Source organism: Sinohyriopsis cumingii, chromosome 11 (assembly GCF_028554795.1).
Source record: "Sinohyriopsis cumingii isolate HCF-2022 chromosome 11, ASM2855479v2, whole genome shotgun sequence".
NCBI lineage: Eukaryota > Metazoa > Mollusca > Bivalvia > Unionida > Unionidae > Sinohyriopsis > Sinohyriopsis cumingii.
The window spans coordinates 22,889,397-23,011,292 of NC_142971.1; the positions used below are offsets into that span (position 1 = coordinate 22,889,397).

Consider the following 121,896-nt stretch of genomic DNA (forward strand, 5'->3'; position numbering starts at 1 on the left):
AAACCTAATAAACTACAGACAAATCTCCCAACATTGCATAGAAGACAACTTCGTCATCGGGAGACTTTAATGCACACAACGAGCGGAAGTGGGGAGTAGGTAGATAAATCAGCCCTTCATCCATGACGATATTGTTTTTCGGGTGAGGGGCTGATATCACATATTCATTAAAAGCTGCAATTATCTGCATCCAAATTTTTCTGCAAACATCGATGTATATTTTATACACTTACCGATGCTTCTTGTAGCTGTGCAGCTACCGTCGGCTAAAGCGTTCTTTTGGTGACATGTAGATTATATTTCCTGAGCAAATCATGTTTGGTGACTTGTAAATCCACATGCAATAACACAACCATCTGTCCTGTGGCCATTTTGAATTTCGCGCTCGATATGGCTGTTACCAATTACCGGTATGTGCTTAAAGTGTACGCGGGTTTGTTCCGGAATGATTTGCATGCAGCAAAATTGAATATTTTAATGAACAGGTGACATCATACCCACAACGTCGTCCATCAGAATCAACATAGATTTGTGGGGTCGATTTATCGGACTGTGGGTGGGTAGTAAACAGAGACAAAAGAGGCAGGTTGATTGAGGCATGGACTGCTGAATCCAACCTGGCCATCCTTAATGATGTGTATAAAACAAGACTCAACCCAGAGAATGGTTCACTCTCTGCCATCGACCTCACCATACGCTCGCTTAAATTAGCACAGATTATTGACTGTAGGGTGGATAAAGCAATACACTAGGCAGCGACCACTTCCCTATCATCATCACTCTGCAGATGGCGGTGCAGTTTAACCCTATTAAAAACATCCTAGATGGAAATACGATAGTGCCGATTGCGAAACATTCCGAGAAATACTATCAGAAATAAATACCGTTAATTTAGAAAGTTGTGATATAAATAAATACTATGGAAACATTGTTAACACAATTCAGGAACAGCAGAAACCAGTATACCAAAGACCAGTGGGACACAAACAAAACAAACAGTTCTCTGGTGGAACAATCAATGTAAAACAGCTCATAAGGAAAAACGAAATGCACTAATTAAATTGAAACACACATGAAAATATGTAGTCGTCACATACTATAAAGAAACGGAAAAATCTAAAGCAAATAATAAAACAGGTAAAGGAAAAATCTTGGCAAAACGTCTGCTCCAAACTCAATATTACATCAAGCTCAAAACAGGTATGGGACAAAATCACATCATTTAGGGGAAAAACAGTAAACACCACCCCCAAAATAGAGAAAAAGCCAAAAAAAGCAAACTAGCCAATCACTTCACTAACAAGAGTAATCATCAAAACCACATCTCAATTACACCTAAAAAGTTGGCATCCGTCCGTCTACGGGAGACGATGGCGTAGCTCCAAAGTACGCTTTTGCTTATCCTTCTTTTTAGCTCTCTTTTCAGCTTGTTTTATTCTTCTCTTTTCCTCTGCGTTTTGAACTCCCTGCCTGACAGCTAGACGCCAGCTGGAACGGTTGTTTGCACAGCTCTCCCAGTTGTTGACATCGATGTTTGCTGTCTTCATATCCTTCTTGCAAACATCTTTGTAGCGCAGATGTGGTCGTCCAGTTGGTCGTGCACCTTCTGCCAACTCCCCATACAACAGGTCCTTGGGAATGCGACCTGGGTCAATTCTCTTGACATGGCCAAGCCAGCGAAGGCGCCTCTCGCTGAGTATGGAGAACATGCTGTTCATGTTGGCGCGTTCTAGAACCTCTGTGTTGGGTACTTTGTCCTGCCACTGGATGTGCAGAATGCGCCGCAGACACCTCAGGTGGAAGCTGTTGTAATAACTTAATAACAGAAAATCAATGTGGGTTTAGGAACAAATGTTTTAATAATCTTCTTCTCTATTCCGCTGCTTTATCTAACCAATTACCCACTGTATATGCTAATATATTAACATCTCCATCATAATACTATGCTAGAGTACGAGGTGATAGATACAATTCAGGCAAGGGTTAAAACATCAACATAAGAATGACCCAAAACAAGAACTTATATGGTTGTCAAAACACCCAGGACCACCAGGCCCCGCCGCACACGGTGGCAATACATAATTAACATTATTAGAAAAATAAGATCCAAAGTGAAATCCTATAAGGTGGTCTTAAACACCAGAACACAAAGCGGCAATCAAAAATCTAGTACTAGTGCACATGAACGACCCAAAATGTTACAACGTATAAAGTGGTCTAACGTCAAGGACAATCAGGGCCGGCCACATAAATGTGTCGTACGATGATTCAATGATGAAAATGTCCAGTATATTATTACGCACATATCTGCTTATAAAAACGTTTTTTCGAGCGGCATGTTCGAGTTTGAAATTTTCATTATTATTGACAAACAGACAAAAGTATCGAGACTTCTTTACCAAATAATTTTGCACAAGATTAATGCTGATTTAACACTTGCAAATTGATGAAATGTATATAATTACTTTGAACTCTAGTCTGATTATTTAAAATTAGGTATTTTTAAGCAGCCGTCAAAATATAAAACAAATATTCCAGAAGCTATGTTAGATTTTTTTTAGTCATGATTATCACGTTTCTGTAATCTTATTTTCTAAAGGGAAATTGTTATTATATTATTAAACAGGGCATACATGTTGAAGACTACCCGCTATGTTTACATAGAATTCCATATCTACTACTGATAAAGTTTAGGACTTCCACTAACAGGCTTCAGATTAAAACTGGTCGTTGGAAAAATATACCACTGGAGGAAGAAAAGAAAATGTAATTACTGTGATTAAAAATGTAATTACTGTAATGAAATTGTAATTACTGTGAGGGAAAAAGATTTCGGCAAGAAGTATCATTAGTCATTAACAATCTCTCTCTCTCTCTCTCTCTCTCTCTCTGTCTCTCTGTCTCTCTCTCTCTCTCTCTCTCTCTCTCGATGAAGAAGTCAGATTCATGAAGCTATTTTTCAACTGAAAACCTTATATTGAAACATATCACAAGATATTTTCTATAAATAACTGCACAGCACTTTATTATCTGTCAAAATCAATAGCTTTTACATGAAAACGATATTCTAAATTATACATCATCGAATTGTAGGTGTATCTTTACATTGTACATTATCAATGTGCTTTTAAGCTCCTTTAGTACACTCTACATCTGTTATTCTTATCTGCTATTAAAATCTATCATAAACCTGATTACGTATGGAGTGTTGTTCATTTTTTTCTTTCTTGATATTGTATCATAGCCAAATATTATCTTTCTTTTTTCCATTTATGATATCTTCAATATTACCTTTTCTGCTTTTATTCGGATCAAAACTGATATTTTAACTTTAACTTTTACGTGCTTGGTAATGTTACATTTAAATGAAATAAGCAAATGTGGTGTTTCCGTCAGGCCTGAGACATTTATGATAAATATAAGTATGTTCTGTTCGTTTTGAATTTTGTTACAAGAAGAAATTTTTATATTAAAAGAATGCTCTGCTAAGATAATTTATTGTGTAAATATAGTAGAAAAGAGCGTTCAACAGCTGTCAAAGGATTCACCATTGAACATTAACTAATGCCAGCTGCCCATCTTGGCTGGACAATCGATTGTACTAATCCTATTACACAATTCCATCGTCGGCACACACTAGTTTACTGTTCATGTTTCATTCAGAGAGTCTCAACGGAAGCTTAAGTCCATATTTGTAGACACAGGTACATTATGAATATGAAATCGTCATTTGCCCTTCCATAGTCGTATGGCTTGAGTTAGCACCGACCTAATACCGTTGTACTATGAAATAGGAGAAAGAACATGTTTGATTGATGAAACGTGTTAGTTGCTTGGGGGTCGAATGGGAATGGAATTTCGAAACCGACAGCATATTATTTTGGAGTGGACCTTTTGAAACTATATCAGAAAATAAAACATTGGTCTATGAGGAATGGATAACTTCTTTTTTAAGGTAATTATAATTATAAACCTCAGTAAAATTTGCATCTTTAAAGTAAGTAATATTTTGCTGAGGAGTAAATCATACATTTGGAAATTGAAACGGGTTCTTTATCCCGTGTACAGTATGCACCATCATTGCGTATGTATGTATGTATGTATGTATGTATCAATGTATGTATGCGTGTATATATATATATATATATATATATATATATATATATATATATATATATATATATATATATATATATATATATATATATATATATATATATATATATATATATATATATATATATATATATATATCATCATCATCATCATCATCATCATCATCATCATTTAAATTATGGACGTTTTCGCCCATACGGGCATGTACGTCTGGTTAATGTCCATTTGCGGACTATTTAATTGATCCGGGGGGAAGGAATCAGAGCCTCATCCCCCAGGCATTAATGTGCATAAAAGGCACTATTTAACTGAGCCATCAGGTCTTGGGTCAGTATGAATGGCTTCATAGACCCTAGCGACATGAATGTAAGGCTATACTCGAATGGGGATAGACCCAGTACACAGTCGAGTTAAAAGTAGCAACTCAGTCAGCATTAGCTGCCCTAGGTGTCAACCAAGCAGTTATATGACACCAGTATAAATTGGTCGCCACTATGACGTAACATCGGGACATCTAGGTTTTATTCCCATGTGGAGGGTTAATTAACTGTTCATGAAGAGAGGAAGAAGTGCCTCTCCCTTGATGTATTTAATATATACTATGCACGTTTAATGGCGAGGAGGAAAGTTCGGTCAGGGGGGAGCCTGCTCACTAGGAAGGCACCTTGATTTATCCAGGGTATACATTTTTTTACTCCCTTGTCAAAAGGTTAATGAATTTTCGTCTTGACGGATTTCTGGAGATATATTCTGTGCCGTTTTGTTTTAAAGATAGTACCGCACCAGTGACCGCTTAGTGATAATCTGTAGGGTTATTTAAACTTTATCTATTGAGTCTGATTTGGGCAGGGTGGTTCTTGGTTTGGGTTCACCCTTTTGTGTATGGTTATTTAAACTTTCCGAGGCTTAATGGTGCGCTGCTTTGTGCAGCTGGGCCTGATGGTCCTTGGGGTTTGGATCACCTCATATATTCTTAAGTTTAAGGTCCCAACTAGTTTATCTAGGTATTTGGTTGCCGCATTGTGCAGACGGGACTGATGGTCCTTGGCGTTTGGATCACTTTATAAGTATTAATTTTGGAGTTATAGTAAGTTTTCCTATCTTGATAGACTTTGCCGCCTTGTGCAGCGGGGCCTGATGGTCTTGGGCTTTTTAGACCACCTTATATATTCTAGTTTTTAGGTGTTCTAATTGTTTTTAGTGCCTCGAGGAGAGGCTGTGCCTTATTGCAGTTGCGTTTGTTGTACTACATATAATCTGAGGTCACCTTGCGGTTGGAAACGATGTTAGTGTCCTTAAGGTCATGTTGTAGGATTGTGATGCCCTAGAAAAATAGTTAATTAAATTTTTTTAAAGAAAGAAAAAAAAAAGAAAAGATAGTATTCATTTTTAAAATTTCGATTAAGGGTTATTGCAGTTTATTTGTTTCTATATGTGTGGGTTTAGGGTTGGGCTAAGTACTTGCTAACCTATCTTTATGTTTGATTTATTTTCAAAGTGTTTGAATGAAGCTATTAGTATGTTGTTATTTTATTTTCAGGCTACGTCTATCTGATTGAGACAGATATCTTTGCCGAATACTAGGGTCACTAAGACATCTGATCTTATTTATTCCCTAATTTTAAGTTTATTAGCCTGTCTACTAGTTATGATAATTGTTCCTATTTCTTTTTATTTATGTGATGCTATTTTATTTTCAGGCTAAATCTATTTTGATAAGACAAATATAATACTCGGGTCGCTAAGACTTGTCAAAGACATCTGGGTTTTTTTAATTCTCTAGTTTTAAGTTTGTTAGCCTGTCTGCTAGTTTTGGTAGATTTTGACTTATTTTGTTTTGATTATTATCCTAGCTTGTGGATAGAGTTATTTATGTGATGTTATTTTCAGGCTAAATGTATTTTGATAAGACAAATATCTTTGCCGAATACAAATGGTCTTATTGTTCCTTACATTTAGCTTGTTAGCCTGTCCCCTAGTTGTGATTGATTGAATGGTATTTATTTATTGTTTAGAGGGTCATACACTTTTGTTTAAATCCCCTCTTTTTCCCAATTCGGTGAGGAAATTTATAATATTTTTGTAAGCAATGTCCTTATTTAAGTATTGTTCTTTGAGGAAATCTAGATAAGTCGGTGGGGTTCCCTATTTTATGTTGTTTAGTCCTAAACCTAGTTCTTTGGGTTCCATACTTATGGCAGGTTTTAAAAACATGTTCTAAATCTTCTTGGAGTGGACAGTGTGGGAATTTGCCGTTTGAGTTTATGTTGATTGTTAAATATTTCCCAAAGCTACTGGCTAATTTAGTTTTGCCTATTAGCATCATATTGATAAGTTTTTGATCCTGACGTCTAACGAGCTGTGGTGGGTTGATCTGTCTTGCGACCTTATTTAGTATGGAGTATAGTTTGCCTCCCTTTTTACTGCTATCCCATTGTTGTTGCCACTTATTGTCGATTTTTATTCTGATGATGCTATGCAATTCTTGCACGCTGTAGCATAATGCTATGGAGTCACGTTCATGGAGATATTGTTTAACTACTTGGTCTGCTTTATCGTTCCCTGCTAGTCCGATATGGGAGGGCACCCACATGAACTCTATGTTATATTGTTATTTAGCAGTTGTCTAATTAAGTGGTTGGTTTCCTTCAGGAAGTTACTTCTTGTGATACAGTGGTTTGATTTAATCGAGTTGATGACGCGAAGGGAGTCGCTAATGATAACTGCTTGTCTAGTGTTTGTTAGTTGGATTCATTTCAGAGCTTCAATAATGGCCCAGAATTTGGCTGTGTAAATGGAGGAGGTGTCGGGTAATCTAGCTCCGAATTCTGTGTTGGTTTCAGGGATTACTATTGCCGCAGCAGTTTTGCAATGTTTGAGCCATCGGTGTATATCTTGGTGTACTCTATGTATTTTTCTTCTAGCTCGGCTAATATTTTTGTCCTAATATCATGTACCTGATCTTGTTTGTCACCATAAGTAATAGCTATTGTGTTACAATTAGGGTTACCTACCGTACATGGTGTTAGGTCGGGGTAACTGCATTGTTCAGCTTGTAGAGTGCGTTGGATAAGATCTTTAGTTAGTTAATGAATTTTTGGGGCACTGGTTGGTTGTGGTTTCAGTTTTTTAATGAAAGGGATATTACTTTGTTGGATCATTTTCCTGGTGAGGTGGCTTGTTTTGTGGATCTAAACTCGTGCGGCATATCTTAATATGCTTTCGTTTCGTCTTAGTTGCAGTGGTAGTTCTCCTGTCAGTATTTGGAGCTCCTCTATGGAGGTTGAGTTTAGTGTTCCATTGCAAATGATTAGTGCCTTATGTTGCATGGAATCTAGTTTACTAAGTGGTGTTTGGTTAGCTGATGCATAGACTTAGGATCCGTAATCTATTTTTGCTCTTATAAATGCCTTATATATTGTTAAAAGTGTTTCTTGGTTGGCCCCCATGTAGTTCCCTTGGGGTTTCTTAATAGACTTAGATCAGCTTTACATTTTTGGATGAGTTCTTTAATGTGGTGTTCCCATGTTAGGTTTTCGTCAAGGAACATTCCTAGGAATTTGGCTATTTTGACAAATTTTATTATTTTCCCTTGTATGTGCAGTTTAGGGTATTCTATGGTATTTCTATTGTGTGGCGAGAACATAATGGCTTCTGTTTTAGTGTTGGATATTTTAAAACCCCATTTATCTGCCCACCGACCTATTTGGTAATGAATATCTTGCATTTGCCCTATGACTGTTTTGGTGTTTGGATTGCCTGCTTTCCAAATCCCACTTTCGTCAGCAAATTGGGAGAGATCTACCTTTTGGTTTTTGTTAATTCCTGTGTCAAGGTCGTTTACCATGATGTTGAATAAAATGGGGTTAAGCACGCTACCTTGTGGCGTATCGTTTGCTATCTTATATATATCTAAACAGTGATCCCCTACTTTTGTCAGTATCTTCCTGTCTGTTAGGAAGTCTGATATCCAATTATGTATGCGGCCAGTTATTACGTATAGATTAAGTTTGCAATAAGACCTTTTGTCCAGACCAAATCGAATGCTTTTTAAAGATCGAGAAATACTGCGATTAGATGTGTTTTGCATTTGCGTTTTGCATTAAATGCTAGCTTGATGCTGGCTTCGAGTCTGAACAATTGGTCCAGGGTGGATCTTTTGTTGTGAAAGCCGCTTTGTGTTTCTGCAATGTAGTTGTTGCTTTCTAGATGGTATTTTAGTCATTAGTCATTAATCATTGCATTTGGGTTTTTGCTAAGTTTGGGTATTAGAATGACGATAGCTTTTTTCCGACTTTTGGGTAGTTGACCCTTCTGCCAGCTATTATTAAGTAGATCTAGTATGATTCGGTTATGTTTTCCGGGATGTGTTTGTATATTTCATAGCCAAGTTGGTTTTCTCAGGGTGAGGTTGTCCTCTTCTTAGCAAGTGCAGCTATCCATTCTGCTATTGTGAAGTCCACATTTAATTTAGATTGTTTGGATCCTAGGTCGGAGAAGAGGTTTAGATACTTTTGTTCTACAATATTTTGGTGGTGTTTTGGGAATTTTTGGATATGGTTGGAGTTGCTGATCGTGCTTGCAAAGTGTGATGCCAAGCAGTTTGCCTTTTCTTTGTTGGTTAGATTTCCGGTCAATTTGGGAGTTGGTTGCTTGCTTTTCCCCTTTATTGGTTTTATCTTGTCCCATACATGTTTTGCGTTGGTTTTGAAGTTTGTTAGAGCAGAAGGCATGCAGGATTTTTATTTTGCATTTTGGATTAATGTTTTCATTTCTTTTTCCCTATTTTTGTAAAGTATAAAGTCAGTGGAGTTCCATGTGTGTTTAAGTCGATTAAGGGCCTTTTTGTTAGTTTTTATAAAAGCTACTTTACATTCTTCGTTCCAACATGGGACAGTGGGTTTTAGTTGTTGTCCTCCTGTTCTGGGTACACTTATTTAACTGCCTCAGTTATGGCGTTCATTACATTTAGATTGTATTGATCGATGTTATCATTATAAAGATCTGCTAGAGTTATTGTGGAGATGGCGATTTTAAATTTATCCCAATCGGCTTTGTCACACTTCCACCTTGGTATGTTGTTAGTTGGGTATGTTTGTGTTATTATATTGAGGTGGAGTAGGATAGGGAAGTGATCGCTTCCAAGCGTGCTGCTTTGATCCACTTCCCAATCTGAGATTTGGGCCAATTTAGGAGTGACGATGGTGAGGTCGATTGCTGATAGTGCACCTTTGTCTAATCTTGTTCCTGCTCCATTGTTAAGGATAGCTAGATTGGATTCGGTTGTCCATTTCTCAAGTACTTTCCCCCTTAGGTTTTGCGTTATTCCTCTCCATCTTACGTTATGGGCGTTAAAATCGCCGCATATGATAAGATTTTCTTCTTTGTCAGTGGTCATTTTCGTATACTGATTGATTGCTGTTGGATTATCTCCCCTGAGACATATACGTTTGGCAGGATTGGTCTCACTAGAGCGCATCCTATTTGAGCGCCGCTCAGTGAGGCGCTGAAGAAAAAAATTCTCATTAGGGCTAATCCCATTAGGGCGCGAAAAAATCTCACTAGAGCGCATTCCCAATATGGCAAGGAGAAAATTATTATAATATGTACAAAAACGGCGGTCTCGTCACTATTAGAAAATAATTACTAGACAGAAACCAGAGAACCATCAATACACATAATTTTATACAACTATTATACCTTACACCGGTTTATTCTTTTTTGTACGCAAAAAAAAACAAGTAGATAAAAAATGTAATGCAAATTAAAATATATAAAGTGGTCATTCCTAGCACAAACACGATATTACATGAATAAAACAATATAGATACATATATAACACAAACACAATACTGTAATAGATTGATCCTTGGTCAAGATCCCTATAATTTAGAGACCATGTAATAGAAACCAGTCGCAAGACCTAGTGTCTGAAGAAGGAAGTATATGTCATAAAGAAATATACCGGGAAGGAAAACAAAGAAACCAGCTCTTGGGACAGTATGAGTACGACACATCGTAAAATAATAAACTGCAAAGATCGATGATCAACCCCCCCGAACGAGAATAATAAATACTTTGTTTCTTCAAAATTCTTTTGATTAGTTCGCGCTTTAGTGATACTAGTTCTTCCGCTCTAAGTGGATGCGCCCTAATAAGATTAGCTCCAGTAGGACAAAAATATTTTCGCGCTCTAGTGGGATAAGCTCTAATGGTTTGCGCTCTAATGAGACGTTACCGTTTAGAAGTTGTATAGTATGCCAGCCAGTGTTAATCATGATGGTTTGAATTTCTATTTGTTCAGGTGCGTCTTGGTTTTGATCTGGGATAACTTCTGAGGTGTTTGGAAGTAAGTCAGTAATATGAGTTTCTAGCCCAGCCGCCCCTTTCAATGTACCGTTTGTTCTATTTTTAGTATATACAGTTGAGTATCATGGAATTTTCGGGGTGGTCTTAGAGGCCTGAGTTATATGGGTTTCTTGTAAGCAGATAATGTCAGGTTTAGGTTTGTCGGAGTTTATTTTTTGGATTAGCTCGGGGATATTCCTAATGATCCCGCGGCAGTTCCACTGCCACAGTATCAAGCATTTACGTTGAGTGGGATACATATTGATTATTGATATTTACTATTATTATGATTTGGGTATGGTTTACTACGATCTCGAGTTTTGATTGGGAAAGAATTTGTTTATTAATTTGGTTACCACTTGATGAGTCATGTCGACTGGGACATGATCATTCTTTGTATTTTGTACAATGCTATTAGCAAATTCACTAATGAACAGGAGGACGACATTTGTAGAGTACCTATTTGATTTGGTGGCTTGATTATTCATTTACTCTGGTGTGCTAGTGGATTTGAGTAATTGGTTTGTTTGATATCTGGGTGCCTGGTTATTATTATAATGCCTACTAGAAGTTATTGTAGGGGTGTCTGTTTGAATTTGGGTAGTGTTGTTTTGTTTATGTTAGTTTTCCTGGTTTCTTTATCCTCATTTTGGCTAGTGGGTTTTATTTTGGGGTGGGGTGGGGGCCTGTTTTGTTTGATTGGTGGTAATGTTTAGTTCTGAATGGGGGGGGGGGGGTTTGGGGGGGGTCGGATTTTGAATATTTAGTCTTGCTTCTTTATATAATGTGTGGTTCGAATCCATATGTTGTACTATAGCAAATTCACGAGCAGTAGGGGGCATTCATATGATTTAGGATGGCGAGGTCCTGTACAGTTAGCGCATTTAATTTCTTTCCTCCTGCACCACCCCATATGTGTGCCCCCCTTCAGTGATCGCATTTTGAATGGTTGTGCAAGAGCTAGTGAAGTGGCCCCACCCATTGCAGTTTCCGCAAAAGCGTGGTTTGTTTTTGTAGTTTTCTAGTTTGTATAGCTTTCCATAGGGATCTAATCTTACCATTGGTTGGGGGGGGGGGGGGGTAATGCATTCGATTATAGCAAATGGTGTTTCTTGTTTTAGGGAATTCTTGAGCTTGTATACCCTGTTTATATTAAACCCGTAAAATATATAGAGAGTGGTCAATAATATTTTGTACGCAATGTATGGTCCCAAAACGGTATCTTATTTAAATTCACATACATAATTTATATATCACTGATAGTAGTGCATGTGGACGATATACGAACAATAGGAATTAACATCAGAAGACCCCCTGGGACGATATATGGACAATGTTTTTCAGACACACATACCCCACCGAGACGGTATGCGGACAATGTGAATTTAACATGGGGAGTATTGGGACTGTAAACGGACAAAGGAATGGGGACAATTTATATAGGACCAATAGGCGGGGTGGGTAAACAATGACACCTGAAACATAGACATATATAACACATACATAGATAACAAATACATGAACATCAATCTATCACACCTAAACTACAAAATCGACTTTAAAAAAATTTTAGGCAAGAGATTCAATATCTTTGGAGGCAAATCTAAAATACAAAATCGACTAAAAAAATGTAGGCAAAGAGAATAAATATCTTTTCGAGGAATATGAGTGGCCCTGAAAAAGGCTTTTGTTTTTTGGGAGGTTCTTTTTTGTCGTGTTCTTCTAGTTTCTTCTGTTCTTCCACCATCTTCTTAGTTTTGTTATCGCTGTTGTCTTCTTTTTTCCTCCTCCTCTTTTACTTCTCCTCTTCCTCTTTCTTCCTTTCATTTTCTTCTTTATTTTCTATTTTGTTATTCCACTCTCTCATCCTTTATATGTCCTCTTCATCCTCCCTCTCCTACTTTTCTTCTTTAATCATTTGTCTCAGTTGTTCCTAAGCCTTTTTTTTAAATTGTTCATTTCCATTTTTAAAATGTGTGGACTATAGGTACCATTCTCGATTCTCACCTATAACACTGCCTATCGTTTCCACCACTTCCTGTAATTTCAACATCTTCTCCATATGGTTGCTTGCCATCTTCTTCTTTGGTTATTCCGTGTAGAATGGCGCGAATTGATTGATTGATTGAATTATAGACGTATTCGCCCATCAGGGCATGTACGTCTGGTTTATGTCCGCACAGCGGACTAATTAATTAAACGTGGGGGAAGGAATTCGAGCCACCTCCCCCACGCGTTTAATATGCCCATACGACCTTAAGTTGGCTATCATGAGTGGGAATTTACCCAACACACACTCATGTTTCAATTCCATATCTACTGAACAATGTATATGAGTGGGAATAGACCCAACACACAGTCATGAATAAGTTGGAATTTACTGAATTTACAGTAGTGATGTGATTTGTGCGTGCATAGCGCGCCAATAGGTTTTGATGTCCGTCAGAGGCAAGGGAGGTGAGGGTGGGTAGGTTGCAGAGGCGTAGCTGGGGCGGGGGGGGGGGGGGGGCAGGGGGGTACATATGTCCCCGGGCGCCAAGGTACAGGGGCGCCAAAATGAGGCTTACAACGTTACATTATAATAAGTAAACAAGGGTAATATTCAAAAATGTGATTAAACGGGGAGGGGGCTGGGGCGCCAATTTTATAGTTCGTCCCCGGGCGCAAAATATCATAGCTACGCCTCTGGTAGGTTGGCTCCGGTTCACAGGTAGGTGCACAACCGAGGAAATTGCAATCTTCCTATAAATACAGTCGATTTAAAGTTCGTGACTGAGAATTAATAGTCTCAACCAATAAAACTTGAGCATTGATTTGGTTATAATTCGAATAATATTTTATACAGACATTAATATCATACCTTTAAATTTCTTGAAAACACCGGGCAAATACAGATATCAGACGATTATCGTCACGTATTGCAATCAGCTTTTAATGAATTGAAGGTATCGGTGATATAATAATGTTGGTATTTTAAATACGTCTTTGTTAAAATGATTAAATGGCATAGCAATAGTTAATTATTATAAGGTAAAATGATTCCAATATTTATGGATTGGTTGCGATTTTTACAATTTGATTGGATATAAACGGTCACGTGATACTGATATAGAATATGATGTTGATAAATCTATTTAAGGCCAGCATGCAGGACGAAATAAGTGGACGTACTAGAACTTTGATAACTCCTTATTAAGAGTCCAGGATTATATTATTTCGTCAAGAAAAACGCGTAAATTAAAACAATTTATTTTGCCCGTATAGTCTCTTAACATTTTTTGCAACGTCCCTAAATAAGAAATGCTGTATAATATTGATGATCAATTATTGATTTAAAATAGAGGATTAAACTATTCAGACATCCCTAATAGAGGATTAAACTATTGCAGACATCCCTAATAGAGGATTAAACTATTGCAGACATCCCTAATAGAGGATTAAACTATTGCAGACATCCCTAATAGAGGATTAATCTATTGCGGACATCCCTAATAGAGGACTAAACTATTGCAGGCATCCCTAATAGAGGATTAAACTACTGCAGACATCCCTAATGGAGGACTAAACTATTGCGGACATCCCTAATAGAGGATTAAACTATTGCAGACATCCCTAATAGAGGATTACAGACATCCCTAATAGAGGATTAAACTATTGCAGACATCCCTAATGGAGGATTAAACTATTGCAGACATCCCTAATAGAGGATTAAACTATTGCAGGCATCCCTAATAGAGAATTAAACTATTGCAGACATCCCTAATGGAGGATTAAACTATTGCGGACATCCCTAATAGAGGATTAAACTATTGCAGACATCCCTAATAGAGGATTACAGACATCCCTAATAGAGGATTAAACTATTGCAGACATCCCTAATAGAGAATTAAACTATTGCAGACATCCCTAATGGAGGATCAAACTATTGCGGACATCCCTAATAGAGGATTAAACTATTGCAGACATCCCTAATAGAGGATTACAGACATCCCTAATGGAGGATTAAACTATTGCAGACATCCCTAATAGAGGATTAAACTATTGCAGACATCCCTAATAGAGGATTAAACTATTGCGGACATCCCTAATAGAGGATTAAACTATTGCAGACATCCCAAATGGAGGATTAAACTATTGCAGACATCCCTAATAGAGGATTAAACTATTGCAGGCATCCCTAATAGAGAATTAAACTATTGCAGACATCCCTAATGGAGGATTAAACTATTGCGGACATCCCTAATAGAGGATTAAACTATTGCAGACATCCCTAATAGAGGATTACAGACATCCCTAATAGAGGATTAAACTATTGCAGACATCCCTAATGGAGGATTAAACTATTGCAGACATCCCTAATAGAGGATTAAACTATTGCAGACATCCCTAATAGAGGATTAAACTTTTGCAGACATCCCTAATAGAGGATTAAACTATTGCAGACATCCCTAATAGATGATTACAGACATCCTTAATAGAGGATTAAACTATTGCAGACATCCGTAATGGAGGATTAAACTATTGCAGACATCCGTAATGGAGGACTAAACTATTGCAGACATCCCTAATAGAGGATTAAACTATTGCAGACATCCCTAATAGAGGATAGAGGGTTAAACTATTGCAGACATCCCTAATAGAGGATTAAACTATTGCAGACATCCCTAACAGAGGATTACAGACATCCCTAATAGAGGACTAAACTATTGCAGACATCCGTAATGGAGGATTAAACTATTGCAGACATCCTTAATGGAGGATTAATCTATTGCAGACATCCCTAATAGAAGATTAAACTATTGCAGACATCCCTAATGGAGGATTAAACTATTGCAGACATCCCTAACAGAGGATTAAACTATTGCAGACATCCTTAATAGAGGATTAATCTATTGCAGGCATCCCTAATAGAGGATTAATCTATTGCAGACATCCCTAATAGAGGATTAAACTATTGCAGACATCCGTAATGGAGGATTAAACTATTGCAGACATCCTTAATAGAGGATTAATCTATTGCAGACATCCCTAATGGAGGATTAAACTATTGCGGAAATCCCTAATAGAGGATTAAACTATTGCAGACATCCCTAATAGAGGATTAAACTATTGCAGACATCCCTAATGGAGGATTAAACTATTGCAGACATCCCTAATAGAGGATTACAGACATCCCTAAATGAGGATTAAATTATTGCAGACATCCCTAATGGAGGATTAAACTATTGCAGACATCCCTAATAGAGGATTAAACTATTGCAGACATCCCTAATAGAGGATTAAATTATTGCAGACATCGCTAATGGAGGATTAAACTATTGCAGACATCCTTAATAGAGGATTAAACTATTGCAGACATCCCTAATAGAGGATTAAACTATTGCAGTCATCCCTAATAGAGGACTAAACTATTGCAGACATCCCTAATAGAGGATTAAACTATTGCAGACATCCCTAATAGAGGATTAAACTATTGCAGACATCCCTAATAGAGGACTAATCTATTGCAGACATCCCTAATAGAGGACTAAACTATTGCAGACATCCCTAATAGAGGATTAAACTATTGCAGGCATCCCTAATAGAGGATTACAGGCATCCCTAATAGAGGATTAAACTATTGCAGACATCCCTAATAGAGGATTAAACTATTGCAAACATCCCTAATAGAGGACTAAACTATTGCAGACATCCCTAATAGAGGACTAAACTATTGCAGACATCCCTAATAGAGGACTAATCTATTGCAGACATCCCTAATAGAGGATTAAACTATTGCAGACATCCCTAATAGAGGACTAATCTATTGCAGACATCCCTAATGGAGGATTAAACTATTGCAGACATCCCTAATAGAGGATTAATCTATTGCAGACATCCCTAATAGAGGATTAAATTATTGCAGACATCCGTAATAGAGGATTAAACTATTGCAGGTATCCCTAATAGAGGACTAATCTATTGCAGACATCCCTAATAGAGGACTAAACTATTGCAGACATCCCTAATAGAGGATTAAACTATTGCAGACATCCCTAATAGAGGACTAAACTATTGCAGACATCCCTAATAGAGGACTAATCTATTGCAGACATCCCTAATAGAGGACTAAACTATTGCAGACATCCCTAATAGAGGATTAAACTATTGCAGACATCCCTAATAGAGGACTAAACTATTGCAGACATCCCTAATAGAGGACTAAACTATTGCAGACATCCCTAATAGAGGACTAAACTATTGCAGACATCCCTAATAGAGGACTAAACTATTGCAGACATCCCTAATAGAGGACTAATCTATTGCAGACATCCCTAATGGAGGATTAAACTATTGCAGACATCCCTAATAGAGGATTAATCTATTGCAGACATCCCTAATAGAGGATTAAATTATTGCAGACATCCGTAATAGAGGATTAAACTATTGCAGGCATCCCTAATAGAGGATTAAACTATTGCAGACGTCCCTAATAGAGGATTAAACTATTGCAGACATCCCTAATAGAGGACTAAACTGTTGCAGACATCCCTAATAGAGGATTAAACTATTGCAGACATCCCTAATAGAGGATTAAACTATTGCAGACATCCGTAATGGAGGATTAAACTATTGCAGACATCCGTAATGGAGGATTAAACTATTGCAGACATCCTTAATAGAGGATTAATCTATTGCAGACATCCCTAATAGAGGATTAAACTATTGCAGACATCCCTAATAGAGGATAGAGGGTTAAACTATTGCAGACATCCCTAATAGAGGATTAAACTATTGCAGACATCCCTAATAGAGGATTACAGACATCCCTAATAGAGGATTAAACTATTGCGGACATCCGTAATGGAGGATTAAACTATTGCAGACATCCTTAATGGAGGATTAATCTATTGCAGACATCCCTAATAGATGATTAAACTATTGCAGACATCCCTAATGGAGGATTAAACTATTGCAGACATCCCTAACAGAGGATTAAACTATTGCAGACATCCCTAATAGAGGATTAATCTATTGCAGACATCCCTAATAGAGGATTAAACTATTGCAGACATCCCTAATAGAGGATTACAGACATCCCTAATAGAGGATTAAACTATTGCAGACATCCGTAATGGAGGATTAAACTATTGCAGACATCCTTAATAGAGGATTAATCTATTGCAGACATCCCTAATGGAGGATTAAACTATTGCGGAAATCCCTAATAGAGGATTAAACTATTGCAGACATCCCTAATAGAGGATTAAACTATTGCAGACATCCCTAATAGAGGATTACAGACATCCCTAAATGAGGATTAAATTACTGCAGACATCCCTAATGGAGGATTAAACTATTGCAGACATCCCTAATAGAGGATTAAACTATTGCAGACATCCCTAATAGAGGATTAAACTATTGCAGACATCCCTAATAGAGGATTAAGCTATTGCAGACATCCCTAATAGAGGATTAAACTATTGCAGACATCCCTAATAGAGGATTACAGACATCCCTAATAGAGGATTAAATTATTGCAGACATCCCTAATGGAGGATTAAACTATTGCAGACATCCTTAATAGAGGATTAAACTATTGCAGACATCCCTAATAGAGGATTAAACTATTGCAGTCATCCCTAATAGAGGACTAAACTATTGCAGACATCCCTAATAGAGGATTAAACTATTGCAGACATCCCTAATAGAGGACTAATCTATTGCAGACATCCCTAATAGAGGACTAAACTATTGCAGACATTCCTAATAGAGGATTAAACTATTGCAGGCATCCCTAATAGAGGATTACAGGCATCCCTAATAGAGGATTAAACTATTGCAGACATCCCTAATAGAGGATTAAACTATTGCAGACATCCCTAATAGAGGACTAAACTATTGCAGACATCCCTAATAGAGGACTAATCTATTGCAGACATTCCTAATAGAGGATTAAACTATTGCAGACATCCCTAATAGAGGACTAATCTATTGCAGACATCCCTAATGGAGGATTAAACTATTGCAGACATCCCTAATAGAGGATTAATCTATTGCAGACATCCCTAATAGAGGATTAAATTATTGCAGACATCCGTAATAGAGGATTAAACTATTGCAGGCATCCCTAATAGAGGATTAAACTATTGCAGACATCCCTAATAGAGGATTAAACTATTGCAGACATCCCTAATAGAGGACTAGACTATTGCAGACATCCCTAATAGAGGACTAATCTATTGCAGACATCCCTAATAGAGGACTAAACTATTGCAGACATCCCTAATAGAGGATTAAACTATTGCAGACATCCCTAATAGAGGACTAAACTATTGCAGACATCCCTAATAGAGGACTAATCTATTGCAGACATCCCTAATAGAGGACTAAACTATTGCAGACATCCCTAATAGAGGACTAAACTATTGCAGACATCCCTAATAGAGGACTAAACTATTGCAGACATCCCTAATAGAGGATTAATCTATTGCAGACATCCCTAATAGAGGATTAAATTATTGCAGACATCCGTAATAGAGGATTAAACTATTGCAGGCATCCCTAATAGAGGATTAAACTATTGCAGACGTCCCTAATAGAGGATTAAACTATTGCAGACATCCCTAATAGAGGACTAAACTATTGCAGACATCCCTAATAGAGGACTAAACTATTGCAGACATCCCTAATAGAGGATTAATCTATTGCAGACATCCCTAATAGAGGACTAAACTAATGCAGACATCCCTAACAGGGGACTAAACTATTGCAGACATCCCTAATAGAGGACTAAACTATTGCAGACATCCCTAATAGAGGATTAATCTATTGCAGACATCCCTAACAGGGGACTAAACTATTGCAGACATCCCTAATAGAGGACTAATGTATTGCAGACATCCCTAATAGAGGACTAAACTATTGCAGACATCCCTAATAGAGGACTAAACTATTGCAGACATCCCTAATAGAGGATTAATCTATTGCAGACATCCCTAACAGGGGACTAAATTATTGCAGACATCCCTGATAGAGGACTAATCTATTGCAGACATCCCTAATAGAGGACTAAACTAATGCAGACATCCCTAACAGGGGACTAAACTATTGCAGACATCCCTAATAGAGGACTAATCTATTGCAGACATCCGTAATGGAGGATTAAACTATTGCAGACATCCCTAATAGAGGACTAAACTATTGCAGACATCCCGAATAGAGGACTAAACTATTGCAGACATCCCTAATAGAGGACTAAACTATTGCAGACATCCCTAATAGAGGACTAAACTATTGCAGACATCCCTAATAGAGGACTAAACTATTGCAGACATCCCTAATAGAGGACTAATCTATTGCAGACATCCCTAATAGAGGACTAAACTATTGCAGACATCCCTAATAGAGGACTAAACTATTGCAGACATCCCTAATAGAGGACTAAACTATTGCAGACATCTCTAATAGAGGATTAATCTATTGCAGACATCCCTAACAGGGGACTAAACTATTGCAGACATCCCTAATAGAGGACTAATCTATTGCAGACATCCCTAATAGAGGATTAAATTATTGCAGACATCCGTAATCGAGGATTAAACTATTGCAGACATCCTTAATAGAGGATTAAACTATTGCAGACATCCCTAATAGAGGACTAAACTATTGCAGACATCCCTAATAGAGGACTAATCTATTGCAGACATCTCTAATAGAGTACTAATCTATTGCAGACATCCCTAATAGAAGAGGCGAATAAATAGAATACGAAAATATATATCTGCTGATATTAATAAATTGGAGGAAGACAATGGATTTTCTAGGCATAAATTAGATAATTATAAAGATCAACGTAAAGTAATAATAGATAAATGAATAGAGGTGGTGAGTTAGATCTAAAGTAATTTGGGTGGGAGGGATAATACAATACTTATTTTATTTGGAAATTAAGCAATATATTTTAAAATTCCTTCCTGCATCCGTTGTGGAAAAATAATGGTTCATTAAAAAAAAAATGATTATCATGAAATATTAGGTGGCTGTTGGTCTTGCTTTCCGAATCTTTATTAATCGCGAGAAGTAGACGATGCAATTGAAATATTTTAACCCGCAGTTCGAATTTCCTAAGCTTAATTGAAATGAACGATTTTTATTTAAGCAACGCCTTTGAAGGGTTAACAACATATGAAAAATTGCTGTCTAGTCCTTCAAAATCTGAGCAACAAACTATTTTTAAGTGCATGCTTTGATGACTTTGCCGCAGAATTTTAAATTTTTGGGAAGGATTAAAGCTTATTTCATCTTAGATCCATACTTTCTAGAAAGACGGAGTTATGTGTATTTCGAAAGAGAACAAAGATAAATTGCTGCAAACATCGGAGATCTATATTTTCGAAATAATATCTATAAACTTGCCTCCACAACCATTTTGAAATGAAACAAGAAATTTTATCAAGACTAATACACCCAGATTAAATGGGTTTCATTTCTGATCGAAATAAAATTGGGAACATAAGTGGCATTTATCATATTTAAACAAAAGTTCTGAATAGTTTGTGATAACATTTTTGTTTCTATGAACTTGTCAATAAATTTAATACCAATCGATAGACATAGCATCGCTCTATACAGTGATCTGCAACTGAACGCACTGAACGCCAGACACATGCAGAGTTATGTGCCTGACATAATATGTCAAACACAGTGACCTAAAATGTCGGAGAAGGAGAAACAATTCTGCCACTCAGCAAGGAACATGTTGTAAAATCAGGGCGCTTTTACGGTATTCTAATATCAACACCGACTTGGATAAAGTTTACACATGTAACTCTCTCATGCCCTACATTTGAGGTGGTTTTGTCGCTTCAAAGATGGTCATGGATTCATGGAAGATGACCTGCGTTCCGGAATACCGTTGTCTACAATTTTTGAGGTGGGGGATGAAGGGGGCAGTTGATGAGGATATTCTATATACAATCAGCTATGTTTTAATATAATCATTTGAAGCTCAGAAAGGTTTGTGTATGATGGGTCCCGCCGAATTTTGTTGACGGCTGATATAAAACAGATGAAATTACCAAATCTGAAAAAGTTACCGGAGACGTTGGAATGTGATTAACACTGGTGATGAAACATGGAGTTACAATTTGTAACAAGACTCAAGAGAAAATAATACAGTTTGGATCAAAAAGAACCCACAAAAACTAGCATAGATCATAAATCGCTCATCAAGAATGTTGTATGTGCATTTATGTTTAGATGCAAAAGGTCCGGTCATCCAGGTACCTATGCCGAAAATTGTGGAACACTACCAACCATCCGTCCATGTACCGACACATGACGTATCGATCTACCCCATGACAATATACCAGCGTATATATCTACTGTCGTGGCAGATAGGCTCCCTGAAAAAGTGCAGCATTCACACTTCGCCACATTCTCTATACAGCCCAGTGTAAACTCCGAGTGATACTGGGCTGAATCGTGTTATCAAATATTTGTAAAGAGGCAGACGATTTGAAAGCCGCCATGTGGTTAGTAGTGCAAGATACCAAAAGGTGATCTCAAAATGTCATTTAATAATGTAATGACGTACAGCTGACTAATAAAGAATTTTATTGTATAGCACAACAATATTCAGAATTTGTTTAATACTCCTCGTATTATGCAATATGTATAAGATAAAGATAGTCAGTCTTTTCTTCTTGTCAACGTTTAAAAACATTAAATTGGTTTCATAGCAATTTGGAAATAAAATTGTTTCATTTTTAAAACTCATTCCACAAAGGTAAACAATTGTATTGAACTATTTTATAAAGATATTAAATCACATAAGTCAAGCACACAATATAAATTAAATATAGAACAGACCACTTAAGTCTACATGTAAGTCAATTCTTTTACGTGATAAACTGTCTCCAAATATCGAAAAAATTTGGATCATGTGTCGTACCCATAACTACAAATCTAACTTATGGAATATTATATGAACATAATTTTACTTCTTTTTATTAGGACTCATAACTATGTCAAAATCTCTAACCTAACTTACATAAGTACCTTGATATAAGTTATGAGATAAACTTATCTCTAAACCTCCCACCCCAGTCAGAGTTTGGACCAAGTCTGTTAACCGGTAGAAAGTATTTTCCTTCAATTATTTCATTTAACATTAATCTATTTCCATTTGCATAACTTTTTTAATTGTTACATTCATTCAAAATTTATTGTTGTATGCAAATACAATACCCCTAGACAAGCCGGACAACGGGCTTAAGAATCATTCATGTCCCCATGAACACCAATAATTCTCTTCTTTTGAAAATGTGTATCCTGTGAAACAAATGCTAAACGATTTATTTTTGCCTTAGAAAAATTCATGTCATCATATCTTTGAAAATGATCCTCATCCGAACGAGTTTTGATAATAATATTGCTGAGACCAAGAGGTAAAATACAATTCATTTTTTTAAAAAAAGAAATGTTTGGGAAATGATTATTTACGGGCAGATATTTTAAAATTGCGTACGATACCATTCATAGACAAAGAAAGGGAAATTCGTGTAAGAAAGAACGAGAATAGCGAAAGAAAAAAGAAAATAAGAAATAACATGCAAAGAAGAAAATAAATGCTGAAATAATAATATTCATTTTTAAGGAAAGCAGAAAAGGAAACAATGAGTATTACACCGCCCATAAATACTGCAATATTGATAAACCGTTAGTATAGACAAAGGGAGGTAATCCAAATATTTACTATATTTAAGACTCTCACATGACATTAATCCGTTCTATCTATCGTCATAATGTAAATAATCATAAATGCATGAACTATATATAATCTATCTGCTGCTGCCAACATTAAAACTACTTCAATAAAATAGCTGAAAATAAATTAATTACTATAAACTGCATGCAATATATCGGTTAAAAGTAATGCATTATGGATTAAAGGTAATGTAGTGTTCAAGATTTTTGTAAAAATAAGACTTTAGAAACTAATCGAAAGAAAGCTTAAGAGAAGGGCTAAACTAAGAAAGACAGAAACGATGTGCGGAACATAAATTTGTTTTATATTTCCCATCAATCGCTTGGGCAACTGACTTGTTTCGTAGATAGAATAAATCATTATTAAATTAGATATATGATCATTTTGTTGTTTACTGTTTGTTTTTTGCTTGTTGCTGTTGTTGTTTTAGATGGGTTTGATTATGTTGTTGTTTATATTTTTTGGTATTTATTATCCTAAAGCACCCCACACCATAAGTAATGTTTGTGTGTAAGGAAAACGAATTCATATAAAAACATATATTGCTCTAAACGATTTTTTAAAACTAAAGCATTACTAATATGTATAACCCATGGGGCTCTACGAGTTTAACATTACGTTAGTGTGGGGGGTTCTGGAATTTAAGATTACGTTTGGAAATCTACACGTAATAACTGGCAAACAATTTTTAGAAATGTGAAAAAGTGCAAATGTTGAGGTAAAAATCTATGACTAGAGTGTATTTTCAGAACGTGGAAAATATTGTGGCAATGTATCAACTTTGTGACAAAAAAGATTGCATTGGGCCTGAATTCGCTATATTGGTTGTAGTACAGAGAGAGAGAGAGAGAGAGAGAGAGAGAGAGAGAGAGAGAGAGAGAGAGAGAGAGAGAGAGTTTGTTAAAACAAGGTCACAATTTATATATTCGGTGTAATGTACGTTTTTGTCTTCTAAATACAAGAAGCAAACGTTCATTGTTCTTTTTTCCAGACCATTAAATTAATCAAAGAGAAAGAAGGAGTATGATATGATTATTGATATGTATGCTTACAAACCAACACTCGTTCTTACAAACCAACACTCGTTCTTACAAACTAATGTCTAGGGATGTGATGTGTTATGATAGAATGACAAACACGCGTTCCTACAAAAGCAAAACCAACAATTACATTTCAAAACTCACTTTTATCAATCAATTTCTACGAGCATGATATGATATAATACAATGACAACACATATTTGTATATTTTAAACACATAAATAAGCATAACATATAGGATGTCCATAAACGATGAGTAAGCAGTTATCTGGAGAACGTGGGTGGGCCTCGACTTTCCGATGGGTTAGTGGCTTGTGTTATCAAAACTGTTTGATAAATTTGACATATCTGTACTCTGCCCCGACCTAAACGTATGTTAACCAGTTGCCAATACTCCATTACTCTATTTTATCACCATTGTCTCTCGCGATAAATGCATTTATCAAATACGTCTGTCTGACTCTAAATGTTTACTAGATAGACACCGTAGTGTAGACATAAGAACATTACGAAGATGGTAGCAGAGAACTTAGCAATAAGTCACATTTTGCTTTTAAAGCGATTCCAATCATCAATTGCCTAAAAACTCAAAAAGAAACAAAAGTTGTATGCAGGAAACGTGATGTCTCATTATGTTAATAAAACAATCAAAATCGGTTGATCGTCACTTACTTTTGGAATACGAATAAGACTGAATTCCACGAACGCCATTTTGGGCAGTTCATTTTCTTTATTTCCTTTTTTCCCCAAAATCTGATAGTGTAGTGCGAGCGTCTTTGTTTGAATTTATTTGGGTTAGTGGATTATTCTTTCCTAACTTAACCTTTATTCTTTTCTCGAAATAGGTTTCACGGTTAATGGCGTCAGTGGTTACATTTTGTGATGCTGTCGTCATTCTAATACCAAATGCCCTTTTCTGTGACAAAGCCGACTACCATATGCACTCATCTTTTTACAAAACATTTTTCAGTATAGTTCGGTGTAGCGGGTCGTTAGTCAGGGACGTTTTTTTTTGGGGGGGGGCATGTGAGGGGCATTTGCCCCCCCCCCTCCGAATTTGGATGTGCTGTAAAATTAATGTAGCCTATATACGACAAGTCCCGTCAAGTCCCAACCCCACCCCACCCCCACGAAAAAAGTTGAAATGACGTCCCTGTCCTTACTAGTATATAAAAATAAACGGGTATGTTTCCACCTGGTCTCGCCTTGCTTTTCTGTATAATCCAAGTGGCACAGACGAACGTCACCTTCCTCCAAGGAGCCAAGGAGGATAACGCGAAATCAGCTCACATTATAGGAAATGATTCTGTCTGCAAATTGTTTTAGTGGAAAAAGCTTATCGAACACATGTCGAAACATAACCGGCGCTTTTAGTATCTGCCTTTTAGAATAATATTAATTAGAGTCTTCTGCTGTTTATTTACACAAGAATAATATCTGCTTGGTGTGTGTGTGTGTATATATATATATATATATATATATATATATATATATATATATATATATATATATATATATATAACACCGCTTACGTTTTCCACTTGCTTGCCAAGCGTTTTCAACAATATTGACAACAACAAAATCAAATCTATCTAAAACAACAATATCAACAAATAACAAACAAACAATAAACAGCAAGCTAATCATATACCTAATTTAATAATGGTTTCTTATATCTACGAAACAAGTTAATTGTCTAAGCTATTGTTGGAAAATATAAAATAAATTTATGTTCCACATATCGTTTCAGTCGTTTTAGTTTAGCCCTTCTCTTAAGCTTTCTTTCCAATCGGTTCCAAAGCCTTCTTAAAAAAAATCTTGAACACTGCATTACCTTAAATCTATAAATCATTACCTTTAACCGATAGTGCATTACCTTTAACCGATATTGAATTACCTTTAACCGATAGTGCGTTACCTTTAACCGATATTGCATTACCTTTAACCGATATTGCATGCATTTTACAGTAATTCATTTATTTTCAGCTATTTTATTGAAGTAGTTTTAATGTTGGCAGCAGCAGATAGATTAAATGTAGTTCATGCATTTATACTTATTTATATTCTGACGATGGATAGAACGGATTAATGTGTCAATTGAGAGTCTCAACTATAGTAAGTATTTGGATTAGCTCCCTTTGTCTATGCTTACGGTTTATCAACATTGCAGTAATCATGGGCGGTGTAATAATCATTTTATCCTTTTCTACTTTCCTTAAGTATGAATACTTATTACTTAAGCAGTTATTTACTTCTTTGCATGTTATTTCGTATTTTTTTTCTTTCCCATACACTTCGCTGTCTCTTCTTTCGCTATTCTTCCTTACACGAATTTTCTTTGCTTTGTCTATGAATGATCTGGTACGAATAGAGCTATCATGCAAATAATTTTTAAATATCTGCCCATAAGCAGTCATTTACCAAAAATTTATTTTTAAAAAGCGAATTGTGTTTTGCCTTTAAATACCTCCTGATATCAGCAATATTATTATCAACAATTATTCAGATGAGGGTCATTACTATAGATCTGATGTCACGAATTTTCCCAAGGCTTCGAATCATGTCTGCGGCACGATACCCCAATGCTAAACATCACTATAAACTGTCACAATGCAGACATCGTAGCGATATGACTGATTTTTTTTTTAAAGCTGCGTTAAAAAAATCTAGTGGCCTAGTTGTAGAGCGTCCGCCTCAGATGTGGGAGGTCGCGAGTTCGAACCCCGGCCGAGTCATACCAAAGACATAAAAATGGTACTAACAGCTGCCTTGCTAGGCGTTCAGCATTAAGAAGTTAGTGTTAGGACTGATCGGCCTGGTGTCAGGATAATGTGATTAGGTGGGACATCATGTTACATGTCTACGGCATGATGCCCCATTGCTAAACATCACTATAAATTGTCACTCTGCAGACATCGTAGTGATATGACTGAAAAACTGTTAAAGCTATGTTAAAAATCTAAATCACACGCACACACACACACACAACATACTCACACACACACACACACACACACACACACACACACACTCACACACACACTCACGCACACACACACGCGTCTTCGAATAGTCTACAGATCTACCATTACTGGTATTAGTGTACTAAACATTCCCAAGAAACCAATATTATTATTATTATTATTATTATTATTATTATTATTATTATTATTATTATTATTATTATTAGCATTATTATAACCTGATCTTTGTTCTAGACATATCAACACCAGGAGACTTGCACAATGCACGCATGGAGCAAAATAAATTAATAAAAAAGTACGTTGGTTTTGCCAGAGAACTTAGGAAGGTCTGCAAAATCCAGCGAAAGAATTCGTAGCTGTTGAAGTGGGTACATTACGATTAGTACACCACGAAATAGAAATAAGGAACAAATAGCATACAAAAGACAAACAGCACCTCTCAAAGATTATGAATCATGCGGGAAGTCATTCAAATCTAAACCCACATGAAGCAGCCATTCTCAGGAAAATATAATCTGGCAATCATTATACCATCAAGAGGCTGTGAATTAGAGGACTACTTATTACTAGTACTACTACTGCTCCTACTAGTATTAGTAGTAGTAATACTAATAGTTTTCAGTCTATCTATGTAGTAAAACAATGTACGTTATCACTGCTAAGAAAGGCAGCAAAGTAACACCGAATAACTTCTGTGGTTCATTGCAGAAAAAGACCCCTTTAAAATATTTATCTTGCTTTACTTCCCATGATATCTGAAAAATGCCGCTTTGTCATTGCTATCCTAAGATTATTTTAACACCTTTAGTGAAAGAAATGTGTCAAACAAATTATATAAAGGACCATTACTTGCGTTGCTATTTTGAAGTCAACTTTCTCACGTCTGATGAAATACGCTTGCAGTTAAGTTCTGTTCGTTAGATACATCTTGTGGTTGTTAAAAACGTCCATTTTTTTCAAAGGACATGTCAAAATTGAGAGTCATATGATTGTAACAAGACACCTGATCCCTCCGTGACATATCTATAAATTGTATTAATGTCCATAAATATCATTTTCTGCAAAGTGCCGAAAAATTGTTTCCACGAAGAAAAAAAATGAAATTACAGTAGTAAGTTCCTTGTTCAGACAGTTGACTGTTTCCCTTCATGAATTCCAAACAGAGGACTGCTAGCTTTCTCTGCCCTAGAATCTGAGCCGCCCTTTTCTTCAAACTTACTGTCTTTCCGTTGCTGTTCTTCGTTCTGTCTGGCAACCAGGTAAAACTTCTTGAAGAGGAAGAAAGCCAAGGAACAACCCAATCCGGCAGCACCGACGATAAAGACCCCGGCTGTGTGAACCAAATCGAATTCAACCTGACCGGAACTTCGACTTGAGAGGTCGAGGTCGCACTCCTTAGCATTATCCCACCATCTGTACATTCAAGAGACAATGATAAAGAAAGAAATCAGTAATATCAATACAATGCATTCTATTCAAAGCCAACTTCATTAACAATCAGAGGGGGGGGTATTTGTAAGCAGTATTAACCAGCGTGATTAATTTGATTACGTATGACTGATTATACGGCTGCATTTCAACTTGTAACCGTGATAGTGAATAAGTACGATGTTTGTGAACAAGTTTAGGATTTTACCTGCCACATCTGTCAGTGACTAAAGTGTTGTAAATAAATAAACTAAAGCAAAATTATGCAAGGCAAAGGCAGAAAGTCATAACAAACATAGCACATACTTCACTGCGGTCGCGTCAGCAAACGTTTCATCTGTTGATGTCGGAGTGTCAAAATCGTAGGTAAAGCGTTTGATTTAAATAGACTATCTGAATAAAACTCTCGTGGATGCTGATAGCTGCGCTGAACTAGTCACGTGACATCTACCATACTATTATGGAAATTGAATTCCAAGATCTACAGCGACAAGAAGAAGTAGAATAACAGTCTTAGGTTCTCACTTATCCAGAACAGCAGTAGTCACATTGGTTATCGTCTTGCAAAAAATAAAAACAAGTAAATAAAAAACTAACAAACAAACCAAACAAACAAACAAACAGAAAAACACCACAAAAAGCAGACCAACAAACAAAAATGCGGTTTTGAATCCAAGCATCGGTTAAGCCTGAGTTGCCTACTGTGGTGTGTCCTTCAGCAAAGTACTGTACTCCAATTAGCTCGGTACCAAATAACTTACTAGTGCTGTTGTGCCGTAAAGCACACAACCAATCTCACTGAATTATATGGCCAACAAATGAGTTTCTGTACATTGATTATCATGGATACAAACCAAATTATCTCCTATTGATTTTCTTAAAAGGAAGGAATCTTTAGGCGGTGTTAAAATTTATTTGCATAACGTTTCCACAAAAAGTTATTGTACCAAAGACTAACGAAAAGTTTCATGACAATTAGAACAAATCGTACCGAGGATTATTGAAAAGCTTGATAACAAATCGTACCGAGGATTATTGAAAAGCTTGACAACAAATTGTTCCGAGGATTAATGAAAAGCTTGATAACAAATCGTACCGAGGATTAATAAAAAGCTTGATAACAAATCGTACCGAGGATTATTGAAAAGCTTGATAACAAATAGCACAACACGTTCCGAGGACTACTGAAAACCTTGATATCAAATCGTACCGAGGATTATTGAAAAGCTTGATAACAAATCGTACCGAGGATTATTGAAAAGCTTGATAACAAATCGTACCGAGGATTATTGGAAAGCTTGATAACAAATCGTACCGAGGATTATTGAAAAGCTTGATAACAAATAGCACAACACGTTCCGAGGACTACTGAAAACCTTGATATCAAATCGTACCGAGGATTATTGAAAAGCTTGATAACAAATCGTACCGAGGATTACTGAAAAGCTTAATAACAAATAGCACAACTCGTTCCGAGGACTACTGAAAACCTTGAGATCAAATCGTACCGTGGACAATCCAAAACTTGCTAACAAATAGCACAAACCGCACTGATGTATATCGAAAAGCTTAATTAAAAATGTAACAAACCGTACCCAGGACCATCGAAAAGCTTGATAACAAATAGCATAAATCGTACCGTTGACTAGCTTGATAACAGATAACACAAATCGCACAGAGAATATACAGCGATATAAATGATAATGATTTACAATCACTGGGAAACAAACTGAACATCAAAAACAAGACGATTACACAGGTTCTGTACGTTTTTCTTATTGTTGAAAGTTAACATCTGTTTTGGACATGGCTCCTCTTATTAGCATAAAGGATTTGAATCGTCAAATTGTCCAAGGCGAGATAACCTTGCCTTTTCATCAGAACAACATTATTTGTTTAAATTAAATTTCTGTAATCTTATAAAATAAAGTCATTTTTAACTTTCATAAGTATTTGAAATCCACAAACAGGAGGAAAGACTATACAAAGATTAATCAAATACATTTCAGAATTATTAGTTTCATAACATAATGCCAACATAGAGTATTGATGACAAATAAAGACCTTTTCCTTAACTGCATTATCTCCCCGCTTTCTTTCAGCCTCAGAAGCTCAATGTTTAGAATTGTCTTGAAGGGTGCCCCCGCCGCCATTGCGATTCCGTGCTCTTGTAGAAGGATTGGAGACGACACTGTTTTTGTATCGCAGTACTTCATTTCAACATAAGAATTGATTAGATAGTCAAATATAAAAGCATGGCCTCCTTTTCCCACTAACTTTCTGCCTTCTGATGAATTTGCCACCAACCCGTTCCTTTCTCTAATTCTGTCCCAAATTTTCTGAAACACTGGTTTTGTTCCAGTCTCAAAGAATTTCATCGTGGCGGAATTGTCAACGGTAAGTATTCTATAATTATCTTTCTCGGCAAGATCTTCGAAAGATTCTATAGGCGCCTCAAGATTTTTCATAGTCAGAAAAGCCGCCATGTTGGCAGTATAGGTTGATACGGTAATGAGAACAAAGAACAGGAATCCTGTAGTGAGGATACGTTGTGAGATAGGCCTTGGCGAAAATTCACTTCCTTTCATCAACAGAGTTCCCATAGAAAACCAGAGCGTGGACTTGATTGTAAACTGTCTACTCGCTGTCCTAAAGTCCAGAATGTAAAATATAACCGAGACTGCGATTGAGGCGCCTATGATGGCCATCCAAAGATCCAGTGAAAAGGGCTGAAGAAATTGGAACATGTTCAGTTTTTCCTTGGGCTCAGAGAACAGGATGTTTACTCCCGTGCTAATTATTCCTAGGCTAAAGTCGATGTCCTGCTCTCTTTGTGACGTAATAGAAATGGCCCCCATTCCGAGTGTAGCGTTCTGAAATAGAACGTAATCCATCCGATTTTTATTTCAAACAACAGCAGCTTGCATTTCAATAATCATTCTCTTATACTCTCCTCGCCATCTATGCAATTATTCAACATGATAACAAGTTTAAAATCTTACATTTTATGCAATGTAGGAGTCAGTATTTCTTTCACCTATGCCTTTGTGGTACACACAAATTTGACTAAACTAAATGGCCACACCTTTCTCCGTAATCGAAACGTTCATAGAATAAATGATTGATATCTTGATAGAACATGCGGAACAAAAATAGAACCGATGATCATGATGCCGCCATTGCTGTAGGAAACGTCTGACCATAAAGATGCATGTACTAAATTTGCACAGAAAAAAAAATTGGCAAGAAAATTCCGATGCAAAGCGTTTTAACATCTTTTTCAGCCTTTAGGGACGAGATAATAAAACTGGCAATAATTTGTGAGAAACCCCGAAATATATTCAAATGCCTGATAAAACTCCAATATACACAATATAATATGATGTATGCTTTTTATTTCCAACAATTCTTATATGCTCTAAGAATTGTTTCAAAAAAGTCTATGTTAAGTCAGTATATTTCTGTTTCATTTTGTTGCCACTGCCGGATGATTTCTACATAAAGTCAGAACTTTATTGCATACCACGGTAAATATTCCCTTCCCCCGGAATGACGGTACCAAAATAAATTTGACGGTGACTGTCATGTAATAGCTGCTCAAAACTGTGTTGTCTCTACATTTGTTCAACAATCATTGTTGTTACGCAAGTTTAAGACGACAAAATAAAGCTTTACAGTAACAGAAATTCATCTGTTCCAAATTTCCATATAATGAAAAAACGTTAATTTAATATAAAAAAACATTATCTTTTTTCTAATTTCGTAACAATTGTATTAGTTTCTGTACTTTTTGAAAATAAATGTCCGCCAAAACTGAGTGAAACAAATTGTGTTGCATGAACGAATTTAATCTGTTAGAAATACAAAGAAAAGTATCTCATTAAATTACAAGTTATGTTAGATGTGTGGTCGAGTATCTATATCTTAAATGTTCGAGATAAAAACGTGTTTTATTTCTAATCATGCCTTTTGTGATTCTTAAACCATTATGTTAGCTATCAACAGTTTCGCATTTTGCATAGGTTAGACTTTTTAAAGAAAATTAATTTATTCGGTTTTCCTCACTGGCTTTTGAAAAAAAGACCTTGCATATCTTAGGTACTATTAAAAAAAGTTTTAGTTTCCTTTATTTTGGTCTATGATTGATTGGTGTAATATGGGTTATAGAGTATAACGCTTGGTCTTACTTCAGATGTGCACCTTTCAAAAAAAACGGCTAGCTAAATGGTCATTTTGACTTCCTGGACCTCTTAGGTAATTGTACAAAAAGTGCCAATAATATTTTTTATACATTTTTTTGTATTTTGTAATTCATTCATTGCACTTTCAGAAGCTGCTGCTATTGTCTTGTCTGGCAAAATTATTTTTAATATTTTTATAACTGCTAAAATTATATACTTTAGTCTTATTCAGACTTATATTTTCGAGTACATGAGTGTAGTCATTTTGGTTAACTGTATGCTTAGATCATGTACAATTTTCACATGCACAATATAAACAAAATTTCAGCCACAATATATGAAGGTAGCATAAAGGTATGCCAGGTTTTCTCTATTGTGCATGTTACAAATGTAAACAACTTCACCTTAGGGCCTGCACCTGTCACTCTCTCAGAAGTTCATATCTGTTGAGCGCCCAACCCCCCTTATTATTTACTTACGCCAGCTAATATTTGTCCCACGATGCCAGTCCAGACTCCATTCACTTTGACACCGTACGCGTTTCCAGGACTGAGTATAATCTCATATTTGAATTGAAGCCGTTTTGCAAGCATGTTCAGCAAATCGATCGTGAAACCTTCGTACATCTCATTGCCTTGCAGTTTTTCCCCATAGACATTCTGGCGAAGCATCACGAACGGTTCTTCCTAAAAATATAACATTGATTTCAGTACCACTGTGCGTAAAAGATGAATGTGTATGACAAATATAGATACAATTACTGTATGGCATCTAATATGTTTGCTTTAAAAAATCAACGGTTTTATTAAATGGACAAACTGGCGAGGAATAATTTTAAACTGCGTTAAACGAAGGTTTAATGAACTGGGAATACATTAATTTTATTGCACTACTTAATGACGCATCAATTTTTGCTTTTTTCGCAAAGTCAGCCAAACGTTTACACTATCCGCCATTCAATATAAAAACTGTACAAGTTTTCAATATGTATTTTTGGACTGATGTATTTATAATGCTCCAACACTTTTAAATTTCCATATTCTAATCCAAGAAAGATATATTATCAGCAGAAACAAAAAGGCTAAACGCAGTTTTTCTCTACAGGAAAATGTTTACACAAAAATAACTCTATAGATAAAAGCGATTTCTATCTGACTTCTATCACTAAGATAGGAATTGTTACGAACTGCGTTCTATTCTCGTACTTACATAAAAGAAATAGAGAATGAACAGCACATAAATCCATTGGAATACTTCACACTGTTAAGTAAATACATCTAAAATTGTAATTTGTACATTGCGTAACTAATAAGTATGTATGTATGTATGTATGTATGTATGTATGTATGTATGTATGTATGTATGTATGAATGAATGTATGTATGTATGTATGTATGTATGTATGTACCAGAACCACAACCACTTTTTCCACATCGCTGAAAATCCCTTTAACCTCTTGCTTTACAGTCTTGTTCTCCTTAACCATCACCAGCCTCTCGTGAACAGATTTCATAGATGGTCTCCACGTGGCAATCTTGAAATAGAAAAGCATAGTCAAACCATTGTTTTTTCAATTAAACTATGCAACTTTAGATGGGAGCTGCGGTGGCTCAGCGGTTACCATGCCGGTCTCGTGACCGAAAGAGTTCAAGTTCCAAACAGACGAGCTTGGATTAACTATCGTGGTGTGTCATTAAGCAAGGCGCTGTACTCTTGTTACCTCGGCACTAAATAACCTTCCTGTGTTGATGTGCCTTAAAACATGAAACCAAAATCATGCAATTTTAGAATTTACAGAGATATTATTACGTTACTGTATGCAGAAAAATCAACAAAAAAATTCATATTCCGTGTGTACTACAGGAAATATAACAGAAATTTAAGGCACATAATAAACGCACAAACACTTTGACACATCGAGACAATTATGTTCAATGACACGCCTTAGAGGAGAATCAAACAGTAAACGTTTTTCTGTGTCATTTGTATTACCACGTGTCATGTTCCCCTTGTGAAGGTTTCGATTACACTTTTGACTCGTCACACCCTAGTCTCACCAAAATAATTCCGATCTTTAAGTCTCGGCCAAGGACAATTACAATTTTAGGTCAGACTTATTATGCATCCAATCAGGTCACTGTGATTTAGACTTAAGAACAAGTCCTGACTTAATCTGGTTACATCTTTTCCATACATAATTCTACAGTGTGTCAGATGGCTGTTCTCTTATCTGTGAGCTCCGGAAATACTGTCTATAACGATCTGATTGTAGGGACATCACATAGAAGAGAGAGAGAGAGAGAGAGAGAGAGAGAGAGAGAGAGAGGCCTTAATCATGCAGTCAATTTAGTTGTACCTGTCCCATACACTGTGAGGATATACGCGATGGAATGAAATCGGGCTGTAGTTCCTTTGCTGTAATCAATCTTCAGAATTCAGAATTCAGAAATATTGAATAATCTGGTCAGAAACTTTCACATTTTCAGCCACAAGCAAAGAGTAAACTGAAACAGCTATTATTTGAATATGATCACTTCTTTCCAGATGTTTCTTATCGAACAAATAAACTCTACCATGACGTTGAAATTGTATAGTCAACATCTGTGAAACAGCACATGATGAATCCTCTGAATTGTATTCCTGAATTAGCAATGTTAACAGACTCAGAATCTTTACCAGTAATAATTTAAACCTAGTTTTTAAAACCTCATGTCAACATATAAATCCAATGGAAACATTTTGATAATAGAAGTATGGTGGTCAAGTGCATTTCAAGCTTCCATCTCCATTTATAATAAATATAATAAATGCTGTTCATACTTGCTTGCAAACTGCACATGCCGAGATTTGCCTTCGCATGATGGGTCTGTGCAGTTTGTTAGAGTAATCAGTAGAACTAACAATATAGACCATGATCTGCAGGCGCATTATGTTACGGCAGATCAGGATATTTGTTGTTTGCAGTTTGAATCGACTTATAAGAGAGTATAGAAGGTTCTTAATAATATAATGTATTGAAATATATGGCCAAAGTCTTAAAGTCCAGAATTTTCTAATTTTGTTTTTTTTTCTTCAAAACTTATCCAATAGAATGTGTTGTTCAACATAAAAACAAATGTACCTACCTTAGTGTAAATATCATCACCCCCATGCTTGTACAGCTGCAGAGAATAATTCGTCCTGGCACCAGTGGCATTAAATTTAATCCATCCTGTCATACCATCTTTTATAACTACCTGCCACATTAAAGAATCATAAAATAAAAAATATTAAATAATAAAAACTGGGAAAAATATTGACTTTAACTGTATGCATTACCTTATACGTCGGGTCCAACTGCAAACAACATAGACCCTGATCTGCCGGCATGTTATGTAACAACAGATCTGGGTCTGTGCAATTTCTTGTTGGACTCGACCTCTAAGTGAGTATAAAAGTTCCACATCACATCATCAGCTTGTCTATAATTTAATTTTTTTACCTCCAAAGCGAATGCACCCACCCCCAAAACCTTCACGCGACAAAAATGGCACTTTTCATAAAACAACTGCAAAATAAACTATTTTTATCAATTTAACCTTTAACCTTTAACTTTCAGTTACAGCATCAAACTTTTATTTTTTTCTTTCTTTGCGGAAAGAGCGAAAACTATGGAATCATAACTAATTAGGAATAAAATAATTGGACCACCACCATACACAGATAATAAAAAGCAATGGAGACTGAAAACTTTATTCATATATATATATATGAAATATTTGAAAAATTTCCATTATAATTGAATACCTACTGTATATTGTTTACGTAGATCAGTCATTACAAATTCGTAGTACATAAACAGCTTCCTGCTCTCATTAGGCCCAGTCGAACATATTTGTGTGTGTATGTGTGTGTGTGTGTGTGTGTGTGTGTGTGCGCGTGTGTGTGTGATATGGATTTTTAACGTAGTTTTAAAAAAAAATCAGTCACATCGCTTGCTACTCAGTCTGCAGTGTGGCGGTTTATAGTGACGTCTAGCACTGGGGCATCATGCCGTAGTCCGATAAATAAACCCCCAAATCTGTGTTGATACTGATGGACGATATGTAGGTCTGATGTCACCTGTTCATTCAAATATGCAAATTTGCTGCATGCAAAACTTTCTGGAACAAACCTGCGTACACATCAGACAAGTGCCGGTAATTGGTAACAGACATATCAAGCGCGAAATTCAGAGGGTTGTGCTATTCCACGTAGACTTACAAGTCAGCAAACATATAATTTGCTTTGGAGATATAATGTATATGCCACCAAAATAACCATTCAGCCGAGGGTAGCTCCACAGCCGAGAGAAATAACGGTAAGTGTATAAAATATACAACAATGTGTGCATATAAGATTGACCGCAGATTTTTGCATGTTTTAATGAATAGGTGATATCAGTCCCTAAATCGCTGATCACTATCACGAGGGGTTGTTTTATCATGTCCCACCCAATAAAATTATCTTGACACCAGACCGACCTATCCTAACACTAACCTCTTAATGCTGAGCGAGGCAGATGATCATACCATTTTTATAAGTCTTTGGCATTACATTTATTCATATCCTTTTGACAGTATTTCTCAAACATGCTCTGGCTCCGTAAATTTGATATGTCTTTAACATAAAAGTTACAAATCGGACTGTCGGTGGTTCTTTCCGGGGTTTTCCCGGGTTCATCCTCTACCATTAATACTGACCGCCATGTATAGCCTATCGTGCGCTGAAAGATGGCGTTAAACCCTACAACAACTACAACAACAACAACAACAAATCGGACTCGCAACTATCTAGATTTTAATTGTAAAAGCTTTACTTAAGTTTTAGAATAATCTTTAATACTTTAATTCTTAGTATTGATTTGTTTCTTTAAAAATTAGGTGTTCTTACGCAATATAAAATCTCCGTTTCTTAATTAGAACGTTTACTAATGTCAAAAAGTCTACGAAAGAGTGCTACTTTTCTTTTCTGGAGTCCGAGGCAAGGTGGGATAAAAGCAAAGAAGTCAAGTGACAACGTAAGGTATGTACATGTGCACGGATCTGGACCGTTGTAATTGTATCACCGTTAGAAGTTGTTTAACCTTTAATGTGCAATCAAAACTGTTATTTCACTAACGAGTACGATGTGGCTTATACGAAATGTAGGTAAGCAGCGGAAAAATTTAATATTTTATAAAGGAATATATGTTATACAGTGAATCTGAGACATCTTACCGTCTTGAGTGCTGTTAGAAAGCGAGACTTTACGAACTCGTCTGTCTTTGTTTTCTGTTGTGTCAGGTAGTGGTACTGTGCTTCCTTTAAAATTTTTGCAGCATCTACGGCTCCGATGGCATATGGTGTCGGCACGACGTTCAGATCGTTGTCTATATGCCCATCTTTATCTCGATATCGAAATGCAAGTATCTCGCATGCGGCTGTTGAGAAACCTTTGCGATACATGTTCATCTCGTCTAGTGGTTTCAAATGGCAACTCTAGCAATGTAAAGTTAAATCATATTAAGACAAGAAAAATAAATTTATAAAATAGTAAAATAAATCATCTATTAATTATAATAAAATAAAATCCCATTCTGATACACTAATTGTATTTCGTTGCACTATAAAAGATTACATTAGTATGAAGCAGCTAAAATATGAGACAACATAAACAGTGGAAATAAAAGGAATGAAACTGTTTCCATTAAGCGACTTGAAGTATGTATGTATGTATGTATGTATGTATGTATGTATGTATGTATGTACGTACGTACGTACGTACGTACGTATGTATGTATGTATGTATGTGTGTATGTATGTATGCATGCATGCATGTATGGATGTATGTATGTATGTATGTACGTACGTACGTACGTACGTACGTACGTACGTATGTATGTATGTATGTATGTACGTACGTACGTACGTACGTACGTACGTATGTATGTATGTATGTATGTATGTACGTACGTACGTATGTATGTATGTATGTATGTCTGTGTGTATGTATGTATGCATGTATGTATGTATGTATGTATGGATGTATGTATGTATGTATGTACGTACGTACGTACGTATGTATGTATGTATGTATGTATGTATGTATGTATGTATGTATGTACGTACGCTTCACCCATAAACAGACAGCAAAAAGCTAAGAAGAAAATTAAAATAAAAGTTTGACAAATTGGCAAATGTTAAGAGAAGTTCTGCACATTAGATAATTAACGTGTTTTCCTTTTCATGCTAGACACAGAACGTCCTAATCCATATATATATATATATATATATATATATATATATATATATATATATATATATATATATATATATATATATATATATATATATATATATATATATATGGAGGAATGTAGGAAATCCACATGTAAATCCACTACCGTAGCCTGGTTGATATCATAAGACTGCTGTAATTCTGTAATTTTAAGTAAATCACCTACGTTGGTAGGGAAATGGTACTAGTGTTGATAAGTTTTACAAGGTTCTCTCACGGTATAGTGTTATTGCTCTACACTGAGTGAAACGCCTACCACAGGTACATTTTGAAGTGAATGTACCTTAAAAATACCAAACTTACCATTCTCCATACACCACACATGCCCTAAAACCCAATAAGAGCCGAAAATGTATTTAAAAAGCCTACCCGAAATTTAAAAAAATACAAAAACCAACAAACCTATTGACATACCACCGATAAATAGAACAAGCCTTCATAGCACAGGAAAACAGGGGATAGGTGGATGGGATAATCTCACTCCATTCGAATTATGTCTGCATGATATTCAACACGTAGCTTCAGTGACTTGTATACCAATCTTTTGTCTTCAGAAATAGAAATGGATGATTTACTTCATAAACCAAATAATTTGTTCCTAACGCAACGTAAAACTTACCTCGTGCCATCCAACAGAATTGGTTTCTAACGCAACGTAAAACTTACCTCGTATCCATATGAAAACTATTTTGTATAAAAAGGCAGTATCACAACCAAGTCTAATGAATTGTAAATATCGACCATCCATTATTTATCTGACACTCCCTCCGTCTTCGTTCTCGGAGATGAAGTACTTTATATTTAATTTTCCGAGTGTGCGATCTGTTATTATATTTAATTTAATTGTTTGTTTGTTAGTTTCAGTTTTTTTGAAATTTCATTACACGCTATTATAATATAACAGTATATGCTGGACTTGACCATATCAAAAACTGAGTTAATTTCTGCTTGACTTGAGTGACTTTTTAATATTTTAAATATCTTTTTATCTAAACAAATAATAATAGCTTCATTATTTTCTATGTGCATGAGCTTAATATCAGGATTTTTATTCAGGTAAGCAAGGAGTAAATATTTAATTTGGACAGGGGTTTGGAGTTTTCTAAGTCAATTTTACAGGTTATTGTGTTGCAAATAAACAAGGCTCATAAGATCATTCCAGAAGGTTATTTCCATTAGGTAATTTTTTTTAAAGAAAATGCTAATTGTTACCTGAGGTCAAGTAGAGAACTATATAATCTTGTGGTTTTGAGGATTTGGTCATTTGTACTTTAACATCTAGCACCTTCACGTTGTATTATGTTGTGACCAGTTTGGGTTGAATTTTATTTTCTTCAAATTATTGAATTCAAGTGATTATTGTTTCCGGAAATACAAAAGTGCTCTGATAAAATTCTTGGATAAAGACATTCACTGGTATTTATAATATATTCAAACCTGAAATTATATTACTGTGATTCAACAAAAGACTGTTGACACATCAATAATATATAAGCTATAACGGACACGTCTTCAGTTTTGGATCTCTTCGAAACTTGTACTGAGTTTTATTCAGGACTTTAAAGTACATTACTAGGACTTGTGTCAGATCTAATTCTTGGATTATTTTCGGATTTAATTCGCAATACCGTAAATTTTTTCTTCTTCTTTTTTTTCACTTTGTATTCTAGGGAAAATACATTATTTGTTAAATTTTACAAAGCTTGTTGTCTTTAACTCCTTTTATTACTTATTTGCAAAGCATAGACTCGTAACAAATCTCATCAAAGTATTCAAATAATTATATTGTATAAAAATGCAGTATCACTACCAAGTCTACTGAACCGTAAATATCGATCCTTTTTATTTATCTGACACCTTTCGTTCCCAGAGATAAAGTACTTTATATTTCATTTTTCTAGTGTGCGATCTCATTAAAGTATTCAATCAATTATACTTCTAGCAAACAAACGCAAGGTTTGAATACAGAATGAAGGATAAGCATGAAGTGTCCTTTGTTAATTCTTTTTCCCCTATGTTTCAACGTTCAACCATCATTTGTTAATTCTTTTTTTTTCCTCCTATGGGACCTGGTTCAGCTATCATTTGATCTTTTTCTTCCTATATATCCTCGTACAAATATCATCTAGTAATTCTTTTTTTCTTCTCCCGATGGGTCCTCATTCAGAGCTAATGATTATTTCGATGCATCAGGCATTGTTTTCTCTCCCCATACGTTCTTCAACTGAGTAAAAAACTGACTTGTGTCATTCGTCGATCTCATATAGTACCACTTCAGATAATTACAAAAATCAATTTTGTAAATTAATATCGGCATCACACTATGATGACAATTCGGTTACAAATACGAGTCATAAATTCCTCTTGCCTTGATAGAGTACTAGATGGTCAAATAACATCGTTATCCCATACATTTGTGGCCAGACATAAATATTTTATTACGTCCATTAATAAGATCACTTATAATGCGTCCACAATGATGATTGTAGGTGCCATAAGTATATGAAAAATAATATAATGAATATTGTATATCGATCAAAATCGGACACGAAAAAAGTACGGCTGCTTTGTAAAATTAGCTGTTTTGCAAAATGCTGACTTTTCGGCAATACTAGTCTTCTAAACATTTACACATATTATTTTCAGGTACGAACTTAACTTTCGCACGTTTAAAATAAAGACCAGTTATCAATCTCGCTCGAAAACCATTTTTAACACTCGCCAATTAGCAACTTTTCTCTCAAGAATTTCAGCCAGTGACAGTTCTTTTATGCACTGTAGATCTGCTGAGTCTCAAGATAAGCAAACTTGGTTATAAACAGTCCTAACATGTAAATAGAAGTATTTGTTATGTATATATCAGAGTAATTGTCCAGGACAGGTTATAGCCTAATGATAGCTTTATAGATCATAGTATGCTGATACAAATATAATAATTAACGCTACCTGGGTTTCATCCAGGTATCCACTTTGCTTTCTTGCTTCAAACAAGACATAAAGGCGGAGTATTTGTTTTATAATAACTGCTTTTTTAAAAATAAAAATAAGCTACAAATATTTTACTGTGTTTAGATGTATATTTTGATTGGATTTCATGAAGAGAAAAATATTTATGAAACAAAAGCGTACCGGATATCCACTCAACATACATATAATATAAAGTGCAGGAGTCTTTGTTGGGGGGGTGGGTAAGAAACAGCTGTCACATTAAGAATGTTGCTGATAATAATTAAAGCATCAATTAATCAAAGCAGAAGAGCAAAATTAATAACCAAATCATTAGTGGTTTTGATATAATTTTTTTGTTATTTTTGTGTACTCCAATGTACTAATATGTCTCTGAGACAAGTTAAGTAATTGTCTGAAATAGTAAGAAGAAAAGCTGATTATATGCATTGAAATAACACTATGCATTATTTTTTTCTCCATTAACTCTTCCAATGAAGGTATAATGACTTTTTCTTTTTATCTTATATATTCTTTACCCAAAATTTGTAAAATCATACATGAACAATACCAGGTACCTAATAGGACGAATATTTAACCGAAAAGTGGAAAAAAATAAGGAAAAATAATCTCAGCATTTAAATATCTGACTGTAGCAACGAAAAAAGAAAACACATATGGAAACAATTTTACTTACGGTGTCAAGAATGAAAAAATTATAGCTTTTGTCACTCAGCATACCAAAAGCTTTTGCCTGTGGAGGGAAAGAATGTTAGTTAAATTGATTAGAATTATGCATTTCTAAACTTGACATGAAATCAGTTCAACAAACGTTTGAAAGTGAAATTTGAGATACGATGGTTTATGGTTGGATTGTGATGTTAATACGGCGACCCTCCCCCAAATAACCCAACAAAAATGAGAGCGAAACAATTGAAAAGTTTCCAAAGATAAGTTTTCTTTACAATTAGATAGTTTTTTGTGTCTACTTGTTCATCCTCCCCTAAACGACATTGCTAGATCTGCCCCTGCGTTTAACCAGTTACACATTTCCATTAGTTTAATTGGGGTGGGCTTACAACATATGTAGGTCATAGGGATGGGGTCTCAAACTCAAACCACCCTGATTGCCGCATGAGGGCATTTTGTATGACCCAAGGGCCGCACCACCTTTCTTATCTCTCATGACACCTTGTGACGCCAATCGTTTTGCTGGCCACAGGATACGGCTTGGCGGGCCGCACACGGCCCACGTGCCGCGTGTTTGAGATCCCTAGCATAGAGGATGTTCCATAAGTGCTCATTTGGGATGGAAATTTATAAAATGGTTGAATCTTTTCTATATTTTGCAAGCCTTAGAGAACAAAAGATTTTAATTATTATACGAGTCATTTTAAATGATCACAACTCATAAGATTTTATTTATCACACGGCGTAATATATATATATATATATATATATATATATATATATATATATATATATATATATATATATATATATATATATATATATATATATATATATATATATATTTATATTTATATATATATATATATATATATATATATATATATATATATATATATATATATATATATATATATATATATATATATATATATAACGAAATCTTACAATAATGCAGTACAATGAATTTGAAATGCATTCGGATTCTTCGGTCATTTGCCTGTTAGGGCGTTATGAATTCATTCGCGATGTGCTGCTTATGTGTTACATGTAGAAAAATTATAACACGTGTATAATGAGCAAAATAACACAGTAGACACGTGGTAATAATTGCACTGTATTAGTTTTTGTGGCAAATTATCATATATAATAAATTTTAAAATAAAAACTTTAAAAGCGAAAATAGTGAGTAAATTCCACTCAAATTAGAATTGGAAATTATTCAGACTGATTACACGTTAAAAATCACTGTAGATTTCATAAGAAAAAGAAGAAGACATATCTATGTTTGTTTTTAAAAAAATGAGATAAAATTGACTTTTTCATTGAAGGCATCTCTGCACCAAAATGGCAAGTGGTATCAAACAACCAGAAAATACCAGTAAAAGGACAATACTATCGATAGACAGACAAACAGATCAAGCATACCTCTAGCAGGACCGTCTCTATCAGGTTATAGTCATGATCCCTTGGGCTACAGACTAGAATGACCTTTTGTTCAAGAAGCTGGATATACCGTAGAACATCCGATGTCTGATTGCGGATGTTGACAGAGTTGTCAAATCTAAGGGAATATGCAATGGGCGAGATGCCATTTCGTGTCAACTGATTTGCAAGATCCTGGCACTCTGAAGAAATATGGTAAGAAGTACGGTAGACAGTTGCATACAATAACCCATAATTGTATTGAGTTGGCTTTTTCAAAAAGTTCTACAGCAATAAGGATAATAGGTATAATTTCCAACCGTTTGCAGACTACTCCTCACAATGGAAACACAATTCAGATTTTGTAAATATTCATTCCTTGATTGAACATTTTTGCGATTCACGGAAATTCGGTATTTTAAAATCATTACATATGTCACCTGTTCTTGATTGAGCCTTTTAAGCACAGTCACTTTAATTACAGTGAACCGAACCTACCAGAGTATTACTAGGCAGCTCTCATGCACATACCAATAAAAATATAACACATACCAATAAAAATATAACACATACCAATAAAAATATAACACATACCAATAAAAATATAACACATACCAATAAAAATATAACACATCGAAAGCCTTGAGTATCTGTATTTGTAAAAACTATTTAAGGAAGTTCTTCTTGTGAAACCTATTATTTTGGAAAACATAGATTGAGGGTATTTATATATCTACAAAAATCTGATCGCGCCAAAGCTGTCAAGACATTGCATTCTGTTCAGATAACTGATATACGGTTGACCGAAAATTCTTTAAATGACAGAATATTTTTTAAGACTTCTACATGACGATACTGACATTGGGCATTTACGTACCGGCGCTACTCGCTAAATGTAAATTTTCACGTCATGTTATCTTACGTTTTATTTATTTATCTCTCATTAATGATAATAATAATAATAATAATAATAATAATAATAATAATAATAATAATAATAATAATAACAACAACAACAACAATAATAATAATAATAATAATAATGATAATAACAACAACAATAATAATAATAATAATAATAATAATAATAATAATAATAATAATAATAATACACTTTTTTGACGAGGATAACACATTTGGTCATGACTTACCCATCTGCCATGTGGTCCTCAAATTTTTAATTGGTTATGTTAAAAAAGATTTTTTATTAAAAAATATACAAAATCATGCACATACTCAGGTATCGTCGCACACCCATTCATACGTATTAAACATGAATGAATATGTGTGACTACTGGAAAATATATAATATATGAACTATATTCTATACATATGTACATACATTACAGAAATACCTAAATCGTACGTATATACATACATCGAATAAGACCTGAACACATTACACTGGTCAACAGTGAAATCATTACTGACTTGAAAAGGCCCTAATCTGTAGTATTTTGGTGTGCCGAACACGAATATAACCGTGAAAAATTTGTATTGGCTCTCGTTTTGAAGATATTCATATACCTCATTTTCTATGTTTCACTGTGTAAATTTCTCCAGTAGGACTGCAGCAACATCCGGAATAATGATGTAACATTGCATAATACCATCATGCTCACATCATCCACAGTTGATTGCATCATTTTCTGATGCAATGCAATACTAATGCCATGCGGCTGCTGAAGTAAGTTGACGTCAGCAGTGTACTATACATGTGTAGGCCTATTATACTAATGCCAGGCGGCTGCTGAAGCTGACGTAAGCAGTGTACTATATAAAGCCCAATCAGATAGGTTCAGCATTTAAAATATTTTAGACGTTGTGCGAGACAGTTCAAGCTACTGTTACATAAAACTTATTATTTTATCCATTTACGTACAATAAAGAACAGTAATGCCTCGAAAGTGTGTTAATACCGCGGACAATTTTTGCTATATTTGTGGGGAAGTGACATTTGCCAACCAGAAGAAAAGTATCAATTCTCAAGTGAAGAAGGCATATCATCTTTACTTCGGATGCAAGGTTGGTGACCAAGACAAGCCTTGGGCTCCGCATATATGCTGTGCTACATGTACAACACAGCTTTCACAGTGGTTGAATTGCAAAAGGTCATCAATGCCGTTTGCAGTCCCAATGGTGTGGAGAGAGCCAAGCAACCACCTAAATGACTGTTACTTCTGCTTGGTTCCTCCTCTTTCCGGCGGAATAACGAAGTGAAAGAAGTCGAGAATAGTCTACCCAAACATTCCGTCTGCATTGAGACCAGTTCCACATGGTGAGGGACTTCCTATTCCAGAACCTCCAGCAGAATATTCTCTTGATTCATCTGACGAAGACAAAGGTGAGTCGACCTGTTCTTCTCCTGGTCCATCAGCATGCAGTGATCCAGATTTTCACTGTGGTGCATCATCAACCCCACACAGAATAACACAGGAAGAACTAAATGACCTGATTCGTGATTTGGACTTATCAAAGAACAAGGCAGAATTGCTAGGATCAAGACTCCAACAATGGAATCTTCTAGAAGAAGATGTCACAATTACTGCATATCGAAAGCGCCACCAGCAATTGGAGCCTTTCTTCAGAAAGGAAAGTAATCTGATATTCTGTTCCGATATTGAGGGCCTCATGAATGCTTTAAAAATCACTCATGACCCACAAGAATGGAGACTATTTGTGGACTCTTCGAAACTGAGTCTCAAGGCTGTGCTTTTGCACAATGGAAACATTCTTCCATCTATTCCAGTAGCGTATGCTGTCCACATGAAAGAGACATACGATAACTTAAGGCAGCTACTGAATTCCATTGAGTATAACAAGTACAGCTGGCACCTCTGTGGTGATTTGAAGGTAGTTGCCCTTTTAATGGGACTGCAGCAAGGATATACAAAATACATGTGTTTCTTATGCGAGTGGGATAGCCGAGCAAGGGAAATGCACTACATGAGGAAGGAATGGACTCACAGGCAGAATGTAGCCATTGGAGAGAAGAATATCCAACACCCAGCTCTGGTTGAGGCTCAGAAAATCTTGCTACCACCCCTTCACATCAAACTAGGTTTGATGAAGAACTTCGTGAAAGCCATTGACCGGACTTTGCCAGCATTCCGATACCTGCAGGAAAAATTCCCTCGACTCAGCGAAGCAAAGATTAAAGAGGGAGTTTTTGTGGGTCCTCAGATTCGAGAGCTTTTCAAAGATGACCGGTTCAACAACTTGCTGGAAGGTGACGCGAAACAAGCATGGAATGCTTTTCGCCTAGTTTCTACAAACTTCCTCGGAAATGTTAGGGCAGAAAACTATAAGGAACTAGTAGAAGACATGTTGATGAAGTATAAGAAACTTGGCTGCAATATGTCTCTAAAGATTCACTTCCTTCAGTCCCATTTGGATTTCTTTCCTAGCAACTGTGGTATTGTTAGTGATGAACACGGCGAACGTTTTCATCAAGATATCGCAACAATGGAACAAAGATACCAGGGAAAATGGTCCACTACAATGCTGGCTGACTACTGCTGGACACTCCTCAGAGATGCTCCCGAACAGCTGTACAAGTGACAGGCGAAGAAATCTAAGATGTAGTCAATGACTTGATTTTTTATAGGTAGGCTATTACAGTTGACCTTTTACTATTGGAATGCATTTCGTTATGTAAACATTAATTTCTTGCAGATTACAAAAAAACTAGAGCCAATTTTGCAATTTGACTGTCATATTCGTGTTCAGCACATAAAAATTGATAAGAATTGACTAATTTTATTTCAGTAACATGACTTTTGTAAAAATTTGTTGTCCAGTGTTATTTATGGATATAATGATAAAGTTTTTTATTTATCCAGAGGCTTTAAAATGTCATTATAGCTGGTCAAGAAAGAATTTCTTTAATAATATTTTAAAAGAAGCAAGAGAATTTGAATTACATATCCTTAGGGGTAAGGAATTCCATGCAGTGGGACGACATAGGAGATACCATCTGATGCGAAATTGGAAACGGGGGAGGAGAGGGGCATTGGCAGCGATAAACCAAATTCTTTCTATATCTAGTGGAACATGGTTTAATATGTATTACCTTGATTGTCTTTTGGGTTTTCAGGCATTATCATGATCGTGCTTTTCCATTTCTTGAACAAAAACACATCTACGACTGCACGGTTGAGCTCCTTCATTGGAGGTCGCACTTCTACCACCGTTCCCCAAGGCACGTGATCGTTTACCCTGCTGACATCTGACCAGTTAAATCCCTTGTGATCCGTGACGACATATGGAGTACCTGACTGCTCTAGCATCATTGCCAGGTTCATGTAGAAAGGACCAACAACGGCAGTGAATTCTTTTTGCTGCGCTTGTATCGCCAGTTCTGACATGGATGAATTTTTTTCAGTTTGTACATATATGTATTTAACCATTATTGCACAATTAAATAAAGCAAGATCTAAAGAAGATATTTAATATGTATGTATGTATGTATGTATGTATGTATGTATGTATGTATGTGTGTGTGTGTGTGTGCATGTGTGTGTGTGTGTGTGTGAGTAGTGAAAGGGGTCACCCTACGGACAATGGGAATTAGCATTACAGGGACCCCTGGGTCACTCTACGGACAATGGAAATTTAACATGGCGAAAAATCGTGGGTCACTCTACGGACAAGGGGAATTAACATGGAGAAAATCGTGGGTCACTCTACGGACAAGGGGAATTTAACATGGCAATAAATCGTGGGTCACTCTACGGACAAGGGGAATTTAACATGGGATTTTTTTTTTTAAAATTTTTTTAAAAAAGGGGTAGGCAATTCAAAGACTATCTCTTTTCGAGAAATATGGCTGGCCCTGAAAAGGGCCTTTGATTTTTATGTTAATGTATTCATTAACATAAATGGCACCGCATTGGTCTTCTTCTTGTCCTTAGGCTGCGTCTTACTGTTGGTCCGTACATCAGCACTCTTTTCAGGCATCCTTGTCTTTCGACGTAGATCCTACGTATCCACAGGCTGGTGTTGGTCCTGTGGACAACGGTCCACTTCGATCGGACATACATGAGCAAGTCTGTCCGAAACATCATGGAAGACACAAGGGTGGATGACTCAACTGTAGTCCACATCTTGAAGCGACGAGAACAGGTGAATCAATGCATTGAACGGCGCTTATTTATAGGCGGAGGAAGGATTGAAACGGATTGAGTTCATTTACCAATCCGAACACGCGTTACAGAATTCAGTCAGCTCGCATCCAATCCGAAGAGACCAGTCTGTGACGTCACGTAGTCTATTTAGATTCGCTAGCGCTTGTGTGCAGTCAATCTATGCGACAGTGATTCAACATGACGGAAACTCAGAAAACGATCCATTGGGGTGCACCAGCAGGGGAGACTGCCCAAGGGAACTCGGACTTACTTTCAGAAGAGGTGAATTGGGATTTTGTGGATTTTCTCTCCTCGCAAGAATTTGTTCCGGAACCTTCGTTACCTTCTTCATTACCGCAAGTGGAGAATTTTAGACAGAGACAGAAAGAAGAATTGGAGAAATTTATACAACGACAAAAGGAAGCGGAACAGGCTTTTCTCCTACAGCAACAGCAACAAGAAGAAGAGGTAAGAAAAAAACAACAGCAAGAAGAAGTAGCAGCAAAGAAACAAGAGGGTGAAAATCAAACGGTCACGGTACTGTTGGACATTTTAGCGGAGTTAAGAAGTCTGAAACAAATGTATCAGACTTCTTTATCACGACCGAAGAGAATACGACCTTCCCGAGCTAAACACGTCAACCCTGTGACTAAGCCTACCGTACCACCCTTAGTGATTTCAACCCAATCATTATCATCATCATCAACATTACGCAGTCCAGAAGTAGGCCTTGGCCGTGGCAAAGGCATAAGGCAGTTAAAGTTGATTGCTTAAACTCACCCTTTCACCATGAAGAAAAAGGCCCTTTTCAGGGCCACCCACATTTCTCGAAAAGAAATACAATTTCAATTTGCCAATAACTCAAAAAAAAAAAAAATAAACCCCACCCATTTTACCCTTATTGTACGTGTCTGTCTATGAGTGCGTGAGTGTAGCTTCTTATTTTAAAATCACAACTCAAAGACACTTACCTTATATCATTCATTTATTCTTTTCTCCATTTTTTACAATCCAATTCACAATTCACAACACAACACTTTAATGAAAAGTTCATTGATTTCTTCTTTTCTCCTTGTTTAGTCTCTCTGTTTTTTGAATTTCTTTACCGTCACACTCTTTTCCTCTTCTTCCTCCTCACTTTCTTCCCTTCTTCTTTTTTTCTCCTGTTTCTTTTTCTTCACCTGTCTTCTTTCTTCGTCAGAAGAATCCCTCTCTTCCTCTGAACAATCCCTCTCTTCTTCTGAAGAATTCCTCTTTTCTTCTGACTCCTCTTGTTTCTTTTTTGGGCAATCTGGAGACCAATGTCCTTTTTCTTTACAATAATAACAGGTATCTTGACTTTTGTCTTTTTTATCCCCTGTTTTTTTTCTTTTTTGACGGTCTGGACACTCTGAAGACCAATGCCCTTTGTTCTGACAGATATAGCAAGTATCTTGACTTTTATCTCTAAAGGAAGGAGAGTAGTCCGTAGGCTGGTCTGAAGAGAATTTTCTAATGACCCCTCGCAAAGCTCTGACGAAACGTTCCATCTGGTCAGTCTCTTCCATCGTTGTGCTCGGCTTGAGAGTGAAATGAATAGTGAAAGGACAAGACACACACCCTTTTATATACGCTGGTCTGCTATGACTATAAAGTAGTTTATGGTGTTTGAACTTGAGTCATTTGACTTTTTGCTTTCAAGATGAAACGATCCCATTCATTCGAGAAGAAAGAAGAAGAAAGTAAGAGGCAGAAACGTGATCTATCGCCTCGTACCAGGGCTGAAATCTTGGCACAAATTCATGCCAGTGATTTTGAAGAGGACATGAGTGAACCAGAATTTGAAACCTCTAAACCAAGTTCACCACCCTTTGTCAACCCTGAAAAGTACTATTCCATTCGAGAGACGGAAAAGCGCTCCTCTAGAAAATTTAGAACCACGGCTTACAAATACACGGTGAAGTTTAAAGATTTCAAGGCTGAAGTGCCGTTAGAGAAAGCAGAAGTGTTCATCACCGAGGTGTGGGATTCTTTGCTCACTTCACTCAAGCAGCAATGTCAACCCAAAGAAGACGATCGCTTGAGACTTTCCATACAACACGACGGTTTGAAATCCCCTGTTTGGATCGAGTTTAGCACCCCTGCAGAATTGACTGCTTCCAAAGTCATGGACAAGATTCAACACGTACAACAATCTAATGATCAGTTTGACATCACCGATGGTAAAGCCACACTGGACATGACCCACGTCTCTCCTCCTCAAGGGACAGGACGCAAAAAGATGTTATTGGTGGACGACCTTCGCAACACCAAAACGAGTCTCGTCCGAATTAACAACCCTCATGACCAGATGTGTTTAGCCCGTGCCATCGTGGTGGGACGAACCTATGCCAACAAGAACGACACGGTAGAATGGAAAAGAACCTGGGACACTATTCAACGTTCCGACCGAGCCAAACAACGAAATGAAGCAGAACTCCTGTTACAACAAGCCGGATTGCCCAAAGACACACCCTGTGGCATTCCAGAGATGCAAAAATTGCAAGATGCCCTAGCTCCACGATACACCTTGAAAGTGCACCCTCAAGAAGTGCGCGGACCTCTGTTGTTTCGAGGCCAAGACTTTAAGGACGGAAAATACATTCACCTTTATCATCACGATGACCATTTCGATACCATTACCAGTATCACTGGATTCCTGAGATATGTTTATTATTGTGAGAAATGTGACTATGGTTATAATAATCGAGAGCAACACAAACATTGTGGATGGAAATGCTCAGGATGTTTGGCCTCTCCACCCTGTCTGAGCGAAGAACCAGTGCCTTGTTCCACTTGTCTGCGCACGTTTGTCAGCCCTAAATGTTACCAACAACATTTGAAGACGCAAGGTTCACAGAAGAAATGTGCTTGTCAACTGCTGAGATTGTGCTCTACGTGTGAACAAGTCATACGTACCAATAATACCAAGGCACACGTATGTTCAGGAAAGAAAAAATGTCACATTTGTCACCACATCGTGGACTTGGAACACCAATGTTACGTGCAAAAATACCAACCCCCACCAGAGAAAGAGGACGGTCACAAGAAGAAAGGCAATTTCATCTTTTTCGATTTCGAATGCATGCAAGAGACTGGCATTCACATCCCTAATTTCTGCGTGGCTCATCGAGCGTGCGAGAAGTGCATTCAAGAACCTATCTTCAGTCATTGCCCTCACTGCAGCAAGATTCCTGGAGGGCGTGAAAAAATCTTTCGGGGACCAAATACGTTAGCCGATTTTGCCCAATGGGTCTTAGACCCCGTCGACAAGACGTGGAGCCAAGAGGACATCGAACGTTACGGAGATTGTCATCGTCATGCCACGGTGATGGCTCACAATTTTTCCGGATACGATGGACAGTTTCTTTTGAGGTACTATACGGAACAAGGCACCGAACGTCCTAAAGTGACTTTGAACGGGGCCAAAATCATTTTCATGCAAGTGGGACAAGTACAGTTTAAAGATTCGATGAGCTATTTGGCCATGCCTTTGAGTCGAATGCCTAAAACGTTTGGAATGACAGAAATGGCTAAAGGGTACTTTCCACACTTTTTCAATACGGAAGCCAATCAACATGCCGTTCTACCCCATTTACCTGAGGCTCACTATTACGACCCCGACAACATGCGTACCGAACAACGAGAAGCTTTCTACGCTTGGTACCAGGCTCACGCCTCGGACCCTTTCGACTTTCAGGAAGAAATGCTAAAGTATTGTCGTTCCGACGTGGACATTTTACGGCGTTGCTGTGGAAAATTTCGAGAACTGTTCATGGAACACGGAGGGGTCGATCCTTTGAAAGAAGCTTGCACCATTGCCAAAGCGTGTTCCTTAGTGTATCGACAACGATTCATGCCTGAAAACACCGTGGCTGTCATCAGTCCTCAAACGACCCACTTTGTCAAACGTCAATACTCGGTCAAAGCCCTACGTTGGTTACATTACTTGTGCGACAAGGAAGACAAGTGGATTCAGCATGCCCGCAACGGAGGGGGCGAAAAGACCATCGGAACGTATTCGGTCGATGGCTGGGACTTAGAAAAGCCCAAGATCGTGTACGAGTTTAACGGTTGCTTATTTCACGGATGTCCCGTCTGTTACCCTGACCGTGGTACTAAAAATCAGTTTTTGCAACGAACCATGGAAGACTTGTACCAGGACACTTGTCAGCGACGCCTAAAGTTAGAACAGGAAGGATACCAAGTGGTGGAAATGTGGGAACACGAGTACGATCACCGTATGAAAACCGATCCCGAGTTTAAACGTCTCGTGGAAAGTTACAAGCTGATGGACCCGCTGAACCCGAGGGATAGTTTGTACGGAGGAAGGACCAATGCCGCCTGTTTGCTGTACCAAGCCGACGAAGAGAAAGGAGAAGAAATCAAATACTTGGACGTGTGTTCGCTGTATCCCTACGTGTGCAAATATTGTCGCTTTCCTGTAGGGCACCCGCAATTGTTGACGGAACACATCGACCTGGTCAACATTCGACAATACGAAGGCTTGATCAAGTGCAAAGTTTTGCCTCCCACGAACCTATACCATCCCGTCTTACCTCACCATTGTCAAGGCAAACTGATGTTTCCCTTGTGCCGTACTTGTGCCGAAACGTGCAACCAAGACCAGCCTTGTCAGCACAGCCAGGAAGAACGGGCCTTGACGGGAACCTGGGTCAGCGTGGAATTGTTCAAAGCTCTGGACATGGGATACCAACTGTTAGAAGTGTACGAAATTTGCCACTTTCCCAAGACACAACAGTATCGCAAGGGTGACCCCACGCAGAAAGGCATTTTCGCAGACTACGTGGATGCCTTTTTGAAACTGAAGCAAGAAGCTAGCGGCTATCCTTCCTGGTGTCACACTCCCGAAGACCAAATACAATTCAAAGAGAAATATTACGAACAAGAAGGTATCACTTTAGACCACATCGAGAAAAACGAAGGCAGGCGATCGTTTGCCAAAGTGATGTTAAATTGCTTGTGGGGTAAAATGGCACAACGACCGTGTTTACCCAAGACGGAATATTTGACAGAACCTTCCCGCTACTTCCAGATGATTCACGACAAAACCAAATACATGAAACACGTGGACGTCGTTCGAGAGAATTTGATCTTGGTCAATTACGAAGAAGATCTGGACTTTGTACAAGACGACCCTTTTGGAAATGTCATCATTGCGGCTTACGTGACAGCCCATGCTCGCTTAAAATTGTACGAAGCTTTAGAACTGTTAGAAGAACGCGTCCTGTACTTTGACACGGACAGTTGCATCTACATCCATCACCCGATTCAACATCACCCTAGCATCGAAGGAGACCGTTTAGGAGCCTGGACAGACGAGCATCCCGACGACAAGATTCTAAGTTTTGTCAGTGGCGGTCCCAAAAATTACGGCTACCAATACCGGGACAAACAAGGAGAAGTGCACACGACGTGCAAAGTGAAAGGACTGACTCTGAATTATCGTACCAGTCGAGTGGTCAACTTTGGGGTAATGAAAGAAGCCTTGCAATCGGGAGAGGATGGAAACTTTAAAGTGACCACTCACCAACCGAACAAGATTGTACGTTTACCCACTCATCACATCGTCAGTCGGCCCTTGGAAAAAGTCTATCAAATCGTGTACCAGAAGCGAGTTCGACTTCCCAATCATTTCACCTTACCGTACGGTCACGTCGGTATTGGTCTGTATATAAAAAAGGAACCCTAGGCAAGATCGATAGTTCATTGTGACTACCAAGACCGAGCGAACAAGATGAATACTTTGAAAAAGACATCGTTCCAGTTTGGGGATTGTAAAAAAGTTGTATCTTCCTCTAGTGTGACTAATACTGGATGGATAAGACCCATGCATTGCGACGGAAAATGTCCGGAAGGAAACTGCGATTGTCCATGTGGTTACCATTGTAATTGCGTAACGGAGTTTGCAGACGAGTGCGATTGTGAGCCTTGCGATGGGACCGATGCTGCACGTTGTGACCTGAGTGATGCCGTAAAGCATCATGGGAACTTTGTTTTCACTGCCCCTGTCATGGAAAGTGATGCTGTGCGTGTCAAACCTGAGGGATGCGAAAGCGATGCCGCTCGTCCTCTTAGACATTTTACCGGGTTTAAAGGGGAATGTTCACCTTCACGTCTACCCCCCTACGGATGTCATCCAGCCCTGAGCAAACTCCTGTTCATGTCACCCAACCCTTATCGAAACGAACCTGTGAAAGACGAATATTCGTTTCCTGTGCGTTTGTCGGAATACTGCGACTTTGAAAATCGTCTTCAATCGTTCAAAGGAAAATGGCCAAAGTATCTGGGAGGACCGACCCCCGAAGAATTAGCCAGAGCCGGATTTTTCTACTTGGGCGAAGGAGATAAAGTCAAGTGCTTCAGTTGCGGTGTGTCACTTCACCACTGGGAACCGCAAGATTCGGCCTACGTAGAACATGCTCGATGGTCACCGAATTGTCATTACTTACCCTTAGTGGGACCGAGACATTGAAGAAACTTTTTACCATAATCATCTGTTCATGGATACTTTACAAGAGAACATTCGTGCTTTGCCTGTGGAGTTGAGAGAACGCATTTATCGAGAGCTGGTCAAAATACAAGTGAAACGTAAAGAACAATTGCATCCGTTACGTCACCGGTGTTTGAACCACTGGTACCTGAAGGCTATACAAGGACTGATTCAATTGAAAGTGTTCCATTGGACAGACATTGATCAACGACCTCCTGGTTATAAAAAGGAATGGTTTGGTATTGACGATTCTATCTACTACATTGTAAACGTACTGCATCGAATTCCAGAGGAAGAGTTAACGAATTACCAACATCTTTCACGCAATGTCAACTTGGTGAAAGAGGAAACTTCTGAACGAATTGTAATGTGTAGATTAGTGACTCAACGATTTAAATTCGACACTGAAGTGAAACCATGTTTGTGCAAAGAGTACATTTCTTGTGTCAGACCAAAGAGGATTTAGTATGACCTATTCATGGATACTTTACAAGAGAACATTCGTGCTTTGCCTGTGGAGTTGAGAGAAAGGATTTACCGAGAGCTGGTCAAAATACAAGTGAAACGTAAAGAACAATTGCATCCGATACGTCACCAGATCTTTAACCACTGGTACTTGAATGGTATAAGAGAACTGATTCGTCAGAAATTCTTTCAATAGTCAGACATTGTTCAAAACTTTGAGGTCGCTAATGATCGACATGTTCATGATTATGGTTACTTCGAGATTCACCTAGTGCAATGCATTGAGGAAGACAAGTTAAAGGATTACCAACATATTTTACGTGGAATCTACTTAGAGGAAGAGGAAACACCTAAACGAACTCTGACGTTTCGGTTACAGTATGCAAGATTTAGATTCCCTACTGGAGAACGAAGATCTCTGGCTAGAAAGTACGTCTATTGCATCCGAAAAAAAGAGAATATAAAAAGAGGCTGCCATGCCACGGTTTATGTCACATGTCATCCAACAGATTCCGTGGAAGGAACTCAATGACCTATTCATGGATACTTTGCTAGAGAACATTCGTGCTTTGCCTGTGGAGTTGAGAGAACGCATTTACCGAGAGCTGGTGAAAATACAAGTCAAACGTAAAGAACAATTGCATCCGTTACGTCACCAGATCTTTAACCACTGGTACCTGAAGGGTATAAGAGAACTGATTCGTCAGAAATTGTTTCAGTGGTCAGACCTTGTTCAACACTTTGAGTTAGTGAATGATCGAAATGTTCATTATTTTGGTTACTTCGAGATTCACCTACAGCAATACATTGAGGAAGACAAGTTAAAGGATTATCAACATATTTTACGTGGAATCTACTTAGAGGAAGAGGAAACTTCTAAACGAACTCTGAAGTTTCGGTTACAGTATGCAAGATTTAGATTCCCTACTGGAGAACGAAGATCTCTGGCTAGAAAGTTCGTGTATTGTTTCCGAAACAAAGAGGCTATAAAAACAGGCTGCCATGCCACGACTTATGTCACATGTCATCCAACAGATTCCGTGGAAGGAACTCAATGACCATATTCAAACCGTGGATCATTACCATCGATTATTACAAGAACTGTATCCATTCAATTTGGGACGACAAGTGGTGTGTGTCTTAGTGACTTGTTTTTTGGGATTTCGTTTACCAGCCGATTCTTTGTGGACTCTTTACGATCAGTACTTACCACCTCCATGGCCTTAAATGGTCACGAAAAACTCCTTTTGCTCAAAGCCTTGCGTTTTCATCTGGATACTTCTCGACCTCAACAGGAAAAAAAGATTCGTCAACTTTTAGCTACCCAAGACGTGTATGACGATGTGTGTGTAGCTTGTGACTTACATCCCCATTGGACAGATGTCCGTGCCTGGAAAGAATGGGATTTTGAGGCTTGGACCCAAGAAGTGGCCCAGTATGCACGAGAGTTGTTCAAGGAAAAAAGTTACTTTTCAACCCGTGTTAGTGACGGTGCCAGAAGAACCCGTCACCCAAGACAGGACTGTCGTGGACAGACCTGAAAGACCTTTTCGGGAGGACACTTGTGTGACTTTACCCCCTGTTGAACTAGTTAGAACATTACCCAAAACATGTGATTGTTGTACAGACACTTGTGTTTATTCCACGTTCATCGTTATCATGTGCCTCTTATTCTTGTACTTAAGCCTTTGGCTTTTATGTATTTTTGTCTTTCGTGTTCATATTTGAAACATTCAATAAACGTGTTCTGAAAAAGTATATAAACTCTTGTCTTGTTTGTTTTTCGTGTCACAAGTGACATTTCTCACACCATGGCTACCTCTGCTGTCTCTGCTCCCTCTTCCTCTACTGTCAAAGTCATCGACGAACACTTAGATCGTGCCAGTTGGGAGGCTTTGTATCTTCGCCATCCCTTTAACATGCTCATTGCTGGACCTAGCGGTTCAGGCAAAACCGAATTCGTCAAACGTTTGATCGAACATAAACATCATTTGATCGATCGACCCCCTCAACGGATCGTGTGGTGTTACAAAGAGTGGCAATCGGCGTACAGCCTCTTGCGAGAAAGTCAAGGCGATTCCATCGTGTTTGTGGAAGGCATTCCTAAAGAAGACGATGGCATCGTCTTTGACTCCCGTCAAACCCATTTGGTCATTTTCGACGACATGTTAGGAGAAGACGAAGAAGAAATTAAATTGTGGTTCACGCGCAAAGGGCATCACCGTAATGCCAGTGTCATTTACATCACCCAAAATTTGTTTCAACAAAGTAAAGCCCATCGCACCATCAGTCTCAATGCGCATTACGTGGTCTTGTTTAAAAGCCCTCGAGATAAATCGCAAGTGCAAGTCTTAGCCAAACAGTTAGGAACGCCTTGGCTGACTCAGGCGTACGACGATGCCACTCAAACGCCACACGCCTATTTACTCGTCGATTTGAAACCTACGACCCCCGAGGATTTGCGATTTCGTACCCACTTGTTTCACCACTGGTGCCAAGACGGAGGGCCTGTCCTGTACACGTCTCCGTCCTCGACTTCATTTCACTCCTCCCATGAAAAAAATCTATAAAAACCTCAGACCCTTTTTCGTCTGTCTCACACAACGTCAACATGACGTCCCTTCAGTCGCATCTTCCCGTCAAATTGATTCGTGCCTTGTATGGCATCAGTCGAGAAAAAGATCCACAAACACGAGCCCGTGTCTTAGAAGCTAGTCTCAAAGAAGTCTTACGATGGTTCACGGTGACGGCACGTCAATTACTCCAAGGAATCATTCAGATTCCTCATCAAACCCAACGCTTTTTCGATAGAAACAAAGTCGCTTTGGTCCAACTGGCCGATCCCCGCATCGACACTCAAACCAAAAAACAAATCATTTTGAAACCTGGAGGGAGCGGTACTCTAGGAGGGGTCATCATTCGCTCACTCTTAAGATGGGATCCTAATGCCCCCAAAGTTATCCCTAAGACAAAAGTTCAACGAAGCCCCAAGAAGAAAAAGAAAAAGACCAAGTCCCCAAGAAGAATAACTTCTCCAGTGGCAGGACCCTCCTCTTACCAGACACCACCCCGGAAAAAGAAAAGAAGCCCCCAGAAAAAGAAACAGAGAAAAAGTCCCCAGAAAAAGAAAAGTCCACAGAAGAAGAAGAAAACTAGTCGCAAGAGAGGCACTTCGGCCAGGACGCAACCTTACACTCGCAAGCCACGACCTGCCACAGCGTCTCCGGCAGCCTCACGTTTGTCCACTTCTCCGTTGATGTCACCAGGAACTGAAGAGTACTTGGAGACGTTGATTACACCAAGAACTTCTCCGTTGATGACCCCCAAAAGAACTTCCCCAGTGGCAGGACCTTCCAATTTAGCGGCAGTGGCTGCTGCTCACAAAGTACCTTCTCCCAAAATCAAAGTCCAAGAAAGATCGGGCATGTTACAAAGTTTACTGGATTTGTCCAAACAAGAACTGGCTCGATTTAGTCCGTTACGTACCCCTGCACGACGTGTCATGCCTGTCCTCAAACTGATAAAACGTAAAGACAATCAGTGGCGACGCGTTCCAGTATAAAAAGACCTGTGACCAAGTCGGGGGTATCAGTGAACTTGTAAAAGATGTCACCTCCAAGAAGCCACAAAAGAAAGAGACAAAGACAGACGCGTCATCCGACAAAGCGCTTAGCCAAGCATCGACGTTACCCTAAAAAAAGACACAGTCGTTCCAAGAAAAAGAGGCGCCAACAAAGGGGAGGATTCCTTGGCGATTTTCGGAAAAACATTGTCACCTTTATGACAAAGCGATAGTCCCAAAAAAAGATAAAAGGGTGTGCGTTAAGTCATCGACGTTAGTGTCTGTTCGGTGAATGTCCCGGAACCCACAAGCAAAAATGTCACCCTCCAGAAAACCCCAAGGAAGAAAAAGGAAAGGACTGCCACCACGTTTAGCCAAACATGGGGACATGTTATCTGTCCTGTCCAAAGCTTCTCCACCCCTACGAAAAAAACTCATTCAAACGGCCTCCAAAGAGGTCATCGATACCGTGTGCGAATGTTGTTTGAACGTTTTGAAAGGCACGATCCCTTTGTCCAAACACCAGAAACAATGCTTAGGCAAACATCGTCACGTTCTTCGGAAAATGGTTCAAAAGAAAATTCCCATTCGTCAAAAAAAGAAGATGTTGGTCCAACGTGGAGGCATTTTACCTCTCTTGTTAGGCCCCATACTAAAAGGAGTCTTGGGAACCATGTTGGGAGGACTGATGGGAGCAAGATAAAAAGGCCTTCGGAAGTCCCAAGATCTCAGAATCGACCCCTGACAACCCCATGGAAGGACGAAAACTAGCTTTAGTGCCTTACAAACGATGGATGGAATACCATCGGTGGCAAGAACAACGCACCCCGCATTTACCTCCCAATCCCAATTTGAGCGAGATGTCCCAGTTACAACACGAATTGCAATCCTTGATGGATCGCCAAGATTTGTCCGAAACAGAAAAATCGCAAAAGTACGGTCAACTCTTACAAAGACTGCAACTCTTTCACCAGAAAGCTTTAGACGAAACAGCTTTACCCACTCTGAAAGATTTTAAGACCTTGATGAAAAGTCCAGCACCATCATCATCATTACCACCACCACTGTCATCCCCAACCGTCACCAGAGATGCTACCCCACGAAGACCTGAGGAAGAAGAGACGCGCGAAGTGTTTCAAACACCGTCAGCAGCTCCCATTTCGAGTAAGATTGCAGCATCCTTATTGACCCCGTCCCCCACACCCCAACGAGAAGAAATGAAAGCTTGGGTTAAAAAGATGATGTCCACACCTCCTTCGACAGAAGTGAAAAAGAAAGAAGAGAAACCAGAAGCGAAAAAAGAAAAGAAAACCAAAGCCATTCCATTGCCACCTCCACCACCACCACTACCTTCGACTTCTACTCCCGTAGCCCATCGGACACGTAAATCCGTTTCCAAACCACCCTTTCGACCCACCCAAAGTAGCATCACCGAAGAGTGGGTGACTTATTAACACACCAACACAAAAAATAAAAAATGGAAAAAGTCTTAGCCAGCATTTACTACGATCCCTCCCATCCTGCAGGTTACGCAGGAGTTCAAAAATTGTATCGTGCTGCCAAAACGCGACTGAAAAGTCTCCGTTTACCTCAAGTACAACGATGGTTACAAGAACAAGCTACCTACACTTTACACAAACCCATTCGACGCAAGTTTGCCAGAAGTCGCACCCGAGTAGAAGGCATCGATCATCAATGGCAAGCCGATTTAGCCGATGTCTCTCATTTGGCCAGCTACAATCGCGGCTACAAATATTTGTTTTGTGTCATCGACGTCTTTTCCAAATTTGCCTGGGTCGTGCCCTTGACTTCCAAATCCAGCAGCGAGTTAGTGCGAGCCCTGCAACGGGTGTTGAAACAAAGCGGTCGTCACCCTCTTCGATGGCAAACGGACAAAGGCACCGAATTTCTGAACCAAGCTTTCCAAAAAGAATTAAAGAAACGTGACATTCATTTTTTTACCACCGAGAATCCCGAAACCAAAGCCAGCATCGTGGAACGTTTTCAACGCACTTTGAAAGAACGCATGTGGAAATATTTTACGCATCACCACACTCTGAAGTACATCGACATCTTACCGCACCTGGTGCAAGCGTACAACCAATCTTACCATCGAAGCATCGGACGTGCCCCGCAAGACGTGACTCCCGACAACGAAGTGCTGGTGTTCGAGCGCCTGTTTGGTACGTCCCCGACGAGGGCTGTCCCCAAGAAAAGTGGAGAGTTGACCGTAGGAGATTGGGTGCGCATTGGCAAAACCAAACGCACTTTCGACAAAGGTTACTTACCTAACTGGACGACCGAATTGTTTCGCGTCACTGGACGAGTGCATGGCCGTCATCCTGCCGTCTATAAATTGGAAGACATGAACGGAGAAGTACTCAAAGGAACGTTTTATTTGCCCGAGTTACAACGTGTCACCAAAAAAGAAGACGACGTGTACGACATCGAAAGCATTCTCGAACGCAGAACCCGTAAAGTGGGCAAACGACGTGTCAAAGAAGTCAAAGTACGTTGGAAAGGATATCCACCCAGTTTCGATTCTTGGATCGACGCTTCGCAAGTCATCGACTATAAAAAGAAGAAGTGACCATCATGCCCTTTCACACAGCAACAGACGCAGCTACGTCGACCAGTCCTTCTTCCCCTAGTTCTTCTGTGCAAGATTTACAAAAACAACCCTTGTGGGTGTGGTGTGGAGAACGTGTGCCTAAAACGCAAATCGTCTTTTTCTGCCAAATCTTCGTGGTGTATTGTGTCATCGGGGCAGCCATCGCCAATTTGAGTTTGCAACAAGGAGACAAACAATTGTGGACCATTTTATTGAGCAGTTGCATCGGTTACCTGCTTCCCAATCCCTCCCTGAAATTCTCCTCGAACGGGAACCTTGTGTCCAGTGCCAGTGTCAGTGCCAGTCACCACTCCAACAACAATCACAACCAGAACCCCATTTTGGGCGGAGACACGCCTCTGACATCCAGTAATATCCCCTCGGACAGCCACAGAACTCTGGAATTATGAGTCACCAAAACCAATTTTACTTAACCTTACCCAGTGACAGTTCCATGCAGGTGTTTCCCAACAACAAGTTGTGCTGTTACACGGCCAAATTACCTCAGGCCATCCCCTTAGATCACGAAGCCCATTGGGAAGTGGCTTTAGTAGAAATGATTCACCCGACCCAAGTCCTCAATGTCCTTCCCAATCAAAATAAATTTGATGTGGAAGTTTATGACGAACAAATACAACAGTGGATGGATACCCATAGCACATATGACAAGAAAAACCGTAACAAAGAAAATCCAAAGTGGACTGACTATCAGTTGTTCATTCCCCCAGGCTATTATTTTAGTGGTCAACATTTGGTCAGCACCATAGCCACCAAGTTTAATGGCGTGTTTGGGGAAGCTTTTAAGAATGTCAAGAACAAAACTGTCACCCTGGAATACCACAAAACAGCTCGTCGCTTCCTGATGAAATTTCCTGAGGGGGAAAAAATCATGGGTTTCTATTTTAATGATGAATTGTTTGACATGTTGGGTGGTGACATAAAGATGAGGAAGAAAGTAGAACAAACACTACCCCAAAGAACCATCATTTACGACAACGATACTTTTGTCAAGTATTTTCGTACCCCGGTAGAACTGAACCAAGGACTGAATTTGATGTTCGTGTACTCCGATGTGGTGGAGTATAACGTGGTGGGACACACCTCTGTGCCGTTACTGCGTGTCATTCCTTTCAAAGTGGACTCTGCCACAATCGCTGACGAAGAAGGTGGAAACACTTACCACGTTCACCGCGAATTTGTCCATCCTCACTATTTGCCCGTCAGCAAGTCGTATTTGGACACGGTCAACATTACTATAAAAGGAGATTTGGGACAAGATATTCCATTCACCAAAGGAAAAGTCACGGTGAAACTCCATTTTCGAAAACGGTTCTCTCACGACTCGTAAGTAAGTAAGTCATGTATCCAGTGTACCGAGGGGTTGCTCGACAGCGAGGACACGGTTTAGGAGACATGTTAAAATCGGCCTTTCGTTCGGTGGCTCCGGTGTTGAAACCGATGGTGACACGCGGATTGCACGCCTTGAAAGATGCGGCACTGACGCAAGGCAAAGAATTTCTCCAAAATGTCATCATCGACAAACAAAACCCTAAAGAAGCCTTCATGAGGGCAGGCAAAAATGTCTTGCTGCAAACGGGCAAAGACATTTTGGGCCGACGAGACACACCTATAAATGCCCTGCACGCTACCGAGTCAAGCATTCAGCAAGGACAAGGCAGAAAGAGACGACGAAGAAAACACCCTTTCACCAGACTTCAAGCTAGAAAGGCCAAGAAAAGAAGAACCGTTCGAGACTTAGACGTTTTCGATTATTGAGACACAGCAACAAAAAATGATGCACCGAGAGTCTTGCGCTTGTTCCAAGACGGAACTGGATATGTTTGCCATGCCTCCCACCATGATGACGATGCAAGAATCCCAGTGGGTGGAATTTCATCCCGTCTCCTCATTGACCGATTCCGCTCCCATCGAGTTTGAAATCAAAGGACAGCCCGAAGATTACATCGATCTGAATAGTAGTTACCTATACTTGAAAGTGAAAGTGATCGAACCACCCAACGCTAACATAGACGCTGATGAAGCAGTAGCTCCCGTCAATAATTTCATGCATTCCTTGTTTAGCGAAGTGGACTTGTACTTGAATAACAAACTGGTCAGCAGCAGCATGGATACTTACCCTTACCGAGCGTACCTGGAAAATCTCTTGACGTATGGAAAAAATGCCAAGGATACTCATCTGGATGCTTGCGTGGTATGGAAACCTGACAAAGCGACTAAGTTCAACGGCATTGTACTTGCTGGGGATGCTTCGAATCCAACGGGATTTGTAGAACGACAAAAGAAAATTGCTGGAAGTCGTAGTTTAGAACTGATGGATCGTTTGCATTTGGACATGTGGTTACAAGAAAAGTATTTGCTGAACGGGGTGGATGTCCGCCTGAGACTGAATCGCAGTAGTGCCGCTTTCCATTTGATGGCTGCTCGTGATGCCACTTACAAAACCATCATCCAAGAAGCCAGACTCTACGTGCGTCGTGTAGAAGTGTTACCTAAAGTAGGTAACGACATCAGTCAGACGTTGAGCAGAACAACCGCCAAGTATCCGATCCGACGTGTGGAAGTGAAAACGTTCACCATTCCTGCTGGACAGCGATCCATGATCGAAGATCATCTGTTCCAAGGACAGTTACCCAAACGTTTGATTGTTGGTATCGTCAAGAATTCAGCCTTCAACGGAGCCTACCACGAAAATCCTTTTGAGTTTCAACATTACAAAGTGTCCAAGATTGAAGTCAGTCGCGACGGCAAGACCTTGTGTACCCGACCTTTCGAACCTGTCTTTAATGACGACAATACTAAGTCGAATTACTTGAGATCGTACTTGTCCCTGTACGAAGCTACCGGACAGTTAGGAACCAACACCAGTCACGGCATTACGTACGAAGATTATGCAGGAGGCTACGCTTTGTGGGCTTTCGATTTCACTCCAGACCAAGGCAGCGACGAGGGACATTTCCACCCTATAAAATCTGGCCAGATTCGTGTGGAAATTCAGTTTGCAGAAGCTTTACGTGCAGATAATACGGTGAACGTCATCCTGTATGCAGAATTTGACAATACGATAGAAATCAACAGTTTGAGAGAAGTCATTCTAGACTATTAGAAGCTATGGAAGACTGTTATCCCTCTTTACAAAGTGGAGAAACTTTGAAGATGGAATGTGAGGAGACCGTGGAAGGAGAAGAATCTCAAGATAAAGACGAAGAAGATATCATGATGAAGTCGAGATGGCCAGAACAAGAAGCCCATTTAGTCTCCTGTTTTGCCAAACACTTGGTCGACAAAATAACAGAATTGATCAAGAAAAATTGTTATGGATGTCAAAACGATCATCCCAGTCAAATTCAACACGATAAATGCCTGATGTTAAGTCAAGAAGAAAAATTGGACGAGTATCTGGACGAAGCTTGGAGTCTCATCTCGAACAAAGACGTGTTGCACCAGTGGTATAAAGACTTGCGTGAACATTCTTGTCCACCATTAACCACTCAAGAGATCCATCGTATCGAAGCTCTCCTGAATCAGAGTGAGGAAACAGAACGAATAACCGTTTATTCGTCAGACATTTTCAAGCAAAAAGTCAGGATCGAATTGACGACGTATTATTACCTGTGAAGAAGAAGAAAAACACACAAATCAATGGATACCTGGGAACTTTATTACCTTTTGAACCACAGTTCGTATACGGCTTCTTGGAATCCCGTCGTCTGTGCTAAAGATGAACTCCCTCATCGCAAACCTAAAGACCATCAAGCTTACGTGATCAACACGGACGAAAGTCATCTCCCAGGAACCCACTGGGTAGCCGTCTACTTTCCTCAAGAAGGATGTGTGGAATATTTCGATTCGTACGGATTGCCCCCTTTGGAAGACGATATCATCGACTTTATGAGAAGAAATGCTCAAACCACCCGATTCAATAACGTGAAATTACAAGGCACAGATTCCTTGGTGTGTGGACAGTACTGTGTGTATTTTCTGCATCATCGCAGCCTGGGCTATTCCTTAGAACATTTAGTGACTCATTTTGATCCTCGTTCTTCTGCTAGAAACGATGTGAAAGTAGATCGATGGTTTTGTGACCATTATGCTTATCTTTTGTCTCAAGCTAGGAAACGTAGTGTCCATCAATGGCCTAATGATTTCCAACAGTGGAAATCACAATTTCATTCACAACGTTGTCAGCCCTGTTTAAAGTAGATCGTCCATTGAGAAAAAAAGTGTTTGTAATTTGAAAAAAATTGTTTGATGTTATCATGTTGGATTATTGTTAAAAATGTTGATGTTTAGTGTTAAGTGATTTTTGAATAAAAAATGTTGTGTTTAGAAAAAAATGCCTTTGTCTTTTGTTTAGCTATAAGAATGTTGGATTGATGCTCTTTCATTTCTTACTATCCCTCTCATGAACGTTGCGGCTCGAAAACCGTGTGGGGGATGTTTTCCTTCACGTCCGCGCTTTAACTTTAAGAACCGGGTTGTTCCCAGTCTAGCCATCCATTGTCGACTCATCCTCCTAAGAAGATGTGCTCCAAACTAGCTAAGCTCAACGAAGCCTACGTGAATTTGCATAGGGTCAGACACAGTCTGATACCGAAACCAGAAGAAATAGAGAATGTGAGAATGTTAAAAATCACTGAAGACCTGATAGAAGAGCTCTTCAGAGAAGAAATGAACAGGGAGAAAGAAGAATGGACAGAGAAGTACAGACTTCAGAGACATCAGCAACAGCAGCAACAGCAGCAACAGCAGCAGCAGCAGCAACCTGAAGCTGACAGAGGCTTTGTCGATTGTCGTATCGACACCAAAGAATTCTTCTTCTCTTTCCGAAGAAGCAGACCTATCGCCAGAAAGTCTATCCTCAGAGGACATCGCATTCTTAGAAACTAAAAAGAATGCCATAGCAAAAAAAAACAGCCCTTTTAAGGGCTACCCAATACTCTAGAAAAGAAATAACTATTAATTTGCCAATGTGAGTAGGTAGAGTAGTGTGAAAATAAACACTAACTCTTTCTTAAAAATTTTGAGGGTATGTGTTGGTGTGTTTGTGTTTGTAAGTGATAAAGTAGGTTGGTGTGGATAGTAGATTAAAATGATGTTAGTTTTTTGGGCTGTTTGAGGTGTATATTTGGGGTTAGATTGGATTGCTTTGCGTATGTGGATAGTCTATTGAAGTGATGGGTAGCATAAAAAAGTGAGCGAGTGTTTCTTTTAGGTCGGCGCGTTGTTGTTGTTTTTTGGTCATGATCTAGGTAAGATCAATTTTATGTTATTAGGGGATGTTTTCCTTCACGTCCGCGCTTTCAGTATAAATTGAAAGTCGTTAGGCAGTCCAGCTACCCTTGTTGATTGATCAACACCAAAAAAAATGAACACGAGACTTGAGAAACTGTTGGAGCTTCATGTGCATCTGGAATATGCCAGGCGCATATTAAATGAACTGGCCGCGGAAGCCATTGTCGAGGAGGGAAGGATAAGAGAGGAGGAAAGAAGAAACAAAGAAGAAGAAGAAAGAAGATATAAAGAGGAAAGAAGAAACAAAGAAGAGGAGGAGGAAAAGGAGAGAAGAAATTTCAAAATCCCGGAGAGCGAAAATTGGGATTCTGAAGCAACATATCCTGCCTCTGCTCTCTCCCCCCAAAAGGTAAAAAGTAACTGGGGGATAAGATGCGTATGTGGCGCCAGGCCTGGAAGGTGCCACCATTAACCAGGTGCCCATGAAGTTCCAAACAAAACAGCCCTTTTAAGGGCTACCCAATACTCTAGAAAAGAAATAACGATCAATTTGCCAATGTGTGTAGGTAGAGTAGTGTGTATATAAAAACTAACTCTTTTTTAAGATAGTGTGAGGGTATGCGTTTGTGTGTTTGTGTTTGTAAGAGCTCAGGTATGTTTGTGTGAATAGTAGATTATGGGTTTCTTAGCGTATGTGAAGAGTAAAGTTAGGGTTTTATTATATGAAATGAGAAAGTAGGGGGGATGTTTTCCTTCACGTACGCGCGTTGTTGGGTCATGATCTAGGTAAGATCAATTTTATGTTTTTAGGGGATGTTTTCCTTCACGTTCGCGCTTTGAGTATAAAACTAACAGTGTTGGCCATTGGAACCCATTCTACGGAATTAGCAAACAAGAAGATGCCAGCAGCTTCAGCTTTATATAACAATCTTATGGGAAGTTGGTATTGGATGGTAGATGGATTGAGTGTAGTAGAAAGGGTTGAACAGGAATGGAGGTATGGAGTGACAAAAGACTTCGTCTCAAGACAAGTAACCAGCCTCCACTTATCCGTAAATATTGTAAAAGAAATGATACAGGATGAGGAGAAGAGAATCAGAGGTTTAATTAACCCACCGTATGTCAAAGTGGGTAAGTTAAAAGAAGCGATAGATCATGTGACGAGTGCAAGGTGCTTTCTAGAAGACATTGTAGAATGGACAGATTGGTGTTTCGCGAAGTGGGGGTTAGAAAAACTTAAGAAAGCTGAAGAACTAATGAGGAATGTGCTGACCGAAGAGGTCAAGAAGATCAAAGAAAAGTGGTTAAAGGAAAGACAAGAAGAAGAAAATAGAAAAAAAAGGGATGAATTCGAAAAACTGAACACAAACTGGATGAAAATCCAAGAGAAGTTCCGGGCCATGGGCCACCCGGACTGGTTGCCGGAAACAGAAAAGAAAAAGAAGAAAGGAATGATGGACAAAATAAGAGGATGGTGGAAGAAGTTAAGAAGTTAAAAGAAGAAGAAGAAAAAACCCAAAGGCCCTTTTCAGGGCCAGCCATATTTCTCGAAAAGAGATAGTCTTTGAATTGCCTACCCCTTTTTTAAAAAAATTTTTAAAAAAAAAATCCCATGTTAAATTCCCCTTGTCCGTAGAGTGACCCACGATTTATTGCCATGTTAAATTCCCCTTGTCCGTAGAGTGACCCACGATTTTCTCCATGTTAATTCCCCTTGTCCGTAGAGTGACCCACGATTTTTCGCCATGTTAAATTTCCATTGTCCGTAGAGTGACCCAGGGGTCCCTGTAATGCTAATTCCCATTGTCCGTAGGGTGACCCCTTTCACTACTTGTGTGTGTGTGTGTGTGTGTGTGTTTTGCGTCTCGGCAGGCTATATTGTGCCAATTAAAAGAAAAGTCCCAAAAATGTAAAGACATTGTTGTGTTTCTATGACACCAGCTTATTGATGAAACTATCAAACAGTATAGATTAAAATTCTTATATACATCATTTGATTGAAATACTTGAAATGATGTTACGGTGAAAGTCGTTGAACTATGTAAACAACATTTTCTATTACGATCAGTTCAATCCATTACTCTTATCTGTCATTATAAGATGTGATTTCTTATAGTTTGATTTCTGATAATATGGAATACCTGAAATTGTTTTCTGCTTAAGAATGTATTGCTATGGAGAAAGAATCGGAAGCAAAGAGCTTAAATGTCGATAATTACGCATACACCATCTAGACGGAAATTGGAAGGGACGGGAGAGAAGGGCCACTGACAGCAATAAACCAAATTATATTCATCATCAAATTTATGCCAGTTCTGTTCCTATTTTTATTGATAATATTTACTAAAATTTTAAATTCCGAAAATTATTCACAAAGAAAATATCAAGAAAAAACTTCTTAGGACTTTAAATCGTGAAAGAGATTTTATTAGAACATCATAAGTTACCAAAATCGGCTGCATATGTTATGATACGACGATAAACATCGATTGGCCGATTTAATTAAATACCAGTTCACGTAAACATTGATTGGCCGATTTAATTAAATGCCAGTTCACGTATTTGTTAATCGATTCCACCAATCTAATACTCATAGAACTCGTTTCACAAAGATATTTATCAATATGACGATTTTTGTCCATCAGATATTCTTTGCCGTGACACAAACAGAAAACAAAAACACCTTAAGTTCTGATACACCGAGTATATCAGGTACAACTGCCTACAATTTAGACTTTGATCCTCACGGGCATAATGCGAAGATAAGTTAGGGTCTATGTTGTTTCTTGTACTGAGTTATGTCTAGCAAATTGCAAATAGTCAGATCTATTATGCAACGGCAGATGTAGGTCAATGCAAATTTATAGTTGGATAGAGGATATACATCAGTACACAAGGTATTCCAAATACGTGATGACCGTGGCATCTTGATTTTGTTCAAAGTCATTACACTTTACTAACTGATAATTTAAAAAGATAATTAAATAAATAAAAAAAATAAAAACAACTCCATAGATTAGTGTTTTCCTCATATAATAAAATAATCAGAAGTGCCACAATGCAGAAACCGTTTATTGTCTAGATCTGAAGACTTATTCCGTTTCGATAAATTATGAATCATTAGTACTATCCGATGACTGCGAAACAATGCATTTGATAATTGCAATGAAAATCAAAGGAATTTGCCATTTATATGACATTTTTGTAAAGTATATAAATACTGAGTACATACATAATTTGGATAAATAACGAAGAAACTCGTACTAGATAGTCTCTTTGTCAATATTATTCTGCGGGAGAAATGTCAAAGGTATATATGTAATTCGACCCAATATGCCATATCAAATTCTTTTTATATGACTCAGAGTACCTCTCGTATTCCAGCGAGACAAAGGAATGAATAACTAATAAATTCAGTGCAAACTCTCGGAAATCCATATTTTTTAGGACGCTGTTTATCTTGTGTTTTTTTCTCGTTAGTTTATGACTTTTACTTCTAATTTGCCAATAATGCACGCAAAAATGACGCCTCTGCCATATTGGTAGATTTATTCAAAATAAGTTCCATGCATTAAATATACTCTTAGTCATAGAGCTGTAACTTGTTTGGCTTATATTGTGCAGGCTGCAGCCACGCCAGTGACTTCAATTACTCTTTGAATGTCCTATCTACTAACTATACTTTCTACGAAATCCTGATCATCTTCTCTCTCTCTCTCTCTCTCTCTCTCATATATATATATATATATATATATATATATATATATATATATATATATATATATATATATATATATATATATATATATATATATATATATATATATATATATATATATATATATATGTGGGAGGGGGGTGTGCGTGTTTGTGTAAGTGAACCTCGCGAATCCGGACTTTTTTATCTGGAAACCTTGCTATTCGGACATATTTAAAGAGGAACATAATTCCGAAACGTTAATTTGCTCACTTTATCAAAAAACAAATCCGCGTTCCGGAACGGGAAATCAAAATCGGTGACCACAGTGTAAAATTACTATAAAAATTACCTCGATAATCCAGAAATGATGTCCCCCCAAAAATATAATTTCGAAGAGTCAGCCGGATAACGCAAATTTACCTACGCAAGATTTTAGGTGATTGGATATATCAGTTTCTGATTGGTCAAAATCTAGTGGCACTCATTACTGAATCACATGATCATGTGTGTGGAAAAACTTCCAGTACTAAACCAGTTCCCATAGTAAACCTATGCAAACACACTGATATTAAAAATTCAATAACTTCAAATTTCTGAGTGCTCATGATCAAAGCTATATTTATCAGCATAAATGAAACTTGTGTGTCAGCTTCTGTGTAGAGAAAAGAATATGAGCCACGGCATTTTCTGGGCATGTATGTGTTTGAACCATGTGCTTTCAACAACGCACCAAAGAGTCAGGTGCTAATTTTAGTAATGTACATTCCAAACTATAGACTGTTAAAGGACTGAAATTCCATAAATAAAACAATGTCTCTCTTTTTTCACGTACAACTAGGATAAGCTCACAAAATATTCTTTTCCCTAAGACATAACTTACATTATTAACCAACCCTGACCAGCCAGACCCATATATACTTTATTGTATGTTCACACATTTCCAGGCTGGTTCCCATTTTTCCATACAATTATTACCGTGTGTCCTCCAGTATCATGACGATACTTAGTGGTTGTGTAAATGTACCGGTAAAATGAGGTTGGCTGTGATGGCAATATATACCGCAATACGATATGTATGTATGTATGTATGTATGTATGTATGTATGTATGTATGTATGTATATATGTATGTATGTATGTATGTATGTATGTATGTATGTATGTATGTATGTGACGTTTTTCTTTCCATTGTGTATCCTACTTTGTTGTAAACTTCACCAAAATCTAACTTCTTCCTAACGCTGTTTCAAAGGCTTAGTTGCCGCTATTGGGCAAAGTTTATCATTTTCTCTTTCAATATATGTTCTTCCTTCAGAATTGGTTTTATTATTCCGCTTTGTCCACCTTTGCTGAGCCACCAATGACTCGATTCTCTGCGTTTGTTTTCTTTCTGGTTACATTTAATCTCATTGCGCATGTTGTTCGTGTCAATGTCCATAGTGTGTGTGTGTGTGTGTGTGTGTTTAAGACACAAGTTTGAATCAACTACTTTATTGACTAAAGAAATTGCAATCGATTCATTTCATTGCAGATAATAGATTTATTTGTGGGATATAACACTATTTCCGATGAGCTAAGCAAGATTGTTCACTGCATCAACAAATAAGTATAAAATAAAATCTTTTTACGTTTCTGATGGATGACAGGCCTTGAAATTAAGATGAATGAAGACAATAAGCAGATTACTTTTTCAAGAAGGTCTAAAAATGTATTGCACTTTAAATAACAATCGCCTGCTATTGTAAGGGTTCAATAGACATATAACTCAACAGGCATCTACTGAATCTTATATGGTCTGTTGGTTTCTAACAAATTATATATTTGCCTTATTTTAATCAGTTTTCAAATTTTTTATAGAGATTTTTGCCGGCTATCATTGTTACTGTTACTTTTTATGGTTACTTAGTTTCATACGGTGTCATTGACCATTATAAACAAATTACAAAGGGGTACCAAAAAACAGACCGAATATCAGCATAACAGATAAAAATGTAAAAGTGATAAACTACTGTTCCAAATATATATTAATTTTACTTCATATGATTAAGAAAATGATGTTACAAACATTTCTGAAAGGTCATAGTGACTTGGAGTATAATTTCAGTATTGACAGTTAAAAAGAATGGAACGCTGTTAACATCAAGTCATTGATACTGACTGAAATAACTAAAAATACCGGGATAAAATGTATTTTTATTATTACATTAACTGTTGCAGATAAGTAGTCGATTTGTGAGGAGATATAATAATATTCATATGAGAACGATTTCGGATAATAACATTGTATATAATATCAAAACATGCAGGGAACAAGTGAGAAATAAATTAACTTTTATAGAATAGAGTAATCCATCTCATTTGGTCATCAGATTCCCATCAATAGTTGTTGTGGGGGATATTTTTATTTCAATTCATTGGCATGCAAATGACTCGTGATCCAATGTAGAAGTTTGTTAGGATGAACTTGTCGTTTCATATTCGCCGTCATTTCTTATGTTGCCATATCTTTGTCCATGTAGTATTTATAGGTTATTGCATTTGTATGGGAAAATATGAACGAATATTTCGGATGGAATACTACACGACCTTGGGAATGAAGTATATCCATCGAACAAAACCAGTTCATATTTTCCCATACAAATGCAGTAACCTTTTTAATATTTGCTCATTTTTCTTATTATATCTAAGGTTTAATTATAGAAACAAAATGCACAACAAGAAATAAAGTAATTGAATGTATGCCATATACCAAACTAAATACGCAAGTGCAGATTCATCATTACACAACAACAACATTATTAATGCGCACATAACTCCGACCAGATAAACCTGAATTTAGTCGCGCGCTATACATAACTTTCGAAAGAAAAAGGTGTTTCGGTCTACTTAAAATTGAAATTTAGATTCATATTGTGAATAAATGCGCATTGCAACAACTTTTCCATTTGATCTGGAATGAATAGATTTTGGTATTTTTGTCGATTCTACGAAATTTCGTGAGTATGGACTAGATTCATCTGTGCAAATTCTACACGAAATATACCGGACTGAAGTAGCGATGGGGAAGCGTGTTGACATATGCAAATGTCTTTCTGTTCTGTCATTGAATATTTGAAGTCATAATGTGGAAAAAATATGAAGTCTTTCAACTGCAATTATCAAAAAGACACAATAGAATTTAATGTTTATTTCATTTTGAGTGCAGTAAGGAGGATGTAATTGCACTTGGAATATAGTCTAAATTACGGTACTATTTCGAAATATGTAATCAAGCTTAAGAACCCATGACATGGCTCATGTAATTCGGATTTGCAGAACTAAGAAAGGAAATTCAGGATGTAAAACTGTAAGTATATTTTCTACCATTCATATTACCAGCTAAAGAAGACAGTTTATGCCTTGTCACTTGCATGTTATTTGTAGGTACCCAGCAATTTTATGAAATCTGGCGTCTCCCGCCTAAATCCGAAACATTGTATCAAAAAGGTTAACGCGGAATGTAGCAAAGCAGCTGGTATGTAGCAGTCCACGAAACATTTGCTTTAGTTCATTCAGAAACAAATGTAATCAGCCAAAATGTAAACTGTCTACTATGTGAGTGTATATATTTGTTTGCAAAAGTGCTGGCCATCTGCGTCCATTGTTTGTCTACAATAGAAAGTAGTTCCTTTATGAGTGCAATATGAAGTGCGTTCGAGTTCAGGATCATAAAATACTGAACGATTCTGACAATGCAAAATTAACGGAGAAAAATAATCTAGATATATAAAAATGACAGAACAGATTTGTATCTCTCTTGGACATACAGCTCACTGTAATGTACACTTATTTCTGATTTGTAAAATAAAACTCAGTTTATTTTTTGTGTTCATTAATACACTTATTGGTCATATTAAATGTGTGAGAAAAAGAAGTAAACTGAGACTGTTGGAATTTCGATTTCTGGCGATTTCTCAGTGTATTTCTTCCTTTGCTAAATTGTACAATGGCCCAGGACTCTTACTACCTAATCGTTCTGCTTCTTTTCCTCCTCCTCCTCCTCCTCCTCCTCCTCCTTCTTCTTCTTCTTCTTCTTCTTCTTCTTATTATTATTATTATTATTATTATTATTATTATTATTATTATTATTATTATTATTTTATAGCCTATTTTGGTTGATCTTCACCTCTGAGATTGGACCATTTCCATAGCCTTAGGTTCAAAGAACTTTAGTCGTATTTTAAGTCCTTGGTATGGCTTACATGCCTTACATAGCGTCCGCAGGCTATTCCTGAACTCACTGTCATTTTGTATCATCAGCTACTGTGTTATTATTATTATTAGTAGTAGTAATAGTAGTAGTAGTACTAATGGTAGTAGTAGTGTTACCTTTTCTGATGTCATCTTTGATTCCAGTCCAGCCCTGTTTAGGTATATTAAGCAAATCTTCTATAGACAGGCTAACGTAGTTAGGGGAATTAAAGCAGTTCCTAACCTCGGCCACATTGTCGCGGAGGACATTCTCGATGTAGGTAGATAGCAAAGTCTCACCCATCCGTGGACTTAAAATCCCTGTAGTAGAATAGAATAAGACAGATTCTGAGGCAATGCAATACAATACATTATTCTACCATTGACATCATTCCTGGTGTCAGAAGTTGATACCTGCTCTCTTCCAAAGTGTGTGTTTTTGTGCGACTAGGATTTTTAACGTAGCTTTAACAATTTTTCAATCATATCGCTACGATGGCTGCAGTGTGGTAGTTTATAGTGATGTCTAGCACTGGGGCATCATGCCACATACATGTTGTATGTTGTCCCACCCAGTCACATTATCCTGACACCAGGCCGACCAGTCCTAACACTAACCTCTTAATGCTGAGCGTTAAGCGAGGAAGCTGTTGGTAACATTTTTGTAAGTATTTGCATGACTAGGCCGGGGATCGAACCCACGACCTCCCGCATCTGTTGAAGAAGAAACGATTTTACTCTATAGTTATATCAATAGTTCCTCGAGCCTCAATGATAAATACCGTTGTACTTTATAAATTTAGACAAACTAACTTACTGTTGACAAAATACAAAAAATACGAAAAATATTGTAAGATAAAGTTCATACCTATAACGAAACTGTAACGTATGTTTGTTGCTGTCTTGGGACAAACGTTTTGGTTTTCGTTCAGCACGGCCAATGTATTTATCACAAACATACATAGGAAAATAATAAATCTACAGGTCCTCATCTTCATTTGAACCTGAAAAAGATATTCATCTTTGTGTTTCAACTCATTAAAAAAAAGCGAGAAAACACTCAAATTCCAACAATAAAAAACTACACCGAAAGAAGGTAAACCGTAAGGTTGGGAGACATTCAAACGCAGGCCATTATGTGTCCGAGTATAATCGGAGTCTCCAATAACTCCTATAAAGTTGGGATTAAGTGCAAAATTACTATAAAATTAAATTAGCTCTAAAGAATTTTGTTAAAATAGATTTTCCTCATTTTCCTATCGATTAAATTAGTCAGATAAACATCTCCGATTCCGCTTAGAACATCATATTTGAAATAAAACACTCTGTTCCAGGTTCATAATAAACAGTTTGTGTTATTAGGATTTTTCCAATTATGAGTAAGAATTAATCACAGTAAACTCTCAGTATGTCTGTCTCTCTCTCATACAGATGGACTTGAATATTTGCTTTATCCCAACTGGACCAGTTCAATGTTTTTGTCAAGACCTTTTGCGTTTTCATCCAAGCTCTGACATTTCCTTTAGCATGACCTTCAATAACTTACGTATTTTATTGCTAGTATTTTCATTTACAGACTGAAGGCAAAGTAAACTCCGATCAATATATCTTTTTCACGATGAGGGGCACAAAGTGCGCCTCTTTATTTCTACAATTATATTTACTCTGAACACCTTGAAAAATAATAATAATAATAATAATAATAATAATAATAATAATAATAATTATTATTATTATTATTATTATTATTATTATTATAGATTCTGAACCACTTTCCCACGCTGTTCAATATAGTATTTGCAGGTATATGTATAATGCATTTTCTATACCAACGTTTGTGTAACAATATTCACAGGTACACAGGAGTGTGTGTGTGTGTGTGTGTGTGTGTGTGTGTGTGTGTGTGTGTGTGCAGTTTTATTTGTGAATAATATTGAATATTGACTATTGATATTGAATATTGAACTGACTTACCTGAACCCTTTCTTTCCTGGATGATAAGAAATACTTGTGTTTTCAGTTATCCTTTATGCCACTTTGCTTTCACTCTCACTCTCGACTACGCTTGTTGTTCTATATCCACTGTACAAATACATCAAACAAAATGGAGTAGACCTTTAAGGCTGACAGCCTGTAAGAAAAATAGATAGCAGAAATCAGTCATCTCTTATTTTTCAGAACAATCCTTGAGTACGTTTTGTTTTCTCTGACACAATTCTTCTAATTGTAGTTGCGTGTCCCCTTCTTAACTGAGGAGCCTTATTTGTTGACTTTATATTTTATCACATAAGCAGTTTACATTTACACTCCAAAAACTGATTAATTCATAAAATTCTTCGTCCATACGATTGTTGTTCTCTCACGATATCTGTTCTATAAGTGAATAGGAAAATATTTTCCCCGGATTGTCCCGTATATCAACACAGTGTGCATTACCAAAGTTAATATTTTGTACTGAACGTAATCTCAGTTTGAATGACCACGTGGCTTGAAATCATACATACGTATCATTCTTTATCTTATATTACGAATACAAATAATATGAATTGAGCTAATGTATTGTAGCTCACGTTTTGCTACACTAAACGCCTACGTTTGCACTACATCTGAAGTACACTTGTAAGATAGTCAAGCTCGAACTCCGTAAAGTGTTTTCATTGCCTCTGGTACGCGCAATCTTGCTGCGCAAAAGTGAAAACAAAAACGTATTCCATTTCAGCGTAAGTGATATTAATTCAATATTTATGACATTCCATTAAAATACTCTTTTGTTAAAGGGTACAATGTAATGTCATATGTTCGAACATTGTAGATAGTGTTGCGGCATCTCTGGAGGCTGATTCTACGTTCCAAGCTCGAAGCCAATATCTGTAAATGGTCATTCATTTATAATGGATGATCCCACGAAGGTGGAAGGGAGATATTGGCTTTAGCCATTTAAGGCGACGCTCTGGAGGCAGAGGCAGGACTATATTCAACAGGCATTCAACTCCATTAGTAGTGTGGGACTTTTATTTGCTGGATGCAGAAGTACCTTGCACTGAAAATAACTGTTATGAACGCCTTCGAACGATGCATTGCTGTTATCCTTGTCGGGTTTTGCCAAGCCGCCGGATTTCACACCACTTTGCAAGCCGGTAAGATATTTAAATTACTGCACTTCAATCTCTCCACTTTCTCGCATAATGCTATGTGCATGTTAAATTCAAAATGATCTGTGATTTTTTTTATCGTTCTTATCTTAAACTTTCAATATTATTTATTGTCTTTTAGTTTAATCAGATGATGTGAAGAGTAATTTGTAAATTTATAAGTTCTCTCTGATGGATGAATCGTGACTTTTTTTTAATAAAAAAATCAGGACATATAAAATTTGTGGGTAAACATAGGTGCTGATCCGAGTCCGATTAATGACGTAAGATTAAATTTTCTTTTTTCTCCTCTTGTTTTGATATTATTCTGTAGCGAGGTACATATTTGACCAACCTATAAGACCATGTTACTGATGTATACAATATTATTTCCTCTGAAGGCGAAACACGAAAATGTTCGGTTATTTGTAAACTCGTTGATTAGGTATCATAACAAACACATTAATTTTGTGTAGTAAACAAACAACATTCTTATCTGACCAAAAAGAATTCATAGGTTTTTAAGGAAATCAGATTAGATGTTGGTTTATCTAATCTCAGGCAAATAAAGTGCAGAACCATATACAAACATTTTTGTTTCCAATCTTGTGTTTAATAAAATAAATATTGAAATAAAATAATGAGACAAACATAGTAATACAGTAATGACAATATTACATGGAAAAGCACATTGGTTGTTATGAGATATTATGAGATACACCGTAAATTCCTTTAGTTGTTTCTTGGACCTAAACGAATATGCACCACCTTCTCTGCCTCACCAAATGTCTATGTCGTATCATCGCGACTTCCAAGCACTTGACGCGTCATCCTACATTGTTGATTTATACAAGATATTATTTATTTATTTGTTTGTTTGTTTGTTTAATTAATTATTTATTTATTTAAAAGAGTTATAAAACTATCTTACATTTGCAAAAACACACACGTACATATAAATAAAAAAAATAATGTACTGGTGAATAAGGTTTGAGTATGTATGCCAGTGAAATTTTCGATGAAGGTGAAACCTTTCAGTTGATTGAAAATTGCGCTCAGTAGTCATTCATATACTCTTTTATATCTCATATCTTGCTCATTTGCACCTGCAATGCCTGGAATTACGCCTATTTATATATTCCACAGGCATTTATACCTTAAGTTTTGTACTTTTATTCGTTTTGTACAATTTAATAAAGGAAGCAATAATTCAGATTTCGGAAGAATTTCGAAATCATTTGATTTCATGCTGTATATTTATTTTCAAATGGAAATTCTCAAAACAACGATACGTAGATTTACAGAAGGAATTCTGTTTTATAATAGTTTAATTTAAAGTGAATGTTTAAACCTTATTTCGAAACAAGAATGAAAACAAACAAATATCCTCAGTCCCATGAGAGCAAAAGACAATACTGCACATGGGGCCTTTTCTGCTCCCTTTTTCATTTGACCGATATACCGTCTATCGCAAGTTTCTTCCAAAAGTTTTGTGTCTCGTGATGGTTGCCATTGGAACCGTGTGTTACGAACATTTTAAAGAAGACAAGCAAATTTTCCATATTTTTCTACAGGTAGTACTATTTACTAAATTTAAAATAACTGTATAACTGTATAGTTGTATTATGTTTCTGGTACAAAATTATATAAAAATAGAATTAAAATTGTTAAAAATAGACATCAGTGCAACCTTGCTTCTAGATTATATATTTAAGAAAATGATGAGAAGAAATACATAGTCTGCTGCAATTTCTTCGTAGAGCACTTCCGCACTCATGTCTACTTTCGATAATGAAGCTGTTAAACTCAGCATTTATTCTGCAATTTTCAACACCAGCACATTTAAAAGGTCGTTTTTTATTCCTACGGAAAGGAAATCTATCAACGTAATGAATTTAAAAGAGTTTCATTTGTGTCATAAACAACAAAGTTAGACAGCGAGTCATGAAATTGTACAATATTTATTTATTCATATAGATACAGACCTTCCACGATAGAGCAAAGTAAATACCCGCAGGGAATAGCTTACCTTTTGTACCGTTGATGGTGCTTTGATCTCGAGTGCTAAAGAACGGACTGGGGGTTTGGGGGAAATGGGGGTTAATTTGTATATAGCCAGATAGATATTGTTGAGATCCGTTAATAAAATCAGGAGTTACAATAATTTTTTATTATTTATTCTGTTTTTTCCCCAAAGCGATTATGGCACGCAAAGGAAACAGTGCCCAGAACATGTACGAGTTTATCTCGGACGTCTTAGGAACAGCTGACAAGAATTGCAAGATCAAATTCCAGACGCTTGAGTTCGATACCACTAACGGAAGCACAGTCTATAACAGTCTGACCAGAGGTATGCTCAAGTTTGCAAAATTGCAAAATTGTTTAAAAAGAAAGATACTTTCAGTTGGCTTTTATTTCTGGAATACAAACTTTCAAAGATTATTTCTTATGGGACTCAGAATAATATAATTCATTGGGTTTATTGTTAAAGAGGTAAAATGGCATTACCGTATACACTCGCTTGTAAGTTAATTCCAACTACACTGACCGAGATCTGCCGTAGCATAATGTTCTGGCAGATCTGGATCTCTGCAGTTTGTTAGGATAAATGAGCTGAACAAACAACACAGACCTTGATTGCCATATGCATTTTGCGACGGCAGATCAGGATCTATATTATTTGCAGTGGGACAAACCTCTAAAAAAGAGTCAAAGTATAACATCAAGCACCTTTGAAAAAGTAGTATCCATTTTTAAGTACGCAAATTTCAATGGACATGAAGATGCTACTTTATGAATGTGCCAAAGGAAACAAACCAATTACAACACGATATCAAATCCTTCCCAACAAATCATGGGAACCTAGGTTTGATGATTTACGGCACTGCAACACAAGTAGGGTATTTAGTGTCGAGATTTTATTAGTAAAATGCCTTACCCAAAAACACACCACGGGAGTCGACCTGCTCCGATCCAGTAATAAGATTCGAATCAGCACATCTCGGTCCAGAGTCCAGCACGCTCACTACTAATCCACTGCAGCTCTTGACTCCAATTCGTGGCCTTGCACGAGATGCCGGAAAGCGTAGCGGGTATGTTCTACATTCCCTTGCACTTTGGGGGTTCATGTGAAGCTTTTAAAGTTTAAAGGGTTGCGCGACCCCATACATGCTAACAATGTTTTCATTGTTTTTAAAATGAGATATCATTGTTTAGTGTTATTCCTTAATTTTGCTTGAAATTATTAAAACGGTCTTGAATATAAGAGAAGAGGAGTGTCCCATCTATCTTGATATATATGATGGGTTTTTTATTAGGAAACTAAACAAGATTACTGAGGTCAGATATTGAGGTTCATTCATTCATTCATTCATTCATTCATTCATTCTATGTTACCCGTTACTAATCACAAGTTTATTGGTTCTTCTGTTGGTATTTTTCACACATGTTGTCTTTTGTCTGTGGCCACACGAATGTCTGCTTATCCGTGATCTTTTGTTAATTTGCCCCTCACCAATTGGTCGAAGATATTTCCAATTACATTAAATATTTTTTTTCTTATTTTATAGTAGCCAACTAGAGCTATATATTAGTATGAAATGGCGGAAGTCACAAATCATTTTTTACGAACACTATTTCACCAGCTCATCCGATTTTTAATGTTCATTTTGTGTGTTTTAGTTTTAGACAGAGTTATGTTTGAATATTTCATTTAATTTTCGTCTGTTTCGATTAACTCTGTACCACTCGTCTAACTGTAAACGTAGATATAACATGGGAGAAAACTCTCCTTAACTTCTGTAATTTGTTTGTGTCAGCTGTTTCTTTGTTTGACAAAGTTCCTTCGAGTAACGAGTCGACATATGTCAAGCCACCGGGGCTTTAACATTGAAACGGTTCTTGATCTGGAACTCGATTACACGAACTCACATAGCCATTAAGAATATACTTTTCAATTATATGATTTATGTAATGCTCGAAATTGACTTAGACATTACGCGCAATCGAATTTTCCAATGCAAAAAATCAAAATATCCACTCAATTTAGACAGAAGTTGTGTGATTGAAAGCAACATTCATATTTGCTATCTCGATATCGCACGTTACAAAACCCGAGATGGCACATTCGTGTTACCGCTAATGCATAATCATATGATTCAAACGACGTTTCCTACTGGCTTTCTCTACATCGTGAATTCCAACTGCAAAATAAGTGCGTTACAGTTTTGAAAACTCAATATGTTTTTAGTTGTTGCCCTGTTGTGTGTCTTTATCAAGTAGCTCGATTGCGCGAGTTTCGATTTTGCGAGGTGGAGATATCAATTGCTCATAAAGGAGACCTCGATTATGTCAGCTACAGAGAATACATAACATTGAAAATATCTTCTGAATCTCTCTCCTGAGTTCGCGTAATCGAGCTTCGAGATCACGAAGCGCATCTATGATATGACCCCTCGAGTTTGCCGATAAGCCGATTAAATCAACCCCCACCCCACCCCAAAAAAATAGATCATTTATTTCACACATACAATGATGTAATCCAGTATTAGGTCACGTTTTTGCCCTAGTATATGATGAAGCGTTCGGTCTGTGCGTGCAAAAAAACAGTAAATAGATACTTGACTGCTGATAAGTTCTTTGTCATAATCTATACCTATCTCTTGTGATTACTAAAAACGTTTCAGACCTGATTTAAAGAAAAGAAATTCTAATGCAATAATACGTTTATTTCAACAAGATATATTTTATCTAATAATATTTTTTTTTCTTTTTTAAGCTCGGTCAACATTGGAGAACAATACAGTGGCTGTGGCAATCGGGCCACAAATCGATGTCTTCACTTCAATTGACTACGTCATCACGCGACAGGTTCACTTGGTGACGTCATCGGAACAAGGGTTGGAGTCGGCAGAACGGGTTATCCCTATCATGCCCGATCCAGAATCGCTTTCGATGGCAGTCGCAAAAACAATCAAAGCTTTGGAATGGAAGAAAGTAGCATTTTTAGCACAAGGTTGAGTTTAAAATAAATCGTCCAATGATAAATTTGATTTTAAACAACAGTAGCAAACAAATTAGGAGACAGTTCGATGGTTTGAAGAAAAACTCTGATATTTAAAAAGAAATTGAAGAATTTAAATAATTCAATATTGAACACGTTACGTTGCATTCAGAATGACAATGTAATGCAGGAGTTATGGCCTCTATTAAAATTCTTTTGTTATGCACCGTGTCGATCGCATTTAATGGGTGAAACTCAAAATATGAATAATCTAATGTTTGTTGCTGCAATATTATTCAGGAACCACCGAATGTAAGTTTCAGTTAATTATGTTTCCTTGCCGATCAGTCTCGTGTCATGTTGTTCCATCATACAACATGGCTGTTCCTGATTTACATGCAAATAGTTTCAAGCATGCAAATATGATTGCATAGAACATCCTAATTAAAATATGCAACGTTGTTTTGAATCCAAATATTCAATGGAATATCAGAATATTATCATCCTAAGGCAGAATAAATTTTAACTAAACATATACATGTTTCTATTCACGATTCAATTAGCTATACCAATCAATACATTTAAACACAGGCAGCGAGAAAACAGCGACAACAATGCTTCCAGTTCATGTGCCGGATGAAACGTCCAAGAGGTCATTTTCTAGTCAGAATAAGAATGCTAAAACACGTTTCCATTGAATTTACACGCCATGTAAATATGTCGTTATTGACACGTTTTGCAGGATATGTTGTACTTGATAATAAGTTTTGTTTTTCAGGACTATCATTTTATTATGAATGCTATTTACGTAGAACTTTCTTAGTAAGTTATTTCATACGAACTTTTTCACTTTTTGTTTTAATGTACTAATATAACTAACGCCACATTAATAATTTCAATGGAACATGCGTATTTTAATCCATTTTGTATTTTACCATAAATATTATATTTAATTTTCTTGTGCCTGTTGATTTATTTTCTTTGATAAATCGGGAGAGGATTGTCCTTGAATTTGACATATGCGTTTTTGTACATATAAGACCAGCAAACAACTAGACTTAAAAATCAGATAAGTTCACTAAAAATCTAGTAGGCAATATTCTAAATTTTGGTAGCTGCTAACAACATCAGGGGCGAATCGGGGGTAACAGGTGGAGACGCTGCGCACCCATTGTCAAAGGAGTTAACGGGGACTTCGCCCCTTAGGCCATTCCATCTCACATATTTCTTGCATATATTTTTACAACCCTACTAAGCGATACTAAACAATATTTCTTGATCCGCCCCTTAGATAGAGAACGAGGATCGGTAGCCAAAAGATGCTACTTAAGTATGCTGTCTAGCCGTACGGGAATATGAAAAATGGCTATTTTGGCTTCATGACTATAAAAGAAACTAGTTTCTTCTCTACACGAAAGATTTTTGCTTCTTAAAAGGTTCTTTGCTCGAAGAATTACACCCAGTTATGACCGTAACAAATTACTTTGAACGTCGTCACGTCGTCTTATTAGATAGGTATTACAGTAAACTTGTGGATAGCCACGTAACTCTCCGATCACTGGCATTAAATTCAACGGAAAACAACCAGAACAAAAAGACAAATACTTAACATGCTTACTTATCGCTTTTTCCTTACGGACTTATAAAGAGACGTAAACGAGAGAATGATCCCGAAATAGTTGGGATTAAATCTTATTTGAGTGACGCTGCAGGAAAAAAAATACGAGGATAATATCCTTGTCCAGTTTCGCCATGTTGATGGCATCAAATAATATAGAGTTAGGTGTAATGAGGTGACCAGCCACATCCTGTGATAACATTAGACACAGTCGTTCAGGATTCTATTAATATACAAAACTGCACACTTTTTTTATTCTGAGTCGGCGGAAAGAACGCGATTGATGTGGTGTAGGGATATTCAACAACCATAACAAACGAGTTCTTTACCTACACTCTAACAAAACACAAAACCTATTTTGTATTTATTACATACCCCTTCTTTTACGCTTTCTAAATATTTAGAGATTTACTGTCCGAATGACATTCGAAACGACTTGTGGTTCGTAAAAGTTAAACTCACTATCGTCTAAAGACATCTACGAGCAGACATCAAAGAATACACTTAAGTAGTTCGAATCTAGGTGTTTGATACGGAAATAGGAATGAACAGCTGTATTGAATGTCAGATCAAGCATGCAAGATTAAATTGGGTATGTAATAATATACAGATATACATAGCTTACCAAAGTATCCCTTCAATATTTGTTGTATTTATTGTGCACATGTATTTCAGATGACTTTTCTCCAGTGCATGCGCTCGGAAAAGAAGCCATTTTTGTCTGGCCAATCATGTTGCCCGATCGGATAGCATCAAGTGATGACCTTGAACTGCAACATACGTTGATCAACCTTCGCGAAGCCCAGATGGAGAAATTCATCCTCCATTCAATGAATAAGTCCGTTGTCAAGACAGTAATTCAAGCTGTAACTATTATATTTATGTATTTTGTTATACCAGGTTTCGATGTAATGGGTAATTTAGTAGACTGGTACCCTGACTTCTTCAGTTCCTTACAAATGCGTTAAAGAATGCAGGGTGCCAGACTACTCATTTATAATTAAATAAAAGTGGTACTCGAACAAAGTGCCAAAAGACAACATGAGATGAACTTATGTGCAAATCACGAACCTTTCCTAATAGTTCGATTCTAATTGCGCGCAGTTTGGTCTACATATTTTTCAGATGATCGAGCCTTCTAATGCTCCAGATTAACCAATCCGAATTTAATTGCAGGTATCTTACACAGTTAAAACATATTTCGGTCTATCCTTTTTTCCATTTGAATGCGAATCATACACAAGTATAAAAAAATATGTTATTAATGCGGTATTCATTACAACTCTATGAATCACACTTTATGTTTGCAGGCACAACGTCTTCATTTGCTGCATCACACCATAAGTTGGTTCATTACTTACCTGGTAAGTATATCCTTGAATGGACTCTATACAGACTGGGACTGCATTTAATACTGTTGTAATCAACAGACGAAAATTCTTATTTTTGAATAATTTGAGAACCCTTTCTCGTAAGGAACATGATTTACTAGTTCATACTTTCATGCGCAAAAAATATTTTAGTCTTTCTTTGAGAAAATATTATCGCATACAAATGAGACATACATTGCATCATTATATCTATTTTTAAATAAAATTTAACAATCGATTTAGATTTCAAACTTTTTTTATATATAGTTTATTGGAAGTATGATCTTTTCACATCTATTTAAGTACAGATTCTTTTTATGACAACCGTTGATGGCGTAGCAGCTGCCCACGCAACCCCATGCAACTGTGGGTGGGGTGGGGTGGTTCTTTTGTGCATGTGTGTGGTCCCAAAGTTCCCACCAAACAACATTTTTATATTGGAAAGGGGGCAGAATAATTCGGTTTTGCGGGGCGGGGTGGGTATTTCTTGCTACGCCAATGCAGTTGTTGAGATTTGTTTTTAAAATATATTGCTTGATTGAGACTATATTTGATTCCAAACTGATGTTAACAACTTTGACAACATATCAAAAATATATGGAAGACGAAAAATATGTCAGTCTTTACCTCTGCGACCATGGATAAATGTGATGACATAAGCTAATATCAGTTTTTATACAATTCCTGCAAAAATATACATTTTTTTGGAATATGAAGTAGATCTGTCAGTACTGTCCTTTACCATCAATGCCAGCCACCAAACATTACAGTTGATAAAATAGAACGATCGATAAGTAGTAAACAATCGAAATATAATAAGCAAATTACTTTGTCATTTCTACATTCTTTCTTTAGGATTTTCGAGAAATTGTCGACGGGCTTAATGAGATGGCGACATTGTATGGCTTCCAGTTGCTGAATCCTTCAAAAATTCCTAAAAAAGCAATCGGTACAAATATATAGGATAATGCACACTTGCACAGAGGCTGTATGTGATCATTCATATGATATGTGTCTATTATACGGAACTCATGAGAGAATGTAGCAAACGGGTGATTTTCTTAGTACATGACATGAATATATGATATATACAAACACGCACAATTCTATTCAGTACATATACCAAGAGATAGTTAAGAAACTACAAAATAAGGTCATAGTGATAAGACGGCAGAGCTTTCGCATTGTATCGTCATGCTATGGACTTGTAGCCTACTACCGATGTCTGTGGTATTTATAAGCCCTCTCACATTTAAAAAGTAGTCCCCAATATAATCTAACACTCAACAATCGTCATAGGACCCCAAATTTACTGGTGAAAAATGTTTTCGGTAATTTCATTTTGTACTGTGAAATAGTAATAAAGAGCAAATATGTTTAATAATTCACGTTTGCCTAACATCACAGAAATCCTTAGTGAGCGCAGCGAGCGAGCGAGTTCCTTGATCTTTATTGCGAGTGAATTATCCAACTATGCCAACTAATAGACCTTTTAGTCCATTATTATGTACTGTGAGAATATGAATTTCGGAGCTATCTGTTTCACGGCTGTATAGGATTGTGCTGATGTTTGAACGAATGAAGGCATGGTTCCAAATGTTACAATGTATAAAGATTAATAAACATGACGTCATAATAAATGCATGTTATGCTTAAATAAGTCCTTCTTATCTTTCAACTTGTCATCGACGGAGCATGTGTAGCTATGAGACCCGTCAGTGACCAGTATTAGTATTTCACCGTCAGTGACTAGTATTGACTAATAATTCACCATCATTGACCAATATTGTCTAGCAATTCACCGCAGTGACCAGTGTAAGACGTGTGTGAGTGTGATTGTATGTGTGTGATTTGAATTTTTAACGTAGCTTTCACAATGTTTCAGTCATATCGCTACGATGTCTGCAATGTGGCAGTTTATAGTGATGTCTAACACTGGAGCATCATGCCACAGACATGTTGCATGATGTCCCACCCAGTCAAATTATCCTGACACCAGATAGACCAGTCCTACACTAACCTTTTAATGCTGAACGCCAAGCGAGGCAGCTGTTAGTGCCATTTTTATAAGTCTTTGGCATGACTCGGCCGGGGATCGAACCCACGACCTCCCGCATCTGAGGCGGACGCTCTAACCACTAGGCCACCAGAGCGGTTATAAGACCAGTAATTCATCGACTGAAATATTAAGTGAAGTAATTGGGAGAAATTCATTTTAAATTGGCCTCAGGTAAATGAACAAAATTATAATTCTTAACGATAACATAGAAATTCGTTTGAAAGAAATTGTATCTCGAAAATTAATAGCATTCAACACTTCTTTCAATATTCATTACCTATTATTAACGTTTTTGTTTCAAGCAGTACTATGTTATAATAAGTCTGAGAGCGTGAAATAAGTAAATATTATGTTAATACGCGTAATATTGATATTTGGCGAAAAAAAGGAAAATAATATGAACTTAAAATGATATCTTCTAAGTTAATTTAAACTCGTTTAAATTTAAAAATAATATAAGCATTTTGAAAATTGCGACTTTTAGACATTTTCCATGATCCGAATTTGAAATGTTTAATTTATTTCAATTTACCACAATTTTAATCTGAAAATTTAAATTATTATTTTGGCACAGAAAGCTTCAATGACACAATGTCCCGGTTAGATATTGGAATTATGGTTGACGTCGTAGGCATACTACATCACTACCTGAATAAGTTTGTTCAGAACTGTTCCAAGGAAGTTACGGAGGACCGCTTTATGTCTGCTTCCGATTTCAACAGGCAACTGAGACTCGAGGTAAGTAAGTACCATGTATACTCGCTTATAAGACGAGTCAAACTGCAAACAACAATGATCCTGATCTGCCGAGGTATAAAGCACCTGCAGACCAGGGTCTTTGTTCTTTATGATACTAATTATTCCATGCAAACTGCACAGACCCAGATCTGCTGGCATAAAATGTGAAGGTACATCTGGGTCTGTGCAATTTACAATTTAATTAGTCTTATAAGCGAGTACATACGGTATAGTATATTGCCCTTGAATAGGAATCTAGAGTCGTACTCAAGCTCACCCGTTGTACTTCTCTCTTTCCTACAATGTCCAACTGTAGAATTTATTTATATGCCCAAATTTAAAAAAAAAATGCATTTCAATTACAATATCAGAATTGTAAAGAAAACATACTGAAAACAAATTTTGTTCTGTGAAGATAGGTCTACAAATATTAGAGTGAAAGACGTGTGAATACGTAGAAATGATGTCATTTAGCCCCTGTATACTATTACGTCATGCTGTGAGAACTTATGAATGACATCTCGACACTGAATAAACATATAACAGTAAGTACGTTATAATAGTTCATGCACTATATTTTTAATTCCATATTAAATTCATTCTTAATGTGATTTTTTTCCCCAAACAGTTCAATATTAAATTATGAACACTTTATATCATTGAAAAAAGATCAAAACTATTTAGTAAGAAGCAAATAATTGTGGTCGGATCCTCATGGTACACGACTATATGTACACTGCACTCCACCGAGTGTACACTGCTGTGTATAGTGTACACCACCGAGTGCAGTACTTTACAAATATTTTGGATCTAACACTAGTTTGCTTTATGAAAGGTAGGTAGTTTTAACTTAATTTTGAATTATACTGAGATTGAAATTGCAATTATTGATAACACACCACTGAGTCTATGACATTCACTGGTATTTCCAATTTGGATGTGCGGAGTACCATACTTATTTGTCTCGCCTGCAAGACGTGGATAAGTCGGTTAATTTATTGATGAGGATGGCACTCTTACTGAAATGAGACCTGCAGACTTTCTCTTATCGAAGGAAGATTATATATGACTTTGATGTTTCTCCGTTTCATCGAGTCCAAACGAATATTATAACGGAAACCTGAGGCCTCATTGTATGGCCATTTACTGGTCGAGTTGTGAGGGTAGTCACACGTTTAGCTAGGATAAACGGTTGCTTTCTTCATAGCTTAGTTGTTTCGTGCGGTCAAAGAATAATGAGAATACTGGGCAAGGGTTACTTTGGCTTAGTTGGATAAAACAAATTCACATTAAGTGGTATATCAACGGGTTGGCATATAGCAAATTTAATAAACTGCAAATACATACTGTAAATTCCATATGTAAAGAATAACAACTATGCAATAAATAAACGAAACTACATATGTGTTTTGTTCTTAGTGGACGGAAAGAGCGAGTTTGATACGGCGTAGGAATATGTCGAGGCCGTCAGGTCGGGACATATGTTCCTACGCCGTATCAAACGAGTTCTTTCCCCGGACTCGGAATAAACCAATTATGTAGTTTTATATTTATCGCAAATCCGCCTTTTATTTATACATTCATTTCAATTTTATTAATGTATAGTTTGAACAAAATCAATTAGGCATTTTGGTGTTTAATGAAAGGTATTGCACAACCCTCTGAAAACTCCCCATGTACGTAACCGGGGCTAGGCCTAGATATATACAGTGCAGTTGCGTCATCGGTCTGTCTGCATTGCAAATATGGTGATTGGATGGTATTATTGTTATTATTATTATTATTATTAGTAGTAGTAGTAGTAGCAGTAGTAGTAGTATTAGTAGTTGATGTAGTAATGGAATTAGCTGCAGTAGTAACACTAGTCGTAATAGTAGTAGTTGTAGTAGTAGTGTAACTAGCAATATTGGTAACATTAGTGGTAACATTGGTATTAGTATTAGTAGTAGAACTAGCAATATTAGTAACATTTGTGGTAAACAGTTGCGGTGGTAGTAATAGTATTATTATTAGTAGCAGTAGTAGTTGTAGTAATGTAACTAGGTATAGCAGTAACAGTAGTGGCAATATTAGTAATTGTAGTAGTAGTGGAGCTAGTTATATTAGTGACAGTAGTAGTAGAAGTGTAACTAGCAATATTGGGTACATTAGTGGTAACCATGTTTGTGGTAAAAGTAGTGGATCTAGCAATACTGGTAACTTTAGTGGTAACCGTGGTAGTAGTAGTAGCAGCAGTAGTAATAGTAGGTGTAGATGTAGTTGTAGCAATAATAGTGGTGGTAGTAGTATGGGAACAAATAGTATTTGTAAGATCAGTGGTAACAATGGTAGTAGTAGTAGCAGTAGCAGTAGTAGTAGCAGCAGTAGTAGTAGTAGCAGTAGTAGTGGTATCAGTAGTAGTAGTAGTAGCAGTAGTAGTAGTAGCAGTAATAGTAGTAGCAGTAGTAGTAGTAGCAGCATTAGTAGTAGCAGTAGCAGTAGTAGTAGCAGCAGCAGTAGTAGTAGTAGTAGCAGTAGTAGTGGTAGCAGTAGTAGTAGTAGTAGCAGTAGTAGTGGTAGTGTAAATAGCAATATAAGTAACAACAGTGGTAACAAAAGCAGCAACTAGATTGGTAGCATCTGTTACAGGTAGGTATATTACGTATAGACTAGCCATGTATGTTATCCGACCTCTAGAATGTATGACTCATCAAATATACAAACAATGCTTTTCTTTTCCGTTCATATGAATCAACACTGTAATAGCATGGTTTTAGTGATGTTATGGAAAATATGAGTTCGAATTCAATATTTCAGATGACAGTTTTGTATTTAGTTGATTATTGTAACCTTTGACATCAAATTTTAGAATCGAAATAAAACAGATGACGTAAGTATACTCGTTTATTTTTTCATGACATCTTGGAATACATATATGTAACATATATAATCGGTGTATACTATTATTGTCTCTGTTCTTCACAAAAAGTGTACATTTTCTCTTATAAAACAGTAGCTACAATGTCACGACATAGTGTTTCACTGGTGTGAAACGACGTCTTCTTCCGAATGAAACTTGTGTCTGTAAATTTTATACAAGAAAATGAAATGAAGTAGAAGGTTTATATTTGTTTGCCGTTAGTACATTGCATTATGTCCCTTGAAAACTTTGACGTAATCTCACCGGAACAGACTGATATAAACTTCCTACTACTATGTGGCAAAGGGATCTTGTAACTGACACGTTACTGTGAGCACTCTTATCATGGCCGGGTCAGGTCAAGTGTTTGGGCCCTGACTTTCCTCGAAACAGCAACAAAGCAAAAGTATACGTGTGTATGGAGTGAATGCAGTGAATGAAGCTATTGTAGTGATCGCCTGGAGTGATTGCATATTTTTAGAGCGCTAATATAACATATAGCATCAGCAAATGTAACGAATATTTCAAACGAATCTTGATGACAGCAAAGGAAAGCATCAAGATTATTACGAAAATATAGATAATGTCAAAAACAATGATGTTTATTATCAAACTTACACATTTCCTACGTTTAACACAGACAATATTAGGTAGGCTAAATTTATTCTAACACCGTTTGTCATTGATGTAGTTTAGTTTTGCTCACTCTGCGCCATAGTCGCTGAATAAGCATGTCACTCTGCTATCTGGAGATTTACTGTTTCATCCCTACGCCGTCCAGTTATGAATTTTGAGAATAACAAAATAGTTCCAAACACTTGGCCCCACTACCATTATTTTATCGTGACTTGTTAAGGTAATTGTAATACATGCCTTGATTATAATTTAAACTAAGTAAAGTTCTTCATAAAAGTGTGTTAACACGTGTTTTTGCAAAACATGATATTGCTCATGCTTTTTAGAGCGCGTTCGTTGTCAAATAGTTAGTTTTGTAGGTGCATTGATTTACATATTTTCCTCTTCAATATCGGCAAGTAAATCTTTAATGCAGACCGCAATCCAATAATGCCAAGACAAAAGTGACCGGTTTGAAGAAAACATCGAAACATGTGAAGTTTGAGCCTTGCTTTACACAGGCGCTTTTTACGGACTATTTAAAGTTTGCTTTCATGCTTGTCGCAAACTGTATACATGAATATGGATATGAGAGGTTAATTAAATATTTTTCTTAGTGAAGACAGGTTCATTTGAATGATCATCGTAGAATAAAGACAGATATAAAACGTCCTTCTAAATGTTACATCTGGACGGTTCTTGTGTATATTGTCATGGCACATAATGATTTAAGCTGGTTGTCAGATCCAGCCAGTTCTGATTCCTGATTCTTTTTCGAGCCGAAATAGAACTCGGTCATTACAAACACCAAACGTTCGTTACAGCCGCTTCAGTTGAGATCTTCTGCTTAGTACTGAAATTTATTTTTACTAAAATCTCTCCACGGTCTGTTGAGCTTTTCCCCACAGTTTTAGCAACACACGTATAGAAACCGGTCAACTTGGACCCAAAACAACTTTTATTTTCTTACCTTTACATGCTTGGTTAGCTAATCAACAATGTTGTGCGGTACGGTCATAATCCAAAACTTACGCCCTTTACGCGATGTAAATTTGATAAAGATGTGGAACACTATTGTCATGACACTGTACATATGCATAAATGCTTTATATAACACAGTTTATATGGTCTTTATACGTATTTGCAATTATTTTGTCAAGAAAAACCGTATAGCATGACCTGCAAACTCATATGTTATTGTTTGGTAATAATATACTTTTCGCACAGTGTTTATTTAATAATTTTGCATTTTACATACGAATTTTGATCAATCTGCTGTTCAGAATTTGCAGGTACTCAGACTTGATCCCCCTGAAATAGTTCATGTCAGGATGGCATTTTTTAGATGCCTACTATAGGGGATTATTAAGTTATGTATTATGTTATGATATCTCCGCCCGTCACTTGCACATTTTGTTTTTGCAAAACAATTGCAGTTGCCCCCCCCCCCCCCACTACTGTTACAACTCTATGGTCTTAAACTAAGTAACATAAAGAAGCATAATCAGCAAGTTTAGTAAAACCAGCAAATAATTTAACTGTCTGCGTTATAAAATGTAAATGTTAGCGGAACTTGCAGTATTATAACTTTTACAAAAATGATCCTAAAATCACACATACACACGTATATAGTGTCTTGAATGAATTCCAATTTTAAATGTGCTGATGTGTCAACAGTTTTGATGTATCATGTTGATATGATTCAGAATGTCTTTTAATGAGTGAACAATAGTTTTAATAGTGTTAAAAAAGTCATGAGTACATGAGAAATTCCATAGAATGATTAAAATATATCATTTTATATTACATCTTAACATACCAGTGAAAGGTCTAACCAGTGTTCTAATAATATAAAAGAATAAGTTTTGTTTACCTCTACCTTATATAAAAGACTAATACACAAAAAGATGACAAGGATGTGGATTATAAATTTGCTTCAAGAACATTCTAAGGTCAAAAGACTATGTCAAGATGTTATAAATTACCATTATCTTAAAGTACAATCTACGATCATGGACAAAAGTTAGCCATCTAAACATGATGTTTTCATATGACCATTAGCTTAAGTTACAACCTTCTATCATGGACAAATATTAAGCACACAATATTGATCTAGAGAGCAATGCAGTTGCCAACAGTTGTGGATGGCTTATACATGGTGTAAGATTCTCATTGAATTCGGAGTCAAAATGTGAAAGGTCAAAGTAAACGTGACTTAAAGAAGAGAATTAGTTTAGGCTCAACAACTCGAGTTCTCCACAATCTACCGTTACCAAACACGTTGTGGATGGTTTGCATTTAGAAGAACAAAAACAAAAACCACCTCGACGATCGATTTTAGAGTTAAAAACGTCTAAATCACTGTGGATGATTTGCACTTCAGGTAAGAAAAAATCGATTGATTTTAAGATCAAAAGGTCAGGGTCATAATCACTGTGACAAAGGAATTATACGCTTTCACATGTAACTTCCAGTTTTCGATTGAGTGCATTCATTAAAGTTTGGGACGACATACACTCTATATAGGAAGTCAGCCGATGGATTTCGGGGTTAAAATGTCAAAGGTCAAAGTCACTGTGGCTGAAAGAAAAAAGCTTTTGCATAATAATTTAACGTGATGCCACTTACTTGGACTAAAGTTTGCGGAGAGCTGACACTTACGATGTGAAAGAAACCTAATGATTTTTGGATCAAAAGGTCATAGGTCAAGGTCATTGTAGTTTACCAGAATAACTTTTGTTCAAGAGTAAGTTTAATGGTCAAACTTTGTGGATGTGTCTATAGGTCAGAGGGTACGATCATGATAAGAATAGTCAGAAAATAATGATTACTGCACGTTAAGTTTAATTGAAGACCGCATACTCTCACTGAAGATCAAGATCACTGAGACCAATTTATCAATAATATCCAGTCAGTAATGCCCTACTAGTGCCTACGCAGAGGACTATTAAACTTGACCTTCACGCTACTGTAGTTTTATTCATGTTTTGAGACTTTGGTACGATATGAAAACTAAAAACTTAGAGAGTATTGAGTCGGGTTATATCATAATAAATAAAGCTAAGTTTAGCATGTGCATCACGTTGTTTGCCAGTCGAAATTAATTGTATCATGTCTAAATTTACATCAAGCTGTATATGATATTATATGAATGTATATGCATGTACAGGTCTTTCTTGCATTCTTTGTTTACACTAACATATAACCTACTTAAATATATAAATTCTGTTTTATCTATCTATCTATTTGTCTGTCTGTCTATTTAATCAACCATCTCTCTCTCTCTCTCTCTCTCTCTCTCTCTCTCTCTATATATATATATATATATATATATATATATATATATATATATATATATATATATATATATGTGTGTGTGTGTGTGTGTGTTCTTAAAGATTAATACAGATTACTTAACGATATTTTCATGAAAGTCAAAAGAAATAAAAGAAATACCGATTGTCTTTATCTGAATGTGTGAAAAGTTTATCTCAGGCCCCAACGAATCTTTCTCCAACAATCTCGTACTGACCCACATATCATCCGTTTTCTTGCCTTGTCTGATCTTAGTCTGAAAAACTGGAAACATTTTGTATCATGCTCCGTAGATGGACCCGAATCCACAACTGACAATATCTGCTGAGATGAAAAAACTTTTGCATTTTATTGGAAATATTCACACGACAGTGCCAAAACTTTGAAATATGTTTACAGAAACATAGTTGTGTTGGTAGCTTTCATCTGCACAAAACCACACACCAGATATCTCGTGGAAATGTCCCAGCACCTGCCCAACATCCACAACCAATCCATCCAGTATGTTAGGTCGAATAATTCGCATTTCAAAATCTGATGAAATTCAGCGTCACTATCACCCATGTTTATTCACAAAATTTAAACAAAAACGCAGGATCATTCAAATTACTGAGTGGCAGTGATAAAATCCATTGCAATATCCACTCAAGGGAATATGTCTATATACTGTGTATCCAAATATTAATACGACAACGTATTCGTAACCATTATTCCTTAAAACTTGTTTCCCTTGCTACGCTGTAAACAGTATTTCCAGCATTCAGTCTCTGTGTAATTAACTAACTAAAATGAATGTTTCTCTAATGTATATAATAAAAGCATACAAAAGTAATATATTTATCTGTAAGGCTGTATCATCCCTTGTTGCTAAGTTACAGCAGTGGATCACACTCGACGCTAAGAGTCACGTGAGGCCCCATCTGTATGACGTACAAATTAGAGATGATACACCTTTTCACGCTCTGCTGGTTATGGGCCTTATGGGATGACTTGTTGTTCGACGTCCTTCCAATCACTAGCACAAGTTTGTTATTCCTACTCCTCTTGAACTCATTGGAGGATTGCCATACATCTTTACACACATTCGACGATCATTTTAAAATTTTGTTCTCAAGTCTCCATAAAGGTGTCATTTTTGAGACAGATGGCTTTCACTAAAAGACTTCTTATAATGTACAGATGGCTCTAAATGAAATTTTGCCGATTTGACATTCAATATGGCAGCCACATCAGTCATCTTGAAAATGTTATTGTTACTTGTCCTGAACGGAAAGTCAAATCAACATCGAGTTTTGTTATTACTATTCCTACTGAGATGAATAACTTTAGCATTCATTATTGTTATCACCACTCCTCTCGGATAGATGGTCACATCGACATGGGGATTTCACCAAAAGACTTCTGATGATGTCTAGTTCGTCCTAGATGAAAATGGCGCAATCTGACATCGAATATGGCCACCGTGGCAGCTATTTTGAAAATATTTTAACTGCTGGTCCTTCCAAATGATAAGTAATTTCGACATGCCGTTCTCCCCAGAAATATTCTTCTGGTATCAAGCTGGTCCTAAATTAAAATAATTCCAATCATACATAGAATATGTTTGCCATGTGGCCATCTTGAAATCCCGTCATTGCGCAAGATTATCATAAACTGATAAATTGTTACAACACTCAGCATTTAAAAATAAGAAAAGATCTTATCTTGGAACCCTAGTAATTTTGTTGCAGAGCGCCAGTTCGTCAGATAAACACTTGCCAAATACATATTAGTATGAACATTTAGTTTAATATACCAATTTTCAATTGAATAAAGAAATTCATTTGTCACGTTTATTTTTATTGTTCAACTTATGATAACAATTGTATTGTGTGTCAATATTACTTTTTAGAATGTATTATAATGAATGCAGTTCAGACGTAGTCCATTACACAAGTTTGATTCAAATTTTATTTAAAGCATAATGTACAAGGTAAACCACTGCCAATTTTGCCATCCGATTTTAATCTTAGCGTTGCGTATTTTATGCAGAAACTTACCTACAACGGAGCCCTTGGAGACTATGTGTGGGACCAATATAATGAAAATAACGGAGGTAACGTGCGAAACCGGTATCTGATACCTATCTACAGATATTTGGATTCTCTAGACAATGTAAGTTTCTCCAAGAACATGTAAACTGATTGTATCAATAACATTGCCGATGCGAGTACTAAGTTGATTACAAGGGAGACGATAGCGATATATATATATATATATATATATATATATATATATATATATATATATATATATATATATATATATATATATATATATATATGTATGTATGTGTGTATGTGTGTGTATGTGTGTCAGTGTGTGTGTCTGTGTGCGTGTGTGTGTGTGCGCGTGAATTTGAAGGTATCATGGTGCATGTGAATTTGAAGGTATCGCGGAGTATTTTAATTCATGAGATATTCAGAGGATTAGTTGAAAATTTATACCAATCCATTTGTTCTTATGAAACATTTATAGAAAAGCTTATACAGTTATTGTGTATATGAAATCAAGCACTTCACGAGTGAAGTGGAAACATTGTATTGTCACGAGTCTCGAAGCCCCGACTGACAAAACAAAATGTTCACATTTTACGAGTTAAAACTACTTCCTTATATTGACTAAAAAAGAGCAACTTAAATTGATTATGCATTTTAAGGCAAAATCGGTCGATTTGTGTTTTTAAAACAATATCTCAGTTGTGTGCCAATACGATTAATGGTTGCATTACTACTTCCATACAAAACATATTTTACAATAAGTTTAAAACAGCGATTTTTACAAAGTTATCAAACAGATATAGTGTTTCAGATTGTGCATTTTGACAAATGATTGACTGTTGTCATACCAAAAATGAAGAAATTTTTTAAATTTCGTTACCATATTTCTTACGCGGATTAAAACATTGAACTTTGTTGGAGTGGGATGGTGTTAAATTTTGAGCTTGATCGTAATTAGTTTGATTCTACATAATAATGAGATTGTTGCTCCGCGCAGCTTCAGCCTTTGTATCCGTACTAATTTTGAAAATGTAGTTTGTTTTTCTGAAGACTTGATAATTGTGAATAATTGGGAAGGAACAACATTTGTAGCTATCATTTCGGTCCTAGAGTAACTGGTAGGTATATTCATGTTGATTTTTGCTGATTCTTTTTAGGTTTCCTCGAACTGTAGTAGTGTATTTTAATTTCCCTTCAAACCTAAAAAATAATAATATAATAGTCTATTCTCCATTCAACATTGGTTTAATGGTTTCCACGACAACCTATTGTCTTGACGGTCGTGCTTCCTGGGTTGTGGTCATAACTAAATGTAACATACCAGGCTGCCTGCTTTCTGATTTTTAAAATTCAATTTTATCCTGTAAAACCTGGAAATGGGGAAGCCATACTAAACAAGCATGTTCTAAAATGGGTCCAAACCCTTGACAGCTGATTTTTTTTTACTGTTTTGTTGTGGGCGAGATTACAATTTAGGTCTTAATAGGCCTAAAGTACAATTTGCTTTGGTGGATAATTTTTTAATTTAAAGGTTCCGTTTCAGATCATTAGTAACTGCGACCCTTAAATATCGAGATTTTACATTTTGTCACTGGCATTTTGCATCATTTATGTTAAAAACTAATTTTGAAATGTTGATACATGGTCTATTTTATATTGCTGCAGTTCGTTTTCTGTACATTTTTGGACGGCACCTCCTCGTTGTTTACATAAGTGTACAATAAGGTCTGGGCATATTTGAAGATCTGCTCATGCTGAGAGAGAGAGAGAGAGAGAGAGCGCAAATGACCAAAAATGAAAGAGGCTTAAATACTGAAATATAAGTTTGAAAAACATACATAAGGCACATATATTTCCAGAATGGGGAAAAGTATTTCCAAAAGTGATATTGCAAGTGGCGATAAAGTGATATCTCCTTGTTAAAAATGTAGAGCAAAAATGTATGCTGATGATCTCATTTTGAACACATTCATCAAACACGGAATATTTTCATCCATCAAATGTCCATTTACCAGATCTTTTAATTACATTATGTCATTTTTAGTCTCATAATGAATCATATAGCGTAAGTATACTTTGAAATTTCATTACAATTTTGAATGTATGAGTCTGTCAGATATAATTGTATCCATTGATATTATATAGTGATTGTATATATTGATGTTATATAGTGTATTGTATCCATTGATATTATATAGTGTATTGTATATATTGATGTTATATAGTGTATTGTATCCATTGATATTATATAGTGCACGTATTGAAATGCGGATTTGCAAATATAGGTATGAAAGCAATGCATAAGGTGTTACAATTGATGCTTTTTATATAATCACCGCAGTGTTGCTTCTAGGGCGGTTCATCACAGCTGCCCATATTGAACGAGCATATTAACTAAAAGTCCCGCCGTACGATAGATGCTGGCGCGGATTCTGTCTATGGATGGGCGACATTTTTTTTAATAATAAGAAAGAGACCAAGATAGGACAAAGTGGCCCACAAATGCAGCTATATTTCTTTTCTTACATTACTCTGCGAAGACTTTAAACAAGCCCCACCCCATCCACCGTTTCAGGTAATAGTTATCTATCGAAATTAATAGGCTAATCCGAAATTACTAGGCTAATCCGGGCCGTTCATATGTACATTTTTGCGATCCTTTCGAACTTAAAAATATTTAAATATTTAAACCTTTCTACTAATGATCTTGTGCTTATATTAGTCTCTTAAAGACTGGAAAATTTACAGAAAGCAGATATTTTTTTTTCTTGCAGTAACGTGCACGGTATAGTTGGAACGATGTACATGAAATTTCATTACTGCATATTTTTTGTCAGGAAAACGTTTGACCTTAAGAGACTATGATCTTCAACAGAATTCTGTTCTCACTTTCTCCACTTTTTATTTTCAAGCCCAAGTTTAATATAGTTAATTTTTCAGCTTTTATGCATTTTGTGCTTTCGTATGTGGATAATTATCCCAAGACTGCTTTGACATGTGTTGATACACGAGGAATGTGCAGGTTGGCGTGGAATGTCGACAGGATCATTGCTGGATTAATTTGAACGAATAGACAGCTAAAGCGAATCTATTGGTGACACGGAATCAAAGGATTCGAACGTATTGCCCGCCCTCACCCCACCCCATGCACAGCAAGTGCCAGGAAAAGGCAAAAACTTCGAGCATAACTTCCAGTAGAACTGGCTCGGGAAATGGTAATCTTTCAATGTAAGACGTCAAACCTGCTATTTAAAAAGGGACGAGTCAAAATCTTACTGCTTCAATTCCCTGTCAGTCTACCCCAGGACTAGAGTCCACTTTTTTCAAGAATATCTAACATAATTGGCTGCCCGTATTGACACTGTTGCACTGATTAAAGTTTACTTACATTAGTCGTACTATATATTCTGTAGTTCACTTTTTCTTACTGAAGTATATCCAAACACAATCAAGTGTTTTAATTTTTCAAAATCTCTTGTGCGCCATTTCATCTGTTTGAAGAGCGATGGTAGCCGAGGAATACTGAAGTCCGTGAACACACGGTTACATTTTTTTTCCGTGAAATGAATACGCCCAATGACATTTGACCAAAGGGATTCAGATTCTAGTTATGTTTTCCTATACAGTTTCTACATTTCTTTCATAGTACTGAACTTTCCACTATGTCTAAATCCTAGTAAATCATGTCAATCTATAGTACCTTCAAAGACGAACTCAGGACGAACTTATTGTTGTAGAGTATCTGGCCTTTTATGAGAGGGTGGACAGTTAACATAAAATGGCTCATAGATTTCACTTCCGGATCAGCATCAATGCCTCATTGGTCACTGCGCTGTCACTGAATAACCACAGACAACCACACCATAATAAGCATATTCTAAGGAATGAGCAATTACCGTTAAATCAATACCGTGAATGCCTAAATCTAAATCTTGTATCACCTGCAAAATGAGCTATGAAAAATTGTTTACTGAACAGGAAGTAGTAATTGTGACCTGAGTCCAAATCTTCTAAGACGTATTCGATTCACTCAAGAAAATACACCATAAGGTAACCGGATTTGGCATTTTTCGTCTACTATCGCTCTTTGTTACATCCTTGTTTTATACACATGAATACCATATAATAAATAAATGATAATAAACCCCAACCCCAAAATCCCCAACACATCTGCAATAGGTAGATATTTTTTAAAAATCATGGATCAAGTTTACAAGCTAATTAAATTGCTTAGATACAAGACGTCAAACCAATAAACTTTTGCTTACTTTTTTTGAGGACACCACAATCACTTTAAATATTTTCTTCAGTGTCATCCATAAAGTTAGAGGTCCAAATTTTTTCACATTGAATTTAGAATTGGCCAAGGTTTTGAAAATGGATGGCTTCATTTTGGCCTCAGCTTGAAAAATCCTGGAAGCAACACTGTAATGTTTAATTTTTAAACATATACAAATGATGCTCAACGTACCTATTAGCATGATATTTAAGTTTTATGCAAATTATTCGAAGATCATTATTGACATTCTACTGTGATCATATCCTGGAGTTTCCTTAATTTTTAATAAGAAAATTCCGACATTAAGCCAGTTTTAGTTTGCAGACATTCTGACAAAAAAGTGTCTCATGTCAGGATATACATTTTATTATTGCATGTTTTCCTATTTCGATGTGATTTTAAAAGCTGGTAGAGTTCTGAACAAGGCTTTATATACACGTATAGCATTTGCGCTAATGAACAAGACGTAACCATTAAAATAAACTATCAGCTGTAATCGTATATCTTCCTATGTGCCGTATGTAAGAATGTAGACGCAAGTATATACTTTGTCTTCTTTGTTTTGTAACACACACACGCGCTCGTGTGTGAGCGCGAGAGAGCTTTTTGCGGACTTATAGATATTGCAACTTAAAATTTGTGTAATATTTTCGTCATTAATGTTATACAATACAAAGGTTTTCCATATCTGTGTAATATTTTACCATGCTAATAAGAAAGCGGTGCTCATATTTAATATTATTTCCTTTATCATGTCCGTGTACAACCTTTAGCGTAATCTATATGCCAATTGATATTTGGATGATACCACAAAAGCCAGTACATGTAACTAAATGACATTCTGAAAATGGATTTCAAAATGAGAGTTTTTGCCAGTACATTATTCAGATCATCATAACAAATAAATTATAGATTTGAATAAATTCGCCAAATGTACCTAATTCTAAACTGTAACTTTATACAATCTGAAATTGTATTTCATGCATAGTAGTTTTCGTTCGCACGACAATTCTAAACAGTTAAGAACTTTCTGTTCTTTTACAATTTAAAGAAAAACAACAGCATGGTAACATAACATTGTTTTCAAAACCAGTTCAGTAGTTTTCCACTGTCTATGACCATGTTCAGTTGTTTCCCACGCCCTATGGCCATGTTCAGTAGTTTTCCACGCCATATGGCCAAGTTCAGTAGTTTTCCACGCCCTATGACCATGTTCAGTAGTTTTCCACGCCCTATGACCATTTTCAGCAGAATGTAGACTCGTCTCTGCTGTATTGAAGAAAGTTCAACCTACTTGTCCCAATCAGAATCTAATTTCAATTTTAAATAATTTGATTCAGTTAACTTTTGAAGGTTATTTTCCATAATTTGTTTTGCAGATCGGGGAAAGCATATTTTCTCGCGATGGAATAAACACGAGAACATTTGTTACTAGTGACAAAAAAATTGACGTTGACGTTTTCAAAGGGAAAAGATTCAGCGTCCTTGCGAAGCAGGTAATTGCAATAAAAACCTGTACATGAAATCAAATAAAAGAAAATGACGGTACTGTCCTTTTTCGCGCATGACCTTTACATTGAGAAGACTGAAAATAATGTATTCTTAATTTCATAAGACTAAGTCATATTGCCATTCTGTATGGTGACATGCATATTAGTGAACAAAAATGTAGTTCTGTGATTTTCTTTTAATCGCTAGGAATTAGTTTAAGTAATTTAGTTCAATTTCGTCTAATTAATTAACTACCATCTTTGCAGGCTGGTTTAATTGTACATATTTTACACATTTTTTAAAATCTTCAAGTTTTATGATATTATTTCTAGATTTGACAATGGAAGACACGGGAAAGTTATTCCAAATGTTGGAGAACTAGTGCAGGGATAAATGTAATTCACAAATACTGTTATGACAAAAGCTGGATTTTTATCTGAAGAAAAGAAAACAACGTAAAATGATGCCTCTCAGGATTCGTATCAATGGCGTACTAAGGGTAAATGGCGTCCACGGCGAAGCTCATGGCCCAAAGGGGTTTTAGCACCCCAAGACCTCTGCCGCCCAGGGCAACGACCCGTCCGCTCTCTCTCCCTTCTTAGTACACTACTACTACTATTGTATATGTATTGTATTACATAACATACCTCGAAATCGATGGCACGTGCATTAATTTTAAAACTTCAATATCCTTCCATTATAAAGTTACATTGGCTGTGAAACGAGAAAGAGACGAATATTTTGCAGTCAGATAGTTTGTTATCTTTCAGGATGAACCGTTTGTAATGTATAGAGATGGGGAATACGTTGGATTCTGTGTTGATGTCTTTTTTATTTAGGATGAAACTTTTGTAATGTACAGAGATGGAGAATACGCTGGAATCTGTGTTGATGTCTTTTTTAATTCAGGATGAACCGTTTGTAACGTATAGAGATGGGGAATATGTTGGATTCTGTGTTGATGTCTTTTTTATTCAGGATGAACCGTTTGTGATGTATAGAGATGGGGAATACGTTGGATTCTGTGTTGATGTCCTGAAAGAACTGTCCAGAGAATTGAACTTCAACTTCATCATTACAGAACTTCCAAGGGGAATAGTCTCGAAACATCGAGAAAAAAGCGAATGGGATTTAATTATAAATGAACTTAAAGAAGGGGTAATTCAAGCTCTCTTATATTCCCATTGCACATGCGCACTTTAAAGATAGTTAGGGCGCTAATTTAGAATGCGATAATGGTTCAAGACCCCAAGCAAACCCAATATTGCTAATGTTATGAAAATATGTGAATCAATCCTGAACTTAGATACATGCATTGGTGTATACCGATGCTTAAAAATGCCTAATTTGTCTCCGTATGAATAATGTCCACAAGTATGTATAACTTCATATAAACTGTCTGCAACTACGTGTCAACAGAATCAATAATCCTACCCTATATTTTACATAGCCCGTGGTGCTGTTATGGCACCGACTTTTTTTTATGTCATCACGAAGTGGTTGTCGACATTAGACTAAAAAAAGAAATTAAAAAATTCTTTAATTTTGTAAAATAGTGAATGGTTAAATAATTCTAGAAAATTTATTGCATGAAACTTGTAATATTAATATTTTCAAATGAACTATGGATCAGAATAATTGTGAATATCGATTATCATTTGCGCTTATGTAAAAGCCAGACATGTTTACCGTTGTAAAACATACTAGTATTTGTGTGACAGTTGTTTACGAATGAAATTGTAAATAATGTAAAAAGAGATTCATAATATAATATAATATAATATAATATAATATAATATAATATAATCCCGATAATTTGCGGCCCTCAGGACTAAATGTTCCGTCAATAAGCGAAATCGGCAGCTTATCAGGCGATCATTTAGATTTTAGTGAAAGAATACCAGTTCATGCATATTTAAGAGTATATTAAAAAAACGAAGGTATCAGGGGTGTAAAAATGTTAAAATATGCGTAGGTATGTAATTAGATTTAACATATTGCATAATATGTAGGTATAATGTAAATACCGTATTTATTCAGATGAAATTGTGAGGTATTGCTAACAAAAGCTCGATACAACAATTTCAAAAAACGAAGTTCGAGAGACTGCCAATTAGCTAACGCTACCAAATATCGAGCGGCAAATTACCGAGAGTCTATAATATAATATAATATAATATAATATAATATAATATAATATAATATAGAATGTAATGCAATATAATATAATATAATATAATATAATATAATATAATATAATATAATATACAGTATAGGAAGTAAGCATGGGCTTGAGCAATGATTTAATTACCACATAATCACAGACATTTCATTTAAGCGTGTAAGTCACTTATACTCTCGCACTTGTTACAGAATGCCTCCATTGCGATCGGTGCCATGGCTGTAAAAGCAGACAGGGAGGAAAGGATCTCCTTCTCCTATACTATAATTTCATCATCAGTGAGCATGCTCCAGAAGCGTCCACCGGATACGCGTCACTACTTCCAGTTTTTGTGGCCATTTTCCACTTGGCTTTGGCTCACGATAGTGGCTTTTTTTGCCGTGGTGGGGCTCTCCCTTTTTTTCATGTCGAAATATGACAAAACACAACAAGAGTCCGATCAGAGATTTGACTTAAAGGAGAGCATGTGGTATTCTCTGAGTGTTCTTCTTCAAGGTATTATATATATATATATCTGTGTGTGTGTGATGTGATTTTGATTTTTAACGTAGCTTTAACAATTTTTCAGTCATATCGCTACGATGTCTGCAATGTGGCAGTTTATAGTGATGTTTAGCACTGGGGCATCATGCCGCAGACATGTAGCATGATGTCCAACCCAGTCACATTATCCTGACACAAGGCCGACCAGTCCTAACACTAACCTCTTAATGCTGAACGCCAAGCGAGGCAGCTATTAGTACCATTTTTGTAAGTCTCTGGTATGACTCGGTCGAGGATCGAACCCACGACCTCCCGCATCCGAGGCGGACGCTCTAACCACTAGGCCACCGGAGCGATATATATATATATATATATATATATATATATATATATATATATATATATATAGACACAAAATCAATTTTGTAACAGCTGATAATAATAAAGAAACTTGTACCTTCTTGCACCTCGGATTCGTAGGGGCAATCCATTTAGTACTTACGCAAAAATCTGGCAAAGCTTGACCCCTCCCCTTGTACACATGCTTACTGTTTTTACATCCTCCACCTGCGTACGTACGCTTGACGCACCCCCTCCAAATTCTATAGAACGGCCTATATTTAATCTACGCAGAAACGATCAAGGATTAATAATATTAACGTGTCTAATAACACAGATAGTCCACCGACCTTTAATGTCTGGCTGCATCAAAGAAATAAGCTGCGTAACTTTAACAAGTTTGTCTGGTGTCCGCCAAAATTCAAACGCCGACTGAACCCAGTCGAACAGGTTACGCATTAGACAAATTATCGAATTATCAGTTGACCCCCCATACGCAAGCGTATGCATTTGGGCTAAACCCCCTCCCCCTTCGTGCGTACGTAGTAAATGAACGGCCCTTTCCCTTAGACAATGTGATATTCTTCTTCTGGATATGAGTACATGTCCAGGTAGGTAAGGCCGCTGGTGCATGACAGTAAGTTATGGTGCTATAATGTGCGGCACCTATTCATTTCTGTTTTGGAGTGAATTATAGCTCTTTACCCTATTTGATTATATATATATATATATATATATATATATATATATATATATATATATATATATATATATGTATGTATGTATGTATGTGTGTGTGTGTGTGTATGTATGTATGTATGTTTGTGCAAGCTGTACTGTAAATTACTATGGAAGAGATAAGATTGCATTTGAATATCTTTCTCACATTGTGGCAGTCAGTACACATTATCTTCTAACTGATGTCGATGGTTTTATATTTTTTACTAAAGGCAGCACAGAATATTCACCTCAAACAACATCAATGAGAACTATTGTTGCATTCTTCTGGTTCTGTACCCTGGTAATAAATGCGGCGTATACAGCTAACCTTGCTGCATTCCTGACTCTTCAGCAAATTGACAACCAAATCAGAACAGTGGACGCACTAGCACGCCAAACATCTTTCAAATACGGCATCATCAACAACACTGATCTGATGGAATTTTTCGCGAAGTCTAGGTATGAAAATGTTGTTTCATGTCCTCGAAATACTGTATATGTCATATAGAACGCATTACGAAACTATGCAATTTTCTAAACTTCTTATGTAAACTTCCCCGGCATTACATCCATAATTCTGGATAATAATATATGTATTCTATATAGTGCTTAAGATTTATATAGTCCGCTCATCGGGATTTATTAACTGTCTTTATTAACACCACTTAATTGTATTCATGCTGAAAGCTTCACCTACCACAGGCAATATCACATTCGATCATAAATGCAAGTTGTACTTTAGTTTTTATTTGAATGCACGCAATTTTTGCTGACTTTCAGTTGTATCAGCAACTGCTTCACTTTTTGTAATTGTTTTCATGTATCTTAAATGGTTATTTAAAATTATCACTCATGCTGCCACCATTTCTAATAAAGTACCAATGCCCATTAGAGGCCCACCTCTGCTATTCTATGAGACACCAGTATGCCTTAGTTAAATGTCGGCGTAGTAAAAGAAACCGAAATGCATTCGGACCACCTAGGCTATTTCTAAAATTAGATTGACCATTTAAATGACCTAGAACTTCTCGGTCAATCCTTATTTCTTAAATAGCTGAAGTGATCCGAATGGAAATAATGGGCATATATACTTCGTAGTTGCGAATGTATCAATACATGTATCAACATTAGTATTGTTATTACTAGTAGTACTATAGAAATACATGCACGTATTCAGCCCAATATTCTGATTAAATCTGATCGTAAAATATTATATATTGGGAAAAAAATATTACGAAATCGTGTACGTCATGCAATTTTAATATTCCGTGATGAAAGGAAAGTGGCGATAGTAAAACAAAACCTTTATTTAAAATAATATATATATATATATATATATATATATATATATATATATATATATATATATATATATATATATATATATATATATAAAGAATACAAATCATATGGCGAATCAAGTGCACTGGATCCAGCAAGGGATCACGTTTGCCAGGGATTGATTAAGAGAAATGTAATAATTGACTACGAACAGTGCAAAACTAGTCTCTAACAAAACATACGACAACAAATAAAACAGAAAAACCGTTGTCTTTGCAAAATTTTACATGACTATGACTTGTTGCGGATGCTGGCAGATATGTTATATTGACCTAGAAATCGATGAGCCATAGCGACATCTGTTATTTTATGTAAATGTATGTACGCGTACATTATATCCCTGATATTTCATTGTTATAGTTGTAATTATTGGCTATTACAACAAGAAGTCATAGTCATGTCAAGTTTTGCAAAGAAAACGGTTTTTCTGTTTTATTTGTTTGTTTTGTCTATGTTTTGTATTTACATTTGAAAAAGACCCATTAAGAGTCGAAAGCGCTCAGGCTAGTTAGATACTAGTTTTGCACTGTTCTTAGTCAATTTATTATATTGATATATAAGATTGGGAAATTATATTGTTCTTGCAGAATTTGGCATTACTAGCACGAAGTTAAAATGTTTAGTTTAAAAAGAAAATATGACCTTTTCCAGAGATGAACCGTATGAACGCATGTGGGTTTTCATGAAACTTCAAGAATCGGAATCTCTTCTTCCCAATCGGACCGTGGCTTTGCAGAAAGTGGCCAGTGGTCAGTTTGCTCTCCTTGACGACGGGGTTATCAACGATTATTTGGCCCAATGGAACTGTGAGACAGAGTCCATTGAGCAGAATTTCGGCTATAAGCACTTCAGCATGGGATTTCCCAAGGGAGCCCCGTATCGAGATGACATCAACAGGGCGCTGCTTGCATTGAAAGAGAAAGGCATACTGGATGACTTACGAACAAAGTAAGTTTTTCATCGATGCATTCTGGGCACCTTTTGGCAATTTAGCCAGATGGGGTCAGTGATTGAATATCGTTACCTATATTCGTGCTCTATATTAAGAATGCAACGGTGTTGTTAATACCAAACAGTCAGCTCCCGTCTCGGAAACCTTTAAATGCTCGTATTTATTTCAAAACAATTATTCATATAAACTTGCCACATAAAATGAAAATTGTTTCTTAACTTCGTTAATTTACAGTGATTTGTATTGGTATATTTAACTGAGCTGATTGCTTTGCGCTTTGTGATCATTTCATCGATGATTACCAATATGAAATCGCTCAAACGTATATTTTGAATGTATTGAAAAAGATCCGTTATGTGTTATTAGGATAATGAAAGAAATCCTGCATACCCAAGGTTTCTAAAATTGCTGAACAATGACAAATAGGCGAAACAGGCTCTTGGTCACACTCGCCAAATTACATCCTAGATTTTGAACTTGTTTTTCGATTTTATCGTTGAATGAAGTGAGTACAATCTTTTAAAAGGATATGAGGTATCTCAGATGGCAGAGCGTCGGACTCATAATCGCAGGATTGCGGGTTTGACACTTACCCAGTCAGACTAGGTCGGATGTCTCGGTGTGTGTTTGGAAAAGGCACGTAGCTCCCATTTCCTCGGCGTGATATAGCCAGTACTGTCTTATAAGTGCTAATAAAGCCAACGATAGAAAGAAATTAAAGTTTATGTTTGTCTGATGACTTTACTTGTTAGTTTAGCTTTTAAAAAAGTTTGCACAAAAATTTGGGGTCAGTCGTAACATACCCACAAACCGAGGTCTTCGACTGTCCAGTACATCTCGCAAAAGACCACAAACAACTAACCATTTTTGATTTACTCGCTTTGTCAAAAGGTTGTCAAGATGGAATCAATCATACTCTCACGACAACGCATAGTAGCTTCATGGAGGCAAATTTCAGAATAAACCTAAAACAAAAAAAATCTAAAGTTACCGAGAGTGCGGATCATGATTGTTTGCCTTTACCGGAATTAAATGCTGATAGGGTTGAATGGCAGAACTGATAAATAATAGGAGGAATTTTGGTTTCACGTCACTAATTTTACGAATTGACAGACTGCGCGATGTTGTTGCAGAACCTTTTACATTTACACTACCAGTATCAGTAGTTGCCGCAGATGAAATTCAGTTCGAAGGACCCGACATGTTTCCGGGCGGGTACTTACAGTCTTTGGCATTCGTGTTTGACATTAGATTTAGAATTATATATAAGTGATGGATTCTGATCACACAATTGAGGTTACAGAATTTATGACAGTGTTGGATCGGGCATCAAGAGATGCCAGAATTGAAAGTGATTTTATTCCACGTGTCGATGCATATCTGCGTGAAATGGTGTTTTATAAACCATCGTATATACTGAAATATTTTTTTTCCTAACGGTCAGATATAAAGCAACAGTTGGGACCACCTTGATGTGGCAATACTAACTGAAAGCCGGGTTGGAATCAGTGCATTAGTACCAGGAACTGTAAAGCCAGGCACAAAAACAATTAATTCACTAACAAATCAACCCCGGTTCCATTGCCAGTTGATTATGTTAAGCCAACATTGACTCAACTAAGAAAAGAAAGGTCTCGACTATTATTCAACAAGGATGCACATGTTGATGTAACGATTCTTTGGCCAACACAAGAACGATCAGTTCATACATTAAACACGGGTGCAAACAAAATGGTTCTATATGAACATAGTACTAGGTCCCCAGAACGCACAATAGCCAGAGACTTAAATATTCCACAAGCAGACACATTCTATGATCGTATGGCGGTTGTGCCAGTAAAAAATGTAATTAGTTAGAAGTGCGTGTGCGTCTTACGCCTGTATAAGGCCGGTCTGTCGAGCAATTATACTTTGCTATCACATTGTTAATAGAGTATTATACACCATCAGTGTTACTGACATAAAACAATAATTCAAGCTGAACAACAGGTACGAGATGAAATCTACAAAGGAACTATGTTACTTAAAAAATACAAACGCATGCTAGTGTTTGTAGATGCTAGCCAAGAAATCTCCGCGGCAACCACTGTTCTCCTTGGTGTGACGGGAATCACGACTACGGCAACTATTATAAAAACACCATTTGAATTATTGTCGGAGCTATATCAATAGCAGTCAGTGTTACAAGCGGTGGTGGTAAAATAATTTCGATACGATTACATAAACGAACACGCTCTTTTCAGAACATCTAGAAGGAAAACAAAGAAGTTTCAATACAATTGCCAAGCTGTACTCGATGGCTATCGAGGATAAAATAATTAGCTTGACGAAAATGAAAAACCACTGGCAATTTCGAGCACAGATACAAAACCGAGGCGTTATTGACCATAAACAGTAACTATTTGTTAGTGTATATTGATCACTTTGTCAGTGCGTACCTTCACTTGAGGCTACCGCGAGTTACAATCGCGCTGGACTCACATGGGTTTATTTGCACTAACTCAAGGAATGCATTTGCGTGTGACAGAAAAGTAGTATCGGGGGGTACATAGCCTTTGGCTCAGATAAATAACAAACATCTAAAAAGAAACCGATCATAATCATACAACTGCAATTAACCCATGTAATATTGTTTGATTTTTAGACCTAGACCTACCTTTACCTTAATTTTTGTTCACTATTATAATTTTATTCTTGTATCAATCTCATGTGTCGCGTTAGTGTATATCTCAGTTTGTGCCATCGTATTAAATCAGACATAATACAATCACAGATTTGAACTAATGACGTCTGCTATACAAATCTGAACAATATTTGATCATTTAGTAAAGGTTTTGTTCTGAAAGCTCTTTTCATCGCTGACCTCTTTTCGTCAGGTGGTGGTCATCCAGCGAGAATTGCACGGCAGATGACAGAAGTAGTACTAAAGCCAAGTCTTCTTCGGAGCTGGACTTGACCAATATGTTAGGCGTCTTCATCATTCTGATTGCGTCAGCTGTCTTATCCATCGCCTGGGAAGCAGGAGAAGTTATCTTTAGATTCTACGATAACATGAAGAAAGAGAAGCGTCAGGAAAAGGTTATTATTGTTCTTTGAGTGGGTAAGAAATGCTTGTTGGATGGGGTGAGCTTTGATAGATTTGACAACATTTCGCTTTTTCATTAGCACATTTTCTCTTTATTCACTTTCTTGTTTTTGTTGTTTTGGATGACACACAGTTACATAATCTTTTAATAAAACCATTCTTATTGCTGACACATGCTATAGTGATTTTGAACAGAATTCCATGCAACAGGTTTCTTCATCACTTACGTTTATGTGTGGGAGTAGAGTACCATGCATGAAAATATTTGGATTTTTCTTTCGGCTCTTAGCGCTTGTGTGCTTCTTCTTTATTTGTGGACACACCGTAGCTCCCTACCAGAGTACTGAGTTGGTTATAGCATATGGGAAATAACCCCCCATCTCGAGTTTCCAAGGACCAAAGACATTGTTGTCTGTTAACACTGTCCTCCCTTGTTGTATATCGGGTATTAATCCTTAAAATAAAAACAAAAGGAATTTGGAAAGCAAATTTATAACACCCAGTCACAATACCGTTAGATTATATAAGCCTGCTACCGCGCGTGCAAATACGTTCCCCAATCACATTAATGTTAAGGGATATAAGCCTGCTACCTCGCGAAGTCAGCCCTACTAAAAGACGAATATCGTCTTTCCCTGTCTTATTGCATATAAAACGATGGGAAATAACCTTTGCTCATTACCTCGCCTTGCCAGCGACAGATATTGTTTTTAAACTTTGCTGTACTGATAACAAGTACGTTATGTACCTTCAACAATCCATACCATCTTAGTGTTAAAACTGAACCATCTAACTTTAAATTTGGATTTATTGTGTTTGACAATCATTATTCTCCAGGTTGTACACATCAATTTTACAATTGTTTCCAAATCTGAGTGACTTTATCAGCTTTACGGACTTGGTCTGTTTAAGACCACTTCACAAGACGCGAGTTAGTAACATGCCAATTGCTGATTTATGCTTTGTTTTCTTTTCTTGCATGGTTTCGGTAGAAATGTCAACTAAGTGCATATAATGCAAAAGATTCAAAGCAACGGAATAAACCATGACTGTTGCATCGTATGTACTAAGTGTATATCGTATGTACTAAGTGTATATGGTATGTACTATGTGTACATCATACGTACTAAGTGTATATCGTATGTACTAAGTGTACATCGTATGTACTAAATGTATATCGTTGTACTAAGTGTATATCGTATGTACTAAGTGTACGTTGTCTATGCAATGTAGCGTGTGTATGATGTTGTCAGAATAAGTATGGGCTACAGCTGTCATTGAGCAGTTAGCACGACACTGATTATTTTCCCTTACTCCGTTAGTAACTGCGGTGGCTTTAGCGAGTTAGTAACATGCTGAATTTCTAATTTATGCATTATTTTCTCTTGTTGTTTCGTTTCGGTAGAAATGTCAACCGAGTGCATGAAATGCACAAAGTTCAAGGCAAGATGCGTCGTCTGATCCAGGAAACGACGATGCAATTATAGACATCAGGTCAGATATTACTTTTATTTAAAGACTGAGGGAGTGTCTCCCCCCACCCATTTTAGGCTGCCCAGTGGGCGTAAGTCCCCCACCCCAACCTCTGCAAGGCCCATCATGGCCTTCGGGCATATAAGTCCAAATGCACTCGGTTTGTACCCATTGCCGGATTACCCATTAAGCACACTAAGCACGTGATTTGGACACCAGAAAAAATATTCAAATTAATTATTGATGATAAAACTGAATGGATTATATATGACCATGAACTATATATGCACGAGTATTTTGATTTGGAATGATGGTAACACTGGTATTTTCCCACCTTTTAGCTTTTAATATCTTTTCTATTTTTGTTTTGTTTGTTTTCAGTTTCACATTTTGTTGGGGGTGGTTGGGGTGGCATAATATTTTCAGTGCTTAGGGCACTGGAAGGCTTTAATCGAGCACTGTTTGAACCGGGTCCATTAAATCGATTCCATAACACAGCCTCGCCGTCACTGGCCGTCTAGCCGTTCCAGTATGGGGACTTTTAGGATAAAACGGTCCAGCCAACTAGAATTTACGAGGATTTTAGTGAAGATCCATCCATTTGTCATACTGTCGGAGACACACAATTACTATGACGGAGATTTCATTGAGAAATAGGTTCGTCCAGCCAGGCAGTTAGAGCGGCCGGTATGGTAATAACCTGATCGTATTATATACCTCCAGCATTCAAGCAAACTAGCAGGCCTTTCTGACAGTGCCAGACTTTATATATTGAGTGCTTATCCATATGGGAGAGTTTGTGACAATTTTCAAATACGATGGAATCGAGTCATCGATGCCACCTGGTATGGCTTATCCAGAGCTGCCAGCGGAACCAGATCGGGACTCGATACACGGTGAGTGTGAAGAAGCTCCTACATGAAACTGAATGAATTTAGCTTCAAGGCCACAGTCGAGAAAATGTATAGGGTGTTGTCACTAGCACAATGGTGCCACGTTTCAAGTGCCCTCGATTAAACAGTCTTGGTCAGGCCAGATATACGATCATTCCTGCGTCAGTAGTGAAACCCAGGTGGGGATCTCGCTAGAGAATCCGCCAGCGGAAATAACGGAATGTACCGACGCCAGTAAGTACGGTTGGGGTGCCCACCTGTTACCGGACTTCACTACCGTCAGCGGTACGTGGGAGCCAGGGGAGTAACCTACCCACAACAACGTTTTAGAATTTAAGGCTGTTATCAACGCTTTTCACTTATGGAACGATCGGCTCTCAGGCAAAACGGTCCTCACTATGTCCGACAACTCAGTGGTGGTGACCTAACCTTCTAACAGGGGATCACACGACATGTGTGTTTCGATTTGTAAGTTTCTACGTTGGTGCAAAAACTTCCATATCAGACACATTCCCGACAGACTCAATGTTTTTGGCCTACACTCTATCCAGGAAGGTCAAGTCATTCACACGGAATAGTTTCTCCATCAGTCGGTCTTTATTCGGATCTGCGTACACTTTGGTCGGCGTCCGATGATCAAGGTGGAATCACAAGTTGCCCACATTTGTCCCTCCAGACACAGGCGCAGAAGCTTGGGCAATCAGTTGAGAAGGGTTGTGGTCATTTTCTACCCTTCCAGGTCTTGGTACCAAAAATAATCCAGAAAATATGGGGTTAGAAATGCAAGATTATTCGGTTAGCTCATCTTAGCTGGGAATTGTCCCGGGTTACCAATTTACTCAGTCTAGCGATAGTTCTGCCCAGGAATCTTTCGACCAACCCGAATCTTCTAAATCAATCACGGTCACAGGTGTATCATCTCTGCCCGGCCCTCTTGTTCTTGACGCTTGGCTATTGTCCGGATAGCCTTGGGAGATAAACAGTTTAAACCTTCGATTATACAGAGAATCTCGATAGCAATGAAGGCCCTACACTCTGAAGGCTTATGAGGGAAAGTGATGTATTTTCAGGAAATGGTGCCACATCAATAACATCGTCCCTCTAAGTTCCTCAGTCACTCAGCTGGCCGAATTTTCTCTCTGGCTCTTCAAGAAGAAACAGTTGGCCCTAATTGCTATCAAAGTCTACCGCTCCATGATTTCAGACACATTTCAGCATCATGGTAGATGTGGTATCGGGCATGATAAAGATTTATCGGATCCTTTAGCCAGTTTTGATCGATCAAAATTCTTCACTCTCTTGCCAAAAATGAAATCTATCCTGGGTTTTAACATCGCTCAATTCAAATAAATTCAATCATTTAGCCCACGCTTTGCTAAAGCTACCGTATACAAAACATGTTTCCTGATAGCTTTAGTTTCAGCATTCAGGGTGAGCAAGTTACATACCCTTTCCGTCAAACCGAACTATCATTAGTTCAGATTGGATGGATCGGTGGTTCTCTGTACACAACCAGGCTTTGTAGCCAAAATCAGGTCACCGTCTGTCATGCGATCGTTTTCTTTTCTCTCCGTTAGACAGGTCGAGAACAGCGACCATGTAAGATCATGTTCACGCACTCAAGCAGTACTTCAAACGCACAGAGACACGTCGTGACACAAGCAAGCGCCTCTTTCTTCCGCTGAAATCCTGGAAACAGGATATCACCCATTAAGCCTTATCTTCGTGGCTGCAATGGGTTATACGCTCGGCGTACTCGGAGGTCTCACAAGATCAAATATGCCTCATGAAGATTACCGCTCATGAGATTGGAGCGATCTCTGCGAGCCTCGCGTTCGAACTTAACGTTCGAGCCGATATATATAGAAGAAGCTGTTGGCTGTCAACCTTCTCGAGTTTTATTTCAGAGATTTACCTTCGCAGAAGCAAACCGTGAATCTTGTAAGTCCAGTGGCGGCAGTCCAGATGACCACAGACGAAATTCAAACAATCGATCATTCGGGTTATCGTTACATGAGGAATCCAGGCATCATTTCCTAGAAGGGTCCCCGAGGTAGTCTGATGCTCAAAATTCTCTCCTTCACTACTCTCCTAACGTTAATGGGCAAGAGAAATTGCCCTTTGTCTATATGAGATAGACAGGAAAAGACGATTTTCGTCTTTTAGTAGGGCTGGATTCGCGAGGCAGCAGGCTTATATCCCCTAACATTAATGTAATTGGAGAATGTATTTGAAGGAGAGAAAACAGGATTTTGATCAGAGGCTTCTCTCTTTTTTAAATTAAATTAATTTCAAAATTAAGTTTCTATGTTTGTAATCCCTTCCTTTCAAGAATAATATCCTGTTTGGCCAGTTACATTGCCTTGCTTTTTAAATTCCTAGTTTTAAATTAATAGTGGCCTTGAACTATAGGTCATTCGAGTTTTATATCTATGGTCTTGTATTCACCTTTGTGTGGGTGCTTGCTTTGTGTAAGCATTTCTCGTTTGTTTCTTATACTCGTGTTGATGTTATGGACAGCTCTATGCTTCTTTGGATCTTTCACCCAACAGATGGTTTGAAACATAAAGCAAATTGTATTGCAAGAGGCTGGAATTTTAATATAAAAATATCCTATTTCATTGATACACTACACTGACTTTTACATTATCAAATATTATATGTATTTAGCTTTATTTTGAAGTTAAACTTGATGGAGAACATTTTTAGGGATTTTCATTGGTGTACTGGAATATTGTATGCCTTGCACAATCTATATCTATAGCATTACACATGGGGGCAAGTCTAAGGCAATCACTTGTCTTTTTTTAAGGCAAATTTTTTGTCTGTTACACAATGTCAGCATCAGCATGATTCAAATTGTCGGGCAATGTCTGCATGCTACTTTTGGGAATGTATGCTCAAAAAAATGTTTTTTTTCTTTGTTTCTGATACCATGTTGTATTTCTGAAGCTGGATTATTTACTTTGATCATATGACCCTATTACTGTCATGTGGAACGATAATTTTGGCATATATAAAATTGAGTCATTCAAGGTATAATCGGAACAGACTGTTGTTATTGCAAAATGAAGCAGTATTTCAAAACAGAACTGTCATAGAAATAATAAATAATGCTGAACAGTTATCATATTTTGATGGTAGAAATCAATAATTTCTTACATCATCATACACAAACAAGAAATTATAAATGTAATGTCCTGTCATGACCTCCACTAAGCCACTGGACCCAATCGAATGAGTAATAAACCCTTTAAAAAATATAGTTGCAGAAATATCCGTGCCCTTTCAAAAATAATTACAAAAATCAGTTCAAATCATTATGTTTCTTGCACAGAGAAGTCAACTCATGTCATGCCAGTTTAAAAGGAGACAAAACATTTTCGTCTAATTATAGACTATTGTGTCTAATGGGCTGTGTTCAAGGTTTTTCAAAGAATTATATTGATATGTATATACTTTTTTGTGTGCATTAAACTGATTTTAGACATATCCATCTGGATTTCTTCCAAGCCATTAAGAATACTAGTAGATAAACTAATTGAACTTGATCACAAAATGTTTTTCTTTTGATCTGAAGAGTCATGCATATAATGTTCCTTGATGTCAGTAAAGATTTTGATAGTTTGGATTGAATGCTTAGGTTATAAGGTTCAAAATATGTAATTGCTGGTAAACTTCTATAATGGCTTGAAAGTTACTCTTCAACCACTACAAGTTTTCTATCAGACTTCAGTATGATCAAAATGTCAAGCAAATGCTGTGCTTTGTAAATATTCCAAGCTAAGGACTTTACCATAACTTTTTTATGTCAGCAATATAGCAGACAATTCCAACTTGCTTGCAATGCTAATTGCTGATGACACGAATCTTGTGACTGCTTCTAAAGACCCTTCATAAGTACAAAGGATTCTGAACAATAATCTTGAAAACTTAATGTATGGGCAAACAATGTTACTTTTAACATTAGTCACATACAGGCAGACTGGCTTTTCCTATCCAAAGTTCTCTTTTGACAATATACATTTGCTTCCTGTTAAAATTTATAGACACTATGGATTAACATTATCCTCTGATGCTTAATGGACTGATTATATTAGTTTGATTATCCAGAACGCATCTAAATATCTAGATCAATTTACAGATAACCTTGAATTCTACTATATTTTAAATAAATTGGCCTATATATTATTTTTTATTGTTTTGAGAGAGGGAGAGAGAGACTGAAAGTGAGTGAGAGGGAGAGGTGGTAGTAGTTTTGAGTTCAGTGGATATGTAATTTGTATCCTTGTGTTTTGTATATATGTCTCGCTAAAATCCTATATGGTTAGTGATGGGATGATTAACGTATACTATTTTCTACTTATAATGTCACTGTCACTCAAATCTTACTTATTTCCTTTTAGATACTTCCCTACAAACTTACTTAAACTTACTTAGAGGTATTTACTTTTTTTTTATTATACAAATTTACATATATTACATACATTTGAGTACTTATGTTTAATTTATTCTACTTTTATATCAAGGTAAATGAGAACATCATTGATGCAGATAAAGGTACTGATATACGGAGGGAGATATATGAGACAGATCTAGGCATCGCATGAGACCACGTGCCAGGCATATTACACAGTACATCATTTAAACCATTAAAGTGATATCTCTGTAAGGATAAGCATTGCAAGGAAAGTGTGACTAAATGCAACAGGTACAGAAGGAGAAAATACTAATTTGTTTGAATTACCTAAGGAACTTTATTCCTAGTTTTCTTGTGTATGACATCATCGACATTTAAAGAATCTGAAGCTGGTATTTAAATTAACCACTTCTTTGAAGAGATTAACTTGCCGTTTATTCCAGTGGATATTCTGAAGTTGAATGCTGAATACTGAACTCCCACATTGTCATGTTTGTCATGATGAATTTTTATCATAATTGATATATGAACATTTATTTCGAAGATTTTGTGGTATTTACAGTGATGCCATCCCATATCAATGTTAAATATGAATGCAGATATTACAAAATGTAAAACGAAGATTAAAATAATCACTTCAAAGTTTTATCACACAGTTTATTTAAGTACATGTATTTAACCATATTTATCAAATTAGCTTTCGGTTGAAAGTTGCTTCCTACATTATTTCCCGCAACATGTTAGTCTTAAGTCAATTGAGAAAGTATTGCAAAGGCATTCTCTTCCTCCAGTGTTGATACATTGCTTGTCCCATTTCAAATCTCTGTAGCACACATTTACAGCCAGATGTAATTTCTATTGGCTGCCTTTCATTTCATCTTTAAGTCTGGTGAATCAGTGCACTATGCCAAAAGGATTTTTGACTGGTTAAGATTTAACTGTATGTATGATACAGGCACTTTCACAAACCAATTGCAATCAGACATTACAATTGTTTCAGTGATTTAAATATATTGATATTCAAGTTAGTTTGCCTACATAAAATTTTAATTGACCAGAAAATCAGAATCTGACAAAAGTGATCATAATGGCATTAGTTGCAGTCAATAATATGACTGATACTGCCCAAATTGGAATGGTTGGCATGTCTGCATTATTCTGAGAACAATGACCAACTGACCAATGTTTAAATGACCCATGTTTAAAATAATTTTTGACAGAATGATATAAAACAACAACTAAGCAAACCAAGTAGTTTTATTTACCAGAAACTTGATTCTAACCCCTATATAAAAAGTGAATAGTAAAAATTGTCAGCTGCAAGGAATTTACTTATTGGCGGGTTGATGCCAATGTTTAAATTTGGTCAAAATAAAAACGTCTAAATTGTGTTTCTTCCTTTCTATTTTGTCTGCATTCTTGTTTTTTTGCATTTTGTCTATTAAAGGAGGTCACTTCAAACCAGACACATTATCAGGAAGGAAAACAACTTTGTATGGATGGCACTCGACAGTTTCATATTTTGCATAGGTGGGTGAGATTTTTAAAAGAATTTTCCAGGTTTTCCTTACTGGTTGTACTGGCTACTTATAAAAGACCATGAGTATCTTAGGTATTGTTAAAAGAACATTTCCTTTTATTTTGCTGTATGATTGATGGGTGTAATTTGTCTTATTGAGTATACAGCTTGGTTTTACTAAAGATGTGCACCTATAAAAAAAAACTGCTAGCTCTGCTTGGTCATTTTCATTTGCTGGACTTAGGGGGG

The 121,896-nt window shown here is 36.9% G+C and overlaps 2 protein-coding genes across 5 annotated transcripts; one reads left to right on the forward strand and one right to left on the reverse strand.

Annotated features, from left to right (window-relative positions):
• Nucleotides 1-25,283: 25,283 nt before the first annotated feature.
• LOC149787766 (glutamate receptor 4-like) lies at nucleotides 25,284-78,242 on the reverse strand. The gene is made up of 12 exons (XM_089973956.1): nucleotides 77,659-78,242; nucleotides 76,553-76,688; nucleotides 75,823-76,005; nucleotides 48,279-48,566; nucleotides 44,210-44,409; nucleotides 42,789-42,845; nucleotides 38,086-38,346; nucleotides 35,974-36,084; nucleotides 34,257-34,382; nucleotides 33,328-33,534; nucleotides 30,732-31,540; nucleotides 25,284-28,652 (listed from the first exon to the last, which is right to left on the reverse strand). The coding sequence occupies exons 2-12, from the start codon at nucleotides 76,680-76,682 to the stop codon at nucleotides 28,364-28,366; spliced, it is 2,661 nt and encodes an 886-aa protein (XP_089830082.1). The 5' UTR covers nucleotides 76,683-76,688; nucleotides 77,659-78,242; the 3' UTR covers nucleotides 25,284-28,363.
• Nucleotides 78,243-78,564: 322 nt separating this feature from the next.
• Nucleotides 78,565-121,519, forward strand: LOC149787767 (glutamate receptor ionotropic, kainate 2-like). Of its 4 annotated transcripts, none has more exons than XM_089973960.1 (17): nucleotides 78,565-78,821; nucleotides 81,013-81,165; nucleotides 83,593-83,829; nucleotides 86,111-86,301; nucleotides 86,746-86,799; nucleotides 87,661-87,754; nucleotides 89,439-89,602; nucleotides 92,451-92,471; nucleotides 98,463-98,585; nucleotides 100,515-100,535; nucleotides 104,129-104,245; nucleotides 105,219-105,398; nucleotides 106,614-106,917; nucleotides 108,195-108,423; nucleotides 109,957-110,253; nucleotides 113,134-113,357; nucleotides 120,238-121,519. In XM_089973960.1, exons 1-16 carry the CDS (start codon nucleotides 78,707-78,709, stop codon nucleotides 113,351-113,353), a joined length of 2,520 nt encoding a protein of 839 aa, XP_089830086.1. In that variant the 5' UTR covers nucleotides 78,565-78,706; the 3' UTR covers nucleotides 113,354-113,357; nucleotides 120,238-121,519. The 4 variants fall into 4 exon arrangements, with proteins under 4 accessions (XP_089830086.1, XP_089830085.1, XP_089830084.1 ...); XM_089973957.1 differs by having other exon boundaries at nucleotides 78,574-78,821; nucleotides 113,134-113,335; XM_089973959.1 differs by lacking the exon at nucleotides 92,451-92,471 and having other exon boundaries at nucleotides 78,571-78,821; nucleotides 113,134-113,335.
• The last annotated feature ends 377 nt before the right edge of the window (nucleotides 121,520-121,896 follow it).

What these genes read in the sequence shown, in the direction of transcription:
- LOC149787766 (XM_089973956.1), bottom strand. Translation starts at nt 76,682, where the DNA reads ATGAAGATGAGGACCTGTAGATTTATTATTTTCCTATGTATGTTTGTG. An exon ending in CAAAGATGACATCAGAAAAG is followed by an intron (nt 48,567 to 75,822) that starts GTAACACTACTA and finishes CATCCATGTCAG; the next exon opens with AACTGGCGATACAAGCGCAG. An exon ending in AAAAAGTGGTTGTGGTTCTG is followed by an intron (nt 33,535 to 34,256) that starts GTACATACATAC and finishes TTATATTTTTAG; the next exon opens with GAAGAACCGTTCGTGATGCT.
- LOC149787767 (XM_089973957.1), top strand. Translation starts at nt 78,707, where the DNA reads ATGCAGAAGTACCTTGCACTGAAAATAACTGTTATGAACGCCTTCGAA. An exon ending in TCACACCACTTTGCAAGCCG is followed by an intron (nt 78,822 to 81,012) that starts GTAAGATATTTA and finishes TTTTCCCCAAAG; the next exon opens with CGATTATGGCACGCAAAGGA. An exon ending in AAGAGAAGCGTCAGGAAAAG is followed by an intron (nt 113,336 to 120,237) that starts GTTATTATTGTT and finishes TTTTATATCAAG; the next exon opens with GTAAATGAGAACATCATTGA.